Source organism: Larus michahellis, chromosome 1, assembly GCF_964199755.1.
Source record: "Larus michahellis chromosome 1, bLarMic1.1, whole genome shotgun sequence".
Classification (NCBI taxonomy): domain Eukaryota; kingdom Metazoa; phylum Chordata; class Aves; order Charadriiformes; family Laridae; genus Larus; species Larus michahellis.
Genome location: NC_133896.1, coordinates 60,234,430 through 60,378,608, shown reverse-complemented (window position 1 = coordinate 60,378,608; position 144,179 = coordinate 60,234,430). Strand labels below are relative to the sequence as shown.

Here is a 144,179-nt window from a genome sequence, read left to right as displayed (position 1 = left end):
GCTGCCGTCCTTCTGCCAATGCTGTGACTGTAGGAATGGAGCACTTTTACTCTTGAAAGAGCTGAAACCTGTTGCAAAGCCCGTTAAAATTGATGCAGATTTTTTTCTATGGATTTCACGAGGTTTGGCTCAAGCTCTCGGCAAGGTTGCTCTTGCTCAATGTGAAACTTGGAAGAAACCTTGAGTAAACAAGCCAGGCTAACTAATATTGTAGGGGTTAATCGTAGCTGCTTGAAGGATAAGATAAGGTGTGAGATGGTAAGAGAGTAAAAAAAGTAACAGTCATTCTTTAAAAAAGCTTTATTCAAACTTATCCAAGCTACCGCAGGCTCGGTTTGACTTTGGTGAAACAGATATCTAATTTTACATGTGTATGTCAGCTTTACACTAAAATTCAGGAACGAGTGCCAAATTTCAGCTCTGAGAGAGAGGCTTTCAGCTTGTGGCAAAACCCAGCTCAGCCTCATGCGTAGGCAAGGTAGTTGCCAAGAGCAGGAGGAGTTGCCCTGTGGCCTCATTGCTAATTCCAGACTCCTGGAGAGCTGAGCCTGATGCTAAGGCAGAGAAGGAAGTGACCGTAGAGCAGCGCTGCTTGGCCGGGAGACGGCCGATTCTTGGCAGCAGATCTTGCCCTCACTCCTTCCAGTTGCTCTGACTTTCCATCCTGCCGTTCCTTTGCCCCTTGCTGTGATCCTTGCTGCTGTGGAAGTCTCCTGGCACCATCCTTGAGGGGATGGAGTCTGGTGTTGCCTACACTTTTGAGAGGTCTGGACCTACTGCAGGTGGGAATGTACAGCCTCCAGCCTCAGCTGTGGTGGCTGTAGTGGTTCTGCCTTGGTGTGCCCTTCTCAGGGGCCACAGACAAGTAGGCTTCTAAATTAGTTTGAAACTTGTGCTAAATGCCCTTAAAAGAAAGGAAGGTCATTAGAAGCTGTATGTCATTCCCCGACAGCAACTGGTCCTTGTCCCTTTCAGAGATGGGATGCTAGAGCAGCTGTGTGACTTTGTGTAGCCATTCCTGCATTGGTGTTGATCTGCAAAATATTGTGAGCACACTAGCTGGAGCTAAAATGCCAGAAATTTGGTAAAGAGGGACCTCCCTGCATTTCAACAACAACTTCAAATAAAATCTTGGCTTTTTAAAAGCTGCTTGGCTGCTGCCTAGTGGTGTGCCGTTCTTTCAGAAAAGGAAGCGGTCCCACTGTCTTTCAGTTGTCAAGTATATGTCGTATTTTTACAAAGGGGTCTTAAAAAATCTTCAGTATGCCAAACAGGAGAGATTCAGGGTCATGAACGAGCGTTCAGCATGAAAGCTTGGGAAATGAATTCATTAGCGTGCCAGCAAGTGATATAATTTTGCTGATCCTAAATTAAGGCTTGATTAATAGGTCCAGCCCTTTTCTGAATCATTGTGCTCTTATTTAGGGTTTTTTGGGGGGGAGAATAATGCTCCTGTGTTTGTGGAGGTGCAATCGTGCTTATTGTATTTGCTGCCAATTTTCTAGGTTGGACTGGTCTTCACCGCGACTTCTGTAAATGAAACTACTGCAGCGTTTTACAAGCTGCAGACGAGACTCAACCCTGGTGAAATGAACGGCGACTTTGCAGGAGGCAGCCAAGAGTCCGACATTGCTTCTCTGTCTGTAGAGCCAATTGTTTTTGAGAGTGCTGTGCTACTGAGCCAGAGGAACACGCGGGAAACCTTCCTTCTCCTCCGCGTGTGGGAGTGTGTTGCCCCTGTGATCTCTTAGTAGGCAGATCTTGCAGGATTTAACCTTGGAAGGGTAAAACTTTCTGAAACGGAACAAGGAAAAAGGGGGGGCCGTAGTTCCTCCTCTTCTTCTTGCAGGCACCTGCAGCGAATTGAACACAGGGAAGCAGTTTTAAAAGAGATGGACGAGAGAGAGGGAGATGGAGACGATAACGGAATATGAAATACTGGCACCAATGTGGTCTACCTGGCTGCAGCTTTAGGAGGAAGTGTCCTTATTAAAAATTACTTCTTGCCTTCTCCTGGACTGTTGTTTAGACCCTGCTGACTTTGGTATGGAGCCCATGTACAAAAGAGCGCTTGCTCGTGAGAACCGTTCCAATATAATGGGAGCAAGGTGGATCATGCAAGAAAGGGCTGGAGAACTGCTCTCTATGTATGTTAAATTAGAGCGGATACGAAATAGCTGAGCAAACTCTGCAAAATGCTGAAACTAGCACAAATTTATTCTGTGGGAGACTGATCCAAAGCCCATGGAAGACAATTGGAGTGGTTTCCCTGACTTCAGAGACCTTTGGATCACACTCCAAGTTCCATGCTACAGCTGGTATATTTTTTATTTTATTCACTTGTGGGTTTGTACTACTGTTTCTATCCAAAAGCAAGTGTTCTATTCTGAAAAGGACAACTTGAGCGATTAGAATGAGGGAACCTTTGCTGTGAATAAATTGCCAATAGAAACGTGCTAATGGCACCCAGGGATTGTGTATTAACAGGGACTCATTAATGGGCCTAATCTGATGCCACAAAGGGAACATCACAGCTCTTTGTGCTCTGACACAAGTTAAATGTTAATGAGTCGCCAGAGATGTTTGATTTTGGGTTCCAATTAATGTAACCACGTAGGTATACGCACTACGCGTATGCCTAAGCACTATTCAAGGCTTGTGAATCTTGCTGCCTTTACTTGTCCGTTGTGACAGGATATTGGTGCTCTGAAAAGTCACCCCTAATATTTTACTATTGGAGATGTGTACAGTACAGGAGGAAGGGTGCCATCCTACCTCTGAAAATAACTTGTTTATTACGAACTACCTGCAGGATGATGGAGACATCCCAAGACTTTGTATGCTACATCCCAGGAGCAGAACTGTTTCAAGTGGTCTTGTGTGAACTCCCACCGGAGCTAGGGAGTGCAATGCCAAGTGCTCTGGGCCAGGCCTGCACAAGTTATTCCCAGGTCAGCAGTGCTGAACAGCATGGCACAGAGATTTCCATTCCACAAACGCAGCATCGTAGGCCCAGGTTGGTGTGCCTGGATAGCACCGTGTTGCACGGTATAGATCTACCCAGTCCACGCAAGCAGAGGCATCTACCTCCTTCTTGTGAGTCCCTGCAGGTGGAAGCTATGTCCTCAAGTCAAAGAGTGGAACTCTCTGTTAAACTCTGTTCAGGTGCCAACCTCGCCCAGAAGTGCTTACAGTCAGTGTTGCCGTTAGTCTGAATCGAGATGTAGCTGAACACTGCTGCTGTCTCAGATCAGGTCTTTGCATGACACTCTTACTCAAAACTAGTCTAGAAGGAACTCAGGATACCTTTCAAGGAATTCCTATGTCTATTGGCACTTCTTTGATCCTGTTGGCGTGGGACCAGCTCCAAGCAGGCTGTTGGTGGCTCCCTGAGGGTCTCTCCATTCGAGAACTGTGTCAACAAAGACAGCTCTGTAGAATGTTAGATGATAACATCTAAAATGTCAGTTCTCCATCGCTAGTATAAATCTGGTGTGGTAACAGGTCTTTGACAATGTACAGATTTCCTTTGAGCAAGTGTTCTTTGATGAAAATTGGAATTTGTCAGAACACCTCTGTTCCTTTCTGTATTAAGTTCTGTGTCCAAAGGGACCACTCTGCATCACAGACTCATCTGGTGTTGGTTGTGAGAGTCCTTAAATATGTAAGCTATCAGATCTACCAGAAAGGCTTTTCGCCATGTGGAAGAAGAAAAGCAGCGAGTGATCTGCTTTGTGAGAGCTTGTCAAGGCCATTTGTTCTCTTTGGGCCTTCTCAGGGCTCAGCTCTTCATTCCCCTGTGCAGCAAAGCTCTGAGGTCAAAGCTAGATTTCAGGCATGTCCAAGTTGACTTGCTTGTCCCTGTAGTCTGATGTTTGCAGATTTGGAAAGAAGGGGGAAGAAGAGACGGATAGAATACAGGCAAACCTGAATACCTCCCTGAAACTTTGTCTGCAGCCAAATAACTCACCAATTGCCTCTTTCATCCTTACAGATTCTCCTCTTTACCTTGATACTGTCTCATCTGCTAATTATTGCTGGTACCTTTGTGAATGATCCTTGGTTCCTGGAGAGGCACATCAGGGCTATGTGGTACCCCACAAGGAAGGGGAAGGGCACTGATGAGGTGCCGTTTTTCTTCTGTGTTGTTCCGTGATGGCAAGTTTGGGAATGTGGATAGACACCCTAGTTGGGGCCGAGATAAAGTAGATTTATCTATTTATTCATCCTCAAGATGTGGCTCAGCTAATACGCCACAGTCTTCCTATTTGAATATTTCCCTCACTGAATATTAGAAACAAGATCGCCACAATAAAGGAATACCCTTTCTTTCAAATTCTCTTCATGTTTTCCGGGAAAGAATGTAAGGGTTTTTGAAGCAGTGGCTGGAACGTAATTGTAGGATTTCTTTATTTATCCCGTGTTTGGATTCATCACATCTTTCTCGGAGCTGTTGTATTCACTTGACTTGGAGACTCCTAGTGTGTCTTCAGGCTCCCAGGGCATAAGGTATTCTTATCGCATATATGTTTGCTCCCTTGCTGGCAAGGGTTGAGAGGTAAAACAGCTCACAAATGCTGTGCCCCGATGGTTGCTGCATGGGTTTGATTTCAAAGCCTTTAATTCCCATCTACCTCTTCCCTTTGTCGTTTGTTTTGAAATGGATCCTCTCAAGCTGTCAGACTGGAAGGCTGCCCAAAAGGCCGTGACATCCACGGAATTATCTTTTAGCAGTTGCCCACATACCTGTGGCGGTGTGTCCACGACGACTTTGGATTTCCTGAAGCTGGGCATTGGGCAAACAGACACGTGTCAGTACATCCAAGTTGTTCAAACCTCGGGACCAGTCTTTTTGGAAAGAGACTGCAAGCAGGAGTTATTGTGATGCTGGTCATCTGCAACCACAAATGTTACGAAAGCAAAGATGACAACATGGGAGAGAATGCAGAGGAGAGCAGTAAAAATAATAAAAGCTTTCATAATTAAAACCAGTAGATTTGAGGTAAAGAGAGATGGGGTTTTTCTCCTGTTGATAAGAAGCCAGCAGCAAGACATACACGTCTGGAAATATATAAATATATATATATATCTATAAAGGAAAGTTATTAAAAAAATAAAATTGGTTCAATAGAATGCTAATTTTACAACCCTTCAATTGACTGTGCATCTTTGGGTTGTTATGAGAAAAAGACACGTTGCCGGTCTTTAAGCATGAAGCCAGTAAGCTAATGCCTCTGGGCTCCTAAACTGTTGGGGTCAAAGGGGTCCCTGGAGAGGGAGAGCTGAAGCTCCTGAATGATTCCTGTGCTGAATCAGTCTCTCGGAGGAACCTGTCTTACTGAAGGGGCGGATGGCAACCAGTTTGCTAAGCACGGAGCCAAGCATTGAAAGTTAGGTGATGCACATTGAAAGTTAAGTGATGCACAGACTGCTTTTCTCTCCTTTCAGATAGCTTGGTATGCAGTCAGCCCCTGTGTGCCCCACTGCTTGAGCTGAGAGCTTCGCTGGTTTTGGGAAACCATAGAGACGGAGCAGCTTGGCTGGCCAGCACTGAAGGTTGCTCTCGTGGGGGCTTTGAAGTCTTTCAGGGGATTCAGCTTCAAAAAATGGTAGGCTGGATTTGCTTTTGGAATTGTACGTGTCCTAAAAAGTGTGGCTCAATTGCTACTGATGCCTCTACACACCCGGCTTTCTGCTTTTTTGCGTGGTGTAGACACTGTGAGTTTAGCTGTGCTTCTAAAGCAGTTGTTTCTTACTCCATTGGATTCATCTTCCAGGACCGAGCACCCTGGAAGTCAGCTAGACCTCTCTGAACTACCCGCCGCCCTTTCAAAGGCATCACTAACAGAGGAAGTGTTTGTTATTCAGAGGTTTTTAACATACATCTCCAGCATTAAAAATGAAGGGAACTAGCTTACAGCTTTATGACAATGCTGCCCTCCAGGAGCTTATGAAATTACTGGCATTTGTTTTATTTTTACATTTCAGTAAGATGTGGTGAAAGCAGTGCCCTGGCTGGAGCAGGAGAAAGGAGGCTTGTACACGTGTCATTGTGCACACAATTTTCCATCATTGTGTAACTTAATTAAAGCCCAACCCCAACACTGGACACGGGGACAGTCTGCTGAGTAAGGTGGTGATGTCACCATCATTGGAGATACTCATCTGTAAGGTTTGGTCTGGGTTTCATATGGGTAAACAGGCTGCTCTGCAAGGGTGTGGGATAAAAAACTGCAGAGAGGTTTCCTTCCAGCTCTAACGCTTCTGTGGAAGGCTTTCCGGAAAGGAGATCAAATGGCAAAAAACTCCATGTGCTTATGGTGCCGCAGAAAATAGCGGACGGGATTTGGTTTCACTGAAAAGCTTTGTGGAAAGCTGTGTATGCTGGAATTGGCGGGTCATAGATGAGAGCGATCGCTCATCCCGATGGGTCTTGAAACATCTCTACGTTAAAAAAAACCCCAGTTCCTCCTACCCATAGTCTATAGGACATTTCCTGGGTATCTGTCTCTCCCTTCAGCAGACAGGGCTGTCTGGCCGTAAATATTTTCCAATAAGGAAGGAGAAAGTCTGGGCTGTCTGACTCACATCGGTCTCCTCAGGTGACAAACAAAGTGCAGAGAAAATGGTGTGGAACTGGTGAAACTTAAGACTAATGCGGTGTACGGGAAAAGGACTTCAACATCTAGCTAGCTGTTCTGAATACTTCTCCATAAAAATAAACTGGGCTATTCAAATGGAGTTATTATTTGAATTATCCAAATGGAATAATTAGTAAATTTTTAAGAGAGCAAGATGTGGTTGGAAAAGGTATCCACTGCAAATAGGAAATCCCCGTCTGTCTCGTGTGCCCCGCTTGGCACAGCTGTACAGTATAGTATCGCCGATATAAAAAGATCTGTGTCAAGGAGTTAATTTCTTTGAGGGGGCCAGAGAAAGCAAGAACACGTAGGCTCTTGAAGGATGTCATTCTGTACATGACAGAACCCTAAATAGCCTTGGCAGTGCAGCCTTAGCAGATGAAATACAGGCTGCATCCTAGCAAACGAGCGTGAGTTGATACAAGGGCACAGAGACAAGTTTAGGTAAGCCCTGTAGAGGGCTCAGTTATTGGTGTCGCTTTTTCTGCCTTCTGCCCGTATCTTCAACTGTATCAAATGTGCCAAACCTTGGGCGATGTGTAGCCAAATACCGTGTATTTGCAGCTTCCCTACTGAAACTGTAGCTGCTCCTTATGTGGAAAAGTGGTACACACTGTTAAGCCATGCTAAATGGGATGCAACAAGGGGAAATTCTTCTCCGACTGCCAGCAGCTTATAAATGGCCTGGTCTGAGAAATGGAAGAAAATGCACCAAAAGCCGGGAATGCTCCTGCTGGTAGCCAAAAAAATATTCTTCTCCAAAACAGCCCTGCCCTTGGTGCTTGGTTTCCCCTTCCATCACGGGTGCGATTCAAAACTGCACTGTAACAGATGGAAAGGTTGTTTCTGATGTCAGTAGATCCTGCTCTGTATCCGTACGATCTGTACAAGCTGCTTCCCAGCTAATTTCTCTGGAATTGCCTGAAAAGCATGGTTTTGTGAAACTATAACATCCCCTCTCTCATGGAATTGTGGCCTCATGTGATTCTGCCTCTTAACTGCCATGCCAGCGCATCGATCTTTCCATGGTTTCTTTGTCCAGGCTCCCCTAATACATTGTGAGACGCATGAGGTACAGACAAAGAGTGTTTAAGAGTGCAGAAGGGTCCTGATGCTATGTAGAGAAATACTCTTGGTTCTTCAAGCCTATTTCAGACCTGTGGGGACATCAAGAGTTTGAGGACATGGAGGTAGTGGCTGTGTTCATGAGCTGTTGGGCCCTCGAACCTCTGAGTTTTAGTGGTATTGGCTGTGACACTTGAATGACAGGCAAGAGTACAGGAACCTGGCAACGTAATTTTTAAAAGGCACTGGGGAATATCAGGAACTGGATCATTGTCAATTGCTTTTGGACCCTCTCTGAAAGATCTAAAAAGATGGAATTTTGGATTTGATCTCAAGGAAATAAATGTGTTTAGATAAGTTGCTTTAGTTAGAGACTGAAATCTTATAAAATACAGACATGGCTGGTCAATTGGTGAAATCACCGTGATGCCAACTTGGAGGGTTAATGAAATACTCTCTTGTTTTGGTAGATTAAAGAAGACAGAGAACTATTGGTTCTTCTTTTAGCCTGGGGATAGAGGTTTGAATTGGGATAAAGAAGAAGTGAATAAAGAAAAGGGAACTGCACTGAATAAATAATAGGGTATGGCACGTTGTATGGTGTACATAATCAAAGGTTTATACGTCATGTACAAACTCAGGCTATTAAAAAGTGATGTTACAGTGGTATGCTTGCTCGACTCACTTTGATGGCATGTTTATCTTTAATGTGTTTCATTGATTCTGTAATTTTGATGCTAATAGTCCATTCCTGTGGTTTGCTTCATTATATGGAACCTGAACTGCGTTTTTCTAAGTCATTTTGGCATCTGTTCCAGTTGGATGAGAGAAGCTATTCCAGTTGGATGAGAGAATTGATGGAAGGCTGAAAACCAAAACACACATGACAAAACGCCGGCCAGACAATGCAATGGGGATAATGTTAAAGCCAATATACTATAGCTACAGGGTTAATGCTATTACTGGGGGTAATGAATCCTCAGCGCTGCTCGTTTTGAATGCCTGTCTTCTCTGTGCAACAAAGTGCTTGGATCAAAGTCACAAAGCGTAGGCATAAAATAGAAGGAGCTTGAAACAGAATATCCTGAACTGACCCATGCACGTCTATGTAGAAGAATGAGATAACACAGGTAGTTGGTGGAACTCTGCATACTTGCATGAAGGTCTTTATTTGGCATTACCGGGAGAGACTTGTTTGATGGTAGCCTTAAGAGCTGGCAAAGGATGGAGCAGTTTGGCTCTAGTTCACGAAAGCATAACATTGAGCATTCAAGAGGATTTATTTGTGTCCTTCAAGTCGAGCACGTGTTTAAGTGTGCGGTTGGCCTGCAGCCCACTTGTGTAGCACCTTGCAGAACCAACTTTAAAAGGGTGGAGTGGGCAGAGAAGTATTAGCTAATGGTATCGCAACCAGTGCCTGGAAATAAATGTGGCGCATTGCCCTTAAGCCCCTTCCCCTTCTTCTTCTTCTTCTTCTTTTCCAAGGACTAATCTGGAAACTTTCCAAATGGATTTGGGAAGAGTCATCGTACGACTGACCCCTGTATCTTGTAGGCTCATGGCAAAGCTCTTGTTGACTTCACTGGGGCAGGGTTTGATGGTTGGTCTTTACAGCCTATCCAGAAAGGATACCATCCCCAGGTAGATGTGACAGGGCTTGGACTTGGGTTTGCTGTGGCAGATCTTGGACTCGTAAACCAAAAAACATTAAAAACCTTCCCAGTGACAGGCAGTTATGTGCTGGGTCCTGTGATCTTGTGAGTCTGAAGCCAAAAATTAACCGTTCCTCTTATGGCTAAACAATTGTGTGGGATTTTTGTTCTTGTTCCTTTAGTCTAGCAGGAGTTTGCTTTCTCTGCTCTAACACAACTGCTGTCTTCTCTGCGGCGTGTTATGTCTGGCAAGAGTGCGAATGATGGAACTGAGGCTTGGAGCACCTTCTATCTTCACAGCAGGGAGGCTGAATTACTGCTAAAAGGAGAGCCTTTCTTCATTTATTAATGTATTTTTGTCAGCTATAGCCAACCACAACTTGTTTTCTTAGACACGTACATGTGGAAGCACTCTGTTTTCTGAACATGCTTTCACATAACATGTACGTAACCCTGCGCAAGTGCTAATAACCCAACTAGGAAGCGGCTCCTACTTGCAGAGGGTCTCTTTAGAAGGCAATTTGCTGGTGTACGTTTTAATGTAATCTTCCTGTTTGCCAAAGATGTTAAATAGCAAACGAATGTGTTCTAGCACTGAAAAGCCTGAGCTTTGATTGTTATCATCCATCAGGCAGAGTATGGATTTGAGAGAGGAAATTGGTTTCAGCCAGTTTCTCCTTTGACTTCAGACAGCTTTCTTGCTTCTCAGTTACCGAGTGTTTAAATTGCACATAACGAATTGGTGAAGTTTTTAATACCACAGCATTTTAGAACAATTCTTAACTTCAAGTCATTCTACACAGGAAAGAAAATCATAGTCTTTTGAAGGAAGTCATAAGTAAACTGTCTTTCATTATGTTGTATAACTATTAAGTATGCTGACTAAAAGTCCAGTGACAGGCCCAGAAGACTTTATATAAGCGCCAGTGCAGTCTTAGGTAACTCAAGGCTGGCCAAACGTCTCAAGATGTGAGCAGCAAAGCAATCACAGATCGTAGAGTCATAGAGTTGCTGAGGTTGGAAGGACCTTTCAGATCATCTAGTCCAACTCTGCCAAAAACCATCACTAAACCATATCTCTAAGCACTATGTTTACCCGACCTTTAAATATCTCCAGGAATGGTGCCTCAGCCTGTTCCAATGCTTAATAGCCCTTTCAGTGTAAAAAGTTTTCCTAATATCCAATCTAAACTTCCCCTGGTGCAACTTGAGGCTGTTTCCTCTTGTCCTGTCGCCTGTTACTTGGGAGAAGAGACCAACTCCCACCTCTCTACAACCTCCTTTCAGGTAGTTTTAGAGAGTGATAAAGTCTCCCCTCAGCCTCCTTTTCTCTAGGCTAAACAACTCCAGCTCCCTCAGCTGGTCCTCATAAGACTTATTCTCCACACCTCTCACCAGTTGGATGTGTCCTGGGATTGTTGTTTTCCTTCACCAGTGAAGACATCCCATTACCTCAGCCTGCGATTCTTTATTTGGTCCCCTGTTATTTCATCCAGCCATGGAGTAATTACTACTGACATTCATTTGCAAATCTGCTTGGTGCTACAACTTTTTAAATTCACCTTACAAGATATTTCTAGTTTTAATACCCCCTTTTACATGTGCTTTTGCTCAACCCAAGTTTGAGAAGGAAAGCACAGCTTTCACCTCTGATTAGTAAGGACTAGTAAGAAAAGGAATGGGTCATAAAATGTGCTCTATGTGCAGGTTAGAGCTCCTGTGAGATCAGCTTGAGCAGTGTGTATCAGAACACCAACAAGTTCAGGGCTGGGAAATGTTTCAGCTTTAGCTCTGTCTCGTCACTTCTGTGATTGTGGGCATGTGGTGGCATTTCTTTACAGGCTCAGCTCTAAGTCCTTTGGTGAAGCATCAAGTGGGCCACTACAGCCTCAGTGACTGTTTTCCTCACTTATTCATGACTTTTCCAAACTTTTATGCAGTTGGGGAATACTTCATTGTTGTTATTGACACAGGGCCATGGGAGCGTTAAATTTCTGATGTGTCTATTGATCAGAATGAAGTAGGACAAGAGACATTTGGGACATTGTGTTGAGGGTGGCCTCTCTCCTTGATGAGACATATGGAGGCTCTCCTGGTGGGGACTTACACAGCCATCCAGGCTGTAAAAGTTCAAAACGCTCAGTGATTCATTCTCTGACTATGCAGAATGGACACTTGCAAAGTATCCCAGCCAGAGAAGGAGGCTTGATTGGAGTTCTGGGCTGAACATTATTTCATTTTCTGAACCAAAAATCAGATTAAAAAAGTCTTAATGTGGGTCAAGAAAAACTCCCCCCCCCTTCATTTTTGGTTCTTTTGCATTTATTTGCCAAATTTTAGTTAATTTAACAATGAAACATTGTTTTAAAGTAGAACCACACTATGTGGTTTCTAAAGAAAGTAGAATGTCTGCTTTTGTCCAGTCAAAACAAGCTCATGAAGTTGCCATGGAATTAGACGTCTACTTGACTGACTCTACTTGACTTTCAGACTGCAGGACTTTTTCCCCAAGCTGTGGGAGAAAGTTTATGGTAGCAAGAGAGAACCTATTGAGCTAGTCTTCAGATAGATAGATGGACAGTCTTTAATAACACAACAGGAGAGGTAACTATGAAAACAAATGACCAGTGAGCAACTAGAGTGGGCTAGAAGATAAAAATATCCAAATTCAATTGTAGGGAAAGATAAAAGCTGAGCTGATAAGAATACAGGTCTACTAATAATGGATCTGTGCAGGGATTTGAAGTACCTTACCGTTTGCTGAAGGAATTTACTGCAATCAACACTGTTTTGGAGACACCAGAGATGGCAACCTCACAATGTCAAAATCCAGCAAAAGAGCAGTAGAGAACAGGGAAGTAGAGAGCGTGGAGGCCTCTGCTTCAAACTCCATGTTAGTGAACGGAATTGTTGCTCAGTCTCTGTCAGCTTCAAATTAGGTCATACTCCCAGAGCATATGGTCTATCTCAAGAAAGAGTGACTCTAAATACATTTCAGTGAACAGACTGTAGCCAGAGCTTTTCTTCATGGCTGTGGAAACCTTAATAAATATTATTTTGTGCATCCTTACTTCAGTCTAATTTCCGTATATTCATACATGGAAAAATTCAATTTTCATTAAGTTTGAAAGAGGATGAAAAATTATGTGCCTATTAAAACATGCTAGAGACATCCTCACTGAGCTATGCAAAGAAGACCCATTGTAAAAAATACCGTATAATCTGTCTAACTAATATTCATTTAATTGGTTATTTGCAGTACATTTCTTCTTTTTATTTCCAGAGAATTTCCCCTGATTCTTTGGAGGCTGCTTATTAGCCATGCACAGAGAGCTATGGCAGACATGCAAATTCTGTGAGCCAGAGGATAATTTAAAACAAAAGAGTTACAAAACCAAAATTAAATTACAAACAAATTACAAAAGCATTTTAACACTTCACAATTGAATATGGATGTTACGGTCTGTCAATAGGTAAACAGAAAGAAGATTAATTCAGTCTTTCACAGTCCAAGGAACTTTTCTCCCATTTCTAGCAAATTTCTCTGATGATAATACAAAAATACAGAATGAAAAACACAAATTGGAAGCAATGTCATTATAATACTGTCTCTGGAAGTTCAAAGGAGCTTTTACAGAACTCTCAAAATACCTTCACCAAACCTCTTTTCCATTAAAATGCCATTACGTTTTGCTAGGAGGATTCTTGTGTCCAGGTAAAGAAAAGAAAACTCACCTTGCTGAGCAGTACCAGGCTCCAGCACTTTCCTGGGAAGTGGTGCCAGTCCTTGTTCCACATGCTGTTGAGCTCTGGTCTGCATCAGACCCCACCGTGATGGGAGGTTGCACATCCTGCACCCTATGCTAGTCCCAGAAGCTATAAAACATTGACAGAAGATAGACTTTTTTGTTTTGCAAAAGTACTATAGAGTTGTTTTCACTTCACAAGGAAATAAATTACCTCTCAAAACATAGATATTGCCATGGAAAACAGTGTCTTCCCTCTGGCTGAGGTGTTCTGGACTCCTCTTCAACATGGAAAGGCTTGAAATAGTACATAAGTATTAAGGTTAGAAGGGGACTCATTTATTAACCTTCCCCAGAATTTCTTTTTTTTTTTTGTCAGTATTTGAACTTCTAAGAATGTCATGTGTCCTAATAGTCCCTTTTACTTCTCCTTGAGCTGTGGTGATTTGCCTCCTTACCTAAGAAGCTGATCCAAAGCTCACTGAGGGCAACAGAACTCTTGAAGACAGGTTCAAGCACCACAAGTAGTTAGAGTGCAGGTAGGCGTTGTATTATTTCTTTTCAGTGTGTTTTCCAGAGTGAGATCATGTCTGGTTTTCTTGTTGTGAGCATGTTCCTACCTTCAATCTCTTAACATACCTACTAAGACCTTGGACATTCCAGCGATACTTTAAGCCAGAAGGTCTTAAAGTACAGGTCATGACACATGGTCCGAGGGTCATAAACCTATTCCCTTTCACTGTCTCTGGTCTCCCACCGAACAAACTTGTTTAGTCACTTGCCAATAGTCCTCCTCCGACCCCAGCAGCACTCTATAAAGCGTACCCGTTCCTGCATGTTTTCCTTGAAACACTGCGGAATCAGCCCGGAGGATTGTGGGACACATCTAAGAAGGTCAGACAGAAAAGAAGCAACTGTGGAGTCACAGCAGGGGGTGAGGTTGAGGACACTTCATCACAGCAATTAGCAAGATAGATGATACCAAAGAGCTCATGATCCAGTTAAGTTTTTAAATGTCCAAGGGTTACTGAAGGACACAGACAGAGGGAGACGTATCAAAGCTCACTGGGAACAAGATTCACAAAAGTATTTTCTGTGTGGATCTGTCCCTTAGTGGCACGATGGCACAAACCTCGTTGCAAGTCTGTAAGAACTGGGTTCCTTGGTTATTTTTCAGGTTGTGGACAAATGAGGACAAATAGATGTATTTGGAAACCTCTGTCTTCCCCTTTGATCCTCAGATTGTCAAGTGGCCAAATCATGAAGTCCCTTGAATCTGCCTTAGTGGTGCAGCTAACAAGAAATTCCCCATTCAGCATAACTTCATGTGTCCAATTCCTCCAGCATGTTTAGCTGATGACTCCCTGTGTGCAGGTAAGTCTCTGTGACAGTCTCTAGAAAAGAGCTTTTGCATTGTACCGCCCAGGTATGTGGCATGTAGATGTGAACCAGCAATAACTCGCATGTCATGGGAGGGGGAAATAAACAAACTGATTTCCACTAAAACAAAAAACGAAAGAACACGGATGGAGAAAATAAAGAATGTGCACTTGAAATTAAGTCACATCTGTGTGCTTGACATTTGAAGTATCTGCAGAGCTGCTTTCATGGGAGTGTTTTTCTTAGGCCTCTAGGCACATCAGTGGAACTTTCTTAACCTTTTGGTACAGACTGATAGCAGAAAAAAAGCTACTCACAGGATGGTGTAGGTAGGGTGGTGTGGAAGACAATATGGTTTAGGTCAGAAGGGAAATTAGTGCAGTCGTCTGTGTCACTCGGTAGCTCTACAGACTTCTTTTTGAGGACAGATCATGTCTGAGATGTCTGTATGGGAACAAATCAAAAGCGAAAGCCTTTCAACAGAGCAAGATTCACAGAGACAGGTGGTAGCTTTTCTTATTACAGAAACACAGGATGGTAGTCATTGGAAGGGGCATCTGGAGATCATCTAGTCCAAGCCCCCTGCTAAAACAGGTTCCCCTACAGCAGGTTGCACAGGATCGCATCCATGTGGGTTTTGAATATCTCTGGAGAAGGAGACTCCACAGCTGCTCTGGGCAGCCGCTTCCCTCTGTCACCCTCAAAGTAAAGAAGTTTTTCCTCATGTTCAGATGGAAGTTCCTGTGTTCCAATTTGTGCCCGTTGCCCCTTGTCCTGTCACTGGGCACCACTGAAAATAGTCTGGCCCCATCCTCTCGACACCTGCCCTTTAGATATTTATAAGCATTGATAAAATTCCCTCTCAGTCTTCTCTTCTCCAGGCTGAACTGACACAGGTCTCAGCCTTTCCTCATAAGAGAGATGCTCCAGTCCCCTGATCATCTTTGCAGCCCTCCACTGGACCGTCTCCAGTAGTTCCTTGTCTTTCTTGAAGAAGGGAGGCTAGAACTGGACACAGTACACAAGATGTGGCCTCACCAAGGCAGAGTAGAGGGATAACCTCCCTTGACCTGCTGGCCATGCTCTTCTTAATGCACCCCAGGATACCATTGGTCTTCTTGGCCACAAGGGCACGTTGCTGGCTCATGGTCAACTTTTTGTCCGCCATGACTCCCAGGTTCTTCTCCACAGAGCTGCTTTCTAGGAGGTCAACCTCTAACCTGTACTGGTGCATGGGGTTATTCCTCCCTAGGTGCAGGACCCTACACTTGCCTTTGTTGAACTTCATTAGCTTCCTCTCTGCCCAGCTCTCCAGCCTGTCTAGGTATTGCTGTATGGCAGCACAGCCTTCTGGTGTGTCAGTCACTCCTCCCAGTTTTGTATCATCAGCAAACTTGTTGAGGGTACACTCTGTCCCCTCATCCAGATCGCTGATGAATATGTTGAACAAGACTGGACCCAGTACTGACCCCTGGGGAACAGCACTAGCTACAGGCCTCCAAACTAGACTCTGCACTGCTGATCACAACCCTCTGATTAATTATACCAATTAATAATGTCCCCTCCTACAAACTTTTCCTCATTTATATCCTAAGATCATCTTGCCTCCAACATTGTTACTACAATATGAAAATATTTAAATATTTCAAAATACAGGAACCGTCTCTGTACTGTAAGGAAAGCAGCACATGGGCAAAATAGCGTCCCAAATTAATAGATCTGCATTGTCTCAGGCAAGAATCTCACACAGCTGTCTGGTAATCTGACAGAAGGAAGTGGGTTAAAAATGCAATACACCTTCTTTGCATGAAACGAACATAAAAATTATTTCTTGACTTACTCTGGACACTTTCATGAGCACCTGTGGATAGAAAGGTCTCCAGCAGGCATGATTTTTCCATGCCGGATTTTCAGATGACTTTGAATTTGTCTGCCAGATTTATTGTTGTCTTCTTTAACTTACTCATTAATCCTCCTTGGACACATCACTTCCAGCCTCTCTGAGCGAGTGTCATATAAAACCATACTCACAGTGATGAGAGTTACGTATTTTTCTTCCGTGATCTACCCTTGCCTCAGACCAGCACCTCTGAAATGGCCACTGCCCGTGCTTGATTTAGAGCCAGTACATTGAAAAGAGGTATTGTAGATACTTGCTGGCTATTTCCTGCTCCTGACTGTTCAGCTGATTTCAACTGTCAGGATGAGAACAGACTGCAAAACGTCGCAGCTTGTACTGATATTCTCCCTGTCCTTGTTTGACTGACTAATCTGATTGACTGCAGTTCCAGCCTCACATCAGGGAGAGAGGTTGGTCCTTTTTTTGAGTTGCAGAATAAAGCTGCAGTGTCCTTCAGAGAAGCATCCAACCCGCAGCTGCTTCTGAATGGTTTACAGACGACTCTATCATTTGCAATGACAAGGTTAAGCCACTGGCACGGGCAGTCATTGCTTTATCACTAACATAGCTCCTTTTTTTAGCACAGTCCAGCCCACAGCCCTAGGAGAGCATATAATAACTTGCGGCACTGATTTAAAAATAAAGTCTTTGTAAGTGCTGCCCACAACAACCTTAAGGCCTGCAGTGACTATTTTGGGAAAAAAACTCCACCTTATAATTTCAGAGACATCTTGCAATATTCCCGCCAGAAAAGACCAACCTGAGCAGAAACACTGCTGTCCTGTTTTGAATTTTCCTGAAAGTGCCTCTACTGACAAGCTTCTAGGTTTATCTCATTCATTTTTCAAGAGACGCTGAAGTAATCGAGGAAAGTTATGTGAACCCAGATCCTGCTTTCTGAAGTTTTGAATCCAAGGCACGGCTGCTCTTCTGCAAAATTTTTTGCAGAATTCCTCATACATATAGAGTGGCTTGGAGGTATTTACCGTACTCCACAACCTTTGCTAGATGAGCCAAAGCAGGAGCAGGGCTAAAAAAGAGGCAGCTGTAGTACTGATGGCCTTCTACAAGGTGATATACTTTCTAATGAAGAGAATAGCCATAATTATGTAAGAAACTGAGTTTATAGTTAAAGCCACTTAGTCGCTATGCTGTCCATGCAAATCACAGACTGTATTTTGAGGGCAAGAGAGCAATTAACAGTGTTCCCAAGTTACTAACCCAAGAGGCCCTTTAAATGGCTGCAAATTCTGTTCTCCCAGGCATTAACAATTACACATTAATCTACCCTCAATCTCTTTCCCACTCCTGTAACTTCTTGTGTTCAGACACCATTTAATTCAAAGTCATCTCTTGTGTCTCATCGTTTCCTTCGTATATAAACATGTCTTTATGATTATTTGTTTTCTGAACTGGAGACATATTTGGACACTCCAACTTACACCTTTTTTGAGGCTAGTTGTTATAAACAATGAACTCGGCTCTTTTCCATGATACTCCCATGATAAGAAAAAGTAAGCAGGACAAGAATGTATTAAAAATTGTTCAGAAATGTTCAAAAGAGGCACTTGCGTGTTCAGCTTAGCAAGAAAGGTTGCTACTATTGGACTGTTCCCTGTAGAATTTAGAAAGATAGAAGAAGAATGTCTCTCTTGCTGAATACTATATTCCTAATTGTACAAATATTATATAGAATAATGAAGTTTTAATCAAGTTCAGCAGTAGGAAGGCATTTTCCCCTCTCAGCTATTTCTTCTCTAAATGAGTCTGATCCTCCCAACATCCATACAGATGACTAATCAACCAGTCAGTGTGTGCACAGAGCTGTACAGAAGGGGAAATTGTAACACAAAGAAACCGAGGGACTTGCTCAAACAGAAACGTACTCAGTGTCAGGTGAGGGACTAGAGCCCATGAGGTCTTGGCTGCCAACGTTTGGGTTGAGACTGCTAGGCAAAACTTTTTATTATCCGTTCACTTGCACGACAACCTTGAAAAACTCACACAAGGCCAATAAAATGAGCTGATGCACAGTGGAGTACAGATATCTCCTGTTCTAGGTGGCTAGCTGTCCTGGTTTGAGGTAAAACAGAACCAACTTTCTGTTCAGTAATTTAATTTTCTTAGCTAGGCATCTTCTAACTCTCTGAAATTAACAGCATGTTGTGTCTAAAGCAGCTTGTTCAGAGTGATAAGACAGTTTGTGCCAAGGAATGGTATGCACAGAGGCTCTTGCTTATACTTATTGCTATAACAACCAATGTCAGCTATTTTCGTTATTTGCCCCATTGGAGGGTCGGAAGTGGAAAAGCATAGGAGCGTCCCACCTGCGGGGAGGAGCGGACAGGACAGGTGACCCAAAAATTGACCAACAGGGGTATTCCATCCCATCTGCCCCATGCTCAGTATAAAAGCTGAGGGATCAAAGGGTCAATTCTCTTCCTTCAATGGCCGACGTCCGAGGAGGACCCTGTCTGTTCATCTGCCTTTGATCCCGATCCATGTGTTCCTGGCTCCAACTCTGGAACCTGGTTCCCACCAGTCGCTGAGTCCAGCCTGGGACTTCCCCAGTGGCTGCTGGTGACATCATCCTGTAAGCCTAATATGGTTTTGTATATACTGTATCTATTTCATTATTTTCCTTTTTATTTTATTCTTAATATTTTCTTAAAGTAGTTTAGTTTCTTCTAAACTCGTAAATCTCTCTATCTCTCCCCCTCCTTTCAGTGCACAAGAGGCTGGGAGGAGCATCTGTTGCTGGCCATTGGCCAATTTCGCCAAAACCACGACGCTAGTGCTGAGCTGATGATGGCAGCCAGCAGGCATCCCTTTGTGACAGTTGTCTTACTGCTGCCCAACATACACTTCAGTAGGGGATCTCAGAGTACTTTAAGCTTACATCACTAAAGTAATGCCAGTCAGAGTAATAATCTTGTTACCAGGACTGTCAAATAACCCCTCGCGTTCACTTAAGACAGGACCTGAACTTCTCAGAATATTTCTATCCAGACTCATCCATCCTAGTTGCTCTCCCGTGGCAGGAGAAGTAGCAGGACTCTCTTTTCTTCCAGAAGCCTGAATTGCAGAATTAGGAGCAGCACTTCAAACTTGATGTCACAGAACTACTAAGCCTGTATCTTCTGACACAAGTATACATGCTAGAAAACACGCAGCAACATGTTTTGTACAGCACAGTGACAGGCACCTGTAGAGCACGGCTACAGCCTGGCTGGACCCGGTGAGTGATCTCCGATCTCCCTCAGCGCCTCGGGCAGTCTGATGAATGCTCATGGCAATATATCCAAATGGCTAAAGCCTGGCTGGACCCAGTGAGTGATCTCCATTCTCCCTCAGCGCCTCGGGCAGTCTGATGGATGCTCGTGGCAATACATCCAAACAGCCCGCACTGAGTTCAGAAGCCAGCGCCGCACACATGTATGAGCGTGAGACTCCCTGTCAACTTGCAAAACCAGGGCTGTACAAGCAACCGCATTCCTCAAGACAGGGAGCCATTTTCCTGCATTATGCCAAAGGAAAAATCCACAAGCTGTGCATAGAACCCACCTAACCAATGTTGTTGCCTTTTTCCAACCAGCTTCACTGCCTTCTCAGACCTGTCCTGGTTTGGGGTGAAGCAGAACCAACTTTCTGCTCAGTAAGAGAGGCTCTTGCTCTTCCTTGTTGCTGTGGCAAGCAGGGTCAGCTGACTGGGCCGTTTACCCCCTAGAGTGGTTGCACCTGTGGGGAGGAGTGGACAGGTTAGGTGACCCCAATTGACCAGTTGGGTGTTCCATCTTATCTACCATGCTCAATATAAAACCTGAGGGAGCAGAGTGGTCAGGTTGGCTCTTTGTCTTTGGCTCTTCTCCAATTGTTCTTCTTTAGTGGACTGCTTCCTCAGTGGCTCTCTCCCTTCAGTGACTGGCATGTGAGGAGAACCCTGTTATCTCATCTGCCTTTTGATCCCAGTCAGTGTGTTCCAGTTCCCATTTGTCACTGAGTCCAGTCGGGAGCTTTCCCAGTGCCTGCTGGTGATATCTCCATGGAAGCTTGATACAGTATTGTGTGTATTTGTATATTTTGTATGTATTTCATTACTTTGTTTTTATTTTATTACTAATATCTCATTAAAGTAGTTTAGGTTTTTTCCTAAACTCGTACATCATTTTATCTCTCTTCTTCCTCTCCTTGGAGTGAGAGGTGGGGGAGAGCATCTGTTGTCTTGTCATTGCCAAACTGGCCTAAACCATGACAGGACCGCAGTTTGTTTTGGAGGCAGAGCACTGCATGTAGTGCTGGAGGAACCTCTTCTCTCTTCCCATGAGCACAAGCCCAAAGCCTAGCCAGGCTGCAGACATGCCCTGTGAGATCAAATTGATCTCAAGGCGTGCCAGGCCTGGGATACTGTTGAGCTGCTTGTCTGCATAGACTCTTCCCCAGCACTCTTGCTGACCATGCTCTCAACCCTCTGAAACACGCAGCTGTTGAAGGATTTTCTGACTTGCTGGGTTTGAGCCCTTTTGCTATTTCACTTATTTTTATTGGAGACAAATGAAAAAGCTACGTTAATTACATCATGCAGTGAAAGTAGAGAATGAAAGCAGCCATCAAAGGGCAGAAATCCCTTAAATCCTTATACTAGACTGAAAGGATGCAAAGCTCAAATGGACAGCATTTCACTGGTGGTAATGGAGGCAGGTACTCCAGTGGAAACTTTTCTCTCAGCAACAGGAGAGTTTTCAAATGCTCGTTAATTTAGTGCACTCTGCCCTTTCACGTACACAGCACTGGTTGAGAGAAGAGTTGGAGAGGAAAGCACCTTTTGTGCAAAGAGAAGCTGTCGGTCGCTTTCTTATCTTTCATGATCCCATTAACCTGTTCATGGCATCATCTTTGTGAAACATCTGGTGGTTAAGGTAAACCAGTTATTTTCACCCAGACAGAGGATATAGCTTTCCAAACCCAACGGGGATTATCTCACGCAGCTTTAGCTTAGCGTTTACTGGGTAAAGCAGGACACTGTTTACACGAGGCATGCTGCCTATAACCCACCCACCATTACCTTCCACCTCTCAGAAGGGAAGCTTGACCCTTGCTTTTCTACACCTGGCAGACCTGCTGAGGAAACCGCCAACAAAAGGCAGCCCCCAGTCTTCCATGCAAAGCATGGGACCTGCCCCATTCTGCTGTGAGCTTATGTTGTTTGAGCTGCTCTGGATTTCCCTTGCTGAAGATCAGGGAGAGTCTTCTCTACAGACCCACTACATCAACTTTTCTAAGTAAGTTCCTCATTATTATGGTTATATAAACTCTTGAAAACCAGAAATGAATCTCTTTTCAGCAAGTCACAGCCCCTCAGATTTTGACAGAAATGGGAAATCACAGTTAGAAAAACTAAACCCTGCCTTTCTTTCCTGGACTTTAAACTACAGATTAATTTGACAGATGTCTGAGCCTCATTAATATTGCTATTGTCTGTCTCTGAATAATAGCCCTGATGATCACACTGCTCTTTTGAGACATGCATATTTTAATGGTATGTTCATTACTGCAGAAAAATATAAACCACGTTAGCTAGATATTTTTTTTTCATGCAGTCGTGAAAAGTGCATTTGAAGGGGAGATTTGTAATGTTTCCGATTTCATGAAAAACTGCAGGAAGAACTGGAAAATACTTGAAATCTGTGACATGGCTGGCAATGCTTTTGCCTTATTTTTCTGGCTCTCCGCATGGTAAAGCTGGTTCAGCTTCCCAAGGACCCACTGGCACTGGGGCTGTGCCAGGGCGGCTGGACTAGGAGGAATTCCTGGAGGAAGAGGGCCACAGCCAGGGCACTTGCATGTTCTGCTGGTATCTGGCTCCTACAACAGCTTTGCAAAACCACAAGCTTTTAGGCACAATCTCAAGAATCCCTAAGACTTCTCTTAAATGCTCGGAGAGGCTTGCTGGCCCATGGCACTCTTGTCATGGAAGAACCCTCATTTTGCCCCTCAAGTTCAAGTGGAGCTTACTCAGACACCCAGAGGCCCAGCCTTCAGGGAGTGGGGTTTCTGAACCATTGGGCAAATCATCTCTTGAGGAGGAGGCAAAACTTGGTGACCACTTGAGGGTCATCAAGCAGGCCTTTTAGGTTGAAAAATGAACTGTAGCATTTCATCCAGATTCCCTGTTTCAATCTAACATCCAAGCATACTCCCGCAAGTTTCCATACACTCCACTTGCATCCCTGTCTGGGATGGCTTTTCCCTTTTCCCCTCCAGCGCTTTGTTCAGAAAGCGCTCCCTGTCATCCTCATTTGGGAGCACACACCCACATCATCCGCCCTTTCATATCTTCCTGCAGACAATCCTCTTCTTTCCACCCATCCCGGGCAGACACAATCTGAAGCGTGTCTGGATCCTGTAGCTCTTTAGTCTTCCTTCCCCTGAAACCAGAAAGTTTCACTGAGGTAAAGGAGACACGACTGGAAGAGAACTAGGAGAATTAATGTGTGCAAATTGATGCGAGATTTTGTCAGAGACTCTGTTTTGGTTTGGGACTAAGGACAGTTCAATTAGTCTACTTGAAGTCCCCAGAAGATCTCCAGAGGACACATAAAAGATGACTGATGTCAGGCTTTCAGGGTTTTGTGTATGTAAAGATCCCAAGGTACAGCCCCTGCTTTCCTGGCACTCCCTTCTCCTCCGCTCTTGGTTAAGGTGACAAGAATCGTTCGAGGAACTGGACGAGCCAGTTGGGATAAAATAAATCGTCTCTCAGGCCCAGTTAAATATGTTTGTCTACTTTTTCATTCCAAGCCAATACCATGGGAATTTGCTAGGCTAAGGTTGCTACTCCTGCCACCCAAGCTAACCATGAGCATTACTGACTGGTGGTCCTTTTTCCAGAGTTGCCAGAATTCTCGCTCTGATGAAGTTTTCCCCCTTCTTGTCCTGACGAGGATTCTGTTAATACCTCCCCTCCTTTCTTTGGCAGTCTGTTCTGAAAGGCTAAATCCTTATTTCCTCAGCAGGGGTATAATATCTTCTCTTATTAAAAATATTGAAACACAAGCTGACCCAGAGGTGTGTTTTATTTGACGTGAAGAGATTCAGTGAAAATGCTTCCCTGGGACAGCTGGTGTTTCAGCCGTCCTGCAAGGAATTGGCAAATGTTTCAAACGTTCTGCTGGACTCTCTCTTGGAGATTTTATTAACCCCTCTCAAAAAATGGCAATTCCCACCATTTCCAAGTGCAGATGGATGGAAATTTCCACGTCTTTTGTCTGGAGCTATGGCACAGGGAAAGAGAGGGACTGAGTCTCTTACGATTAATCGCTGGGGAATGGAGCAAATAAGGGTGGTAAAAACCTGTGCTTCTAAAACTGGCTACAGCAGCGTTTTCCAAACAGGCAGTGAATTTGGCCTCCTAAGACAGTGACCACCAAAGCGTTCCCCTCATCAGCCTGTAATGCTGTCGAGTCCCGCTGTGAAGTGGCAGGCAAATGCTGGAACTCCATCTGGAGAAGGTCCAGAGAATAAGAAAGGAGCAGTCAAGGGACAAACAGTCAGTGGAGTAACAACAGAGCCCCTAATGCTTGTGTGCTTAGCAAGTACAAGGTCACGTGCATGGAGGGAGAGAGGAGTGAGCAGATCTTCCGCATTGTGTGTGCGACAGAAGAGGTCTCTGTACCATGGGATGGCTGTCCCAAAGGAGAGATGTTAGTGACGTGCCAGAGAAGGCAGTCCTAAAACCGAGGTTGTCCACTGAGAGTCCTTGGCCATCTTTAAACGCTTTGGCCTCTTGCCATCTCTCCATGAAGCTGATGTGAGTCTTTCCAATGACTTAAATGGGAATTGGATGTATCTCTAGGCCTAATCTCATTCTCTTATTTTTTGTTGACATCCTTTTAGATCTCTGTGAGAGATGTCTCTCAGAGGTATCTCACGAGGCATTTCTCTTTCTACTGAGAAACTGCTGGAGCCATGTGTCTTTTTAAATCTTTCTTTGCAAATCCCAATGAACAAAAATCTTCTCCCTCTCTATCTCTGGTTGATTTTTCGTTCATCCGTCTCTTCTTGTCAGACTCCTGGCTGACAGACTCTCTTTGGATTGCTTCATCAAACTGATAGCTAATGAAATGGATGTTCGACCATCAAATAGACTCTTCCAACTCAACCTGAAAGCCCCCAAATGTCCTAGACCCCAAATGTTACTCCAAATTCTCATCAGAAGCAAATCACCTCTTGGTGATATCAGCAAAGCTTTGCTGATTTACAGCTCAAGAGAATCTAATCTTCCAATCACACACTGGTTTTGGTCAAAGTAGAAAGTGTCTGGCTAGGATTACCTATATTTTGTACAAAACGATCACTGTTTTGGCAAGCAGAAACCCCATCAGGATGTGTGTTTAAGGTCTTGCCCAAAGGCATAAAACCCGCTGCCCAGTGGTCCTGACCGCTGACTATTGAGTGCAACCCTGTGACCCCTGAGCTAGATCCATGATTCCTGTCCTTGACCTGTTACCACTGACAGCAACCCATTACCTTTGACCCAACACCCGATCCCCAAATCCCAACCTAACCTTTGACCCCAACTGCTGGTCCCAGGGCCTAATGCCTGACCCTTACCTCGACCACTGACTTCTGTCCCCTTAACCTCTATACAACCACTGACACCTGACCCCAACCCATGACCAATGACTTTTGACCCTGACCTGTAATCTTTGACCTGATGCATGACACTTCACACTGACCTGTGACCTTTACCACTTACCTGTGCCTTTTCACTGTTTCATCAAATTCACGACCTTTGACCCCTGACCCCATCCATGACCCCTGACCTTTCACCTGACTTGTAAATTTTGACCATTGACCCTGAGTTGCAAACTTTGGTCTTCGACCCAAATCCCCGAGCTTTGAATTTGATCCCTGACCTTTGATCCAGATTGGTGACTTTTGATGTCCAGTTGTGAAATTTTACCCCAAAATGTGACATTTCTCCTTTGACCCAGCCCATGACTGTTAACCTCTTAAGTGGCCCTTGCCATCGACAGAGAGCTTTGACCACCACCTGTGATCTTTGACCTTGCTTTTGACTGTGATATTTGACAACCCAATCCATAAACTTTTACCTCTGACCCCTGTCCTTTGACTGAATATGTGACCTTTGATGTTTGACCCTTGACCCTGACTATGCTGTGGTATCCAAAAACAGAGAAGCAAGGGAGCTGTCTGAAGTCAAAGGAGAAACTGGCTGAAACCAATTTCCTCTCTCAAATCCATACTCTGCCTGATGGATGATAACAATCAAAGCTCAGGCTTTTCAGTGCTAGAACACATTCGTTTGCTATTTAACATCTTTGGCAAACAGGAAGATTACATTAAAACGTACACCAGCAAATTGCCTTCTAAAGAGACCCTCTGCAAGTAGGAGCCGCTTCCTAGTTGGGTTATTAGCACTTGCGCAGGGTTACGTACATGTTATGTGAAAGCATGTTCAGAAAACAGAGTGCTTCCACATGTACGTGTCTAAGAAAACAAGTTGTGGTTGGCTATAGCTGACAAAAATACATTAATAAATGAAGAAAGGCTCTCCTTTTAGCAGTAATTCAGCCTCCCTGCTGTGAAGATAGAAGGTGCTCCAAGCCTCAGTTCCATCATTCGCACTCTTGCCAGACATAACACGCCGCAGAGAAGACAGCAGTTGTGTTAGAGCAGAGAAAGCAAACTCCTGCTAGACTAAAGGAACAAGAACAAAAATCCCACACAATTGTTTAGCCATAAGAGGAACGGTTAATTTTTGGCTTCAGACTCACAAGATCACAGGACCCAGCACATAACTGCCTGTCACTGGGAAGGTTTTTAATGTTTTTTGGTTTACGAGTCCAAGATCTGCCACAGCAAACCCAAGTCCAAGCCCTGTCACATCTACCTGGGGATGGTATCCTTTCTGGATAGGCTGTAAAGACCAACCATCAAACCCTGCCCCAGTGAAGTCAACAAGAGCTTTGCCATGAGCCTACAAGATACAGGGGTCAGTCGTACGATGACTCTTCCCAAATCCATTTGGAAAGTTTCCAGATTAGTCCTTGGAAAAGAAGAAGAAGAAGAAGAAGGGGAAGGGGCTTAAGGGCAATGCGCCACATTTATTTCCAGGCACTGGTTGCGATACCATTAGCTAATACTTCTCTGCCCACTCCACCCTTTTAAAGTTGGTTCTGCAAGGTGCTACACAAGTGGGCTGCAGGCCAACCGCACACTTAAACACGTGCTCGACTTGAAGGACACAAATAAATCCTCTTGAATGCTCAATGTTATGCTTTCGTGAACTAGAGCCAAACTGCTCCATCCTTTGCCAGCTCTTAAGGCTACCATCAAACAAGTCTCTCCCGGTAATGCCAAATAAAGACCTTCATGCAAGTATGCAGAGTTCCACCAACTACCTGTGTTATCTCATTCTTCTACATAGACGTGCATGGGTCAGTTCAGGATATTCTGTTTCAAGCTCCTTCTATTTTATGCCTACGCTTTGTGACTTTGATCCAAGCACTTTGTTGCACAGAGAAGACAGGCATTCAAAACGAGCAGCGCTGAGGATTCATTACCCCCAGTAATAGCATTAACCCTGTAGCTATAGTATATTGGCTTTAACATTATCCCCATTGCATTGTCTGGCCGGCGTTTTGTCATGTGTGTTTTGGTTTTCAGCCTTCCATCAATTCTCTCATCCAACTGGAATAGCTTCTCTCATCCAACTGGAACAGATGCCAAAATGACTTAGAAAAACGCAGTTCAGGTTCCATATAATGAAGCAAACCACAGGAATGGACTATTAGCATCAAAATTACAGAATCAATGAAACACATTAAAGATAAACATGCCATCAAAGTGAGTCGAGCAAGCATACCACTGTAACATCACTTTTTAATAGCCTGAGTTTGTACATGACGTATAAACCTTTGATTATGTACACCATACAACGTGCCATACCCTATTATTTATTCAGTGCAGTTCCCTTTTCTTTATTCACTTCTTCTTTATCCCAATTCAAACCTCTATCCCCAGGCTAAAAGAAGAACCAATAGTTCTCTGTCTTCTTTAGTCTACCAAAACAAGAGAGTATTTCATTAACCCTCCAAGTTGGCATCACGGTGATTTCACCAATTGACCAGCCATGTCTGTATTTTATAAGATTTCAGTCTCTAACTAAAGCAACTTATCTAAACACATTTATTTCCTTGAGATCAAATCCAAAATTCCATCTTTTTAGATCTTTCAGAGAGGGTCCAAAAGCAATTGACAATGATCCAGTTCCTGATATTCCCCAGTGCCTTTTAAAAATTACGTTGCCAGGTTCCTGTACTCTTGCCTGTCATTCAAGTGTCACAGCCAATACCACTAAAACTCAGAGGTTCGAGGGCCCAACAGCTCATGAACACAGCCACTACCTCCATGTCCTCAAACTCTTGATGTCCCCACAGGTCTGAAATAGGCTTGAAGAACCAAGAGTATTTCTCTACATAGCATCAGGACCCTTCTGCACTCTTAAACACTCTTTGTCTGTACCTCATGCGTCTCACAATGTATTAGGGGAGCCTGGACAAAGAAACCATGGAAAGATCGATGCGCTGGCATGGCAGTTAAGAGGCAGAATCACATGAGGCCACAATTCCATGAGAGAGGGGATGTTATAGTTTCACAAAACCATGCTTTTCAGGCAATTCCAGAGAAATTAGCTGGGAAGCAGCTTGTACAGATCGTACGGATACAGAGCAGGATCTACTGACATCAGAAACAACCTTTCCATCTGTTACAGTGCAGTTTTGAATCGCACCCGTGATGGAAGGGGAAACCAAGCACCAAGGGCAGGGCTGTTTTGGAGAAGAATATTTTTTTGGCTACCAGCAGGAGCATTCCCGGCTTTTGGTGCATTTTCTTCCATTTCTCAGACCAGGCCATTTATAAGCTGCTGGCAGTCGGAGAAGAATTTCCCCTTGTTGCATCCCATTTAGCATGGCTTAACAGTGTGTACCACTTTTCCACATAAGGAGCAGCTACAGTTTCAGTAGGGAAGCTGCAAATACACGGTATTTGGCTACACATCGCCCAAGGTTTGGCACATTTGATACAGTTGAAGATACGGGCAGAAGGCAGAAAAAGCGACACCAATAACTGAGCCCTCTACAGGGCTTACCTAAACTTGTCTCTGTGCCCTTGTATCAACTCACGCTCGTTTGCTAGGATGCAGCCTGTATTTCATCTGCTAAGGCTGCACTGCCAAGGCTATTTAGGGTTCTGTCATGTACAGAATGACATCCTTCAAGAGCCTACGTGTTCTTGCTTTCTCTGGCCCCCTCAAAGAAATTAACTCCTTGACACAGATCTTTTTATATCGGCGATACTATACTGTACAGCTGTGCCAAGCGGGGCACACGAGACAGACGGGGATTTCCTATTTGCAGTGGATACCTTTTCCAACCACATCTTGCTCTCTTAAAAATTTACTAATTATTCCATTTGGATAATTCAAATAATAACTCCATTTGAATAGCCCAGTTTATTTTTATGGAGAAGTATTCAGAACAGCTAGCTAGATGTTGAAGTCCTTTTCCCGTACACCGCATTAGTCTTAAGTTTCACCAGTTCCACACCATTTTCTCTGCACTTTGTTTGTCACCTGAGGAGACCGATGTGAGTCAGACAGCCCAGACTTTCTCCTTCCTTATTGGAAAATATTTACGGCCAGACAGCCCTGTCTGCTGAAGGGAGAGACAGATACCCAGGAAATGTCCTATAGACTATGGGTAGGAGGAACTGGGGTTTTTTTTAACGTAGAGATGTTTCAAGACCCATCGGGATGAGCGATCGCTCTCATCTATGACCCGCCAATTCCAGCATACACAGCTTTCCACAAAGCTTTTCAGTGAAACCAAATCCCGTCCGCTATTTTCTGCGGCACCATAAGCACATGGAGATTTTTGCCATTTGATCTCCTTTCCGGAAAGCCTTCCACAGAAGCGTTAGAGCTGGAAGGAAACCTCTCTGCAGTTTTTTATCCCACACCCTTGCAGAGCAGCCTGTTTACCCATATGAAGCCCAGACCAAACCTTACAGATGAGTATCTCCAATGATGGTGACATCACCACCTTACTCATCAGACTGTCCCCGTGTCCAGTGTTGGGGTTGGGCTTTAATTAAGTTACACAATGATGGAAAATTGTGTGCACAATGACACGTGTACAAGCCTCCTTTCTCCTGCTCCAGCCAGGGCACTGCTTTCACCACATCTTACTGAAATGTAAAAATAAAACAAATGCCAGTAATTTCATAAGCTCCTGGAGGGCAGCATTGTCATAAAGCTGTAAGCTAGTTCCCTTCATTTTTAATGCTGGAGATGTATGTTAAAAACCTCTGAATAACAAACACTTCCTCTGTTAGTGATGCCTTTGAAAGGGCGGCGGGCAGTTCAGAGAGGTCTAGCTGACTTCCAGGGTGCACGGTCCTGGAAGATGAATCCAATGGAGTAAGAAACAACTGCTTTAGAAGTACAGCTAAACTCACAGTGTCTACACCACGCAAAAAAGCAGAAAGCCGGGTGTGTAGAGGCATCAGTAGCAATTGAGCCACACTTTTTAGGACACGTACAATTCCAAAAGCAAATCCAGCCTACCATTTTTTGAAGCTGAATCCCCTGAAAGACTTCAAAGCCCCCACGAGAGCAACCTTCAGTGCTGGCCAGCCAAGCTGCTCCGTCTCTATGGTTTCCCAAAACCAGCGAAGCTCTCAGCTCAAGCAGTGGGGCACACAGGGGCTGACTGCGTACCAAGCTATCTGAAAGGAGAGGAAAGCAGTCTGTGCATCACTTAACTTTCAATGTGCATCACCTAACTTTCAATGCTTGGCTCCGTGCTTAGCAAACTGGTTGCCATCCGCCCCTTCAGTAAGACAGGTTCCTCCGAGAGACTGATCCAGCACAGGAATCATTCAGGAGCTTCAGCTCTCCCTCTCCAGGGACCCCTTTGACCCCAACAGTTTAGGAGCCCAGAGGCATTAGCTTACTGGCTTCATGCTTAAAGACCGGCAACGTGTCTTTTTCTCTTAACAACCCAAAGATGCACAGTCAATTGAAGGGTTGTAAAATTAGCATTCTATTGAACCAATTTTATTTTTTTAATAACTTTCCTTTATAGAGATATATATGTTTATATATTTCCAGACGTGTATGTCTTGCTGCTGGCTTCTTATCAACAGGAGAAAAACCCCAGCTCTCTTTACCTCAAATCTACTGGTTTTAATTATGAAAGCTTTTATTATTTTTACTGCTCTCCTCTGCATTCTCTCCCATGTTGTCATCTTTGCTTTTGTAACATTTGTGGTTGCAGATGACCAGCATCACAATAACTCCTGCTTGCAGTCTCTTTCCAAAAAGACTGGTCCCGAGGTTTGAACAACTTGGATGTACTGACACGTGTCTGTTTGCCCAATGCCCAGCTTCAGGAAATCCAAAGTCATCGTGGACACACCGCCACAGGTATGTGGGCAACTGCTAAAAGATAATTCCGTGGATGCCACGGCCTTTTGGGCAGCCTTCCAGTCTGACAGCTTGAGAGGATCCATTTCAAAACAAACGACAAAGGGAAGAGGTAGATGGGAATTAAAGGCTTTGAAATCAAACCCATGCAGCAACCATCGGGGCACAGCATTTGTGAGCTATTTTACCTCTCAACCCTTGCCAGCAAGGGAACAAACATATATGCGATAAGAATACCTTATGCCCTGGGAGCCTGAAGACACACTAGGAGTCTCCAAGTCAAGTGAATACAACAGCTCCGAGAAAGATGTGATGAATCCAAACACGGGATAAATAAAGAAATCCTACAATTACGTTCCAGCCACTGCTTCAAAAACCCTTACATTCTTTCCCGGAAAACATGAAGAGAATTTGAAAGAAAAGGTATTCCTTTATTGTGGCGATCTTGTTTCTAATATTCAGTGAGGGAAATATTCAAATAGGAAGACTGTGGCGTATTAGCTGAGCCACATCTTGAGGATGAATAAATAGATAAATCTACTTTATCTCGGCCCCAACTAGGGTGTCTATCCACATTCCCAAACCTGCCATCACGGAACAACACAGAAGAAAAACGGCACCTCATCAGTGCCCTTCCCCTTCCTTGTGGGGTACCACATAGCCCTGATGTGCCTCTCCAGGAACCAAGGATCATTCACAAAGGTACCAGCAATAATTAGCAGATGAGACAGTATCAAGGTAAAGAGGAGAATCTGTAAGGATGAAAGAGGCAATTGGTGAGTTATTTGGCTGCAGACAAAGTTTCAGGGAGGTATTCAGGTTTGCCTGTATTCTATCCGTCTCTTCTTCCCCCTTCTTTCCAAATTTGCAAACATCAGACTACAGGGACAAGCAAGTCAACTTGGACATGCCTGAAATCTAGCTTTGACCTCAGAGCTTTGCTGCACAGGGGAATGAAGAGCTGAGCCCTGAGAAGGCCCAAAGAGAACAAATGGCCTTGACGAGCTCTCACAAAGCAGATCACTCGCTGCTTTTCTTCTTCCACATGGCGAAAAGCCTTTCTGGTAGATCTGATAGCTTACATATTTAAGGACTCTCACAACCAACACCAGATGGGTCTGTGATGCAGAGTGGTCCCTTTGGACACAGAACTTAATACAGAAAGGAACAGAGGTGTTCTGGCTAATTCCAATTTTCATCAAAGAACACTTGCTCAAAGGAAATCTGCACATTGTCAAAGACCTGTTACCACACCAGATTTATACTAGCGATGGAGAACTGACATTTTAGATGTTATCATCTAACATTCTACAGAGCTGTCTTTGTTGACACAGTTCTCGAATGGAGAGACCCTCAGGGAGCCACCAACAGCCTGCTTGGAGCTGGTCCCACACCAACAGGATCAAAGAAGTGCCAATAGACATAGGAATTCCTTGAAAGGTATCCTGAGTTCCTTCTAGACTAGTTTTGAGTAAGAGTGTCATGCAAAGACCTGATCTGAGACAGCAGCAGTGTTCAGCTACATCTCGATTCAGACTAACGGCAACACTGACTGTAAGCACTTCTGGGCGAGGTTGGCACCTGAACAGAGTTTAACAGAGAGTTCCACTCTTTGACTTGAGGACATAGCTTCCACCTGCAGGGACTCACAAGAAGGAGGTAGATGCCTCTGCTTGCGTGGACTGGGTAGATCTATACCGTGCAACACGGTGCTATTCAGGCACACCAACCTGGGCCTACGATGCTGCGTTTGTGGAATGGAAATCTCTGTGCCATGCTGTTCAGCACTGCTGATCTGGGAATAACTTGTGCAGGCCTGGCCCAGAGCACTTGGCATTGCACTCCCTAGCTCCGGTGGGAGTTCACACAAGACCACTTGAAACAGTTCTGCTCCTGGGATGTAGCATACAAAGTCTTGGGATGTCTCCATCATCATGCAGGTAGTTCGTAATAAACAAGTTATTTTCAGAGGTAGGATGGCACCCTTCCTCCTGTACTGTACACATCTCCAATAGTAAAATATTAGGGGTGACTTTTCAGAGCACCAATATCCTGTCACAACGGACAAGTAAAGGCAGCAAGATTCACAAGCCTTGAATAGTGCTTAGGTATACGCGTAGTGCGTATACCTACGTGGTTACATTAATTGGAACCCAAAATCAAACATCTCTGGCGACTCATTAACATTTAACTTGTGTCAGAGCACCAAGAGCTGTGATGTTCCCTTTGTGGCATCAGATTAGGCCCATTAATGAGTCCCTGTTAATACACAATCCCTGGGTGCCATTAGCACGTTTCTATTGGCAATTTATTCACAGCAAAGGTTCCCTCATTCTAATCGCTCAAGTTGTCCTTTTCAGAATAGAACACTTGCTTTTGGATAGAAACAGTAGTACAAACCCACAAGTGAATAAAATAAAAAATATACCAGCTGTAGCATGGAACTTGGAGTGTGATCCAAAGGTCTCTGAAGTCAGGGAAACCACTCCAATTGTCTTCCATGGGCTTTGGATCAGTCTCCCGCAGAATAAATTTGTGCTAGTTTCAGCATTTTGCAGAGTTTGCTCAGCTATTTTGTATCCGCTCTAATTTAACATACATAGAGAGCAGTTCTCCAGCCCTTTCTTGCATGATCCACCTTGCTCCCATTATATTGGAACGGTTCTCACGAGCAAGCGCTCTTTTGTACATGGGCTCCATACCAAAGTCAGCAGGGTCTAAACAACAGTCCAGGAGAAGGCAAGAAGTAATTTTTAATAAGGACACTTCCTCCTAAAGCTGCAGCCAGGTAGACCACATTGGTGCCAGTATTTCATATTCCGTTATCGTCTCCATCTCCCTCTCTCTCGTCCATCTCTTTTAAAACTGCTTCCCTGTGTTCAATTCGCTGCAGGAGCCTGCAAGAAGAAGAGGAGGAACTACGGCCCCCCCTTTTTCCTTGTTCCGTTTCAGAAAGTTTTACCCTTCCAAGGTTAAATCCTGCAAGATCTGCCTACTAAGAGATCACAGGGGCAACACACTCCCACACGCGGAGGAGAAGGAAGGTTTCCCGCGTGTTCCTCTGGCTCAGTAGCACAGCACTCTCAAAAACAATTGGCTCTACAGACAGAGAAGCAATGTCGGACTCCTGGCTGCCTCCTGCAAAGTCGCCGTTCATTTCACCAGGGTTGAGTCTCGTCTGCAGCTTGTAAAACGCTGCAGTAGTTTCATTTACAGAAGTCGTGGTGAAGACCAGTCCAACCTAGAAAATTGGCAGCAAATACAATAAGCACAATTGCACCTCCACAAACACAGGAGCATTATTCTCCCCCAGAAAAACCCTAAATAAGAGCACAATGATTCAGAAAAGGGCTGGACCTATTAATCAAGCCTTAATTTAGGATCAGCAAAATTATATCACTTGCTGGCACGCTAATGAATTCATTTCCCAAGCTTTCATGCTGAACGCTCGTTCATGACCCTGAATCTCTCCTGTTTGGCATACTGAAGATTTTTTAAGACCTCTTTGTAAAAATACAACATATACTTGACAACTGAAAGACAGTGGGACCGCTTCCTTTTCTGAAAGAACGGCACACCACTAGGCAGCAGCCAAGCAGCTTTTAAAAAGCCAAGATTTTATTTGAAGTTGTTGTTGAAATGCAGGGAGGTCCCTCTTTACCAAATTTCTGGCATTTTAGCTCCAGCTAGTGTGCTCACAATATTTTGCAGATCAACACCAATGCAGGAATGGCTACACAAAGTCACACAGCTGCTCTAGCATCCCATCTCTGAAAGGGACAAGGACCAGTACCAGTTGCTGTCGGGGAATGACATACAGCTTCTAATGACCTTCCTTTCTTTTAAGGGCATTTAGCACAAGTTTCAAACTAATTTAGAAGCCTACTTGTCTGTGGCCCCTGAGAAGGGCACACCAAGGCAGAACCACTACAGCCACCACAGCTGAGGCTGGAGGCTGTACATTCCCACCTGCAGTAGGTCCAGACCTCTCAAAAGCGTAGGCAACACCAGACTCCATCCCCTCAAGGATGGGGCCAGGAGACTTCCACAGCAGCAAGGATCACAGCAAGGGGCAAAGGAACGGCAGGATGGAAAGTCAGAGCAACTGGAAGGAGTGAGGGCAAGATCTGCTGCCAAGAATCGGCCGTCTCCCGGCCAAGCAGCGCTGCTCTACGGTCACTTCCTTCTCTGCCTTAGCATCAGGCTCAGCTCTCCAGGAGTCTGGAATTAGCAATGAGGCCACAGGGCAACTCCTCCTGCTCTTGGCAACTACCTTGCCTACGCATGAGGCTGAGCTGGGTTTTGCCACAAGCTGAAAGCCTCTCTCTCAGAGCTGAAATTTGGCACTCGTTCCTGAATTTTAGTGTAAAGCTGACATACACATGTAAAATTAGATATCTGTTTCACCAAAGTCAAACCGAGCCTGCGGTAGCTTGGATAAGTTTGAATAAAGCTTTTTTAAAGAATGACTGTTACTTTTTTTACTCTCTTACCATCTCACACCTTATCTTATCCTTCAAGCAGCTACGATTAACCCCTACAATATTAGTTAGCCTGGCTTGTTTACTCAAGGTTTCTTCCAAGTTTCACATTGAGCAAGAGCAACCTTGCCGAGAGCTTGAGCCAAACCTCGTGAAATCCATAGAAAAAAATCTGCATCAATTTTAACGGGCTTTGCAACAGGTTTCAGCTCTTTCAAGAGTAAAAGTGCTCCATTCCTACAGTCACAGCATTGGCAGAAGGACGGCAGCGTGCTGGCCAAATGGCACAAAGATGTAGGGACCTAGCCCGGGCTATGACCAGTGGATCTCAGCAGGAATTCCTAATTCCAGTAGTTAAAACTGAGCTTCGGCTCCAGCGTACAGCCTGTCAGCAAAGGAATTATCACTGTCAAGACACTAGAGCTATTATCTTCATGAGATTTTAAAGGGTGCAGTAGCTTACACGGTAGAGTTGCAGAGTCACTGGGCACAGAGCCTTTGCTATTTCCCTCAAAACTGTTGTAGAACAAAGGCATTTAACTTCCACATTTCTTTACTTGGGGAAAAAAAAACATCAAATAAGCCTTTTAAGTCTACGAACCAAGTCTTTGGTGACGGTATCATAGGTTAGCAGAAGGGAAAGACCTTCTTAATCTTTATTCCTTCCCCATCCTTCTTCCTCTGAGGCTGTAGTAGAAGCCCTTCCGTCATTAGACAGTAGACATCTGCATGGCAGACAGCCATTACTATTGTCCCAGGCACAAGAAATGCCCCAAGCAGGGTTTGCGTCTTATTAGAAAGAAGAAAAAAACATGGAGGCATGAACTCAGAGGAGGCTGGGCGTCCCCTGCACCACTTTGCTCCCTAGAGAACCAACCGCTCACGTCCAAAGCAAATGCAGGCCCAGTCCCCTCTCACTGTACTCAAGTAACTCGGGCATCATCCCAGCCATCGCATGGGGCTGCATGCCTCTGAAACAAGACTTACAGTGTCCACACCTTAACAAAAGGGAAATTACAGTTTTCTCCCTGTCTTGGCCTTTAACGTGGGTTACCACGTTTCACCCACACTCCTTCAGAAAAGGTCTTGTTTATGCATCTGCTGGCTAACGTTGACCCATGCTATCCATCCTGCATAGGTACGTGCAATCAAAGATAACTAAACATCCTCCAACGCATCACCGGGCAGCACAGCCAGCATCTGTTATCCTCTCTTTGTCTCAGCCCAGCAGGACAAACGAGTCCATAGCCTTTTCCTCGAGCACGTTTGTTTGTGTTGCACCTCTGGGTTTCTTGATGCATTGGAAACACACTTTAAGGCAAGCCCTGCACAGGATGACGACTGATGGAGCGACGCGAGTGAGTAATTGCAATTCTTTAAAGTGCCCTGGGACGCGTAGCACTCGGTACACATAAATCATTCCTAAGAGCAACTGGAGTAAAGCCTGTGACTGGCAGTGCATGATCCTGAAACGTATCTGACGTGCTCGGGAAGGCTTTGCAGTGACACAGCTCTCCCTGCACTGAAACACGTGCGCCAAAGCCCTGTCTGCCTGGTCATCCATTCCTCGCAATAGCTTTAAAATCAACCAAGACAAATGATGTACTTTGCACTTAATCTCTGCTGATGCAGAAGGAATCATTTTCTGGAATTCTTTCTTTATTACTATGAAAGTACCACCCCAAGTATTTATGTCCATTCTTTTTCTGTTTCAGAGTGCGGAACTCTCCTGCTGATCCATTTATTTTTCCTAATACCACTAAATACATAGTGAAAACTGACTGAAAGAACCCAGCTTCTTTAAGAGAGGAGATGTCCAAGGGGATGGGAAGTGTGGGGAGGAGGAACGCTCCTTGGGCTACCAAGGAGAGCTGAGTGTGGTCAGAGAGCCAAGGCTGTCATTTTTTTGCTTCAAGATGCCATTTCAAATCTAGCCCCAGTGAAGAATGAGCCTTAAGTGACTGTCCACGAGAAACGAACGGGCAACGCATGCTGGCTAATACCAGAGAGGTGTCTACAGCAACAAGCACATGGCAGCTTACCTTGACTTGTAACCTCTCTGTCTTCCAGCAGGCAAAAAGGGCTCTGCCGCAAAAAACACCGCGCTCACGAGCACATCTGGTTTTCTCAGTGCTCTGCTACCTTGCTGCTGGCCTGATCAATGAACCCGCCAGTTCCGGTGTGCCAGGACATTTCCTAAGCAAGTGCTACTACAAGGTGAGACAGAGCAACAAAACTCCTAGCACCCATCCAAAACACTACAGCCCAACTCATCGCTGGCTTGTAACTGCAGAGCCCAAAACTGAAGGTGCCACTTTGGAATCGGACCGATTCCTAATCGGCACTCAGGTCCGTGCTCAAGAAGGAGAGAACAACATCATCTGCGTCCCTTCCCCACTGGCAGAAAGTTCGTAATTCCGCAGGTATCGGCGCAGAGATTTCAGAAATGAAATTTGAGATCCGAGGCTGCAGCAAAAGAGAGGGCTGGAGACAGGCCCAGTAACAACCCAGTTCAGAACCAGGCTGGGGCCCTGGCCTGGCCTGAAATAGGCTCCCAAGCCCATGGTCTGGGTGAGGGGCCCAGGTGGAGCCAGGCAGGGCCATTAAGACCCATTAGTGCCCTCAGGGCCCCCTCAAGTCCTCTGCATTGCTGCTTCTGACTGCAGTGGCTAACTGGGCTCTAGTGCATGTCTCACCAGGGGGCCATGGGAGCAGAAAAGCAGTTGTACAGCCCTTCAGGCTGGCCACCCTCGGGCAGTAGCGGAGCTGCTTCAAAGGGACCGGTCCTGCCCTAGGGAGACAATTCTTGCTTGCTCTCCACAGCAAAAAATGGACTCTGCCTGACATTTCAGCTCCTGGACGAGAGGGAAGCATGGGCTGTAAAGGAAATTTTGACTGTACACTGAGCATACTTCACTGGCCCCTTGGGAGAAGTAACTTTGCCAGTTCACAGCATGTGGGATCAGCAGCTGGCTTAAATCAGGTCCAGTTCAGACTCACCCCTGACTAACCACATGCTCTCACAGACTTTGCCTGGCCAGCCTTTTAAATAGCACTCCCTTTTGTCAGGTTACCTCCATTAGGAGCCTTAATTGGAGGCAGCAGATGATGCTAGTATCAGTGGCCCAGACCCCAGCTGGGCTCAATGACATTTGCAGGTGACCTGCACCGCTGATGGTCAGGCCCAAGTGCCTTGCGTTAGGCATTGAAATCAGTACCTCACACTGCTTGCAGGACTAAAAGTCCTGTAAAGTGGCAGAAGGATCTACCAGAAGTAAATCTTCTGCTAGAAGCATGCGATATAATGAACTCTAACTTTCTCATGCTATGGGTGACCCTAGACTAAAAGAAGCTCTGCCCTTCACAAGTAAGTTTGCTTTACATTGCACCTCCCTTGCACGCAGGCTGATAGCTTTTCCGTTTAGCTGTAGATTGGGTTTTCTTCCATTAAATACTCTCCGTGCAGCGCGTGTTTTGAAGGTTGCTGTTCCTCGGCTGCCCTGAGAAGATCGATGCTCCGTGTGGTCGTTTTCCCCCACCAGCAGCCCCCAGACCACCAGCCCCGCAGCGCCGCCGGAGCCGCGTCCCGCCGCCGGCAGCGCCAAGGCCCCGCTCGCTGCTGGAGCAACGCTGCGCTCTGCTGGGCAACCGCCGCCTCTGCCGCCGCAGCTCCCGCCTGCCCCCGCTTTCTCGTTCCCTTGGTCAGAACAGCGTGCCCAGGCTGGGACGAGCCCCCTTTTACGTTTACCGAGTCAAGCAACGCTTGTGCTCAGGAGGCAAGGGCATAGGGAGCGTTCACACCGACGTACGTACGCGCAGAGCCGCCTTCCAGCCATTGCGTGCTCAGCAGGAGAGGTCAAAAGCAGTTTTCCCCCTGTAGAAATATTCACCCTTTAATATTGCCCCAACGCGCTGCTGCTTTGCCTGCCTTACAGAGACACACACGGGAGACAAACGGCCCAGCCCTCTTCTCTTGACCCAAGGGCTTTGTTCGCTTGTTCCCAGAGTCTTTGTCCCCTCTTGGCTCCCATCACAAGCAGGACCAGGTCTCTAGCGTCCTCCCAGCTGGATTTCATGGAATTGTGGAGCCAGGGAATAGTCTGGGGTGGAAGGGACCTTTAAAGGTCATCTAGTCCAACTGCCCCCTGCAATGAGCAGGGTAATCTTCAACTAGTCCAGGTTGCTCGGAGCCCCATCCAACTTGACCTTGAATGTTTCCAGGGATGGGGATTTCTGCTCCATTTGGACAGCCTTTGGTCCACCTTCTCCAACTGCCCCCGCTACCTCTTTGGTTTGCAACATTTTAGCATTTATGTAGTGTCCTGAGGCGAGGCAGGAGCCCCTTAGGCCTTTCTGACTCTGCTGCTCATCAGCCCTGAGCATCTACAATGGTCTTCAGGGCTGTCCACCATTACTTGCTGTCAGTTATGCGGTTACACTTGGATTTGGTCACTGAATAGGATGTTTCCCTTTCAAGCACCTCAAACCTTTCATGATTTCTACATACCCCAGCAAAACTCTTCTGTTTTCTCCTAATTGCTGGTTTCAGGAGGTACCCCTGGAGATCTGAGTGTTTCCCATTTTCCCAGCCATTCCCTGGATGAGGCACTGCACAAGGTAAAACTTTCGTGTCTTCATGGAAAGAGTCTTGTGACTCTTCCTCTTACCCTCACGTTTCCTCACAGGAAACCTGCCTGCAGCCACTCCCCGTGCAGTGAGGGGTTTTACAGCACAAAGCTCTCACTTCCCTGTGTCTGTTTCCCTTTCCCTGGCCAGAAAGCCACTCTGCCACTGTACCCTCCGTCAGGCTGTCAGCCCTTAAATCTGCTGCTCCATACACCTGAAATGTGTCCCCTCTAGAGATCGAGTCCAGGATTTTGATGATAATGGTCGGCATCAAAGGAAGAAGTCGCAGAGCCTGCAAGGTCCTGAGGCGACTGATGTTTAAATTGTTTTTTCTGCAATGTCTGTCCCACGTCCCTTCCCTGGCATCTGCCCCTAAAGCCCTGCTGCAGGTCTCTGGTGCCCTTTTACAAACTCACATGGCCATAGTATGCCCCTGATTTTCCCATTTCCCCTCACAGACCGTGAACTCGGCCCCATACCTTCAAACCGCCTGACGCTCTCCAGTGTTTGTTTGTCACCTTTTTACCTCCACGTGCTCTCTGCCTCCTCATGTGGTGCTTTTCACCCACAACCCACCACCTTTCTTACTGGGGCTCCTTGGGAGGGGAGAGAAGGGGAGGGGAGAAGAGGGGAGGGGAGAGCAGGCTTTGTTCTCTCCAGTCTTTGATGTGCCACCTGCTGACCCCAGCTCTCCCATCTTAGGGGAATGCCACAACATCTTCCCCTTTAAAGTCCCTCAGGAAAGGGAATCTTTCCAGGCAGTAATGGCATTGCCAGGGGTGGTCACCTATGACACCTTCAGCAAAATTGGCTGTGGTTTGATTCCTTAGCATGTGCATCATATAGTTGAGAAGCAATTCTTGTCTCTCAAGAAGGCCTGAAGTTTAAAACATTAAATAACACTTAGTGTCATTTAAATAAATTGGTGTTTGTGAAGTTGATTGATTGAATATGGGCTGCTATCGTTGACCATAACTCTACTGGTCAAAACCAGTGAAGGTATTGGTTCTTGAGTTGTAGCTCAATCCCATGTCCTAGAGCAGATCACCAAAAAGCGTAGTCCAAGGTGATGTTTGGCATTGAATTGAGCAGTAACTACAATGGTTTTGCAATAACTGGCATATGTGTGTATTCAGTAAGAGAATAATTTAAGGAAATCATGCACAAACAGTTAAGATAGGTGCATTGGTATTAAAAAAAAATCTGTACATGACGTTTTCATCTGAGGTACCACTGCTGTCTTCCCGATCAATGGCATGAGTGTGTCCTCTTCTGGAGGCTGAGAGGAGTCAGGGTCAGGGGTTATGGCCAGGGATCAGAGGTTAGGGGCCAGGGCTCACAGGTCAAGGGTCAGGGTAAGAGGGTTGGGGTCAGGGGTTACAGTCAAAGGGCAGGTCATGGGATCGGGGTCACAGGTTGGGGTGAGAGGTCAAAGGTCAGGGCAAACGTTGGGGTCACAGGTAAACAGTAAGACATCAGGGGGTCAAAGGCCAGGGGTGATTGGGGTATGTACTTTATGGGTACATTGTGTTATCACCTGAGGTAGCACCTTTGATTTCCTGATAAATGGCAAGAGTGTGTTCTGTTCTGTCAGGGGACAAGGGGTCAAGATCAGGGGTCTGGAGCTGGGGTCAGGGGGCAAGTGAGCGGGTCAGAGGCTACAAATCAGGATCAGAGGTCACAGTTCAGGGGTCAGGGGTCATGGGATAGGATCGGGGGTAGGGGGTTAGGGGTCACGAGTCAGAGGGTGGATCAGAGTCACGGTCAGGGGTCAGAGGTTGGGGTCAGGGGTCAAGGTTAGGGATCAGGTGTCATAGTTTGGGGTCAGCAGTCCAGATCAGGAATCGAGGGTCATACTTCGGGGAAAGGGTTACAAGTTTTTATGCCTTTGGGCAAGTTACTCCATTCTGAGCAGGGTTCTGCTTGCCAAAACAGTGATCGTTTTGTACAAAATATAGGTAATCCTAGCCAGACACTTTCTACTTTGACCAAAACCAGTGTGTGATTGGAAGATTAGATTCTCTTGAGCTGTAAATCAGCAAAGCTTTGCTGATATCACCAAGAGGTGATTTGCTTCTGATGAGAATTTGGAGTAACATTTGGGGTCTAGGACATTTGGGGGCTTTCAGGTTGAGTTGGAAGAGTCTATTTGATGGTCGAACATCCATTTCATTAGCTATCAGTTTGATGAAGCAATCCAAAGAGAGTCTGTCAGCCAGGAGTCTGACAAGAAGAGACGGATGAACGAAAAATCAACCAGAGATAGAGAGGGAGAAGATTTTTGTTCATTGGGATTTGCAAAGAAAGATTTAAAAAGACACATGGCTCCAGCAGTTTCTCAGTAGAAAGAGAAATGCCTCGTGAGATACCTCTGAGAGACATCTCTCACAGAGATCTAAAAGGATGTCAACAAAAAATAAGAGAATGAGATTAGGCCTAGAGATACATCCAATTCCCATTTAAGTCATTGGAAAGATTCACATCAGCTTCATGGAGAGATGGCAAGAGGCCAAAGCGTTTAAAGATGGCCAAGGACTCTCAGTGGACAACCTCGGTTTTAGGACTGCCTTCTCTGGCACATCACTAACATCTCTCCTTTGGGACAGCCATCCCATGGTACAGAGACCTCTTCTGTCGCACACACAATGCGGAAGATCTGCTCACTCCTCTCTCCCTCCATGCACGTGACCTTGTACTTGCTAAGCACACAAGCATTAGGGGCTCTGTTGTTACTCCACCGACTGTTTGTCCCTTGACTGCTCCTTTCTTATTCTCTGGACCTTCTCCAGATGGAGTTCCAGCATTTGCCTGCCACTTCACAGCGGGACTCGACAGCATTACAGGCTGATGAGGGGAACGCTTTGGTGGTCACTGTCTTAGGAGGCCAAATTCACTGCCTGTTTGGAAAACGCTGCTGTAGCCAGTTTTAGAAGCACAGGTTTTTACCACCCTTATTTGCTCCATTCCCCAGCGATTAATCGTAAGAGACTCAGTCCCTCTCTTTGCCTGTGCCATAGCTCCAGACAAAAGACGTGGAAATTTCCATCCATCTGCACTTGGAAATGGTGGGAATTGCCATTTTTTGAGAGGGGTTAATAAAATCTCCAAGAGAGAGTCCAGCAGAACGTTTGAAACATTTGCCAATTCCTTGCAGGACGGCTGAAACACCAGCTGTCCCAGGGAAGCATTTTCACTGAATCTCTTCACGTCAAATAAAACACACCTCTGGGTCAGCTTGTGTTTCAATATTTTTAATAAGAGAAGATATTATACCCCTGCTGAGGAAATAAGGATTTAGCCTTTCAGAACAGGCTGCCAAAGAAAGGAGGGGAGGTATTAACAGAATCCTCGTCAGGACAAGAAGGGGGAAAACTTCATCAGAGCGAGAATTCTGGCAACTCTGGAAAAAGGACCACCAGTCAGTAATGCTCATGGTTAGCTTGGGTGGCAGGAGTAGCAACCTTAGCTTAGCAAATTCCCATGGGATTGGCTTGGAATGAAAAAGTAGACAAACATATTTAACTGGGCCTGAGAGACGATTTATTTTATCCCAACTGGCTCGTCCAGTTCCTCGAACGATTCTTGTCACCTTAACCAAGAGCGGAGGAGAAGGGAGTGCCAGGAAAGCAGGGGCTGTACCTTGGGATCTTTACATACACAAAACCCTGAAAGCCTGACATCAGTCATCTTTTATGTGTCTTCTGGAGATCTTCTGGGGACTTCAAGTAGACTAATTGAACTGTCCTTAGTCCCAAACCAAAACAGAGTCTCTGACAAAATCTCGCATCAATTTGCACACATTAATTCTCCTAGTTCTCTTCCAGTCGTGTCTCCTTTACCTCAGTGAAACTTTCTGGTTTCAGGGGAAGGAAGACTAAAGAGCTACAGGATCCAGACAAGCTTCAGATTGTGTCTGCCCGGGATGGGTGGAAAGAAGAGGATTGTCTGCAGGAAGATATGAAAGGGCGGATGATGTGGGTGTGTGCTCCCAAATGAGGATGACAGGGAGCGCTTTCTGAACAAAGCGCTGGAGGGGAAAAGGGAAAAGCCATCCCAGACAGGGATGCAAGTGGAGTGTATGGAAACTTGCGGGATTATGCTTGGATGTTAGATTGAAACAGGGAATCTGGATGAAATGCTACAGTTCATTTTTCAACCTAAAAGGCCTGCTTGATGACCCTCAAGTGGTCACCAAGTTTTGCCTCCTCCTCAAGAGATGATTTGCCCAATGGTTCAGAAACCCCACTCCCTGAAGGCTGGGCCTCTGGGTGTCTGAGTAAGCTCCACTTGAACTTGAGGGGCAAAATGAGGGTTCTTCCATGACAAGAGTGCCATGAGCCAGCAAGCCTCTCCGAGCATTTAAGAGAAGTCTTAGGGATTCTTGAGATTGTGCCTAAAAGCTTGTGGTTTTGCAAAGCTGTTGTAGGAGCCAGATACCAGCAGAACATGCAAGTGCCCTGGCTGTGGCCCTCTTCCTCCAGGAATTCCTCCTAGTCCAGCCGCCCTGGCACAGCCCCAGTGCCAGTGGGTCCTTGGGAAGCTGAACCAGCTTTACCATGCGGAGAGCCAGAAAAATAAGGCAAAAGCATTGCCAGCCATGTCACAGATTTCAAGTATTTTCCAGTTCTTCCTGCAGTTTTTCATGAAATCGGAAACATTACAAATCTCCCCTTCAAATGCACTTTTCACGACTGCATGAAAAAAAAATATCTAGCTAATGTGGTTTATATTTTTCTGCAGTAATGAACATACCATTAAAATATGCATGTCTCAAAAGAGCAGTGTGATCATCAGGGCTATTATTCAGAGACAGACAATAGCAATATTAATGAGGCTCAGACATCTGTCAAATTAATCTGTAGTTTAAAGTCCAGGAAAGAAAGGCAGGGTTTAGTTTTTCTAACTGTGATTTCCCATTTCTGTCAAAATCTGAGGGGCTGTGACTTGCTGAAAAGAGATTCATTTCTGGTTTTCAAGAGTTTATATAACCATAATAATGAGGAACTTACTTACAAAAGTTGATGTCGTGGGTCTGTAGAGAAGACTCTCCCTGATCTTCAGCAAGGGAAATCCAGAGCAGCTCAAACAACATAAGCTCACAGCAGAATGGGGCAGGTCCCATGCTTTGCATGGAAGACTGGGGGCTGCCTTTTGTTGGCGGTTTCCTCAGCAGGTCTGCCAGGTGTAGAAAAGCAAGGGTCAAGCTTCCCTTCTGAGAGGTGGAAGGTAATGGTGGGTGGGTTATAGGCAGCATGCCTCGTGTAAACAGTGTCCTGCTTTACCCAGTAAACGCTAAGCTAAAGCTGCGTGAGATAATCCCCGTTGGGTTTGGAAAGCTATATCCTCTGTCTGGGTGAAAATAACTGGTTTACCTTAACCACCAGATGTTTCACAAAGATGATGCCATGAACAGGTTAATGGGATCATGAAAGATAAGAAAGCGACCGACAGCTTCTCTTTGCACAAAAGGTGCTTTCCTCTCCAACTCTTCTCTCAACCAGTGCTGTGTATGTGAAAGGGCAGAGTGCACTAAATTAACGAGCATTTGAAAACTCTCCTGTTGCTGAGAGAAAAGTTTCCACTGGAGTACCTGCCTCCATTACCACCAGTGAAATGCTGTCCATTTGAGCTTTGCATCCTTTCAGTCTAGTATAAGGATTTAAGGGATTTCTGCCCTTTGATGGCTGCTTTCATTCTCTACTTTCACTGCATGATGTAATTAACGTAGCTTTTTCATTTGTCTCCAATAAAAATAAGTGAAATAGCAAAAGGGCTCAAACCCAGCAAGTCAGAAAATCCTTCAACAGCTGCGTGTTTCAGAGGGTTGAGAGCATGGTCAGCAAGAGTGCTGGGGAAGAGTCTATGCAGACAAGCAGCTCAACAGTATCCCAGGCCTGGCACGCCTTGAGATCAATTTGATCTCACAGGGCGTGTCTGCAGCCTGGCTAGGCTTTGGGCTTGTGCTCATGGGAAGAGAGAAGAGGTTCCTCCAGCACTACATGCAGTGCTCTGCCTCCAAAACAAACTGCGGTCCTGTCATGGTTTAGGCCAGTTTGGCAATGACAAGACAACAGATGCTCTCCCCCACCTCTCACTCCAAGGAGAGGAAGAAGAGAGATAAAGAGATGTACGAGTTTAGGAAAAAACCTAAAGACTTTAATGAAATATTAGTAATAAAATAAAAACAAAGTAATGAAATACATACAAAATATACAAATACACACAATACTGTATCAAGCTTCCATGGAGATATCACCAGCAGGCACTGGGTGAACAGATAATAAAAAGTTTTGCCTAGCAGTCTCAACCCAAACGTTGGCAGCCAGGACCTCATGGGCTCTAGTCCCTCACCTGACACTGAGTACGTTTCTGTTTGAGCAAGTCCCTCGGTTTCTTTGTGTTACAATTTCCCCTTCTGTACAGCTCTGTGCACACACTGACTGGTTGATTAGTCATCTGTATGGATGTTGGGAGGATCAGACTCGTTTAGAGAAGAAATAGCTGAGAGGGGAAAATGCCTTCCTACTGCTGAACTTGATTAAAACTTCATTATTCTATAAATGTTTGTACAATTAGGAATATAGTATTCAGCAAGAGAGACATTCTTCTTCTATCTTTCTAAATTCTACAGGGAACAGTCCAATAGTAGCAACCTTTCTTGCTAAGCTGAACACGCAAGTGCCTCTTTTGAACATTTCTGAACAATTTTTAATACATTCTTGTCCTGCTTACTTTTTCTTATCATGGGAGTATCATGGAAAAGAGCCGAGTTCATTGTTTATAACAACTAGCCTCAAAAAAGGTGTAAGTTGGAGTGTCCAAATATGTCTCCAGTTCAGAAAACAAATAATCATAAAGACATGTTTATATACGAAGGAAACGATGAGACACAAGAGATGACTTTGAATTAAATGGTGTCTGAACACAAGAAGTTACAGGAGTGGGAAAGAGATTGAGGGTAGATTAATGTGTAATTGTTAATGCCTGGGAGAACAGAATTTGCAGCCATTTAAAGGGCCTCTTGGGTTAGTAACTTGGGAACACCGTTAATTGCTCTCTTGCCCTCAAAATACAGTCTGTGATTTGCATGGACAGCATAGCGACTAAGTGGCTTTAACTATAAACTCAGTTTCTTACATAATTATGGCTATTCTCTTCATTAGAAAGTATATCACCTTGTAGAAGGCCATCAGTACTACAGCTGCCTCTTTTTTAGCCCTGCTCCTGCTTTGGCTCATCTAGCAAAGGTTGTGGAGTACGGTAAATACCTCCAAGCCACTCTATATGTATGAGGAATTCTGCAAAAAATTTTGCAGAAGAGCAGCCGTGCCTTGGATTCAAAACTTCAGAAAGCAGGATCTGGGTTCACATAACTTTCCTCGATTACTTCAGCGTCTCTTGAAAAATGAATGAGATAAACCTAGAAGCTTGTCAGTAGAGGCACTTTCAGGAAAATTCAAAACAGGACAGCAGTGTTTCTGCTCAGGTTGGTCTTTTCTGGCGGGAATATTGCAAGATGTCTCTGAAATTATAAGGTGGAGTTTTTTTCCCAAAATAGTCACTGCAGGCCTTAAGGTTGTTGTGGGCAGCACTTACAAAGACTTTATTTTTAAATCAGTGCCGCAAGTTATTATATGCTCTCCTAGGGCTGTGGGCTGGACTGTGCTAAAAAAAGGAGCTATGTTAGTGATAAAGCAATGACTGCCCGTGCCAGTGGCTTAACCTTGTCATTGCAAATGATAGAGTCGTCTGTAAACCATTCAGAAGCAGCTGCGGGTTGGATGCTTCTCTGAAGGACACTGCAGCTTTATTCTGCAACTCAAAAAAAGGACCAACCTCTCTCCCTGATGTGAGGCTGGAACTGCAGTCAATCAGATTAGTCAGTCAAACAAGGACAGGGAGAATATCAGTACAAGCTGCGACGTTTTGCAGTCTGTTCTCATCCTGACAGTTGAAATCAGCTGAACAGTCAGGAGCAGGAAATAGCCAGCAAGTATCTACAATACCTCTTTTCAATGTACTGGCTCTAAATCAAGCACGGGCAGTGGCCATTTCAGAGGTGCTGGTCTGAGGCAAGGGTAGATCACGGAAGAAAAATACGTAACTCTCATCACTGTGAGTATGGTTTTATATGACACTCGCTCAGAGAGGCTGGAAGTGATGTGTCCAAGGAGGATTAATGAGTAAGTTAAAGAAGACAACAATAAATCTGGCAGACAAATTCAAAGTCATCTGAAAATCCGGCATGGAAAAATCATGCCTGCTGGAGACCTTTCTATCCACAGGTGCTCATGAAAGTGTCCAGAGTAAGTCAAGAAATAATTTTTATGTTCGTTTCATGCAAAGAAGGTGTATTGCATTTTTAACCCACTTCCTTCTGTCAGATTACCAGACAGCTGTGTGAGATTCTTGCCTGAGACAATGCAGATCTATTAATTTGGGACGCTATTTTGCCCATGTGCTGCTTTCCTTACAGTACAGAGACGGTTCCTGTATTTTGAAATATTTAAATATTTTCATATTGTAGTAACAATGTTGGAGGCAAGATGATCTTAGGATATAAATGAGGAAAAGTTTGTAGGAGGGGACATTATTAATTGGTAAGAAAAGCTATCACCTGTCTCTCTGAACCTTGCTTTGTTGTTCTCATACAGACATCTCAGGCGTGATCTGTCCTCAAAAAGAAGTCTGTAGAGCTATTGAGTAGCACAGTTAGAAGACTGCACTAATTTCTCTTCTGACCTAAACCATATCGTCTTCCACAGCACCCTACAAATGGTGATCTGTGACTAGCTTTTTTTCTGCTATCAGTCTGTACCAAAAGGTTAAGAAAGTTCCACTGATGTGCCTAGAGGCCTAAGGAAAACATTCCCATGAAAGCAGCTCTGCAGATACTTCAAATGTCAAGCACACAGATATGACTTAAGTACCACATTCTTTGTTTTCTCCATCCATGTTCTTTTGTTTTAGTGGAAATCAGTTTGTTTCTTTCCCCCTCCCGTGACATGCGAGTTATTGCTGGTTCATATCTACATGCCACATACCTGGGCGGTACAATGCAAGAGCATTTTTTAAGATACCAGGATCATCATTCATCTCAGGGAGTTACCTGAACACAAGGAGTTTTCATCAAACAGATAGGAAGAATTGGACACATGCAGTTATGCTGTACAGGAAACTTCTTGTTACCTGCACCACTAAGGCAGATTCAAGGGACTTCATGATTTGGCCACTTGACAATCTGAGGATCAAAGGGGAAGACAGAGGTTTCCAAATACATCTATTTGTCCTCATTTGTCCACAACCTGAAAAATAACCAAGGAACCCAGTTCTTACAGACTTGCAACGAGGTTTGTGCCATCGTGCCACTAAGGGACAGATCCACACAGAAAATACTTTTGTGAATCTTGTTCCCAGTGAGCTTTGATACGTCTCCCTCTGTCTGTGTCCTTCAGTAACCCTTGGACATTTAAAAACTTAACTGGATCATGAGCTCTTTGGTATCATCTATCTTGCTAATTGCTGTGATGAGGTGTCCTCAACCTCACCTCCTGCTGTGACTCCACAGTTGCTTCTTTTCTGTCTGACCTTCTTAGATGTGTCCCACAATCCTCCGGGCTGATTCCGCAGTGTTTCAAAGTAAACATGCAGGAACGGGTACGCTTTATAGAGTGCTGCTGGGGTCGGAGGAGGACTATTGGCAAGTGACTAAACAAGTTTGTTCGGTGGGAGACCAGAGACAGTGAAAGGGAATAGGTTTATGACCCTCGGACCATGTGTCATGACCTGTACTTTAAGACCTTCTGGCTTAAAGTATCGCTGGAATGTCCAAGGTCTTAGTAGGTATGTTAAGAGATTGAAGGTAGGAACATGCTCACAACAAGAAAACCAGACATGATCTCACTCTGGAAAACACACTGAAAAGAAATAATACAACGCCTACCTGCACTCTAACTACTTGTGGTGCTTGAACCTGTCTTCAAGAGTTCTGTTGCCCTCAGTGAGCTTTGGATCAGCTTCTTAGGTAAGGAGGCAAATCACCACAGCTCAAGGAGAAGGAAAAGGGACTATTAGGACACATGACATTCTTAGAAGTTCAAATACTGACAAAAAAAAAAAAGAAATTCTGGGGAAGGTTAATAAATGAGTCCCCTTCTAACCTTAATACTTATGTACTATTTCAAGCCTTTCCATGTTGAAGAGGAGTCCAGAACACCTCAGCCAGAGGGAAGACACTGTTTTTCGTGGCAACATCTATGTTTTGAGAGGTAATTTATTTCCTTGTGAAGTGAAAACAACTCTGTAGTACTTTTGCAAAACAAAAAAGTCTATCTTCTGTCAATGTTTTATAGCTTCTGGGACTAGCATAGGGTGCAGGATGTGCAACCTCCCATCACGGTGGGGTCTGATGCAGACCAGAGCTCAACAGCATGTGGAACAAGGACTGGCACCACTTCCCAGGAAAGTGCTGGAGCCTGGTACTGCTCAGCAAGGTGAGTTTTCTTTTCTTTACCTGGACACAAGAATCCTCCTAGCAAAACGTAATGGCATTTTAATGGAAAAGAAGTTTGGTGAAGATATTTTGAGAGTTCTGTAAAAGCTCCTTTGAACTTCCAGAGACAGTATTATAATGACATTGCTTCCAATTTGTGTTTTTCATTCTGTATTTTTGTATTATCATCAGAGAAATTTGCTAGAAATGGGAGAAAAGTTCCTTGGACTGTGAAAGACTGAATTAATCTTCTTTCTGTTTACCTATTGACAGACCGTAACATCCGTATTCAATTGTGAAGTGTTAAAATGCTTTTGTAATTTGTTTGTAATTTAATTTTGGTTTTGTAACTCTTTTGTTTTAAATTATCCTCTGGCTCACAGAATTTGCATGTCTGCCATAGCTCTCTGTGCATGGCTAATAAGCAGCCTCCAAAGAATCAGGGGAAATTCTCTGGAAATAAAAAGAAGAAATGTACTGCAAATAACCAATTAAATGAATATTAGTTAGACAGATTATAAGGTATTTTTTACAATGGGTCTTCTTTGCATAGCTCAGTGAGGATGTCTCTAGCAGGCTCTAGTGTTTTTTGCATTTACCGTGGTGCATAATTTTTCATCCTCTTTCAAACTTAATGAAAATTGAATTTTTCCATGTATGAATATACGGAAATTAGACTGAAGTAAGGATGCACAAATTAATATTTATTAAGGTTTCCACAGCCATGAAGAAAAGCTCTGGCTACAGTCTGTTCACTGAAATGTATTTAGAGTCACTCTTTCTTGAGATAGACCATATGCTCTGGGAGTATGACCTAATTTGAAGCTGACAGAGACTGAGCAACAATTCCGTTCACTAACATGGAGTTTGAAGCAGAGGCCTCCACGCTCTCTACTTCCCTGTTCTCTACTGCTCTTTTGCTGGATTTTGACTTTGTGAAATTGCCATCTCCGGTGTCTCCAAAACAGTATTGATTGCCTTTTTGCTGGACTTGCTGCACTCCAACAGTAGTTACTAGTCTTAGCACAGAAGGAACGTTGTAGTTTGTGCTAAGCAGGAGCTCAGATGACAGAAGCAGTATAGTTTCTTCATATTTTGCACTTATAAATATTTGCTTTATGGTATGCATTCATCAGAGGATTCACAGATATCATTTTTTTTAAAAAATGTAAAATCACATCTCAGGAAGTCTAAGATCATAGTGATTAATCCTAATGAGATATAGTTATAATTATTCATTTTAGATTTCTGGACCTAGCAACATTTAAGCTGTATTTTATTGGAAAGGCCATTACTCAGAGCATTGGAAAACACATTTTCATGATCCATTCGATACCCACGGTGAGCAGGAGAAATCTATCTCATTCTCTGTACATTTTTAGAAGATGACAGTTTGGGATCATGATGTGCAGTGAGGCAAACTGGTTATATTAAACATGTAGGAAAATAACATTAAGTTGTATTTTTCAGTAACATGACAGCAAGAAATACCTTCAAAGAACCCTTCCTGGAGTTTCTGGTTTTATCAGGGTATTTGGTCTCTCTGGTTCAGTGCCTAGTAAAAATAGTCCAGCTTTAATAAAGCACAGATGTTGACATATTCACTCACCTTCATCATTGCATGGATGCATTTCATACTGAATTTCACCTAAGGAATTTTAGACTTTACAGATAATAATCAAAAACACTTCTGGCTTCCCATTGGGATCATTGCTGTTTTTTCAGATCAAAGATGCCCCATCAACATAATGACTTGAGATGGAAAGTTGTGATTTTTTTTATGTACTAATGAAAAGATTAATGTGGCTTAAGTATGGTAAGTTTAGCACCTCTGTTCCTTAACCTTGTTTAGCCCTTATGCCATTAGACCATATTTTTGCAATTCTTTCCTAAAATCCTTCTTTGTCCTTTGCTATCAGCAAGGGTAGTCATCTATAATAAAGTTAGGATTCTGTTTCAATATAATTAAATATATTTCCTTGCTGCATACATTCCAAGCATTCCTTGGAAATACTTCCTTTTTCATGTGTAGAAAGCCCGGTATGTTTAAATTTCAAACAGTACCATTAGCGCACAATCCAGTACTTTATTTCTAATGATACATCAGATCTGGAAATTCCTCAGCCAGTTCAAGACAGGCAAAGGGGCAAGTTTTCAAAGTAGCAAGCTGGAGGTACACCCACAAAATCCATATAATGGCTAGCAGATTTTTATACTTCACTTTGAAGATTTATCCCTTTCATACTGAGCATGCTCTGTAGACCATAATAGATTGTTAGCACTGATTAAAAATAAATCCCTTTCCAAAATCATACCGACTTTCGAAGGAAGAATGGTTTAGTGTGGTTACTTTAGTGGACAACTCAGTGAGGGACAGCTGAAAAGATAAAGAGAAATTATCCACTTCTGGAATCATGAGAGATTTGGATGTTTTACTCTCTTTTCTATTAATCCCTTGCAATCCCCACATACTGCATTAGAGGGAATCCCCACGAGACAATGGAATAAAGGAATAAATATGTTAACGACTTAAGTGTGTAGGCATGGGAGGTAGACCAAAAGAATAAAGCAGATACTGAGACAATTTTTTGAAAACAAAAAAGTGAAAAAAAGTGTGTGTGTGTGTGACAGAAGGAATACTGATGGAAAGAGTGTCAGCTCTGGTTTACCTGTGGAGATAGTGGTGTTGAAGGAGGCCACAGCTGCAGCAATGAGGTTATCACTACCATTTATCACTGTGGCATATGAGTACTTTGCTTATTTTCATTCTTCATTGCTGTTTTTGCAGAATTATCAGGCTCTACTGATTACTTCTTGGCTCTTTACAAAACATGTCCTGTTCTGTGCAATGCTAGGTTTGTAATGCCAGAGACCACAGAGCCACCAATGTGCAGGAAACCTTATCCTATAGGCATGGAAAGTTTCTTTCTCTCACGTCCATTTACCAGGGAGATTGGGAAGGATCCAGAGGGTCCACAACAGATACCTGAGCTTCCTTTAAAAAAGATGGTTCTTTTTTTCTTTCACAATTTTGCAGTTCCACAACTAGCTGAGAGCAGACCCCAGTAAAATAGAATTGTGAATGTATGATTAAGCAGAAGCTTTGTAGAGCTCAATGTCATATGGGGTTCTCTATATATATAACAAGGAAGGTAGACCATGGTGCTAAATGCAAGACTGAGCTGTACCTTGACTGTGCTACCATACTTGACCAATGCAATGTCCTCAAAATAAGGAGACAGATATTCTCATTCTCATATGTTGGCTTCTATCTTGTGCTTCCTTTAATACTTCTTTTTTAGGCTGAATATAGAGTAAAACAAAATAAAGGACTTAACCTTCAAACCATTGACATTCAATGGTCTGGCATGACTCCAGTCATCCCTTGATTGGAGTCCTTTGAGATAAGTCTCTAAGTGTGGGGGTTTTTTTGGTTTACTTATTGTCATACATTTTTTTTCTGCATGTCAGTGAAGTCCTGCCGCTGCTATGGCATTGCTTCAGCAGAACCAAGAACATATTTGGCTGTTATATTTTAAATAGCATACAGTATTACACCGGTTATTGACTCCAAATATGTTAAAGTAGTAACAGTAATGACAAATAGTAAAGGCTATTATCCAGTGTATTAAGTTCAAATAAACTGGAAGAGTATTAGAAAACCCTAAAGACTCCAGGATCTTAGAAGATAGAGTTGAGAGAGCCCTTGTGAGGTCACCTAACTTATCTCTCCACCTAAGATCAAGCCCTTCTCAAAAGCCTGTGGGGACAGATACTCCCCAGTTCTTTTGACAGGCAGTTCCATTACTCCACTACCTTTCCATGACAGAGTCTTTACCAAGAGTCTGGAGTGATTTTTCTTGCTGCAGTTTAAGCCTGCTGCTTCTTGGTTTAGTATCCTTGGAAATGGAGAATGAGCTTATCCTTCCTGTCATACCACAGCCTTTCACATAGTTGAAGTCCGTTAACATGTAGTGTTACTTTCTGCTATCGCCTTCCTGCAGTTCTCATTTCTTTATATGACTTAACATTTAGACTGATTACTTTTGTTGCCTTCCCATGGACTCTGAAATTTGTCTGCATCTTCCTTTAAGTGTATTGCCTAAAGGTGGAAACGGGACCCCGGGGCTTTCCAATGCTGAGCAGAGTAGAAGGATTCCTTCCTGCACCTTGAATCAGAATCTTGTGTTTATGTTTTTTGCTGTTCCTTGTAAATGATTTCTTTCATTATTTTGACAACTGAACAAAACAAAATCTGCATCCATTTGTTTTCTCCCAAAGGAATAGGAAATTTCTAAGAAACTGTTAAAAGTTCACATGCACATAAGTTTAATAGCCATACTCTGGTCCCAGCAAAGCCTTTGGAAAATTAACCATTGTCTATAATGTGATCAAGATTTGGTCCTGAGTACATATTAATTCTTGATATAATAAATGAGTTCTGAAGTCTGTAATAAATTGAGGTACATGGCAGTTTTCAGGTCCATGGCTAACCTTTCGTCTGATTCCCCAAGAAGAAATAGAAGTGGGATGTGATTATGTAGCTCACAATAGCATGCAAGTCTTGGAAGAAATGCCTGTCTTCTAGGAAAATTAGAATATGTCTGTTTGAGAGTCAGTCTTTTCTGCTATGCAAGGAAAATCCTAGCATTGGATCTATAGGCTGTCCCTTACAAAGAAGCTTAAATTTCCCTAACTGTGTAGTCCCTTACTTTGATCATGTTCCATGTGTACAAGACAATCCAACCAATCTGTCATTTGTGACTTAAACCTTGAGTGTTATAAATAAATGCTGTGCAACTGCTGGCTAAAGGACAAATCAGAACATTAAGACGATTAAGAGAAAGCAGAGCATCAGTCCAACTACAATAAAGCTAATATCATTCAGTCCACTGTAATTTAAAACAGCTGTCAGCTAGTCCTGGCTTGTGATATAACAGGCCAAATTCTTGGACACTGAGTTATTCTTAGAAATATGCATACAGGCATTGGCAAGTCACGCTGCAAATTGCCTGTTGCCAGTACCCTGTCAGTTGTGTGTGCCAACAGATATAAAAGCTATTGTTCTAGCTCATGAAAAATAACTTCAAGTTTTTAATTTCAAATTACTCAAAGACTGTGGGGATATGGGAGCCAATGCATTTTAAACTAAACCTCACACAAATGAGAAATAATTCAGTAAATGTTGTTCAATTCACCCCAAAGTTAACGGAGGTTCTGTTCACTCATTGTAATGGGCAGTATGTACCCAGCCTGGTCACCTCAAGTGAGGGATGGGAAAAAAGGGAGAAAAGGAAGCTGCATGTCCCCAGAATGAAAAAATTATCGGTGCAAAATAAGTAGGCATCATACTTTTCATAAAAGCTATAGTACATATTATTTTAAGTCTTGCCTGTTGAAATGTACACCCTCACCTATTTCATCTACCCTCTCTTTCAAAGATCCATGCAGCTACCGGCATTTCCTGTGTAATATCACTTAGGAAAGTGAAAACATAAGTGGAATTTTCAATAAAAATGTTGTTTGATACGAAGCTGATTTATTTCCACATAGACCATGCTTTCAGCTTCAAGAGCAGAACCATTGGCCTATTGAAAATTTGTATTAGGGGTTGGAATTTACTGAATATACTTTTCCTTCCTTTTGTTCATGGAAATGCGTGATTCGCAGCTTTATCCTTTCTCCTTACTTTTGTCCTTCTCTTCTGTTCCTTAACTGAATGTCCATACTTTCACAGTTTGGCGAATAGTGTAGGTAATTTGGGAAAGAAGGATGGCAGGACCGTATATCATCATAATGTTCACAGGACATGTTGATGAAGTAATGCTGTGTATGGGAACATGGCAGCTTTTATTGAATTTTATGTGTAAGGTGGAATGGAAAAACTGTGGTGGCTGTTAAAATAATTTGTTATTGCATTTTGTGAGGAGTTCAGACCTCTTGCTTACTTTATGTGTGTTCCAAAATTTGTCAACCTTATAACTTCAATAAACAGAAGAACCTAACTGGATTTTTAGGTGTGCAGTAGAGGGAGTGAAGCTCAGTCCTGTCAAGGAAGTGACACCCAAGTGCGTGTATGGACTCCTGGGAAAATCTGAGGTCAAAAACTGTGGGGCTGTTGAAGCTTAGGCACCTCCCTGGTAGACAGTGACTGATCTGTGTTTTTAGGGATGCGGTTTGCATGCCTAAGTCCTCCTTTGCTGCTAGGTCTAAATCCCAATTGAGTTGTAATAGAATTTTGATGCCAAAATAAATAAGTGGATTAAAAATTTTCCTTAATGTATCTGAAAATGTTTTTTTTTTCACACTGTCTTGTAATTATTTCATGCTCTGATGGCTTTGGTAGTTTCTTTTCTCAGGGTTGATGAAAATCTTATCTTTAGTTTGAATCTGACTTGATCTAGGTTTCAATTGGAGCAGTAGGCTTGAACAAAACAAAACTTACTTGCTTAATTCCATCTGGTCTTTTCTTCTGATGCAAATATTTTGAACAGCAGTGGTTCGGCAAAAGTCATAAGTGAGCTTGTAAGTTGTAGTACTGTCAGGCTTAGAAATGGAAACATCTTGTGGATAACTCAGAAGTCGGGTGCAAATCAATCAGTTGCTCCTGTTGTGTTCATTTATGGGGCTCCATCAAAGGCCTTTGGTTCCTTACAAATTGCAGCACAACATACGAAGGGTCAAAAAGGAGCTTATTTTTCAAACGGAGAGAATTATTTGGGACATATAGCTCATGATTGATTGAGATCTCTTTGGAGGTGGAACAAATGTTAGCAATAGTTGAATGATTTCTTTTTTATAATAGGACTGATAATTAGTAAATGGCCATTTGCACTGCTGCACTAGGGAGTCTTACTGTTTCATTAAGTGCCTGAAGTAAGTCTCACAGCATGAGGTATTGCCCCTATTTTGCAGATGGAAGAAGCTGGGGGTAGAGAAGTGCTCCCACAGGAAGCCTTTGGAGAGCCAAATAACAAGAGTCCTGATTCATGGTCTGTGCTATGGTTGCTTGATTACATTTTCCTTTTCTTCTTTCCTTGTTTGCTGGTGAATTGTGAGAGTGGGTGACCCCAATTTATACTGCACATGGTAACATTTAAATCTCATGAAGGTCTTAATCTAGTGAACCTTTTTTTTTTTCAACGTTATAATATCTTCTTCCGGAGGTTTAACTGAAAAATAAGGAACCTCTATGTAGAGTATGAGGAACCTGGTCTACTAGTTTTACATTCTGAGCTTATATAAAAGAATAACCTGGTTTTAGAACTTTTTCCATTTATTTGGTTTTTTGTCATGATTCTTCTTCCTGCCTTTGCTTTCTTGCTCTATCTTTCAGAAGAAAACCAGGATTATGGTTATGTTGTGCTCTGTCCAGGTAATGTTTTAATTGCCCAATTCCTCTCAAAATAGTTGTCATTCTGTTAATGATCACCTTTAAGGATTTGTCCGCTTTTTCTCACCTATTACTGTAGTAACAGTGAGCTGAACTCTATTTTAACTTCTAGTCTTGTGAATTCGGCGTTATTGCACTGATGACAATTACTCTGATTTTTAATTACTAGGTGAGAAAAGAATTTTCCTCAATGGGTTTCTTATAACCTGTGAGTACCTCAATAGTATCAGAGTTGATTCAGGTTGGATCTAAAATATGAAGCAATGCTCACTGCCAAGTTGGAAGTGCATGGGCACAAACACACACTGTGGATGCTCTCTGTGCACTGTGGAGACTACAGGCTACTTCACGTTCCCACTAGCAAAATCCTGTGGTTTTCTTTGGTAGAAAAGCGGGCTGTCTGTACACTATATAAAGCCTATGAACTTGTTGCAAAGAGAAAACAAATGGACGGTGTAGAACATTGCTCAATAACTTAGCTGAAGAGAGTTTTTCCTCCAAGAAGTGTTTTTCTTATGGAAATCTGTAAGCCTGATTGCAACATAACCACAGTGTGGAGCGAGTCCATGGGAATGGTAATTACCATTCAAACAAGGTGCTATTTTGTTCTTATAGGTCTTATGGGGAATTGATAAAGGATAAATTCTCATTTGCTGGGTGTCTGAAAAGCAAAATGAGCAGACTGACTGGCTGAACCAGAGCTTAGGGGCAAAGAAGAGTGAAAAAGGAGAGGGGCCACTCTGAAATTACTGTTAGGCAGGGAATGGCCTGAAAAAAAGTGACCATCCATTTACTTTCTCATTTTGGTTGTTGAATTTATAACCTTATGAAAAGAAGAGGGGACGCTTATCCTTACTGTGCCAAAACTCTGCTTCTGAACGCAGAAGATGGGAAAAACTCTGGGGAAAGCGATTTTTGCAACGAGACCTGTGGGCTGGGGGCGCAGTTAGCGCGGAGGAACACTTCTGTGTGTGTGGAAAGAGGGAATTCATCTCTCCTCGGAGCCCTTGCAGCTGAGGGTTCTAAGTGCGACAGGCGTGACTCAGATTAGACACCAGACAAAACTCTCCAAAGGCCAGGAGACCACGACAGGAGAGTAGGTGGCCTGGGGGTGTTGTGGAATCGTGTCTGGAGGATTTTTGAGCTGTTAGACAAGCGTCTGTCAGGAGTGACAGTGAGCGCAGCTGATTCTGCCCTGGGGCGGAGGGATGGACTAGCTGACCTCTCAAGGTCCTTTCCAGCCCACGTGGCTGTGATTGAGGGAAAGGTCCAATTACTTATGATGGGAGCGACTGAGTGAGTTGACAGCAGAGGAAATGCATGATGAATGGCATCTTACCTAGTTCCTTTACTGTTTTCTCTGCTTGCAGGCTTTTCGGTATGCTGTGATGATGCATTTGATTGTAACGCATTATTCAGCCACTCTATTTCTCTTTGCTTTACATAATTAAAGAGAAAACGTTGCCTTCTTTATTTTTTTGTGGGTTTTTTTTGGTAACTTTTCTCTTTGTATGCTAAACATCTTCTGCTGTAGCTGATGTATCATTAATTTTGAAACTCCATTCCTTAAATCTGTTAGTTGGAGGCCTACAGAGATGTATAAATTTGTAGCAGCTGATCAGCAGCTCTGAAAACTTTAAAAGCTTTTCAAATCCAACTAATAACCAGTAAAATTAATTTAAAAACATTCAGTTTATTTCTCTGATGTTATTAGTAAACGAGAAAAAGGCATCCAAAAAGCAGGCTTTGCTCTAAAACTGTCCTTAAAACATCTCTGAAATGCAGTGTGCTTGAGAAAAATCTCTTTCCTAAAAGAAATATTTTTCCAGCATTTGCAAGATGTCATAAACTGTTTTACGCAGAGAGAAAAATGGAACATCTGCGCCATTCATATTTATTTTCCCAACATAACTTACCAGAAAATAAAAGAGAATGGGAGGGTTTATTTTGCAATTTCTCTGCAGCTGTTTGTGTGACTGCCCAGGGCTGCCAAAAAAGAAACTAAAAGAAACAATCAAATAACTTCTAAGATTTAAACAAAATGGAGAAAAATAATTTAGAAAGGAGAAGCCAGCATTTGTTTTCTAACTTCTTGTGTGATTTACCAGAGCGACTGCACATGCCAGCTATACTGTCTGTAGTGCTGTAGCGTGGAGAGCAATTCTGAGGAAGGTCTCCAAAGAGCGGGCTAGGTGACCTTGGACCTGCAGATTCATTTCTAATGTTCCCACATGAAAGAGTATTGTCAGCTTAGCCCTCCACATGCTCCCCTAGCCCTCACACCTGTGATAACTCTATTATAAGACTGTGGCAAGGCAGTGCCCCCCCTTGAAGACTGCTCATCCCTTTTGATGTTAGCTGAAAGGAATCACTGAATTATTCAGCAATGAGATCATCAAGGCAGATCTCGTGTTGCGCTTGGCAATTATACATGCTGTCCCTGGGAAAGTCCTGCTTGCACAATGGCCTAATTCCAACCTGATGGGTCTTACGTCCACTTTCAAGCTGTCTTGCTGAGGCCCCAAAGGAGCAAATCTCTTACTATTAGCTCTATAGCAAAGTGTGGCCTCCGGTAGCTCAGTCTGGAGCTGGACCATAGACTTTTGTATGGTGGAAGAGGCTCTGACTTCTTGCTGGGCATGGGCAAGTGAGAAGATGGCTGGTGTGAATCCCACCCACAACCCTTAGCTAGCTGGAAACAAAGTGGTCCCAAGCACGAGCTCTTTGTCTGGTAGCTAGACGGTGCTCTCACATACAGTGAGACCAAGAACACGCATTGAATGGCTTTAGTTGCCAAAGAGCAGAGGTTGGAGCTGTATGACAAACTGGGCCTGAGTGGGCACATCTCTAACACATCTGTAGCTTTGCACATATTTTCTTTCAAGGTAAGGGTAACTGCAGTATTTGCATGGGGTAAGGAGCGGCTATAAGCTCTGCTTCTAAACCTTACCAAATTAATCTTGCCATCACTTCAGGAGCTGATTTTACATCCAATAGCACGATGAATTTCTTGAAGTCTAAAATAGGTAGCTTCTGTAGAATGTATAAAGCCTAAAGAATAAATGACCATGCCTTGAGAAGCAAAGGAACCTCCTCAGAGGCAAACCAGGAAGGGTATGGAGAGGTGGGCTGTGTAAAAAGTCCATTTTTAAAAAATGAAGGTGGTAAGAAGTGGCAGCAAAAGAAACTTGCTTAGCCCAAGCTAGTGAAGGTTTTCAGGAAACAGGGAAAGAATGAGGTGACAAGACTAGAAACTGAGAAGCCAAAGTGAGAGTGAGAAACTGGTTCTGCTGTGACTGAAGAAAAGAGCTGAGGTGACATCAGTGATTAAAAAAATGTAATAGGCAGGAGGGGAGAAAGTGAGGTAACAGGAGTTATTTTAAATTACTCAGAAATGGCAGGAATTAGTGGAAATGTGGAGACCAGATGCAGCTGTACTGCAAAGTAACGCTCATAAAAATGACTTCTTGGTGCATTAAGGCACCATTCAGTATGCTAGCTGGCAAGGACATCATGGATTCAGGCCTCTCCCCCAGGTAGGTCTCTGCCTGAACTGGCCTGGTTAGCTGTATTTTATTAGAAAATACTGTGTTTCTAAGGCTGACATCCTGAGGGTGAGACTTTATATACCGAGCTTCATACAGCCCTTCTCCAGGGGCATAAGGGAGGCTTAAAGTGGAAAGTAAAATTAAGACTTAGGATTCTGTTTTGTTGATTCCAGTAAAGAATGTCTGTTAAAAACGAGATTTGTGAGAAATTTCTAGGGCCTTGTTTGTTTTTAGGTATAATGTTAGTTCAGGGACAGGCGGTGGGGTACACACGCCAGCAGGCAGGGAGCATATGCGTGAGGCACCATCGCTGCCTGCATCAGCTGCTCCCAGTGCAGGGATACCCAGAAAGGAGACAGCAGAGTCCATGGGGTGTCCAAGTTTCCTCTATCTGGAGGTAGAAGAGGGCTGGGAAGGAGAGGAGAAGTACTTGTTTTCTGTGCCAGTGTCATGCTGACCATTGTAAGAGAGTTGGAGCACACCAGGAGAGGTGGCAATTGCGCCATCAGGAATAGGTCTGCTACTGTGATTCTTCCTCTCCAAGCAAAGAGCAAATGCAGGCGGCAGAGGCTGCTGCGGCTCCAAGCCACTGCTCTGTCTCTCCTTCAGTGCTGCAGTCCTGAGGGCTTTGGGCAAAGCCATGCCGTAGCCCCAGCTGTGCCATTTTGTTTGCTCTTTGTTCTCACGAGGTCTTCAAACGGGTTAAGAATCACATCAGATGATGTCCTCTGCAGGTCTGCTGGTGCTTTGCCTGTTTGCATGGTAACCTGCATGTTTGAACGAAAAGTCTTAAAGGAAACAGGCAGTTTTATAAAAGCTCAAATAATAGGTCCCAGACATTTATGAGTGATTAAGAGACTTTGTGCTGTATTGTAAGGACAGGAATAGCATGCGGCATTTTACAGTACAAGGCAAAACCAAGGTCCCAGACTTGTAGCCAGTGTTACAATACGCATGTGTCCCTGTGGGGTCATGACGAGGTCCACTGGCTCCAGCCTGGGCTCTGAGTGGGTGCTGGATACCTGCTTCTTGGGCACTCCATGGCCAGGGTGCAAATACACCCAGCCCTAAGCATGGCCTCTGCCTGGCTGCCTGTCCGGCCATGCCAGAGGACATAGGGGAACATTCATGCCAGAGGACATTCAAAGAAGACAGGCTGACAGGGCAGGCAGCTTCCTGCGTTAGCAGCCTGCGGCTCTGCTGGTGAGGAAGCCTTTGGGGTAAGAGGGGGCACACGGAGTGAGGTACATCATCCCCATGCCAGATGCAATTTGCCTGTGCTGCCACGAAGCCTGGGATCGGCCCTGAGCCTGTAGATCAGGGTTTAGACCCGCTGCATCTGGCTGCAGCCAAACTGCGGGCACAGCAGCTGTATTTCTCACACCAGGGCAAAATTTGGCTTCATTTCCCTGCCCGAAGAAGAAGACTGAAAGGAATACCAAGCTGGAGCCGATGTAAATGAAGATGAACCCACAAGCTATGTCAACTGAAGCCCTGGGACTGACAGCATAGGAAGCGTCTGATGGGAGTGGGAAGATCAGCAATGGGAAGAATAAATAGTCCTAATCACACAGAGGCTGGGTGAGGTCTGCAAACCACACCCATCCATCGAAGCAATATTAGCACTTTATTCCATCTTTTGCAGAAAAGGGTAATTTGCAACTATGTTTTTTGAACCCAAATCCCATTGAGGCTGGTCAGCAGAGGCCTGAGGGGGTATGCGCTCTGGGGGCAGGGGAGCTGGTGAGGCAGTGCCAAGCCAGGCCAGCCCCGTTCCTCAGCCTTACTCATCTTAAAATTCCATTAAATTTCTCTGAGGGCATCTTGAAAGGAAACCCAGCAAGAGGCTTTAATGTCGTCATCATCATCATCACGCCAGCAAGTTGTTTAGTTTTCAGAAATGATTGCTGTGAGGAAGAGAGAGATTAGGTCCTGGCACTCAGCCCTCCCTTCACTCTGACACAAAAATGTTGTTATCAGTGCTTTTAAGCAGGCTAATTGATCACTTGTTAACAGTGGCCCTGACCATCAAGGTCTGGGAGGGGCAAACTTGTTAAAATGATGGCTGCTGTTTGATTTTTAAAATTTTGGGTAGATAAAGCCACTTTGCCCCTGACACGGGTCTTAACATGGCATTGTTTTGAGAAGCGCTGCGGGATTATTGTTGACCTCCAGGGGTTGGACCGTAGTGGTTTTTCCATGTCATCTGACAGGGACAGGCCTCATTAACACACAGGCCAGGCAGCTTCTACCAGGATGTTAAATTAATGATGATACGGAGGCAAGAGTGCTATCTGCAAAAGGCACGCTGTCATTTCCTCTGGCTTGCAGCGTTTCCTTCGCCATCTACTTCACAATTTTGTTTAGCTCGCAACAGCAGAAACAGCCTAGCATGGAGTGTGGCCTGCAAGCATGCAAAAAAGGTAACAGGATCTGCAGAGGATTTTTTTCACAGTTAGGTTTGCATCCTTGTGCTGTCTCTTAGTGAAATTTAAGGAAGATTGACGGTTGAGGGACTGCAATAAACTGTGCTGTTTTCTCTTGCTCCTATCCCCTTGCCACTTCTAATTATCTGAATTGTCAAGTCTGGGATCCCTCAGACTGACAGAGGTGACGCTTGGAGGGGAGAGGCTTAACAACTTGCTTACATTCAGCTCTCCAGGCATAATCAAAGGTTGGGTTTGCTGTATCTTTTACATGTGATTGTTTGACCCAAAACAGTGGTCATTTAAGTTGAAAGCAGTGGCTTGAAAACAAATAGAAAATAAGAGCTGTAAACTGACCTAAATTCCTCCTCTTGACTTCTGGGTCATCCCACCAGCCTCCAGGTGCTATGGGCTGTTTACATTAGACTTAAAGAAATCAAGGCGAGAGCTTGCAGGTCCCTACCTTTGCATCTCCACCAGCGTTTGACCCAGTCTGTAACCTCTGTTCCCCAGAACAGAGAAAGGCTAGCCAGCTTAAACCATTGTGCCTGTGTGAAGAAGTGGCTGAAAACCACTAAGAGTTTGGCAGGATTATACTTAGGTGAATCTTCTGGTAGTAGAGGCCAAGTAGCCCTTCCCCTGCAGTAGCTGCTGTCAGCTCTATATAGAGTTTGATTTTCATGCTTGAAGAAGGACAGGGATGAATATGTGAAGACCTGGCCTGTGGTTTCAGAAACTGGTGAGAGGTACACAATTTGGGGTCAGCAGCCCACCTTCTTAGCTGCTGCTGGCTATACAGGTGTGATGCAACAGAAATGGCTCCCCCCCTCCCAGCACCGTGGAGACCAAATCAAGGAGGAAAGTAATTCACACAATAATTCACTTTCCTTAAAGAGAGGACAAAGGGCTCACCTGTGGAGCAGGAGGGGAAGGTAAAGGCAAAGTTGCCATACAGGTACAGGGAGAGAAGGGAGGGTGTGACTGGTGTTGAGGACTGGGGTGTGCACTAGGATATGGAGAGGAGGAAGGTGAAGGTGAGATGGAGACAGGAGCTGGAGCCAGGAGGGAAGACAGATAAGGAGCAGAGTAAAGAATAAACCAGTCTTAGGTGAATCAGAAGCAGAAAAGTCAGCATCTGTGGGCCTTGTTCTCCACTGCAAGTTTGTTGACCAGAAGAGAAGAGCCTCTGCAGCTCCCTCCTGCTTGGTGGCAAAGGGCAGCGTAATTAGTCTGACCACTCACTCCCCTGTTGATGACTCACTTAAAGGTCAGAGTGATTCCACCTCAAAATGTAATAGGGCTGAGAGGTTATCTGAACCATCCCTTTTTTGCTCTGGATGGAATTCATTGGTATGCGTGCTTTTTCAGATAGCGGTTTTAAAAGCTCAGCTAAATGCACACCAAAAATGCATTAGAGAAATGTCATGTTTGCCAAGCTGTTCTCTTGCAAACTAGGAAATACCAATATCACCAAGCTGCAGCCTGAGTGCAGATCTTGGGGAAGCATTCTGATGCCAGTCTGCACCTACAAGGTTATTAGGGGTATTGAGGTGGGGTTTTTTTGTATCATTAAAAAATTCCTGATTGTAAATCCAAGGCTAGAGCCAGAAACACAAGCCATATCCCAAAATACAAATGCTTTAAAGCTAGTTCCATTTACGTGGTACGGAAGGGCACGCAAATGATATTACCCAACAGAATAAATAAGTGCACTTCTATCTGCCAGGCTGATCGTGTGTATCATGTCTCTTATATCGGTACATAAACAGTCCTGCATGGCAACATGGGCTCCTTTTTCAACAGGGGATTTCCCACCAGGGCTCTGCAAGAATGCGTGTCCTCGTAATGCTCTTTCTGGACCAGGACTGGCAAGAACAGTTGCTAGCAAGCTTGGACAGTTTTGTTAAGGGCAGATATTTATGCGTCTCCCCTTTTAAAGAAAAATGTTACAGCAACGTGTGGAAAAAAAAAATTGCAATTATCTGTCAAACTTGGGCACACGCTATAGGCTACAGCAGTGAACTAAGAACCAGATTATATTCCCCCACCATGTCCCAGTTTGATCTGTTCTATGTGCCTGGTCCCAATAAAAACCGTGTGCCTCTGTCAGATATAATAACAGCCTCTGCCTTCTGAGCTTGCTGGGTAATCATTATTGTAGCAGCGAGATTGAACCTCTTGCAAACCCACAGCAAAGCTTTGCAGTATCCTCTTTTTTCTGTTTCTCTGAAAGGTTAACTCCAGATTGCCAAATTGTGGAGGGAGCAGAGGGAGAAGTGCTGTGGCCCTTCTGTGATCTTGAAATGGCCTGTCATGGGCTAAAGTACAATTTTAGGGCACATCATCCCGGAAGAGGTGAGCTTTAGCCAGTGGTAACGCACTCAAAAATAAAGGCTGACTGAGCAAATCTGTCCCTAAGTGTCAAACATCTGTGAAATGTCAGGCCCTAAAAAAACTAACCAAATCAAGAGTGTTTAATAAGATAAGCATGCTGGTAAAGACAGATCCATGATGAAAACTTTCATTGAAACGGCAGGTTGTTTCAAGATGTAATAACTGTCTGTCTCCTTGCTGCTTGATGACTGGTTATCAATTGTCATCATCTTAAACACGTATATTAAATGGACCAAAGATAGAGAGAGATGCATCCAGCTCCAGTGACAAGGCGACATCCCATTCATTAACGTGCCATTGAGAAATTCAGATGGTAACTACAGTACTTGCTTTGGTGAATTTATGTTCATTATAGCCCATTAAGTGATTTCTGTGTCTGACTGGGCTGCATGACAAGTCCTGGATATTTGAACTCTTTTGAGAAGCTCGTAAATCAGTGAGTGCTCTGTTGTTCTTGCCCCGACTCAACTCTTACCATGCTCCCCCAGGCCCATCATAATACCTTTTGAAAGAGGGGTTCTTCCTTCCAAAGTGGTGTACTTAACCTTTTGGTTAGCTGTCCAAACACTTTAGCCTCATGGTGCTTTTACATTTTGGGAAGGGTTATTTATAGCTCACCAAACAGGGCAAATCTTTCTCTGTCTGAAAAGCTAATATTTGTATTTATTTATTTTCTTTAAGGAAACATGCTCACAATCAGCTGAATGATGGATGAACAGCAAAGCACCTTCTCTACACGTGCATAAAAGCCAAGCTCAGATCTGATAGTGCAGCTTCTTTGCTCCAGACAGACAGTTCAATCTAACTGTACTATGGTTAACATAGTCCAGACATCAGAGTGAGTAGCAGTAGATGGAAAATGAAAAGATCTGTATGTGCTAAAGGTGAGGGTTGGGGTTCAAGTGAGGAGACCCTGTTCTGCATCCTGGCACAAACTTCTTATGGGGCAATAGTGAAGTCACTTCACCTCACACACGCACAACCCTTCTCCATCCACCTCCCTCTTGCTTGAGCTTTCCTGAGCTTCGTCTCCTGCTTAGCACAAGTGGCTCCTGTACCTCTTGAGCAAATAAAGCTGTTGCCCTTCATCCTTCTGATAACAGATGATGAGTTTGTAGATAGAGAGGAGGATGTGGCTGGAGGCAGAGGGAGGTGCTGATGCTGCAACCTCCTTCTAGACCACTGTTTGACTACTGCAGCCACCCAAGGAGTTGACTCAGTGTGGCAGAGGAAGGAACACATTTTGTTCACTTTTGTATGTCCCTCATTTTACGGAGATGAAACTATGCTTCCTACCCTACCCGAGGGTACCGCGAGGGGGATATTTGCAGGTAACTTCATAGAATCATAGAATCGTAGAATTGCTGAGGTTGGAAGGGACCTTTAACATCATCGAGTCCAACCTTTAACCTACCCTGACAAAAGCCACTTCTAAACCATGTCCCTAAGTGCCCCATCTACCCTTTTTTTAAACACCTCCAGGGATGGTGAATCCACCACCTCCCTGGGCAGCCTATTCCAATGTTTAATAACCCTTTCAGTGAAAAAATGTCTCCTAATATCTAATCTAAACCTCCCCTGACGTAACTTGAACCCGTTTCCCCTCGTCCTATCACTTGTCACCAGGGAGAAGAGGTCAGCCCCCATCTCTCTACAACCTCCTTTCAGGTAGTTGTAGAGGGTGATAAGGTCTCCCCTCAGCCTCCTCTTCTCCAGGCTAAACAACCCCAGCTCCCTCAGTCGTTCTTCATAAGGTTTGTCCTCCAGGCCCCTCACCAGCTTTGTAGCCCTTCTCTGGACACGCTCCAACACCTCAATGTCCCTCTTGTAGCGAGGGGCCCAAAACTGAACGCAGTACTTGAGGTGGGGCCTCACCAGTGCCGAGTACAGGGGGATGATCACTTCCCTACTCCGGCTCACCGCACTATTCCTGATACAGGCTAGGATGCTGTTGGCCTTCTTGGCCACCTGGGCACACTGCTGGCTCATATTCAGCCGGCTGTCAACCAACGCCCCCAGGTCCTTTTCTGCCGGGCTGCTTTCGAGCCACTCTGCCCCAATCCTGTAGCGCTGCATGGGGTTGTTGTGACCCAACACAAGCTTCACACGAGCTTCCTTCTAACTAACCTCTAATCATGGATTTCCTGGCAGAGAACAGTCTTCTGTTACCCTGAGGATAATTATGCAGCCAGTTGGGCTACTTGGAGGGGAGGTTGGAAAGCTCTGCAGTCCTTGCTACAGTCTGCTTCTCAGGGATAGCCTAAACAGGGATGTTGCAGTGATTAAAACATGAAAGAATAGTTATAACTGAGACACTGATGTAAGCAGACAACACTTCTTAAGCAGTGGCAGAGTGGCAAAAGGTTAGTTAATGGAGCAGAGATTTAGGAGAATTCACACTAGGGTTAGGAAGGTGTTACAATTAAAAATGAGGAATAGTGTAGTGATGCAGCTGGCAGGTGAAACTAGTCCTGGTACAGTGATCAGGACAGATCTATCAGAAGATCGGTCATGGTTCAGAGTAAAGAACTCTGCTGTAAGAGTGAGGATGTAATGTGAAATCTAGAGCAAGAATGGAGATAGAAGAAATCATCTGCGTGAAGAGATCTCCTCTCATCCAAAAAGTCCCTTCTGAGTCTGAGAGACTTTGCTGGACAAAAAGATTGTCTCACTAGTGAAAACTTGGTTAAAATGTTGAAGAACACTAATCGATCAAGGGAAATTTAAATTGACTCAAGAATAGTGTCCACAAAGAAGAAAGGAGGCAGGAAGTATTTAAAACTAATTCCAGCAGAACATCTCATGCAAACTTAGAGGTAAAATGGATGCTTCATCCTTATGGGAGATCCAGGTGGATCTTTCATGATTGAAGGGTCCAATTTTGATCCACTTTCTAGTGTTTCCTAAGGCATCTTTAACCTCTGAATTTGTGCAATTTATGGCAATGGAAGTGAGCCTTGCAATTGGTGTGTTGAACAATTCTAACACCCTCTCAGTCAAGGCCTTGTCCTCAGCTGCTGCAGCTTTGCTGGCCAGGGGGCTACTCTAGAGGTGGGCTAGCTGGAGGAGTGGCCCACGGAGTTCGATAAGTTTTACAGTGGAGGTCAGATGACAGGTTTTCAGTACATTGTTTAAAACCTCCATTTGACTGAAAAGTCTTTGTTGTCAGAACAGCTAAATGGAAAAATAAGGAGTGAGAACAATAACTTTTGTTTGCCTCTCATGAAGTGACACTTGAAGAACATTAATGAGGGCTTTTGGAGGGACAACCCCCCCATGCTTGCTTCAGCTTCAGGTGAGGTAATGACTGCAATTGCTCAGGTGAAAAACAATTAGGCAGCAGAGCAAAATTTTCCCTGACTTACTTATGAGTCCTTAGTAAGGATAATTCTCTCTTCCCAATTTTTGATGCCTTAGGCAGACTTGCACTGCTGTCGTCCACCTGGGCATGGCTGTATGCCTTCTCCAGCAGAACAGCTTACACACACCAGCCTGTCCTCCAATCCCGCAAGGTTCTCAGCGATCTGCTAAGAGTACTTGTGCTTACACCTACCAGTGCACAGTCGGGCTTACAAAGCTGCAAAAACAAGCGTCCTCCCCCTCCCAGGACAGTGCCTGAACTCAGTGACATTTGTGGAGGGCAAATAATTCGATGGAGCCCAGCTGAGTCACTGCAGACTTCTCAGATTGTCACTGAGATCAGCATCTCCTTCTCAACTGATAATCTGTTGTTCTTTGCCTTACTTGTCATCTTAAGTTATCTGTGCGCACAACTGATGAGAGCACTCAAAGAGCCTGTTTTGCAAACTGATAGCATATCTCAGAGGAAGCATTTGCAAAATGTCAGTATCCCAGTAGAGATCCTGGGATAAACAGTTCCAGCAAAAAAAATATATCTCCCCGCCTTGACATCAAGCAATGGATATATGGCAGGCCTGGGTTTTGCCCATTAGCTTCCTTAAGTGCCATGCAAGATTTTAAGTTGAATTCTAAGTTTTGTTCTCATAGTGCTTCAGCCAGTGAGTTGTAATTTGAGGGTCTTGCAGAGGTGGAAAGGAAAATTCTGCCACTAACACAAAGCAGACAGACAGACAGGCAGTGGCCCTGTGCATTTCCTGGGTAAAACAGAAGGGGCCAGTCTATGGCTCATTCAAACCTGGCAGAGCTAACTCGTCTTATTCACAGGTAAGAAACAGTCCTAAATCGAGTATCCTTATGTAAAAAAGCCACTCCGCCTCATTTAGCTGTCAAAAGCTTTTACAGTCATCCTTGAGTGTGAACCACAAGAGCCGGTTGGTGTCTGTCTGTTGGTTAGCCAAAGGAAACAGGGTGCATTTTAGAGATTCCATTGTCCCTTCATTCCCATGTTTATTTGTCTTCCTCTGCAGAGCCCTGAAAGTGATGGATAGTTTGTTGACTTCTGAACCTGAAGATAACTTCTTAAGTTGTGTCTCATGTTAGAGGAAAAGCATGTAAAGGGGAGCAGAAAATATTTCAAAGATTTTGTGCAGCGGAGGATGGCAGCAGGCCATTAATTATGTGCAAAGGAATAATAGCAGATAGATAGGCTTTTTATTTTAATTTTTTTGCAAGTTGAGCTATTGCTGTGAAATGAATAGCTGCTGCAGAACGATTGCAACCCACATAACCAACTAGGATTTTACAGTCTTTGTACAAAGATATTTAAAAAGATTAACACAGCTTTGGTAGAATACATTAGTATGCTGGGATAACAAGGCTCTTTGGAAAGCTTTGGAAACTTTTTCCCAGCCCCCCGTCAAATTACCTCCAAATTCTTATTTATTATTACTTAGAGAGCATATTAAGTGCACACTGTGCATTGTAACAAAGCCATGGCCCCTGCCCTGAAGATTTTACAAGTCTGAGGTCTTGATCTAATACCTATTTAAATCTGTGGGAGTCTTTGCCTTGACTACAGTGTGGGTTGGATCAGATCCTTGTACAGCATTTCATGAGACTTAGCAACAGTTCTTGTTACACTCTAGCACACCCAGCTAGCTCAGGGTGAATTCATGGCTGAGCAGTTCCCTGCAACAGCCCCGCTAAATGCAATGGGGACGTTCACTCCTTGAGTGTCTGAGTGGTTAATAACCTGGGCAAAAGCAGCCCTGGTGGGTGGGAGAACAGAGGATGGAAGGGCGGAGGTAACCGTGCTGGTTTGCTACTGTTTTTTTAGCAGCAGGAGCAGCACACAAGCATGACACACGAGGCTAAAACTCCTTACCCATGCTCTGTGCCTGAGCGTGAGCCATGCAGCCAGCCCCTGCGTGGGAATCTCTGCGGATGCGATCCCCTCCACATTCTGCCCCAGCCGCCTTCCAAGCGAAAGCTGAGAGCACGTATTCTTCGTCCCAAATTATTGAACTCCTTTGACTCACTCCAGTTTACCGGGGTGGGGGGAATTTACAGCCCCTTCCACAGCACCAGCCCTGCAAGTATTCAGCCTGTCGCTGACGCTTGTGTGTGCTTGTTTGGAAAGGCTGCTTGTGCATAATTTTGCTTCAGTGCAAATGCTTTAGGCCTCAGTGCAGTGAAGTAATTAAGTATATGCTTGACTTTAAGTCCATGAATGATCTCTGAATCTGCGTCTTTGTACTCAGAACAAAACGCCTTAAATAAAGGAATAGCTTGAATGCCAGCAGCCCAGCTGTTTTTGAACAACCCTCCAATAACAAAGCCGAGAGCATTTGCATTGGTAGAAACAAAAGTTGGATAAGGAGGCTGATTCACTGTCTGGCTTCTGGAGACATTTTATAAATAGCTGCGAGAAAAACACAGGAGGGTTTTTTTTATTATTATTATTAGTTGATAAAACATGTTGACAGAGTCCTTTTCAGGATTGTAACTTGGGGGCAGCATGTCTTTTTGGACAGCAGACACATGGCAAACGGTTTATTTGCTGAAGAAAGCCAGATGCTTTGTGTCCTTGGCAGGCGATTTGTAAGATTAAGGAAAATCAAGCTAGTGACTAGAGTGTGGTAAATAAGTAAAATAAATAAATAAAACAGTCACGCTGCCCGCAAGAAACTCTTCTGTCCTTTTTGGCATGACAGCTGGTTTTCAGCTACTTTTCTCCACAGTGTGCAGCTGACAAGGAAGAGCAGGCCACCTGAGGGGAGAAGTGCTTCTTGGTTGTCAGCCACTGCCTTCCCAGCACAGTGCTGCTGCATGAACAAGCTCGGATGCCTCTGTGGACTCTCAGAGTCCAAGGAAGTCCCAGGTCCCAGGGAAGATTTATGGGCACCGACCGGGCTGATCAGTTGAGAGGGTGAAAGATGCACGTGAAAGAGAAGACAAGGACCAGGAACGTACATGTTAAGCATCCTCCATCAAGCAGTTGCCCAGCCTGGCTTTGAAGCTGTTATGCGGCAAGCAGACCACCTCTGGCAAACCTCCGATGGATAATAACTGGAGATCAAGGGCTGGAAAACAGGAAATACAGTATGTCTCCTATGTGTAGGGCTTGATCCATAGCTGGCACAGATCAGCATCATGCCATTGGAAGAAGAGACTTTGTATAGACTGAGACCAGCTGAACACCAGAATTGCCAATAAAATAAAGTAGTTCTATGAATAAACAGAATATTAGTGGAGGAAAAAACAGAGATGATAAAGTTTGTGTTGTTTATCTTTTATACAGCTGGCCTTTTCTTAATTTTTCTACAGCAGATGTTTGGGCCAGCACAGCTTAGAAATTAAGATATTATACTGCTTTCAAGCAGTATCAGAGAGGGGGCAGGAGTGCTGTAAAATATTGCCTGGGCCATTAGGGTTTATGAACCAATGAGCTAGGGAAACCATGCAGTAGATTTTTGAATGCCTGTCTGAAGCATATGCTCTTACCCTTACCGTGCCTCCAAGTATAACGTTAACCTTTTCTTTGATCAGGCTTCCTCCTCAAGTGAAATACTGACACTACTTCAAATACCATTAGGGTAATTCCTCTGTCACCCATCCCTATGGAAAGAGGAAAGTGGTGAGAGGGTTCCCTGCCTTGCTATTGTCTCCTATACAGGCTCTATAGGTGACACAGTATCTGAACATCTTCCAATAATGCACTGCCATGGCAGTATCTGTTCCCTACTGTAATTCTATTTCCTTCACTCCCTTAAGAGATGTATGGGTGCAATGAAGGTGTCATGGGAAGTGAGAGGACTCAAGGTAAAAGGCAAACTGTCCATTACCATGGGGCCTACACTCATTCATACTAGGCTTCTTTCCCTCTTGTGCTAGTGCAAGGGAGCAGCAAGAAGTGAATTACCTTAGTGTCATCACACAAGGGTAAACCAGAAATGGATTTTTTAGTTGGTTTTGTGATTTGAATAACATGAAGGAACTCTGAAGGTTGTAAAAGTTTTTGATTTAAACAAAGAATTCCCCTCCCTGACGAGCCGGCTAAAGCCAGCTGGGACAAAAGAGAGAGAGAAACATGTCTACAATGAGTTACTTGGTGAGCAGCAGAGTTGCTCACTGCTGCCTAAATCACCTTACAGGAAAGGAATTTGGAAAAAAAAGGTAAGGGGCAATACCAATGTGATTTGAGCCTCTTTCTCAGGAAGCTCAGACTCCCTTCTCCTCCCCAAATAAGGGATCTGATCTGACAACCCTCCTGTGTGTGAGTGGAGACCTCCCTGTACCTTTTCTGGTCCGGGAGGGTCAAAATTTGACCTCTTGCGACCGAGGACAACAGCAGATGGGTAAAGGGAATGAACACTGTGAATGAGTGGGAGATAGATGCTGGTGGCTGAAGACCTTGGAAAAGCAGAAAGGCCTTAATTTTTTTGAAAGGTCTATTTTTAATGACTGTAATATTCTATTAATATTCAGGGGAGATATAATTAGGACATTGATTCTATTTTGAGATTGTTTTTGTCTGAGTATTGGTTTGGACTGCAAACCAGCACTTTGGCAGCTCGTGCTTTTGTGCATTATTGGCTGGACTTAATGGGATTAGAGTTAGCGTTGACTGGACATGCTCACCCTGCCAGCTCCCACTGGGCACTTGGTGGGGTTTTGGTGAGGCTGACACCATTTTGTCTGAGGCTCAAGAGCTTTCCATTGCTGGAACCTAAGGGTAGGGATTATGTAGCATCAGACAAAAGAATACAAATAGTCAGATGTTGGGATTTTGAAGTGTGTTTAATGTGACACTTTAAAAAATGCGCCTGCTGTTTCGTCATTTTGACTGTATTGCCCAAGCCTAATCTGCTGTGGGCAGTGTTTTCTTTAAACTGTCTCCCTATAAAACCATCCTGCATAATCATGTACCAGATTATTTATTCCTGAGGACAGCTTGCATCACACATGAAAGAATTTAATAATGACACGTGGATGGAGTACTGTTATTTATGGAGGAAAAGGTCATGTTCTGTGCCTGCATCAGCGGTGGGTGGCTGCAGCCCAGGGTAGCACAGCATTGGATGGCCATGCTGCCAGTAGATAGGGGAGCGTGCCTGACAGCCAGCCGTGCTGCTTTTGTCATTACTGCAGAGCTGGGGCATCGTGCTCCTCATTTCAGGCTATGTTATTTATATCGCTCTGTAAATAACACTGCTGCCTTTTCCTTCTGATAAATAATGAAGACACCGGTGCAAGCTAACATGAATGGGGGAGCGAGTGGGAGTATCGCACTGCTGATACGTACTGGTATCCTCATGTCTTCTGTTATGCGAGGGAGAAATTGGTGGCTGGTTTTTGTTTTTATTTCTGGAAAGTGATCATTTTTAATCCCCAGTCTTTCTCCTTTTCCATCCAGCTCCCATATTGCCTGCCAAGATTTGCTTTCAGACGTTCCGGGAACGCCCTTACGGCAGCAGGAAAACTGCAGGGCTGCCAGCCGTGCTGTGCCTCATGCCCAGCTGCGAGCTCTTCTCCCCCTACTGAACTCCGCTGGGTGCTCCCTGGCTCTACAAAGCAAAACAGTGTCTTTACTTCTCCCCCTCTCTCTGCATCTCTTTGTACCTAATATTTTCTCATTTGGGGAAATGTAACTAACACTGTGATTTCATTTCCTTGTGCCATGGGCCTTTAAATTGAACTTTAGCCTTTTTGTTTGACTGTTCCATGCATGTAAATTTATGGCATAGTATACGTTACACAAATAACTTGGTAGAGACACACCATCTCTTTCTTCATGGTTATTTATTTTAATTATTTTTTTTTAAGGAAATGAGCAAACAAATTAAAGGAGATATTACGCAGATTCATCTTTAGGAAAAGTTCAAGTAGGAAGAAGAAGAAAACAGAGCTTAGTCTTAAGAAAAGAAAAGAGAAAATGTGCGCCCTTCTAGAAGTGCTATATATGTCTGTTGTGTTGTGCTGTGGAAAGAACAGCAGGCCTTTTGGAAAAAAAAAAAGAGTAATGTGGAGTTCTGTGTTGACTGGACATTGCCAAGCCCAGATTAAATGTGGTAAATGGAGAAGGCTAGGGGATTTCTGTTTCGTTCCCTATACTTACTGCTGGCACTGCCAGTCGTGCTGGTGGAGCATTGCCACCGGCAGTAAGGAGTCTGCTGGTCACAGTCTGTTTTTGCTTGCAATCCCCTTTTCTTTGAGTTTTGGAATTGACTCTGATGACTCCGTTGGCTCTTCAGTGCTAACAGCAGCAAAAATTAATATCATATAGTTGCTGGAGTAAGCATATTAGGTACTGAATACTCACAAGAAGTAGATTTTTTACAAAAAAATTGTAAAAATATTTACAAAAATTTTGCTCTTCTAAGTGGAAATGAACTTCTAGGGGGTGAATTGATCCTCTCAGTTATCATCTGTGGGGATAAATAAACCCATACTAGGTCTTCAGCTCTGAACTGGTTTATGTATTTTTGTGTGTGTGTGGTCTAAACTCCCGTGCAATTTAGTCATAGCCTAGCCCTGATTTTCCCATTGTTTTACATTTAAGTCATGCTCAGAGCTTTCCAGTCTTCTTGCTTTTCCTCAGCAATGTTTATAACTTACCACCTAAAAATGATAAAAGTTTTAGTCAGTTTTCGTCTCTCTCTCACTGCTAGGCGACCTGATGGAGTACAGTCTTGCCATCACCTTATAAATCAGCTGTTCCAGAGGGGAAAAGGGACTGTGCAGCTAATTACTCTGAAAAACTTGAAATGATCTATGCCTGAAACAGCTGGGAAGACTGATAATATGTAGTAGAAAGTTCTATGTAAGAGGAGCAGTGAAGGGTTAGATGTATCCTTCCTCCGCTTCTCAAACAGTTGCAGATGCTTGTCAGTACGAAAATGACATCTTGGAGTTGTCATGCGTCTGCATGTGGCCACTCACCACTGACAAGCCCTCGGGAGTGTGACAGCCCTTCAGAAATCCTAGGCAGAGGAGGGGTTCCCCTTTGGTTCCCTCTGTTACAGCTTTTTAAATTAACCAACCCTCCTCTGGCCCAAGCCCCATGTGCGAGTGGTGGGGCAGGGGTCTGTGTCTGCCTGGCACGCCATCCCCGTGCCCAGCTCCATGTGCTGCCCCACCGCTTTGCTTTGAACTTCGATCCTGCTTTCTCTTTATTTTCTCAGTGATTGAGTTAAGGGCGAGGATTTAAGCTAGTTGGTTTAAATTCAAGCCATATGAGACAGAAGTGATTTTCTTGGACAGGAAAAATAATCTTGGGGAGTTTATAGGACTTACAATTTCTCTGTATTTTCATGGAGTATGAACACAATTTGTCTCTCTACTTCTCAATCTCAATGTCTTATTGGATCTTATTGGATTAGCTTGTTGTTCTTGGAATTTCCATGTACTGGCAGGGGCTCAGCGAGCCCTTTTTCACATTTGGTTAGCCTGGAGATTGCAGCCTTTCTTCTACAACATGAAATTGCTTGCGCGGATGATGCCGGCTCATCATTTTCTCCTCATTGTATTCAATACACTTTCACTTCTCGCCATCCATATTTCAGTCCTCCTTGGACCTGAGCTGACCTAAGCAGAAACCCTGGACAAACCAAGCATGACCAGCCAGAGGAAGGTGCTATTAATGCCCCTGCTGTTTGCTTACAAGCAGCAGTTCCACAAAGAACTGGACGTTTTGGCAAGCGAGGAACTTGCCAAAATCAAGAATGGTGTGGTAGCATATCACTTTGGTTTTTTTATGAATAATTAAATACCCAGGAGAAGCCTCTGAAAAACCTTTCTGCTTTCCAAGTGTCACGGGGGAGATGTATCTGATCACCTTCCTAGAAAATGCCATACCTTTATATTGCTATACCTTGAGTGAAACACTAGCCCAATGCCGTGCGGCTGCAGTGCAGTCCTTCCATCACGCCTGCACAGCAGAGCGTCTGTAATTCTTTGCACAGAAGTCAGACCCTTCTAAGACCCAGACATTCATATTCCCATCAAAACCTGAACAGTGGGTTTTTTCCATCAACAGTTTCAGGCTATCAGCCTCAGCCGTGAATGAAAAATTCATCAGGAGAAGGCTAAAGAAGTCACACCTGTCAGCCTGACACACTGTTTATCTCAAAGATTTTACTTCAGAAAGTATAAACAGTAGAATATTTATTTTCCTTCCTGACATCTATGAGACCATTCAGCAATTTGAGTGTGCTCACGCACAGCTTTCACGAGCCAACCTTAATTGCACAGCAATGTGCCATAAAAACAAAGATTAGGCATTATTATCTAGGAACCAATTTTACATTTTTCTCCTCTGACTTGAACTGTTTAAAATATAGGGCACTATCTCATTTTGGCTGTACATAAATATCTCAGTTGTCAAATTGCCCTTACTCAACCAGCCAACTTTTCTTGGTGGTTGAAAATCATAGTGTTTAATTGTGTCAACTGAGGTGAAAAATGTTATTGGTTCACCACCTGGCTGCACCATATAGTTAAAAAGAAGTTAAGAAAGACAGAATGTGGAATTTAAGGGACTGCAAAAATATTTTACCCATTAACAAATGAGTATGATGCAAGGACAGAGGGGAGAAAATAAACAGATTATGTGTTTCTTTATCCAGGTGCATTCTTGCTTTCTCCTTACTAGCTGGCTTTGAATCTTCCAAACAGGGTGTAATTAAGTAGGGTGTGATAGGGGCCCAAGGCATCAGTATGAAGCTTCTGACAGATTTCTGTAAGCTTTCGATTAGTCTGTGTCTGCAGAGTCTTGAAATTATTCAATAGTCACTGTCACCTACATGAGCAGAATTAACAAGTAAAAAGCACAATGGACAAACACGAAATGCAGTTTTTCTGGGCTCAGTATTTGCTGTAATTCTGGTGAGCTCATCTGTCTTACAACAGAGAGGGAAGTTGTTCAGTGTAGAACTTTATAGCAAACTGCTTGGGTGCAGGAAAAAAAATCACCTATTAAGTTTTAGCGCCCACTGAATGCTCTATGTGCTGGACAAAATTTTGGCAAGCAGTGTGAGCCGTCTGCTCCTAGGAGTAGGTTCCAAGGAGGTGGTTTATGGTTTACGGTTTATGGTTTATGGTGTCTGAAATCCCTTTTGTGCAACTCTTTATCATGAAGAGTGCAATCTTGGCGTTAGCTCTCAGATAGGAATCTCCCAGAGAGAAAGCTGGGGGGACCAGACAAAAGGGGAACACATTGTCCTGTATCAGCTATCATTTCCAGAAAGCAGATTACCTTCTGTGTCATGCATATATAATGCTATGGTGTTTTTATCAGGAGAAATGTTAATGAGGATGTTTTCAATAGCTGAGGTACCTGGAATCTCTCTCCTTTGTCCCATATAGTTGCAACCAGAGGTGCAGGATCTAGCACATTTAAGGTGAAAAGGGATAATTAGATCCATTAGCCTCATTTCCTGCATAGTGTAGGCTATGATATTTCACTCAGTGACCCACACTCTGAACCAAAAGACTTCCCTTGAACAAAAGCATTTTCATGTTCAGGCAAAAAGCCTCTTTTATGCGGCAGGCAAATGGCAGCATAGACTGAGATAAGTATGACTTGCATTACTGTGGATACGGCTGGATGAAGTGCACACTCACCTTCTTCACAGTCTCTGCTGGTAAGGTGGGAACGCTGCTGGGTCCTTGGGAAATTTTCAAGAAGGCAGTTATCTGGGGCTAGGTAAGGAAAGAGAGCTGTGATATGCAGTTCTTTGGCCAAAGAAGGTGATTTAAGGAGCAAGCATTGATTCCTGGCTTCCGTCAAAAATTTGCAGTGAGGCTCTGCTGGGAAGCTGGGAAGAGGATGACACCAGGCACAAGAGAAATGCTTACGGCAAGGCTGCTTGGATGCACAGAGCTCACTGTTCCAAGCTACGTAGCCTCTGGTCTGCTCACAGACACTCTTTTAGTTGGGGCCGGTGGAGAACCAGGATATGGAGAGTATGAATTGTCATGAGGGTGGCAGTCTCTTTCTCCTGACCTTTATTATTCCTTAGGATCCACTCGGACCCTCTCTGTTTTGCCCAAGAGCTGTAGGCACTGCTGTGACGGCATTCTGAGAGTGCTGGCCATACTTTGTCCATCCAGGGTCCCAGTGGGCACCAGTCTGTGCTCTTGTGCTCACAGCTGCCCCCTCCTACGTGCCCAAGAAGCTTGTCTGTGGGAGGGGGCTGCCATGGTGGTCTGGCCAGCCAGAAGGGTTGGCCCTGGCTTGAGCATGCCAGCAGACAGCTTAGTGATGTGCAGGGGCAGAGTTATTGTCCCAGCTCTCTTCTTTTACAAAAGAAAGACGCTTTACTTTCTATTCCCCTGACATCTCACTGGTAATTTCTTCTTCACTTCCTGCCTGAAGTTGTCTAATGCTGCTGTGCCAGCCCAGTGGAACAGAAATCTTGTTTTCGAGTCCTAAGGCTAGGTTTGCTGTGAAATGAAAAGACATGGTCCAGCTTTAGTTTTAGCATATTGTGCTAGTAACAATTCACTGAGCTCTGGCATTCTGCTTGGTCAAAGGGCATTTCCTCCCCTCCCTCCTCCCTCCTTCCCTCTCTCCTTACTAGCCTCTTATGAAATTAATAAAAATAGAGTGTTTGTTGACTGGGTGGAGAAATTGCATTCAGATCACATAACGTCTGAGGCCTGGCAAGTCTTTGTGAATCTGTTCTGGTCTTTGCTAAATGGAGCAGGGTGCCCTCCAGTCTAGTAGCAAATGTCTTAGGGGAGTGGAAAAAAGGCATAAAAAAAAAAAAGCTTGTATTGCAATTAATTAAAGAAACAGGTCAGTATGATTTGCAGCCCCTTGACCCTTCTCATTTATTTATTTATTTATTTTGGATAAGGGAGATTGTGGTCCTTGTCATGGTGGAAAAATAAAGTCTGTGGCTGGAACCACATTACATAGTACTCACCAAAACTGGCACTTCTACAGGTCTTCTATAATGTGATAAATATGTCTGGGCCAGGAACTTTGTAGGGTCTTGTAAGTATGCACATATCACCCAGCTCCCTTCTCAAAGGGAGATTAATGTATCTGAACACAGATGGGCTCCCAGGCCAAAAGATAGGAGCTATAATGGCTCCAAATATGCATCTCTTTCAGCCAATATGACAACTTGCAATCTTCTAGACTCCCGTTAAGAGATCTCGATCTGTTCGACATGTCGACATGTCTCGCCCAGGGCTTTGTCCACTAAATTTGTTGTGGAGGCAGTTCTGTACTGCTGCGCTGGATCCAGTTTCTCTAAGACTGGTCTGTCAAAGCACGCTCCTGCAGAGGCCTGACAGGTTATGTCTAAGTGAATGCCTTGTTTGCTGCTTCTACCAAATTACACCGTTTTCCTTGGGCCGCTATCAAAGACTGCAGCAGTGCATGCCTTCCTGTTTTTTATTTGTATGTGTACGTGTGTGGCTCTTCTAAACACGGATAGGAATTTCCTTTCCCGAGTCTAGACATCGGCTGCTCGCTACTTCTGTAGCCTGCTAACAGACTGTCTGCTGCCCTGGGCCCTTTGATTTTTCCCATGAGAGCGGCAAATTCGCACTGGGCTGATAGAGGAGGCCTTGTACGGTACTCTGGACGTGCAGTCTGGTTTGTGCTCGTGGTGTTTTAACTGCACTAACGATCCCTACGAGCAAAACCTGGCACCTAATGGGGTGCCTCTGCCTCCCTCTGCAGTGTCTGTCCTTGCCACCCTGGAGTTGCCAGAGCACCTCTGCTTTGGGAGGAAAGAGAGGTGGCATGATCCCAACCCAAACTGGTGTGCCCACCAAATGCTTGGCCAGATCCACACCCTGGAAAACCGCATCGGCCAGGAAGCCACCTAGGAGCAGGCAAGCTGAGGTGATGCTCTGCCTGAGCTGATATAGCTGTCCCCTTCCCATTGAATGGGGTCCCCTCAGTGGCACCCTGTGGCTTCCTGCACCGATTTTGCCATCGGCATCGGCACACCACTCCAGGGCTGTGCTTAGTGTAGCATGGTCCCGAATAAGGCTTTTGGGATGCTTCCCAGGTTTTCAGACTCGCAGGGCATGGGCTGCTTCAGATGAACGTCACAGATTTCAGTGGTCTTTCAGAGCATATTAAGCCTGTCAGTACTTTCCTGGGACTTGCTGAGAGATGGAGCCCGGGTACACTCAGTAGTCAGTTTTCACAGCTTTTCTCAGTGGCTACTGTAATATGAATTTACCGGGAGGACGGGTAGGAGAGAAATCTTCCTAGGGGAATGACTGCCAGAAGGCTAAAAAAGCCAGTAAGATTTGTCTCATCCAGGGTGAGTAGCCAGCTGCTGCACAGCAGAGATTGTAAAGTGGAGAAAAGATCGGTAAGACGATTGAAAGCAAACTCCCACTACACAAATGATTAATTTCCCCCCTGCTTTTCAGCCTGTGACTGTCCATCTGCATGAGTGTCTGTCTGACTGCATGTCATTCCTCCTTCCCTCAGAAACTTTTGAAGTGGTTGGCTAATTTCAGACAAACTAGCTGAGGGATAAAGACCTCAGCATTGCTAAAGGTCCTGGGAGCTTCTGGAAAGTAGGCATCTGGCTTGGAGCAAGAGACTCCTCCAGGCTGGAGGAGAGGCTGCAGGACGAGCCGAATCCCTACGGGGTTTCTTGAGATTACTGTGGGTCCACAGGCAGGCAGGATGGCAGAAATCCAGAATTTAGTGCCCCCACTTTTCACTGACATGCTGATTTGTGCACTCGCAGCAGCCTGCTACAAATTCAGGCTATGCCACGCTGCAGGACAAAAGAAAAGTAGATGTCTAGGTGTAAATACAGTCACTGCTGAACTCTTTAAGTAAGTGCTATAGCTTTCGCACAGCCATTCCGGTGCCTCCCCTGTGAAACATGCCTGTGATAGTCACATCCCATTGGTGTGGGAGCCTGTGGAGCCAGTTAAGATGGGCTTCTTGAGAAGTCTGTCTTTGGACTCCATTTTGCAGCTGGAGCCTCCCAAGCACGTCAGGAAGTTGACAAAAATAAGAAATTCATTACCGTAACTTTATTTTGTAGCAGGGAAAATACAAAGTTTCCAGGTGATGTGGCATTTCCTGAGGAAATAAATAGCTGAAGGCATACCCAGAGTGACATAACCAGTGCTGTTCAGGAAGCCCGGCAGTGCAAAAAACATGCTTTTTAAGAGGAAGAATGAGAGATCAGGCACTGACCCAATAAACACTGGTGTTTATTAACACACAGTTATTATATTAACAAAGTATAATAAATAGTATATAATAATAAACAATATCATACTGTGATGGCTATTATTAATATATCGTGTATTAATATAATATACAATGTGTTGTATATTATATATTATGTTAAATAATAAATAAAAGTATATAGATACATTAATCTATTAATAAAGGCTGGGTGAGGAAGTAGCGTGTCCTGGGAAGTGGTGACAAAATGCCATCACGTGGGTGGGAGAGCAGCAGTGGCATGAGGTGGCAGTGGGGCCAAGGCAGGAAGCCAAGGCTGAGCTGTGTCCGGGAAGAAGCACTTCTCAGGAGAAGACGTGTCCCACCCTGCCCAGTTCTGCTGCTTCTCATGCTGGTCTCTGCCCTCAAACCAAATGCTGAGAACCTGCAGAGATGTCAGAGAGGAATTACCAGAGTGGGTTTGGTGTTAAATCCACTCCTGACAGCTGGAGACAAGAGAAGCTCCAGGTGGTGGGTTTATCTGCGTAGGAGATGGAGAGGCCGCCTGGGTCTCAGCCTGAAGCCTTTGCATGGGTTGAAGGATAGGATACCAAAGAGCACTCATTATGCTTTAAGCACAGCAGGACACAAGGCTTGGAAGGTGAAAAATCAGAAAAATCCATGTTGAAAATGAAACTCAAATGTTTTAACCATGAAGGCAACATATGTCTGGAATGGCTAACCAAGGATGTGGTAAATTCTCCAGAACTTGGAGACAAGATCAAGATACCCTGGATCTCCCACAAGGTACAAGGCTTGATTCAGAGATCAGAGGGTGAAACACTGTGGTGCGAGTTGTGCAAGAGGCCAGACCAGATGATCAGTCTGGTCCGGTCTGGCCTTCAGAAATATGAATCAATGTTGTAGCAAGGATCTAGGAGAATTACCAGGAGACAAGAAACAGAATAATTAAATAACCGCAGTATTTCCAAGGGCTCGCATCAAAGAGTGGGCCATTTTTTTAAGCAGCAGCAGAGACTGGGGGGAAGATTGTTGGGGAGGAAGGAGCTCGCTTTGTTTTCATATTTGGAAACTTGCCTACTGGATGACTTCTACCCAAGAGATAAAGTTGGTCTTCATGCTGGAGGTTCATGAGCTCATTCATGGACAACATTTATTGGAAAATTGCTGGAGTTCCAAGGTGGGCTTATCCTAAAGAATTACTGGCTTCCAAAATGCGTTCATCAGTCTTCAGGGGTGAAGTAAAGCATGGTCTTGCATAGAACAGATTTGCACAAATGGCTTATTAACAAAATCAGGACTAGGGCCAAACAGATGTCAGTATGACTGATTAGCTCAAAATAAACACAGTTGTGAGATAAGAAATAGCTGTGTTTGTGCTTCATCTTCTTGTGGTTGCGTACTCAATAGATGATGGGAAATGACATGTTAGGTATGAGGTAAAATGACTCATCCACTGCTGCAACTCGTAGAAGGCAAAGCAGAAGAATTCAGGAATTTTCAGTCCATGGGTATAAAATAAGCAATGGCCCTGATCCAGGAAACTCTGCCACGGAGATGAATCCCCTCAAGGTGTGCAGCCTCTCTTTCTTAGGATTGTGCAGGTGTAGGGTTTTATTTTGGCAGCTGAAACTCCCTAAGCACCAACATTACTGTCATTTGTATTATGCCACATGCATTGAAGTTCTGATAGCCAAAAATATTAGAAAAGAAGTAACATTTGTTTTCTCATGAGGCCTTAGATATTGATTGGTCTGACCAAATGAGGACCTCAAACCCTTTTAATGGTTTCTCAGTGAGAGGAGAGGCCTATGTTACCTTGCTTGGTCCATGTCACCAGCACATGAAATCTTAGGAGATGTGCAGACCAAATCTAGTGCTAGAGGTCATAGAACTGCATTAAACATGAACCGGCCATATCCATCAATGTACGTTGAAAACTGTTGATCGAGTTCATTTACTGCACTGCAAGTCAGACAAAAAGCATGGAGATGAAAATGGCAGCAAGAGTTATGTTTTGGCACTCCTTTTTGTACAAAACGTAATTGCTTGCTCAAACATGGTAGAAATTTCCCATTTTTAAAATGTTCTTAGTGAAAAACTGGGTTTCGCATTACAAGGTACACTCTGTATTGTTAAGGGAATAGATCCATGAAACCAATTTCTAGTCATTCAAACAGTTGCATTCCTGTCACCATTTCCTAAGTGAAATATTTGGATTTTTCAATTTAATTTCCAGTGCTAATTTTTCACTTTGATAATTTAAGAAATTAGCTATCCAAACCATTGTTGAACAAACCATTGTAGTCAACCTAATGAAGTCATTCCTCTCCTCAACGATTTCCTTGTGAAAGTGAAGCAGCTGAGGAGAAGGAAGACCTGTTTCAGATCAATTGGAAATGAAAATATTCTTGATGAATGCTTCTTATGATTTTTCTTTCCAGTAGGCAAACAAACCAATACAGCAAAAGCTCTACACGTAGGCTTCCTTGAAAACCTGATGCTGTTTGGTGTGGATTGCACTCTAAATGATTTAGCCTTTCAAAACCCTGCCTGGATCACTTTGGATCTTATTTTATTCATTTTCACACTGACTACGACTTTATTTGCAATCCAGAAACATTCTGAGAACAACATTCTCAAAATAGGTAAGGTTGCTCACTTTGATTGCAACCCTGATCTAACGCTTGTGTCTAGTGGTGTCAATCCTCTTGTCGTCCAGGTAAAGACATGTGCAGTCGCAATTCCTCCTCCTGTCCTACTTTGGTCACTTCCCATGTACCTTGCCCCTGTCTCTGCCCTGAATCAGCTACTGGCTGATATCCAAAATCAAGGGAAAAGTTTTGTGTATTTTTTGTATCTCTGGCCTGTTCTCTGCCCCTTTAGAATCGCACGGCCTCTGCTTTCCCTCTCCGCTTTTAGTCAATAGCAAGTGTTAAGATAAAAGTTCATTAATTAGCATACTCCTACTTACAGTTCTCCCGGGGACCTCTAGACATTTTCATGTCATATGGATATTACAGAGAGGCAGTTAAATCTAATCTAGGTTCCCAGAAATGCTTGGGCTTATTTTTACATGTTTACACTTTTTTTAAAAACAGTGTTCCCTAAGAGTCTGATCTTTGAGTTGGGGAAGATCTGCTTTCTTAGCAAGAATGTAAGCAGTCGTGAGGGGATGGGAAGCAGGATTTAGTATGATTAGGTTGAAATTCATCTCATCCCCTCTTTAGATACCAAACTGAAGTGTTTAATTTAAGAGATTTGTTGCTCCAAAATCCTATCTAATCAAGTGGGATGAACACAGCACATTCAACAGATAGTTTAGTTCTTAGCTGGACCTAACACTGTCATTTTAAAAGGGAAAAGTGACTTGTAATACACATCCTCAGTCAGGTCTCCAGTGGATGCAGATGAGTAGTATCTCCCTGAAAGTCAGTGGAACTATATCAGCTTATTTCAAGTCAGGTTCCCTCCTTCCAAACTTCCCTGTGGATAAGGTTGGTACTTCTCATTTTTACCCTCCTCAGTCAGAACATTTGTTCTCCATCGACGCAATTTTCTCTGTAATGAATGGTACTCCACACTGGCCAAATTCCAGACTATCCCTGAACCTGACAAAAGTTTACGGTGACTGCTCTCCTTCATGTGCCAAGACCAGATTTCATCCGCCTGCTGGAAAGGGCTGAGGTGAACAGCAACTTGTGGGCAGCAGAGTCTTGTTTTGCCCATGAAGATGGAGGGTCCTTTGGGTGCAGTCAGGGCTGTGACTCAGCCTTGAGGTTCTTCTTCACAGGGTGCTGTCAGAGAGGAGGTAGAAGTCCCTATGTGCAGGGCAGAAAAAAATGGAGTGCCTCTGAAAGGAATTTGTCACAACTTTTCAACCAGCAGCAGTAATGGGTTTTGGTCAGGGACTGTCTTGATAGTTCTGTGAGTGAAGGCCAATTTTCCTTTCAAGGCAGTGTATATTTAGTTATTTAATCAAGCTAAATTATTCCTTCTCTCCTCACCCACAGTTAGATCATGGCACAAAATTAAGCACAGCCTTTCATTCCACCTCCTCTTGCCTCTCTGTTTGACCTAGACTTTGGGGAGCCATTAAGTTGTCTGAGATATTGATTTAATAAGGGTAAGAGAATTAAAAAGGACAAAGAGACACCTGACTAATTGGCATTTCCAAGAGATCTTTGTAATCAGCCAATGGGGATTTTATAAGGTATGAAGTATTTGCTTTCACATAAATTTCTTCCACATTCTTTCTCTCATGTTTGCTTGGTAAACCTTCTGGAATAAAGATCACATCTGCCTCTCTGTAAGCTTTATACTTGGGAGGTAATTGAGTTGGCTCTTTGTTATGAGAGCATGTACTCATTTAATTGCACATATGTGTCTGTGAACACACTATCCCTGCTTCTCTCCTAAATTTGATTTGGAATGAATCCCACGAAGGGCTGTTTTCCAGCGTTAATGGATAAAAGGTCTTTACCAAGGGGAAAAGTATTCAAACACTAAATTTAATAAAGTTTAGTTTAAAAGTTATTTCTTTGCAGGAACTCTCTTTGAAAATACACGGTTCTGAGAGTAATTCCTTTCTCCCCACAGTGATTTAATAGCAAGTATCTTCTATTGGTTTTGTGATTTGTAACCAATCAGTTTTTATTTTGGAAATACAGCATAACAACATGACAATTTAACGGCATGGCAGTAACACATTTACACTGTTGTAAGAGTTACTTGTTACATCCTGCCCTGCCATGCTGAGCAGTAATGCAAAACTTTGAGAAGATAAGATCCTTACAGGGAGATGAAAATAAACACCGTGGTAGTCTTTATTCCATTTCTGGGCTGAAGGTGCTGACCTTAAGGTAGTGATGCAAGCAAGTGTTCATCTTCAACATGTTGCTCTCAGGAATAGCAGAGCAAAGTGCTAGAAGGGAGGTGATACGAGGGCCTGGAGATCTGTCCTTTATGCTGAGAAGTCGCATTACTCAAGGCACATTAGGCAGTATAGATTAGGTAAACTATGCTTTGTAATGCTGTGTGTCAGTTTGATAATGACTGTCCTGTGGGCTTTTTATCATTTTCCATTAATTTGAATTTTATTGTATGCCAAGGCTCAGCAACTTATTGTTATGAGCTGACAACCTGGTATTTTTATTCCATTTCTACTTAGCATTTGTTTAACACTGACTCAGATAAAACTGCGAGAACTGAGGTCTGCTTGAAAGAGGACATCAAGATTATGGTCAGCTGAATAATGCATATTTTTGCCAAAGGATGTCACTCAAGTTACAGCTCCCTCTGAGCTTAGGAGAGAAGGGACAGGAGCAGAAGAGACTGTCTTTTAGTGTGGCTGATGGGTCTGTCCGTGGTGTGCTTTCATACACAACAGCAACTAAATCATGTTACTTTGTGCCAAGTGATGCTTCTGTGGGGTAGAGAGACAAAAAGTCTTCTTTTGTTCACTGATTCTTTGGTCATCCTCTGGCTGTTAAAAAAGGCACTGTTCCCTTTTCTGTCTCTTCTGGAGAATTTGGAGATGTTTAGGTCTTGGGGTTTGGGTCTATCCCAGTAGCAAGGCTATAAAAACAACATATGTTTTCAAATATCAGAATTTTCCAACCAAACTGCTCAGCCTGGATTCACAGGGCGTTTGCAACAGAACACTTGATGCTCAGCTGGGTGGTTAGGAACAAGTAGGAGATATCAAAACAAGGTGTTCAGCTGAGTGCTGTAACCACGGTTTCATAGGGCATAACAAGGAACCAAAATCTGGTTCCATGGAACAAAGAGACATTTATAAAATACTCTCAGCAAAATTATGGCTCTGATTTCAAAATTTATTCAAGCTGTAGTTGTCTGAATTCCCAGATTATACTTGGGCGCCAGTTTATTCTTTATACTGGTGCAAATACTCACATACTGGCAGACAGGGTGTTATACAACCAACCATTTGTGGTGTCATTAAATCAAAGACCAGTTTCTTCAAGAGCATCAGATTTCCATGTCTTCTATGTCTTGAGTCACCAATAAGCTGGCTGCTAATTGGAATTAATTGATTAAAGAATTGGAAACTGATATTTTCTGAAGAGGATGAGGAGCATCTTTTCTTGCAGTCTGCTCTAAGCAAAGCTATGGTTATAACAAGACTTAGGCCAGAAAGAAAAAAAATTTTTTTCAAAATTTGGTGGGCATGTGTCTCTTTCAAGGTGTTAGGATTTATGGCAAAGTTCAGAGCTAGGCTAGATTCATGTCTTCCTTGAATCCTGGCTTAAATCCGAGTTCTATATCCATGCTCATAAAATGGCTACTGCTTAGGTATGTGTAAGAAAGCAATGGCACGGAAGATTTCTTTTTCAAGGTTTATCCAGGTGGAGTCTATCAACATTTTGCTTCATAAGTTTCAACTTTGACAGAGAACTGGAGTTCCTGCAATATTTCAGTACCTCTGAAGTGTCTGCTATATATGAAAGTGTTTTGTTTTTTTTTTTCTCAGAAATAAACTGAAAACTATCTTTTTTAATCAAAGAGGATACCCTGAAGTCTTCAGGTGCTCTGAGTTGTACAACAAAACAGATTTTTTTTGCTGAAGTATTTGCTATGAGCACATTTCTGTTCTCATTTGCTGGTAATTTTTTTATATGCATTAAAAAAAAAGCAATATTGGCCAGCTGACCTATACATGGGCCTGGCACAATGTTGGCCTTATGTCAGAAGGGAAACCAATTTGGGAACCAGTGCCCTGCCCAGAAAGAGAAGAAAATAGGACTGTGTTTTTTGACTCTGTCTGGGCAGCCCTGGGACGGCATAACCTCAGGAGAGCTCCAGAACTCGTCTCAAGGCTACGGGGACTGGGCCTTTTTCTCCTGGACTAATTTTCATAAGCTCTTAGTACTCACCTTGTGTCAAGTGGCCACGATTCTGCTTCATCAAAGGAGGGATTCAAAGAACAGGGTTTGTTCTTCCCATCTACAGAGACTGCAGAGGCATAGCAAATGCTAAAACAAACCCAACTAATGCTGTCAGCTTAATTACAGAGAATATCAGGCTCGCAGGTTCCTGACACTCAACAGTTTTCATCCAGAGACTTTTGAAACCAGGCCAGATGCTTAGCAAGTGCAAATCCACATTGCATCACTGACTTTGACAGGGCAATGCCAATTTACACCAGGAAAGAGTCTCAGTCTTGTTCAGTGCTATCAGTACCAACATGGAAATACAGCGTGGAATGACAATTCAGAACAACAAGGTGTAATGGAGGGTCCGCTTATCTGCTAGTCAGTGCATACCTTGTAATTTATGCAGTGCGAAGCCCAGTAACAGCGCTGGGGAGCCAAGTACTTCCTGATAACCGCACCTCCTGGAATTGTGCAGCGCTGCGGCTAATAAATCTTAGCGATGGCACACGGCTAAGCCGGGAAAAAATTAAATCAGCCACTCGGGCAGCTGAGCAGCCGCCCCAGCTGTGCTGATTCACCCAGAATGATGCACTCCAAGGGGTTTTCACCGCCTAAACAGATGTTCCTCTAGCAGAGGATGCTTTCCATTTTTATATTGTTCATGCTGGATTTGTGTGTTGCAGATCAGATCTTCAGCTGCTGTAACCAGACCTGTCTAGTCAAAGGCTGTCAGGGCAAGACTGATGCTCTCAGATCCCGTCTCCCACTTCCGTCTGTGGCACAGGCCCCCTTCCTGCTGCTGGCTACCCCAGCTGTGTGGTGGCCCCGAGCTGGAGGGAAGCCACCAGTGATGTGCTGCACGTGGCACTATGTCTCCAGACAGGCTTTGCTGGAAGGCGTGTTTCCCAGGCGGCGGGAACATTTCCCCAGCTGCTGGTCCCCATCGCTGCGGAGGGTGGGATCACACGGCTGCGTCCAGCTGGCCTGGGTGCTCTGCAAGGCAGCGTGACACTGAGGGGTGGGACATGGAGAAATCCCACTTTTGCATCACATCCATATAGATATTGGTGTCTAAGCATGTGCTTGGTTTATTATTTTGGCTCTGCAACATCCAAACTGGTCATGCCCTGGCAGTCTTTTATCTCGCTTAGATTGAAAAAAAAGATATAGCTATTTTTCCTTTTTTTTTTTTTTTTTGGATTTTTGAGCAACTGCGGGAGCACGACTTGGTGGCATGCTGAAGCGGAAGAGAGTGATAAGGGAGGGCAACAAAAATACTGGCCAGGTAACTTTGCTCTGGCATGTTAAACTTTTCATAATCTTCAATTTTCACATTGTCACATCTCATGAGAATGATCTTGTATTTCAAAGTTTCACACAGCGGTCTGAAATTTGCCCTTCACAGGTGCTAAGTTGGGTCGTTGCTGAGAGGTGGAGGGAGCAGCGGAAGATCACGTAGTTCAATTATTAAGGCAACTGTGTGACTGTACAATGGCAAGTGTGTGGAAGTGCTAATCCCTGTGTGAGACTATGGCAGTGCAATACAATAAATAGCCATAAAAAAGACACAGTAGCAATTCCAGATTTCTGTCAGTTTAGGAGCATTGCCTTCTTAGTCAATGGTATAGCAGTCTTTTCTTGCCTTGGATTGTGTTGCTTCTTGGATGTTGTGGAGCTCTAGTCCATTAGACTAAGGGCCTGCTTTACAGCCCGAGGTCCACCTTGCCCCTGGGCAGAGCTTGTGGACAAATACAACCTTGGGTTAGCAGAAACACCCAAGTGCCAGGCACAAATTCTGAACAGAATGTAGATGTGCTGCTCTTAAATTTATCAAAATATACTGGAAGGTGTTTATATGTGTGAAACCAAATGGAAATCTGTGTGCGTAAACTTGGAAGTGAGCTGAAAGGCAAGCTGAGGACTTACTCCTGTGTTTCAGTGTCATGTGAAGAAGGATATGCTATCTATAACATATACAAGAAAGGCATAAGTCTAGATAGAAGCGAAGCTATTAATAGTCAGTGTTTAGTAGTGGCTATCATACAGTATGATAGGAGATACTATGATTTTCCCTAATCTAGATATGGAGGCTAGGAGGGCTTAAGAAAGGAATAAGTGGTACTCTTGGCTACTACAGCACAGTGATTGCTGGAAGATGCTGACCTAGCTGTTGCCACTAAATACAAGCTGTTAGAGTGTCCTGTCCAACTGCCAGTCGAGGACTGCTGTACTGGCATGGCATCTGTTGAGAGGTCAGGGCTTTGACTAATGAGATCGAGGGGTTATGTTACTTTAAGAAGTGGATTAGACCATTGACACTTTTGTGTCTGCTTTAACTGTTAGCCCACAGGGAGGGGAATCATGGGGGAAACTTCTTGCATACGATATCAGTGGACCATCTCTTTACCCCTCTGCTTCATTAGATAGCTTTTGGGTGTTTTGATTTCAATGAATCCCAAACTCAAAGTAAGACTTGACCACAACTGCAGGATTTTAATCTGCTCTGTATTGGAAGCCAAGAACAGCCATTAATCATTCGAGATTTGCTGATGTGTTTGTGAACTAAGCACTACTGAACCAGAACAGAATTCCTGGGAAACCCCACGCCCAGGTAAGTTTTCTCTTGTTGCTTGTTTTGTGGAAGTTAATTTGCACCAACATCCATTTTAAGTAAGTTCTTGCTGCTCAGCCCTTAAGTGAGTAGCCATCTCCTACAGAAAATGGGACCTCCTCCTAACTGTGTGTTGATAGCAGTCATAGAAGGGCAACACTTGATAGTACCTGCATGACTTACGAAATGAATGATGAATAACGGTATCTTTGAGTTCCCTTGAATCTCATCTGCCTTACTGATGCGACTGTTGGCCTTATAAAATGTTCAGGAGGAATATTAATCTTTATAAAATACAGCTTTTTCCTGTGCTAGTTCTTGTAGCCTCCTTTGGTTTAAAGAAAAACATAAAACTTCTGCTAGTTGGAAGAGAAAGCCAAATCAGTATAGTTCACTCAAGTGAATATTCTGGAGCCCCAAAGTCTCCAGGTTGTTACAAGAAGACAAGGGATGTCTTTCTGCAGCGTTTAGCAGGAACTCTTATTTAGATTACAATAATAGAGCTAAAGCTCCTTAGAAGTTACTTTCAGCAGTGGATATTTAACAAGGTTCTCTTTACATAATTATATACCCAAACTGTCCAGTACTGGCAGATGCTGATACTTAGGAAATTATGTAGTAAAGCCAGTGACCATCTTCCATTAGAAAGAGAAAAAAAAGAGACAATTGTAGCCACACATTCAGAGATTTTAAAACGCAGGACAGGTTACGGTCACCCTCTAGTCTGACCTACTGTATGACATATCTACAAACTTCATTGCAGCTTTCATGATTTTTTCTGTCCATAATAATGGTCAGCTTTTTAGCCTTTCCTTAAAAACCACGAGACACGGAATTCAGTTCAATTTTTATGCCCTTCACAGTTCAAAGAAAATGTATGCCCCAAACTTGACGTTTGTTCAGCTTTGGCTTCTACCTAGTGGATTTCATTGTGTCTTTTACAGTAGATATGACACCTATAGTTAAAATTCTCTTTCTCATAGTTATAGTAGTTACTCTACCATACGGATATCTGCAAACTGTGATCATATTACCTCTTAAACTTCTCAGGGATAAATCAGATTAAGCTTCTTTTGTCTCAGTCTGATTTCCAGACCACAGGTCACTCTTGTAGCTCCTTTCTGAACCCTTTGCGAATGTTGAATACACTTTGTAAAGTTTGGGTGCCAGAACTGCATGTGGTATTTTAGCAATATTCTCACTAGAGCTGTACACTGACTCTTTCAAACTCCCCTGCTTATTTATCTAAGGATCAGAATGGCGGGTCATGTTCAGCTGATTACCTAATGTGACCACGAAGATTTTTTGAAGTAAATTGTATCTGAATTGCTGGTTCAGAGTTTAAAGGGTGACATAAAGCCTTTGTTGCAAGACGTATAACTCACATTTTGTTCTGAAAAGGCAAGTCATACAAATGAGAAGGAGTTAATTCTTATAACAGACTCTTCCCCACATCACTTCTATCAATCTGTATCCCTTTTGTATTGTCTCAAACTTCTACCACAGTGGTTTTGTTTTTGTCTACACTGTTGGTATAGATGTCATTGACAGGAGCATCTGGCACCAAGAATAGAGCCCTCCTAAACTCCAGATGGAACACCTCCCTGAATGATAGTGATTCTGCTAAAATTACTTTTAGAAATACATTCATTAGACAGCTTTTAAGCCATTTAGCACTGATGGATTGTTATGTGGGAGTGAGTTAACCACCTTAAAAGATCTAAATATTTTTCTTTTTTGCAGCTACTTCTGTCAGCCAAGCTGGCAATCCTCACCAGGACTGTAATCAAGTCCTGCAGGTTTACAAATGTTATTATTAATGACTGCTGTTTAACATCATTTCTAATTGCCAGTGGAATAGTGAGTATCAAGTTAGGCTCTGAATATATCATTCTGCTTCTTTCTGAATCTGAATCTGAAACATTTGTCAAGTACTTCTCCATTTCCCACATTATGATTGATAATTTTGCTATTCTTTGCTAGTATTGGATCCATACCATACAATCCAAGACCAACTTTTCTGCCTGGAAATGATGCTTCTCTGGAGCTTGTTGAGAGAATTTATCTGTTTCAACTATAGTATCAGCAAAAAGCCTTCCTAGATTGGTAGAGGAATTGTGGGAAAGAAGAAAATGAGTCCTAGTGTGGAGATGCCTGATGTCAGTTTCTCAGCTTCCTCAAATTCTGGTGGGAGACAGTCTGTGTGAGGGCCTGCATGATGAGGCTGAGGGGAACAGGCATGCTTGTACACCCGTTCGCATGATGATTCTAGCACACCGGCTGGATGTGTGCCCTCCGACTGGTTTCCTTTCAGAGCGAAGCCCCCAGAAGAGGCAGCTCCCCCAGAACTGTCTGAGTGCTTCAGCCTTCCTCCCACTCCTGCTTCACATGCAAGAGCTGATCGATCTGCCAGCGGTTAGGAGGCTTTCCTGGGAAGTACATCCCCAGGTTCGAGTCCTTGCTCTCTGATTTGGAGTGGTTCCCCGGTGGCCAAGCTATACTGGTCATTTTGCTTTCTTCCAATGAATACTTAATTGAAATCAGCTTCAAATCAGACAGAGCAAGAACTTGAATCTGCAGCTCCCTTTTATCTCCAGGGAACTTCCTAACCACTGGACTGCATACTCTCATTCTCTCTAGCTCGGTTCATATGTAATTATTTACACGGAGTGGAGAGGCTCCAAGGAGATGGGGGCAGCGGGTGAGAGAGAGTTAACTAAAGGAGTGTGTGTGGGGAGAAAACCTGGCTGTCCCTGGCCTTCTGGTGGGGGAGTCCAAATTGCTGTCCCTCTCCTGTCTGACAGTGCTTGGGAGCTGGGAGCCAGGCTTTCCCCTCCGGAGGGGAATCACCGAGGCACTAGTCTATTTGCTGCTTGGCCTCCCCTTCTCTTTCCTCTCTGGGCCTTACATGTGAAGGTTTTTGGAAACAGAGTGGCTTTGTTCTGATGCGTAATGAAAACATATTTGAAAAACTTAAAAAACCCTCTTTTTTTTCTTCTGAATTGTGAAACAAAATTCTTGTTTCGTGGCCAGCCCTGCGTATCACATCTGAGAGGCAGAACCTACAGCAGAAAGATTGATGAAGTCGAACCTGACAAAACCTGATTGTGCATTCCTTTCGCGTTCGTCAGCAGGCTCCTCTCCTTAATAGATGAAGACTTTTTGGACCAGTTGCTCATTCTTAGGTTGAGGTATATTCTTTCATTCATCCCCTTCAGGCATGCTGTGGAAGCACGTCTCCTGTTAGCTCAGTCCAGTCCGCTTCCCCCACCTCCACCTTCCCTGTCTTGTGTCAGTTCACTTGCTGAAGGACAGATCAGAATAGGCCGCGAAGGGTTGTTTCACATAACACAAAGCAAATCTGGTCCTTCCGTACCTCCATTTGTGCACTACCCATCTGCTTCAGACATGGGGAATCCTGCACTTCCTATTTCAAGGTGCTAGTTTGATTAATCTCTCTGTAGGTTCATTGTGGGGGACGATGCTCCAGGAGGAGACACAAAAGGCAGAAGAGAAACAGCTTGAGGGTACCATAGCCTTTCCACTGATGGCTGGGTATTCAGTGCACATGTGCCAGGCCAGACCTGTTGTCCCTATTCACAGCTTTGAACCACTGATTTACGCCAGATCAGCCCAAAGGAGAGGCACCAGCCCCACAGCACTGACTGTGCTGGTGAGTGAGCACCAACATTACAGCATTTCTTACATCAGGGTTGCAGTTCTCAATGCAGTAAGGTTGGATTAGCACAGTGGACAAAGAGAACCTATTGCCGGAAACCTGTAATGGCATCTTTTGCGGGTATCTGAAAGCAACTCAAACCATCCCATGCAGTGGTTTCACTGACTTTTGGGACTTTTCACTGTAGGTCACACTTTCAAGTTTCACACTGCAACCATTAAGGTTACAAGCCTATTCCTTTCACTCTGTATTTTGAAAAATAACACCAAAGGTGTTCAAAGGTATTCAAAGTGCTGAGAGCACTGCTGTATCTTGCCTATAGCAAAGAATGAAAGTGCTGTGCTGGAAAATTTGTCATCACACAGAGGTGCTCACCAGCAAATATCTGCAATAGGGGATGCATCAGTTCTTTCATTTTGTTTTTGTCTTTTTTTTTGACCCTTTATTCCTTCCCCAAGGCCATACTACTCCCAAGTGCATTCTTCTTGCTTATCCCTGTTCTGCTAAATTAACTTGTACCAGTCTATTTATACTGAATTGTCAGTACCATGCATACCGTTTGAACTCTTCATTTTTAAGTCTGAGTCAAGAAGATATTTTTCTCACAGAAACATTTTTTTTTGTTTGGCTGATAAGGGATGTAGTAATAAAATTGCTGAGTCAAACTTGGCAAGTTGTGTTCAATGGACTTGTTTGAGTCTTCAGTGAAGAAATTACATTCATAAGGAAAAGCTGTAAGATCAGATTTCTTAACTGCAGGGCCATTTTCACTCATTGGAAGAACTGGGTGGAATTTTCAGTTTGCACTAGATAAAGATTTCTGGTCGCTGAAGTGAGCTCACTGTAACACAGGGACATGGAGTAGGGAGGTCACCACAGATGACCTAGGCAGTTAATCTTGAGGGACTGTTTTCCCTTCGCAGTTATTGCAGGGGAAAGGGCAAATCTGGCATTGCTTTCTAACAAATGCTAGCTTAATGCTCTGGGCGTAGTAGGTGGTGTGCATGATCCTTTGTGACAGAGGTGATGTTACTGTGAAATCCTTCTTGTCTGGTTCTATCTCGTATCCCAAAACCTTCAGGACTGGTAGCAGGCATTGCTTGGAGATGTAGTTATTTTAGCAGTGACCTCCAAGAGTTGCTTTGTGAAAGCCGCCCTTATTCTAAATGTCTTCATGCACCTTCAGTATAGTGAGTGAATTATGCTACGTCCATTGCAGAATGACTGGAAATCAACCCACACCGAACAACTCAAACCTGGAGCTTGAAGATTTGGTTCCAGAGATTTAATGTGTTCTATTACAGGAGAAGAAGTAAATGAGAAATTCAGTTTTGTGCTGAAGGCGTCCCGTAGCCTGGTTAGTAGAAAACCTTCAGTGCATAAATCAAGGCTTAGCTCAAGCCTCAGGTTAGCTTCGCTATTGAGCTTTAATGCTTATAAATGCTTTTTGCAGTTTAAATGATGTCAGTCTTGATGTTTATGAAACTGTGGAAGTGCTGAGTCGAAAACTTTCATATTAATAAGGAAGCGCTGGGAACCACTGGGATGGTGCCAGTGTCAACCAGTGTTATTAAGCTAAGAAGTTCTTTGGCATGGCTGAGCTAGGGAAGATCATACCCAATTTATCTCTTGTGGTTAGTCATTTGATTCATAGCTTCTGATTCATGGCTTTGTCTTGGACTGAAAATACCAACTTCCTTATCAAACAGCTAAGAAAAATTGATTTTTTAGAAAGGTTTGACCATATTTTCATGCTAATCAGAGAAGGGCCACTCGTTTATCAGGAACATATCTTAGCAGCAGCCAGTGCCTTGCTGATACATTCCTGTAGTGCATCTTGCTGGACACAGCGCCTCTGACTGGTGTGAGTTTAAATAGGGAGATTTATTTCTCTGAGGCCCTGCACTGATTAGTGCAGCATTACAGCTGCTGTCTTGTACCAATGGGTACCTGGTTGAGATGGAGTGCTCACAACTCTGCTTTTTTCCATATGGTGCTCATGGAAAGATTTGGGATGCTGGGCAAATACAAGAGTTCCTTTGCTTTGGTGTTGTCCTCAGGTGCTGCACTGTGGGAAAGATAAATCTCCCATGTGTCTTTGGAGTTTCCTCATATGACAAACTTAAGAATATGATAAAAAGAAGTGGTTTAGTCAGTGCAGCTTCATGTAAAATACAAATGTTAAACGTGTAAAATCACTGTTGTTCATCTAATTGTTGGTGGTGATTAATACGAGGTTTTTTTCCTTGCAATGGGAGAAATCTATTTGTTAGCATTGCTAAAAAGCAGCTGCAGTGTCTGGGTGACAGGCAGCTCATTGCCCTTTGTCTCTGTTCCCTTCTGGGTGCACCTCCATCATTCCCCACATGTGTTTTTCAGCAGTCGCGAAGCTTTGTGGTAAGATACAGTAGGAAGATATTATTATTGCTATTTCATAATGCAGCTATGGTCGCACATGACTCTGGGGCAGATGGAAGCTCTCTGAGGTTTTTCTATTCTGTGTTTTGAAGGTGGTGTACTCCCTAACATAACATATTCTGCATGTCAGCCAGAAACACCCAAATGAGAAATGAGGAATATCAGTTTTATCTACAAAAGCTGACTGAACAACCATGTAAATTAAGTCTTGTTGGTCACCACTTGGACATGTCTAGAAAGCCACTTTCACAAGAAAGCCCACAAAGGCTCACAAAACCCTCAGGGTTTTGTGGTTTTATTCCCCCAGTAGTACATACCATTTGGCTGAAGAAGCTTGAAAACACTGTGGGTTTGGGCCTTCTTTATGTCTAATCCATCCCCAGGTCCCTCCGCCCTGCCTTCTAGAAAGCCCAGGTTAAAAAGCCCAACTCACAATTGTGCTATTCCAGTTTTATGCTAATGCAATTCCTCTTAAAGTAATAGCAGGACAAAATCAGGGAGAGCCATCGCTCAGTCACAGAACAAATATTGCCTTCAGCAAGATGCAAATATGGGTAGGAGGCTCCTCAATATAGCTGGATTTTGCATCTTTGCTAATCCTTTCCTCCTAGAAAGTCCCTAGACAAATAAAATGTGTGGCAGACGGGAAAGGAAAGGTTATAAGCTTTCATTGTTATGACTTTTAAGCAGAGATTTGTTTGGAAAGGGAGGGAGCCCAGTGTTCTGGGGAGAACAAAAGAGAGGTTTTGGTGGAGTGGTATTTGCCACAATTACAGGGGGAGGCTTTTGGGGTTGGATTCAGCTGTTTTGTAGATGGGTGCGAGTACAGGCTAACTCTGCTGATTACAGTGGAGTCATGCCAGATGTGCATCAGCCCATGTGAGCACGCAATTTCACGTACTGCCTTTTTATTCCTGTTCATGGCAAGCTGCTTTTTCTCTTCTTTCGGCTTTCTCTCTCTAACATTTATGATGAACAATTGACTGCTCCTTGTAATTGGAAGGGCGTTGCAAGCCGTGAATGCCTTTGTTGCGGTAAACCACTTCCTCTTCATGTCTCTTATGTCCTTGCTTTGTAAGAACAGAATAAGCTCTGTTTGTCATCCGAAAATAGGATAACATCAAGTTTCTGCCTCTGTCCAACTGAGCATCTGCAGGGTTTATTTTGCCAGAGGCATTTTACCTGGACTGGCACCAGAAACATTACCTCTGTTCCCCAAAATGCCCTGGGATGTAATTTGATGTCAAATCCCCATACGTTACTCAGACTGCTGCAGTTTGCCACAAGCTTGCATGTCCACTCACTTTAAAAATAAAAGCTAGTATTTTGCTTTATGAAACTTATCACGCCACTTATAGTACAAATGGCAGATACCTTTGTCCTAGGACTTTTAAATACATCGATTTACACTGCCTTTTTCTTTAAGCAATTGCAAAGCACCTTATAAGTGACTTAGCTATGCAAATCTTACTGAAATAGTGCTTCTTTCTGCAGCCAAATCTGTTCAAATGTCCTTCTGCTCCTGGAGGGAGTGTCACTATACAGCCCCTTAAGAAGTCCTGCAGGCATGGTACCAGCATGCAAGGCATTCACCTCTGTGGTGAATTGGTGGGAAGAGGCAGTTCAATACCTTGTGGGACAGTTTCAGGCTGTATATTGGCTACCCGGATTGCATGGGGCAAAGCCCCTTTTCTTTTGAGTTGTGAGTACCTCCACATCCCTGACAGTGAAGTTGCTAGCTCTGCATCAAAAATGTGAGCCTTGCTTGCCTTTCCTATATTCTAAAGACTCTTTAGAAACAGTTATATGTGGTTGATGTATCACAGCACAAAAGCTCCCAAATAAACAAGTGACAGGGTTTCATCTTCCTGCTGAAGGCTGATCAAGACTTGCGGACCATTCAAGCAAGATTAAATGACACTAAGACACTATTTTGGTTCTTGGCAGGACTTATCTCATTTTCCTGATTGGTGGAAGGGTTGTATGAATAAGGAAATAAGGCTGACATAAGTGGAAGATCTGTCCCTGGGTCCCTGTCAGTGTTAACTGTGTTGCCTACACTTGAGTTTCTTCCTTCCGGCTCATCCATCTGGAGTGTCACCTTAGGCCAGGCAGTGAGGTGTCCCCTCTCCTTCGTTACATGGCCCCTGAGACCTCTGGGCCTCATCCTCCCTGTCTAAATCCTGGAAGAGCTGAATCACGCTATTGATTCTTGCCCCATGGAGCGTGGGATAGTGTATCTATTAGTGCCAGGCACACAGGGAGAGCTGTGGGAAGACATGAAAGAATTGCTAGCAATGGAATGGCACTTGCCTGCATGCAACCTCTGACGGGGGTGTATTGTAAGCTGATGAGTGGTCCTTAAATGAGTGGAGTCCTGGACCAGTCAGCCACAGTGAAAACACAACTGATTATAACTTACGGCATTTAATGTAGAGGTAGCACTTAATTTAATGGCACATGCTGATTGTTAGTCATGCTGATTTTGCAATGAAGGCAAAATTTCAGTGGTGCTCTAAAAAAGAAGGGTAAATAAAAGCTGAGTGTGAAGCCCAGTGTAGCAAGATTAATTCTGCAGAATGGATGCTTGCTTTTTTGTTGCATCAGTTGAAGTCTTTAAAATAAACAGAACAACCAATTTAAAGCAGATGCATGGAACAACAATCAGGTTTCATCTCTGGTTTTAATCTTTTTTAAACCACAGCGTTTGGTACTCAGAGCTCAAAGGAACTGCAGACTGAATCAGGAGTTTGCTGTAACTTAGCAGCTTGGAGGAAGCAGATTTGTGGCTGTATAACAGGGAGAGCTGAAACAGTCCTGTTCAGATAACCAAATTATAATAAAATATGCATGCGTTGGAATCTGGAGACAAATGACCATCCAGAGCTCCTGCCTGTGAACTGTTATCAGCTACAGCTTGGGAACAATAGAGCTAAGCAGTAAATGGCCAGATCAAGCACTGCTCCTTAAGTGACGAAACAATAAACTTAACGAGTTTTATTGGTAGTTGCTATCCTGTGTGCCACAAAAACATGAAATGTGGAGTGAATCAATGCTATGTGAAAACAGGGCTTGTGAATGAGGAGTAGTAAGATCCCATTTTTAATTCCCTTGGTGACTTTTGGGAGGGACTTCTTAACAAGGCAGCAAATACAAAAAAAAAGCCCTCGGGAGAACCACATGGGTCTGATTTCCCATTTCCCTGCTCGCTGTGTCATCATTTACCTCAGAGGCTTAGCATCACTGTGTGTGACTGCCCACAGCTTCTGATCTCGTGAGGCTGAAGTCATTCCTCAAGCAGCACTCGGCTTTTAAGGACTTGGTGGAGGGGGAGACAGTGCTGGGCAGGGCAGCTAAGCTAAGACAAAGAAATGCCTTTGAGACAGAGGAGCTAATGCTGGAAATTCCCTGGGGACCAGTCTTGAGACATGGTTATACCTTTGCAGACATGTTTTCAAAGCAGTGGGTGTGGTGGGTGCCTCTTGCCCACCTCAGACAAGCCGTGCAAAGCAGGAGTCCTTACCTGCGTGTGTTTGCACAGGGTTACCAGGACACTCGCTGAGAGCAGAGGTACCCCAAAAACCTGTTGGAGGAAAGTGTCGCAAAGTTATTGGAACCTCGGCGGTGTCTTCCTCTTTTTTTTTTCTTTCTGTAGTTTGAAGGGATAATTTGGACATGTTAACAAGTGGGGCCTGTGAATCCAAAAATCTTTATCTTAAAGACCAAGTCACCTTTGCTGCCAGGACGCATCGTAGAAGGGCTGTGGCACCTGCTGCTCAGTGCACAGGCCACCACCCGTCCGTGCCAGCGGAGAGGAGACCAGAGAACAGCCTGTGCCCATAGCTGCTGCCCGCGGCTGCAGTGTCCGTACAGATTAGGAAAGACAGGTTATTTTACCTCTCTCTCCCTTGCTTTGTGCCACTGATGCAAAGCCTCCTGGAGACAGGAGGGAGATATGAAAGTGAAGACAAGGGGAGATGGCACAGAGAGAGGCAGTGCTGTGGCTGCAGCAGGCGGGCCGGGCTGCAGCTCCGGGGAACACGCTGAACGCAGTGGTAAGGGGTGGAGTGGTGGGCGTTAGGGTAGAGTCTAATCCATTACTTAGCAAACACGTTTTCTCTCATTTTGCTGTCTTCCTTATGTTTCTGCTTCTTTCTTTGCCTTGTTTTTTTTCCCTTGTGAGTGATTTATCTTTAAGTGATCTATCTTTAAGTGCCCCTACAAGTAGACATTAAGTAGTGGTTAAAATCTGAAGGCATCTATGATGTGGTGCCTGATGAACCACCACTAGCCTGTAGTAAAGACATCTACCTTGTCATGTTCATTGAAGGCTCATATCCTGATCCAAACTGGGGTCTGCTAATCCACTGATCTTTTTTTCTCCCTGGATTTACAGCTCCGGACTGTGAGATCACAGGACAGCCTGATACTTGTTATCATTTCCAAATGTGGAGAGCGACTCCCTCCTCCTTTTGCAGCTCACATACGTGTAATTCATTTGTGTTCACGTCCCATTCTGATCTCCAGTCCTTTTTAAACCAACTGTCCTCCTCCCCCTTCTCCACTGCTTACGTGTAGTTTCAGCATGCTTTGGTCTATTTCTGTATAAAAACACTCACAAAACCGCACCAGAAATTATGAAACCACTTAAGCCTTCAGACAAAAAAAATCTGAAACTGTTTATATTCACAAATGGTACCTATTTAAACAGTTTTTGCAACTATTGCTTCCTCTGGTAGCAAGTTTAATAAAAAAATTGAATTTAATTCCAAAAGGATAAATATGACAACAGATATTTACAGAAGAATTGGATTGTTTTTATGAAAAGACCATTTTCTCCACAGCCTTCCAAATGGGATCTAAACAACCGGTCTTACAAAAGATTAAAACACAATCTATCAGTCCAGCACAGAAAAAATATAACCCCAAGCATTCTTGTAATAACCGAATATTACTGACAAACAGAGTGGAGACTTCAGTGCCATTTTTCTACCCCATATTTCTGCTCTATCTCATTAAACTCTTTCTGCAGCACAAAGAGATTCAGTGTTATATGAAGTAGGTGAATACATTCTGCATAATTTTTTTTTTTTGAATGCATGAATTAAGAAAATACATGTGCTTTGCTTGTAGAAGAGGAACTTAGCCCCTAAGAAACATTGAAGAAGGCTGGAACTGTGAGGATGATGGGCAAGTTTTCCAACGCAGAGCTTGCATGATGCAACCCTGTTCCTGTACTCTCCCTTTGAAACAGGAGAAAATACTCCAGGGCACAGCAGGAGACAAACAGCCATGTGAATGTTTGCATATTTTGATGGACATGATGACAGCCTTGGCAAGTGATAGGAGCTTTACCCTGAGACCCGCTGAGAAATACCAGTAATGCAGGACTACAGTATTCGGATGCTACATGAACTCATTTATCCTCTTTTTTAGAAACAATTAATGCAACTAGGGATAAGTCTGTCCTGCTGGTTAGGTAAGATAGGAAGGGGAGTAAAAGACACCACAACTTCCAAACCAAGGGGCTGCAAAGGCAGTTTGCACTTTTCCATACCTGCAGCAGGCTGCTGGGTTTCTCCCAGCTTCCTAAGAGAGATCTGGCCAGCGTGGCGGGTGCCTCCCTACACCCTTCGCAAAAAAAGTGGAGACCACAACCCAAAGGAAATGAAAAAATGGGGGAGAGCAAAGCTTTGGTCCTTGCCTAGTGAGGAAAAGTGAGGCATTTGGCACAAGTGGGGCTGATCGTGTAGCCTAGGCTTGAGGGTTTGAAGAGAAGCGTGGTCCCCCCAGGTGTTTAGGGACCTGGGACTTTGGGCAGTGTAGTGCATGCACACCACCTACGTGGAATACATGACTCCAGCAATACCTCCCTTATGTACTGGGATTGATGGGACCAGCCTGGGATTGATGCAGCTTCAGAAAAGAGACACTGTGCTCCTAGGACGGGCTCTCCCGTGCTCCCTGGGATGGATGGATTTTCTGCAGTCTCATTCGCGGTTGATGCTTTCCAATATACCTAACCTACATTTATGATGTAGGGAAAGACTAATTAAAGGAATGATGCACAAATAAAGGAGAGCTGACTCAAGCCGTGCATTGTGTTTTTTCCTAAAATGATAATTTATTGGCATTTAACATAATAATGAATTTTTATTTATTTCCTTAGATATGTATTTCTGTGCCTTTGGACTGGTTCTGAACTTCCTCTGATCGATACCCTACAACTTCTACAGAGACTAGCAACTGGGATAGATATTCTTTGAAAAGATAAACCTTACTTTCCAAGCCTTTCAGCAACTCAATTAATTTTAATTCTAATTGAACTCTATTCCAATCCTTAGTTTTCAAAACTGGTCTAACTATAATTTATGGATGGATCCCCCCCCCCCAATATTTCAGTGTTAAACTCAGTTTGCTGCTTGTTTTCCTTCTGCAGGAACTGGAGTATCAGACTGGTAAGAGTAATGAGAAAATATAGAAGAGCCGTTTTATTTAGGCAGCTTTTCTATCAGGAGGGAAATAAATGGGGAAAAAAAACCCAGTAAAAAAATTTGACAATTTATCATCATGCAGCCATGAGCGTGATGATAAATGGAAGTTGGTTGACAGAAATTAAAATACCCTTTTATCCCTGGTGATTTTGACCACTTGCAAAGCCTTTACGCACCCGTAAAAGGTGGGCTTGTCATTAACCTGATATGCCTTTGACAGAGAGAGGAGTGTCTTCACTGTAAAGGTATTTGACCATCTTATACTCCAGGCTGATCCTCGTTGTACCACATGACATCATTCCAAATGTTTTAGTGGTTACCAACTGCTTTGCTGGACAGTAAAAGAAGCTGATCAAAGCTCAGCTCAGGAGATATGTTGATTATATATTTTTTTGAAGTGCTTCTCCTGGGCCAAGCACCGCATTCTCCTCCAGAATCAACACAGGCGTGTGCTGCACGGGTCCGCAAAGAGAAATGGCTTCAGATTTTATTTTTTTTTTTCCAGGGATCCAGCTTGCTCTGAATATGTCTTTATCCTAAGCACTAGAAGAACAAAGTGCTAAATATTGTATCGTGATACACAGTTTCTGCTGGAGGAGACTGCACGGAGGGAACGGAGGGTTTTGGCATTCTGCGCTTTCTTTGTTTGCAGTCAGGTCAGCTTAAAAAGATAAAGTGCGATCTGCTGCTTGCTATCCGTCATGAGAAATGAAGCCTGATAATTTTGGAGTAATGTTTAGCTTGTCATTCTTGGGCCATTACACTGAGTTAGTAGTGCTAGGAGAAGGGATTTATTTCCTTCTCTCTCTCTTACGGTAATAAGTCTCAGATTAATAATGCTGCAGGCTTCAAAGTCTGTTTTGTTCCTAGCTGCTGGCTGGGGAACAGGCAAAAACAAAGATCAGATTTGCAATGAACTGGGCATTAAATCCCTTCAAAAAGTGTCTTTTGGCACCACGGCGAAGAGCTATTAACAACATTCCTGGATGACTGTAGAAAAACAACAAGTTTTTATAAATGGCTATAACATCTTGGGTTAGCTACCTGACAAATAGGTGTTTTCAGTTTATTTAGGGCCCAGTTCTTCTGTCTGCTAAGGTCTTTTTCCATTGCTCCATAAGAGTGGAAAAGAGAATCAGGCTCCAGTTTAAATGCGAATCAAGCCTTTGGGATGGAGCCACCAGAACACCCTCGGCACACAGGGCAGTGTGGATCAACTATGCCCAGAAATGAATGGGAATCAGCAACTGCAACATTTGACTGCATCTGCAACTGCAGAGCATTTAAAAAAAATCCCAAGAAAGTGAAAAACTCTAAAGAAAAAATAATAACTAATACTGGGGACTCCAGCGACAAGCCTGACTTGACTCGGAGTCTCTTAGGTGTGAATATCCAAAGTGCATGAGCTGACCACTGTGTTAAGCTCACCACTTGCTTATGGTCTTGGAAAAGGACCGCTGGCTGCTTTTCCCAGATAAGTCAGGCAGAATTTAAAAAATCATCCTAGAGGTTTCATTTTCAAACTTGCATGAGTTCTTTTTACTTCTGAGACATCATTCCTTGTGTCTAAATATAGGGAAGTGTGTTGTAATGTCAAAAACCTTCTGCTGAAAATTTTTCTGTGACTCACCCAGGGTCCTGTTCAGGCTACTGCATTCATTGCGAGTGCCTGCTACATACAGAAATGGGAGCAAGAATTGCTTAAATCAGTTTTAAAAGGATTTTAAAGGTTTTAAAAGGATTTTAAAGGTTTTAAACTTTGCAGAACACCAGCTAGCACATTGCTGGTGTGTTAGGTGTCATCTGTGGGAGGCACCCCTCCCTACTAATAGGGCAGTGAACCTTTGTGGTAGGTACGCTGGCAGTAGTTGTCTGATTAGACAGATATTGAGAGCAAGCAAGAGAAATGTGGAGGGAATAGGCTCCCTCAGAAGTTGGAGCTTTCCTATTGCATTTTGAAGCACCTAGAGCATTCAAAGCCCACAGGGAGAAGGAAGGAAACAGAGGGAGCAATATCATGCTCCCCCCTTTTTAAATTTTTAATTCTTGAAGGGTGCTATCCAGATAAAGTCACCACCAGCAACCTTTTCATTGGAGGAAGAACTGAATTTTTGCATGCGATCTGCTTGCGTGCAGTAAAACAACTTATTCCAAAGAGTAAACTCATACATATATGGTCCAGGAAGCCGAATTTTTTTAGAAGAGGACACATAGCAGACCAGGGTAGTCACGAGAATTAGGACACAGTTTGGAGGGAAAATTTTGGCATTGCCCATAGCTGAGTGACAACACAGCAAGTGGGAAGAGCACAGGAAGGTCACGGAGTGGTCAGCTTTCTAAAGAGGGACATGCCAGAAGCACAGACCCAGGCAGGACATATTGACTGCACCCTTAAAAGGTCTCTGCTGTAAGAACTCTTAGTGGGGGGTAAGAAATTTCTTGCCTCCTCTTACTGGAAGAGGTGGGAAGCAAGGACGTTTGTGGGAGTAAAACGCACTGCCTTGATCTAACCATTCCCTAATGTCACTTGTGGGTCCTGTCTAGTCCTTCTCTCTGGCAGTGTTGTTGTCCATCTGTGTTTATCTCTACTCTGAGTGTCCCATCGGCTTTTAAATTTGTGGATGTGCTCCAGATTTGGTGATGAATTTGTACTTTATGATATTTATATCTCCACCCTTCCCTGATTGTTGCACAAGATTTCATGCTGGAATTTCTAACCCCAGGTTTTTAAAGCAATCTCATTGATTTAGTGTGAAAAAAGAGCATTTTCTTCCTAAAAAAAATGTAGAGAAGAATAAAGCTAAGGAGGAGGCAATTGACTTTTAACTGTGTCCTAGGGAGGTTGAACCTCAGCAGATTGTGAGATCTGTGAAGAATGGTGGGATGAAATATTATTCCCTAGAAAATAAGTTGTTGCAATTGGCAAAATAAGTGGGGAACAAAACCCAAAGGAACATGATCCTGCATGGGGGAGAACAAAGCTTTGGGCCATGCCTAGCAAGCAACAATGCTGCAGTTGGTCTGCTGATCGTATAGTAGGCAGCAGAAGAGAAGAGAAAATGCATGGAGACTGTGTTTTCCAGATGAGGTATGTCACATGTGCAAGGACAGTCTTTCCTCTGACCCCAGCTGCCCTGGCAGGGGACAAGCAGTCCCAAGCAATCTGTGCTGCTGCCAGCTGTGACTGCCTCGTGGCCCTTGGCAGCTTCCCCAGAGATACAGGTTTAGTGGGGCTGCCCAAAAGGACTACCTGTCCCATCTCTTTGCAGTTCCCACCGCACCCTCAGTGTTCCTGGTCCTTTGGTGGCGTCCTGCATCCCTGCAGAAGCAGCTGCACATCCTTCCCCCCACCATCTACCCTGGGGTTGCCTTCCCTGCTCTCCTCCCTGGGCAGCCAGGTGAATGAGCTTTCCCTCTTATAGGACCCGGGGATCACGGTGGGATATCGAACAGAAGAGTTTGCCCCAGCAGTTTTCCTGAGCATAGGATCAGTAGTGACTTCTTAAGCGCCGTGCCAGGAAGTCCAAATGTACTGGGAACAGGATGAGGAAAGGTTGACCATGTCTGTATTAGGAGGTAGTGTGGCCCAGGAACAGCAGATCTGCAGGGTGAGACCCTCGGTGCCAAGGACCTGATGGGTCTCACTGCGGATGAGGTAGTTTGGCAGCAGCAGTGATGGCTGCTGGTTGAAGTGCAATAAGTCCTCTAGAAGAGCATGCGTAGTTCAAAAGTAGATAAAATATAATGAATGATGATCTTTATATGCCTGCAAAAATGCAATTTCTGTGTTAGGTATTTAGTATAACCATTTTACTAGACCAGAAATATACACCTACTGAAGCTGTCTGTAATATATCCTCATAGCTCTCCAAAACTTTATTTTTGGGTTTGCTTTATAGTAATAATTTCTTGCACTGAAGACAGATTTAAGAGATCAAACTATGACTAACAGTTACAAACTTCCGACTGAGTAATTTTATTCTTGGCCTGTCACAGACCTCTATTTTTAGTCAGCTGGAGCAGTGGCAGGGTTTTTAGCATCAGTAGTTTCTGATGTTTGTGATGCATATTCAGAATCTTACCCAAGAGGATGTATTCCCAAATATTTTACTTAATCTATTCAAAACATCTAGTGAGGTTGATCTTCTATTTTTAGCTTTTGCTACACGTTAGATTATCAAGGTCAAGAAGACCACCAGCAACTATGATTTTTTTGTTATAGTAGAATATTACAGAAATCAAACTGATACACAGAAACAGTTAGGGTGGCTTTTCTAACAGAATTTAGCAAGTTGCACAACGACTGGCACCTCTAAAGGGACTGAGCACACTCACCTATTAATGAAACTAATAAAATCTAGAGTTAACTATCAGTACTTTTGAGGACCAGACCTTGTATCTCTGCTTTAGTTTCCTATTCCAATTGCACTTGCATTAAATCTCAGGGTTCAATGCACTTGACTACGTCCTAGGAGCGTTATAGGAATTAATCTGTGACTCAAAACACCTGAATGCTTTTATGAGAACAGTGGATAACCAGGAGCAACCTGGTTGCGGAGCAACCGCACATGGCACCAGCCTGGTGATTACTCACCTTTGTGGAGTACATGGTGCTTTACAGATGGCAAGCACCCTGCAAGTAATAAATTTTTCTTGTCCCTAGAAAGACAGAAAGACAAAAATGGCTACATAAGTAAGAATTAAAGACATTGAAACAGTACATCCAGAATTACCGAGAATTTAGGTCTCCATCTTTAAACACATGATTTAGTTGGATCTAGTTCTTAGATCCAGCTGGATCAGACTGTCTTTTCTCTAGAAAGCTCCACATGAATTTAAACTTCACTATAATCATACCATTTTTGGAACATTTGAGGGTCTGGCCCAGTGAATAAAGAAGTCAGTTGAAAACTCCTCTTGAATCCTAAGAAATCTTGAACAGATGGTAAGATTTGCAGTGGGAAAAGGATGACTAATTGGCATACATGTCAGGTAATCTGCTACTTACTAGAGAAATAACATAATTAAAGGAAGAAAAAGCGTGGGAGAGCACGAGTGTGAACATGTGGACATGAGTCTGCACTTGATATCGGAGTGTGTGTAGCTCGTCTGTCATTTTTCATACGATGCCTTAAGTAGAGTAATTATACTCAGTGAACTAGGTACAATGAAAACATGATGCAAAACACAACAAGCAAATATTTTAGCTTAAGTTGAAAACTGCTTTTGCTTGATCTCTTGTTTTACTCTCAGTATGACAAGGTGTTAGAGGAGGCAGCTGTCAGTAGCAAAATCGTTTCTAATAAAACGTACTGGTTTTCCTCTGACTGCTGTGTATTCCAATGCCAGTAAAATTCCTTCTCGCTCACCTTTAGCTATAAGAAATTAATAATTGTTTAATTTCTTTTTCTTTATATCTGTTTTATAGTGGTGGAACCTCTGCAATTCACTCATTTCACCTGCGAAGACACAATATGATTGTCCTGTACGCTTTTCTGTGGCCTGTTGCAGGTGCACGGCATTTCTCCAGTAATTTGTAAGTGAGGGCATATTTATTACAAAGCAATATTAAGTTATTCAGGGAACTCCAGTAAAAACGCTAGTGGCTAGGTCAAAACCACTTCAAAAGATACATGAATATGAGTAGGTGCCTTTTCTGCAACCACAACTTTAAGAACAATTTTGACATAGCTGGTGCCATGTGGCAGCATTTACTAGTGGCAGAAGGTACTAGAGGCCTCCTACTATTTCAGGGAATAGCATCCTTGAAGATAAATGCAGTAGCCTCTCTGAAGACTCCCCTTCCCACTCCACTGAGTTGGTGAAGCACCTTGCACTGACTCCCTGCTCGGTTGTTTTCATTTAAATGTGCAGCCAGCTCTTTGCGTCAGCCGCTTTTCTGCAAAGTGCTGGGCTGGGAACAGCAGAAGTAAAAACCCAACAAAACTTGAGAAGCAGCCAGGCTGTTGAAGAGTGGGGGTTAATGTTAAAATCATTTTCTATGACTGCCATTCCTTTGTGCTTTAAGGGAAATATGAAGTACTAGCAGTAAAATGGGAAGAATCAGTACCAACACGTAGGTGCGTGCCAGAAACATGGGTAGTTGTCTATACATCAGATGCTTAAAATACCACAAGAGACAATGCAGAAAACAATGCAGAAGGCTCGCTGCTAATCTGGACTGTGGCTTCGTCACAGTTCACTGACACTGAAAGGAGCAGCACAAATGCTGAGGAAAATGTCCACTAGACTCACAGCTTCTGTTTTACAGCCCAGAGTTTTTGGGTTGCAAAACAGGCACAAAAGATCCTACTAGCAATTCAAATCATTTAGAAGTCATTACAACATCCGTACCAAAAATAATATGGGTTGGTCTGCTTGGAATTTAGTTCAGTGAAATAGAGTTTTAATCCCAAAAGCCCAGATTTTTACCAGTTGTTTCACAACTCTCTCATCAGGCAAGTCCACCCCATGAAACAGGGCACAGAGCCCTGGGCAACTTCTGAACAGGCTGATATATCATCACGGCACAATGTGGGGACACAGAAGGTACTGGCTCGTGTCCCAGCTGCGATATAGATGGCTTTATGTGGGGCTGCACCCTTTTTTGAAGCAAGGCCAGTAATTATATAGTGTTCAGCTCTGGAAATAGGTAGCTCAGGGCTCTCTGCCTCACTACTCCCCTGCCTGGGTGTAGACATGCCTTAAATCACAGCACAGTGCTGAAGAGGCGCTGACTCCTGTGTTGTTTTTTAAAGTTACCTTTGAAATCATGAGGGGTGGGTGCATGTGGATCCTTCCGTTTATTTAGTTTTCCATTGAAATATATTGCTGGAGGTCCTTCAGCTCATCACATGTTGTCCTTGTCCAACCCATGAGTCATCAGGGCTTTCTGTCTAGGGAGCAGACGGAACTCTTCTGATTTAAAGGTGTCCTGATGTGGCAGGTAGGCATGTAAGTAGGTTAGCCATCGGAATAGCGACTCCAAGAAGGAGCAAGACCACCCAGGCAGGAGAGGAGGAGCAAGGCATTTTGCTCCCAGTTCCCTCTTTTCAAGGTTAGAGAAAGAACCAGCTCATTTTGTTACAAACCACCCTCATATAAAACACGACCCAGTTTCAACTTTTGCTCTGGACCTCTGCACTTTTTCCTTCCCTGTATTTGTTTCCCCATTTTTATTTTTATTTTTTTTCCAATTTCCCCTCTCCAGCTGCAGGCCCACCCCAAGAAGGAGGTCTGGCAGCTGGCTGAGCGCAGCGGTGCTCATCCCCAGGGCTGTGATAAGCTGAGCTGCAGGGCTGGGGAGGGTCCCGTCTCAGCCCCCAAAAGGCTGGGCTGCCGGCTCAGCTGTTGACATCTGTTCCTTTTCCAAAGCAAAGGCTGTGGGAGTGGACTTTGGTTGTCAAGTCCCCTGTTACCGCTTGCAGTTTTGCATAGTATTCCCACACATAGAAGCTGAGGTATCTGATTATTTTAAGCGCATTCACACATATAGTTCCTACATCGTCTTTTCTACTGTGAACTTTTGGTCCGAGCGAATAATTCGTGTAAAATTGCATTCAGCTTTTTACCACTGGAGCTGAAATAAATACTCATTGTATAATTTACTTAAAGATGCTATATTTTCCGCCACTGTATTTTGCTTTCATTGGCAAAATGGTAAAATGGTCTTGATTCTAATGTCACAGTTACTGCTGACACAACACTGGTTTTGCTCCACTGATTTTAATGATTTAGTCCCATGCCAGTTGTTTTGGGATTCTCTTCAGCCAACAGATTTTTGACACTGAATTTTTGGTTGTTTCTGGATAGTTTACTACCAAGGGTTCCTTGCTAGCTGCTTTTGAAATTCCCGTTTCTATTGTTGAAGCTGTTTGGAAGGGAGTTTTCTCCTTCCCAGCCAGGCTTCTCCCTTAGCTCAATGATGCCAGGAACTCCTAATCCCGTGTCTCTGACATCACAGTCCGTTGCCATGGCAATGTCTGAGGGCCATACAGTCAACAGCCTGGCTTTTCTGCAGAGACTATATAGGAGAAAGGATGAAATCAGAGGGAGCGCTAACGTTCATATGAAGTGCACATATACAAATGTATCCAAAAAAAGAAATGGGGAAGAATGCAAAAGCTGGAAACCCAGAAGTTATTTGGGGTTTATGTTTAAAGTGTGGGCTTGAAGCAGAGGGAAATTCTTCTTGTGTGTTTCCTAAATTCCTAGCTCTGGGTCTTGTGCTGGACCTGGGTAGCATGACTTCATCCAGTCAGCATATTGCCAGCGCCTTCTCTTCATGGATATTAAGTTGGTGGTTGGTTTGGTTTGAGGCTGTTCATGAAATTTCCATGCTTTTCCCAAATTTGGATAGTTGAAAGAGGCAACAGAACAGGGCTCACGTTTATCCACTCCTTTTCTTTCCCCCCTAGATGTTAGGCGGCTTTAATTTTCTAGCAAACGGAAGAAATCCCTAGCCCCTGGAATGATTCATTCAAATTATATTGCACTTCGCCTTTCTTTCAGCAACACTTAGGTTCCCACTACATTGAAAATATTCAATAATGTACTCGGATTTTTTAGATAATTTCTTCCTGTACTTAGTTGTCCGCCTCTGAAAATCTCTACCTGTCATCGAAGGAAAAATGCTTGTGGTGAAACCTGCACTGTTAGAATGGAATTTCCTTTGTTAGACTGCACTGACTTAATTGTCTGTGCATTAATGAAACCTATGGCAATTTAGTTACATCTCATCCACAGTTAATTTAGAGAAAGACAGGAAGGAAGGAAAAGGAAGGAAGGAAGGAAGGAAGGAAGGAAGGAAGGAAGGAAGGAAGGAAGGAAGGAAGGAAGGAAAAGTCTTTAGTCGTTTGGACATACATTTTGATGGTGGATCTGATCATATATTACAACTTCCTGCTTTGCAATACAAGCAAATGTGCAGTCTTTGAAGAAATTGTACATTATTGTCACACTTGTGAAGAAGTCTTTGTCTGTAGGAAGCTATGGAAAAGGGCAAGAATGCACGCTCTGTACTTCTTACGCTCTTCTCATGACCAATGGGTTCTTATTTGGCACTGGGCTGACACTCCTGAAAACGAGGGGTTGGACTGCATGGCCTGATGTAAGCCAGTTACATAAAATGGGCCCAGACCTGGCAAAACTCATTTCCCCTTGAATGAGAAGCTAAGCTAACCTGCAAAATCTGCTTTTATTTGCTAGGGGAGCCTACTCTGCTGTATGGATTAAATACACAACTTCCTTGACGACAACATTTTGTTTAAGCTGGTGAATAACTCTCTGCCTTGCCAATTTATGACACTCTTTCCCTCTGGGCATCCCTTTTGGCTTATCTGTTACTGCCAAGATATATGAATTGAATCATCTGGTAGTACTTGAGCTGCACATCTCACCCCAATAAATGGCCGATGGTCAAGCTGACTCAGCTGCTGCTGTATGTTATACCCCTAAGCTTGTTACATTTACTTAATTAATTCATTCCTGCTTTCAGACGTTGGAAGCTGATAAGGGAAGGTTGCCCTTAGCTCAGTTCCTATTCCTTAACTTAAACATTTGATTAAATGTAATAATAAAATTACATTAGTCCTTTGAACTCATATCTACCCATGATTCAAAGGATTAGAAGAAGTTAATCCAATCTTTTAAGGAGGTTTTTGAAGTTTTGAGAGTATCTTTCTTCTCAGGGGCACACTTTGTTGTGTTAGCCCCCTTTCTTTGTCATTTTTTGAAAGTCATCTATAGCTTTGCAAGGTTTGAGGGAACCGCTGCAGCCACCTCGTGTTCCTGCTCCTGCATTGGGCCCTCGAGCTGAGCTTGCCCGTAGGTTCCCACACCAGAGGGGCCCATTCTGCCTCTCTTCTCAATGAGACCTCCAACAAAGCCCCTGCAAAACAGATGTGCTGTGGAAGACAAATACAACATGTGCTTCGTCCTCATGTCGTCTTTCACTTCAGCGGACTGACAACCATCAATAAGCCCTGTATCTCCATCCAGTTCACGGATGCCATGGAGGTTGTATTTTGTTGGCTAAGCACAAAAGGTTGAATATCCCTAAATTCCTCAGATGCCTGTTGAATTACCACAGACAATTAACAAAAGAGAGACCTTTCCCTCCTCCCACCAAAAGTCACTTCAAAACCTGCACCTGGTCGTAATCTTTTCTACTTGAACTAATTGCTATTTGCAGTGGCATATGGAACGAGGCTCCTTTGCCTAATAGTGGTATTTCAGACTACAAAGACATTTCATAATATTGTTTGTTCATTTTGGAGACTGCCTATACTTTACAATAATTTTCCTTTGCAGGAACTGTCATTCTCAAAGATCTCATAAAAAAAAAAAAAAAAGAGAACAAAAAGCAAATGACTCTGAGAAAGCAAGGGAATTTTCATATTTAAAGCTTCCTGAGAGAAGGATCAGAGAACATCAGATTTTGCTTATCTTCTTGAATAATTCATATATACTTACACAAAAATCTAAAGTAGCTTCTAGTCTGCGTGGGCACTGTGTAGAAGTGGAAGCTTTATTTATTTTTAAATAGACTTGTCAAATTGAATTTCCTTTTGATACACAGGGTATATGATGTGGTTAATATTTTACCAATAAGCTTTTAGGAGATAGTTAATAGCTGCTAAAGCCACGAGGCATCAATGTGATCAGTACTGGTGTAGTATAAGCTGTGAGTCCAGAAAGTTTTGCAAAAGAGGAAATGATTCTTTCCAAATATGTTAGTACTGTGGCTTATGAAGTTTTATCTTTTAGGAAAGCATTCAATCTTAACATGAAGACACAAGGTAACAATGAATTAGTAATTGTAATACCCTGCAAAGTGCAATTTGTTGCTGTTGTAAAATAGAAACTGTCATTCTCTCCTTACCCCAAGATCCACTTTACTTTTTTAGGGGAGCAGATTGCTCTCCTTTTTCATCAACACCCTGGTGATACCTGGGCTTAGCCAGGCAGATACAAGTTCCTCCAGAGGATGTTTGGCCCTGCACCCCTCATCTTCTGGATAGAGGCTCCAATCTGTCTTTGAGCTGCAGCCATCACAACTTCTTTGGTGGATACACGTCAGTGTGGAACATAACTGTTCCACTTTCGTGTAGTAATTCAGGTTTTAATAGAGTAGGGGCAACCTTTCCTCCTCTCTCATGTGTTTTTGGTGTTTTTTCAGGCATTGGCTTGGGTGTGGGAGAGGAAACCCCACCTCTCTAGATCCGTTTGAGCTATAAAACCATGGGGAGATGGATCTGTTCTCTCCTCCTGTGCCCAACCAGTGTTGAAATAGTTAATTAAAATTAGATGGGTCCAAGAGGATGGGTTGGAAGAGCCTCACATGAAAAGATTGCATTATGGGAGTGTTCACCCAGGGAGGTGGGTAGCATGCACACAAATGTCCCCAGGCAGATGCTGGAACTATACCTCCTTCCTAGATAACAGAGATATTAATTATCTGTTCGTCTTGTGGCTAAAAAGCAAGCAGGCCTTTCACCTATCTTTTGAAAGACATAAAACCAGCTTTGGTTTGTGAAATCAAAGAACTTCGAGTCTGGGTCCAGTGGAAGAATCAAGGTTATGAATTCCTAGCAAAGGTGGGCACTTCCCTGCGATTCAGCTAGGAGTTGGGCGAACACAAGCAGAGGGGCTTGCTTGTCAGGTCTTCATTCCTCACAGGCAAGGAAGGCTGGCACCATGTCACTGCAGTTTCTGTAAATCTCACTATAGGATTATAACTATGTGGGCATCTCTTTGAGTCAGTGATGATGGTTTCTTCAGTGCAAAGCTGTTCACTTTTTCTGTCTACAGGTGTCTTCCTACTCCAGTGAGAAAATGTCAATTTGTGAGAAGCAACCACACTTAAATTAATCGAACAAATTGCCAGTGACCAAAAGGCTTGCTCTGTTTCAGCCACACTGCTGAGCCATCTGGGATTACAGCAAGGTCAGGTACATCCCCCACTCCTGTCGCAAATCCTTCTCACACAGGTGCCGGTGGCAATGTCAGCAGGGCAGTACAGACGTTAGTATGCCCAAGGGTGTCCCAGGGGTTCCCAAGGTGTTTGCACGGCTTAGGGTAAAGCTCACACTGAGGTATCTTGGGTGCTGTTGACAGAGCGAGGTAGGTTTAAGCTAGCACATGCACGCACCCTGGTTGCAGGAGGAACATGGGTTTGGTGCCTAATTCTTCTTTGTGCCCTGGATAGGGAACCCATGTGTTCCCCTGACTGCGCACTGTTAGTTGTGCTGGTGGCACCATACCCTGCTGAGTAACACGCTCTGCCACTGGCTCACCCAAGAATGGCAGTGGGATGAAGGAACACAACAAACCCTGCCACAACCCTTTTTTTTCTGGGTGATGTGATCTAAAAAGCCTCTTTCATCTCAAATTTGTCTGAACAAACATGCACACAATCAAATCCCACTCTTCATCCTGAGTGCATGCCTCTCCCGTATGGAGCACTGGACACCCATCTCATGGCACCCCACCAGATTGTCATCTTCTCTTTACTGAGCTCTACATCTCTTATCTAGCTGAAGTAATTTTAGACTGGCCAACTCTCTAAGGCCTTTTTATGCTGAGATAAGAAGAGAGAAAAGGGCAAAGCCCTCCAGCTTTGCCCTGGATTCCCTCACAGGCAGGATGTCTCTCCCATCTCCACATTGGAACAATCTGAGTTTAAAAGGCTGAAGTATCCCTTGCTGAGTGACTAGTGTCAAGGCTGACATCACATGCAGTAGAGATTATCTTGATGCTTCCTATCGACTAATACACCTTTTTGATGTGAAACAGATTAGTCTGATTTCATTTCCCACCTTCATTACAAAGGCTGTCCAACAAGGACAACCAGGACAGTGCTCCTGCACGGCATCTGAAATCCTTGCTGTAGTAATTACATGCAGCAGTGACTGGATTGAATTTGCTATCCCTATGATTCACCTGTAAGAATGATCTTTGCCAGCATTTTCTTTTTTAGTAGATAGATCACTTGAAGCATTACCTAGTACATTTGATCTGCAGAAAAAGAATACTTGTCATCATTAAGTTACTATCAAAAGAAGAGGGCTGTTGGGATAAAGATTATAGACATATCTTTGTGGATTAGGGCTTAATATAAAAAAGCTCACGGAATTCCTCATTTGTTCCATCCCCAGTCATGCGAGGCACTAAGCAAAACCGTATCTTGTGGAAATTACTCTGCACATGCAAAGAGGAAAGATAATTTGGAAAGCCCTGGCGCACAGCTCGGTTCAGTGTCATTGACTGAAAGGGAATGGAACAGATTTAGTGGAGCTAAAGAAGAAGCGGCAGAAGAGCTCTGGCAAGCTCACAGTCCACAAAGAGATGGGGAATTAACGTGTTTCAGGGCTGGGGTTTTTTAATCGACTTTTTTAATCCCATTTGAGTATTCCTCCTTGGGTGCTGTTTTTATTCAATGCCCAGTGGACCCAAAGGAAAGGTTATTACTGACTTCACTGGGCCTTTAATGAGGTGTATAACCACTGGATGTCTTTGATGGCTTCCTTCTCTGCCCGCAAACTATACTTATTAATGGCAGCTTCTTTTGCTTTCTTTCAGGTCCGTGGTTTGTAAACATAAATATGGTGATTGAAATATGTGTGTATATAAAGGTGTGCTCAGAGGCACAAAAGCTGACCAAAAAAAAGGGAGCCGCTGTGAATCTTGCCACAAACCTGTTTTCTGTGTGATTTACGCATCACGTGGCAGCGGTGGAAAGCTAAGACCATGTTAGAAGCTCTGGTTTGATAAAGTGTTTGTATGAAGAGCAGTTCTTACGTGTTTGTAGAACATTGTCATAGCTTAAAAATGCTGTGGCAGCCCAAGAAGTGGCTTTGAGTGAAAACATGAGAATCTCCCTGGTTATGACACCAACGGCTGTGCACGGGGAACAAGGCCAAAATAGCATTCAAAATAGCCATTTGAATACCAGCAGGTTGGAAATAAAATCAGATTAGAGACAAGGAGGAAATAAACATAGGACAAAGAGAGAATGTAGGGGAATTCCGAGGAGGCATCCAGCAAAGGAAACTTTATTTTAGTGGGATGTCATTTTTTGGTCTGGGGGTTATCTGACGCAACTACAACTGTTACGCACTGCTGTTGCAGGCATGTAACTTTCCGCAAACTGGGAAAATAATAGTTTTCATGTTTCTTTCTTAACCTTTTTCACTGAAAAAGTATTGTTTTCTGCTTTAAAAAAGTGTATGGGTGAGGACAGCAGTTTTATGTTGGAAGTTTAGTCTTGTGTCACTCAGTAGCTACATGCATCCTGTCCATGGATCTTGGCTGTGTCAGACTGAAATAAGTAAGAAAACAAAAGCACTCAGCAGATACTGTGCAGGCAGACACCCAAAGCTCCTTGGTGTCTATCGCATCCACAGATGTGCTGGTCTTGTCTTTCCTTCCAGCTCAGCAGCATTTCAAAATCACGTGTTTCTGTCTGGTCAGATCCCTTTGAGATACCGGTTTGGAATTCCTTTCAAATATCTCATTTAACATTAAGCTCCACACAAAGACAAAAGATGTTGCTTCTTGAAGGAAACAGGTTTTCCCCAGGGGATTATATGACTGCTGTTATTACCTTTCCTCCTACACCTCTTTCCCAACATCATATTTCTTGTAATGTTTTAAGAGGCCTGAAGTGCTGGTTTCCACTTTGACATATTTGGAAAAAAAATTGGTGCTATAAATCTTTGTTCATGAATAATGAGATCATGAAACCTAGAGGGGCATTCATATGAAAATGTCAGATAAGATCAAGGAGGTCTGGGGGAGCTGATTTTGGAACATTTTTCTTCCTCTTTTTTTACAAGGCTAAAAGCAACAGAAGTTAAAATTTGACACAAAATCTGAGAACTTAGTGTAAAGCATCGATTGGTAGTAAAAAAAAATCTTTGCTCTCACTGGCAAGGATGTGGTATATATATAAATTGGGTGAAATCAACAGACAGTTGAAACCAAACATGTGTTGCGCATAGTTTCGACTGGGTTTTTATGACTGAACTAGCATCACAGCTGAGTTCAGAATTGAAAAAGCTTGGAAAACCGTTAATATCTGCCCTCACAGATTCTTTTTTAAAAGACATTGTGTCAGCCTCACAATCTCCTATAGCACCTTTATGAAAGAATTGTTGATGGGGTTTGGAAAGAAGTACCTTGTGAAATATTACTGCAAAATAATACCATTACACTTTCAAAGAAAGAGAACCGTGTGTTCCACCAGAAAGTTTGTGTTCTTTGTTGCGTATGCTTAGAAGGATCCTTTTTATTTTCACTGTCCTTATGGTGCTTACAAAGCACCAGACCTTACCTCAGACATACTCAAAGACCTCCTGCAGCCAGTTTCAGTGCTACCTGAAAGCAAAAATCCATATTTCAACTTGTTTTTCAGCATGATGCTTTGCTTATGCCAGCTAAGCATTGCAAACCTGCGGGTGTACGCCTGGTGAGAGATGGAATGGTCTTTGCCACCAGAACAGGGCTGTGTTCTCAAAAGGAAACATCATTCTATTAAGCAGTTGGCTTTTCAGTGTCCTTTTAACAGATTTAATGGGAATTGAATGTCACACCCTTTTTGGTAGAAGGATAAATGGGCCAACAGCTCTTGGCTACTGTCATACCTACAGTTCATATGGGAGTGAGCATGTCTGAGTAAGGAAGACATTTACAAACGCCATTTGTAAAAGTTATTACATGGGGAAAAGTTTTTTCTTCTTAGTCCTAGACTGGTCTGTGTTGCCTCCTTCCTCTCAACACAGAGCTTTATGGTACTTCAAACACAGATGACACGTGCATGTGTCCGTTTGGTTTCAGCAGTCACTATAATTTTGTGCAAATTAGCAATGTTTTGAGTCAGATTGAATAATTATAGAGTTGGGGTTTTTTTTATTCCAAAACAGTTATTCCTGAAAAAGCTGTTGCTAACCGGTAATCGGGCATTTCTCTTTTTCAAATGATAGAAGCCAAGAACTGCCATAAATCAAAGGCACCAGCTTTTATCTGAAAACAACTGCACTCTGCAAAGCCTTGATACTTTATTGCAAATGTAGGCTCGTCACCATAGAGATAAGATGAATTCAAGGATTTAAGACTTGCCAGAAAATATTATGTACCATGTTTAAGATAAAGCTTTGCTTGCTTGAAACAGCGGTGGAAGCTGAAACTCTAAACCAGCACCTAACAACGAAGGACTGGCAAAAGTAAAGAAAGGATTCACATTCTTTAAATAAAAGCTATCTGTTTTTAACTTAGAAGAGTGTAAGTGCTGCAGCTATGTTTGTCCTTAGACCTCTTTAACAACTATTGTTACTGTGTATTTTAGTGACTGTGTCACTAAGTATTTGATTTTCTGGGCATTTCATTCTCCCTTTTTCTCCACCTTCAAAAATAAATGTTTTTCTTTGTTTTATTTTAATTTATCCCTTAACGTTTTAAAATCTATCTGGCCTTTTCTTCAGCACCAAAAGAGACTTCATCTGTTCTTTTTCATGATATATAAGGTGTCCTTTGTTATGGTTTTTTGGGTGTAACACTCCCTCTGTTCCTAGGAATTATTTTACTGCACCCAGGCTTGAGCTAAGTATCCCCCAACACAGATATACTGCATGTCCTCTAAATAGGCATTTGAACAAGCTGCTCTCTCCTTTTACCTGTGAAAGAACAGCTGGAGTTTTCAGATGTGCCTTGGGAACTGAGACACTGCTGTAACTGTGACTGGTGCTATTGAAGCCTATTCATGACTAAAGACATTTTTGAGAATGAGATTTCTTTTGAAAATGACGCTACCAAGGCATTTCAGTGCTCTGGAAAATGTTACACCATATTGTCACAAGGCACATTGCCCCTCAAGTATGAGAAGAAGCTTTAATGTAAAGTTCTCAAGGAGGATCTGGGAGAGATGGAGATGGCAGCATCTGTCCTCCGCAAAGAACATCTAGTACCCCAAAAAAGCCGCTGTGTTCAGTGTCTCCCCATCTTCCTCATGGCAGTGGGGACTGCTGCAGGGTGGGGGCTGTGAGACGAGGTGAGCTGCCCTCCCAGGCACTGGCTGTGGGTGGCCCAATTGGTGCTGAGGGATGCCTTCACCTCGTAGTTGCCTACACGCAGAAGACTGGTAGGGCATCCTAGGGGCAGTTCCTGCTGTCCCGGGCTCTGACACAGTATTTGGTCGGATAGGTGGAGGTTGACCATCATCCCCAGCACCAACTGCTTGGCCAGGGCTGTGGAGGAGGGACGCAAAGTAAGTGGGCATGGAACAGGGCAAGTGCACGGAAAGCTTTGGGCCTTCTGGGCTTGTAGAGCTTGCTTGCATGGTGTTACTGTTACAAGTTAATAGTACTAAAATTAGTAACAACGATAACAACAGAATTAAATTTTTTGTTTTTAGTAGTTACCCATGCAGTGCCATAGATACTATAATACAGAACAGAAAATACGATGAAGTCCCCACATCAAAAATAGGGGCTGCCTTTTAATCACAGTAAAGCCATTTTAACAACCTTTGGCAAGCTCAGCAGCAATGCAAATGTTCCAAGTGGTGCAATATGTGTTTAGGAGAGGGGAGAAAGGGCTTAAAATTAATTTAAATTGAAAAACAGCAGTCATGCATTTCTCTAAACGATTGTTTTCAGTACCGTAAGCCACATCCTTTCAAATTTCCTCTGCTTGGCCACATCATTGGAATGAAGTGTCATAGCTGGTTAAGTCACTTTGACATCATTCTGATGATGTGTCAAGCACAGGAAATTTGAAGGGACAGGGCTCAGTAAGGTCTTACCCTAACTTGCCTTCTTTTGACGATTCCTCCCTCCTGCCCCACACCCTCCCTGCTCCTTTTTTCAGCTTCAGTGTTTCTGAACTCAGTTAACTCTTAAAATCCCCACCATGAGGCTAATACTGACAAAAGCGTGGAGACAGCACTCTGCAGGTCTGCCACCTTTCTTTCAAAGCCAGCGTTTTCAAAGTGCCCAAATATTTATGATGATGGGTTGTAAGTGGAATCAGTTATATTGAAATTGTCAGGGAAAAACTGTGCAAGTGAACCTCAGCTGGCAAGATGCATGTGGCTGTGGCTTCAGAGTGTAGGACTGGAAGAGATCCTGCAGGCTACATCAGGCAACTGGTGGAAGTAGAATCCATTGCATAAACGGATTAATAACGAGCTAGTGAGGTTTTTTTCCTTCAAATACTGCTACTGGGAAACTGTTCCAAAGACTTACGGCTCTGAGCAGGAAACAGCGTACGCAGCTCTTGTGCCAGAGCCGTCCTTCAGCTTAAATAGCTCTTTTTCTCTGATCTCCATTCTCCACCCTCAATGTACTTAGAGAAAACAATCCTACCTCTTCTCGAACTTCACCTTGCTGACCCAAACAAGCCCTGTTATATTTTTTCAGGAAGTAGTCTCTCCACTCTTTTGAGAAGTCCCTCACTGCATTATTTCCAGTTTCAGTGCTTCTTTCTTGATAATAGGTGAGCAGAAGAGAAAACAGTATTCCCTCTGTGGGCTTCCTACAGTTTTTCACGCAGCGCTACTGTTTTCCTTTTGCTGTTGGAAGTACCTGCCCTATACAGAATAGCTTCCAGGTTTGTCCATGGATGCATCCTGTTGATGCCCCAAACACATCCTGTGATCCAGTCATATGCAGATATTTCTTTCCAGTAGAAATTCATAGTTCAGAGGCAGATGGCCTACATTCGGCCTGTAGCCATGTGCTTAATACTAATTGGCTATCTCTGAAGGTTCCAACTAGCCCGTAGCGGACAGACAGATGGAGGCAGACCTGTGTCTTTTCTCCCTCCGTGCAAGGGCATTGCTCTTGGTTCTGTTACACATGATCTCACTTCTAGTGCACCAGCCCCCAAGGTTATCCATTTCTCTCTTTTCAATTCTTTTCATACTTTCCAGTTTTATGTCATCAGTAAATATCTCTCATTCGCTACTATTTTCTATGCCAAGGTCACTAATGAAACTATTAAGTAAATAGGTCCTGAGGTCAATCTGTCAAACAATAGATTTCCTCCCACCTGATAATTTCCCTTTCAGCAGAACCTGTTGTGAGCTGCCCTTTAGGCAGTTCCCTGTTGACCTTATAGTTATTATACTAATTCTCAGCTTCTGCATATAATGTAACATTTTTCCTTATGGCTTCGTACCAAATGTTTACCTGAAATCCAGATAAGATGCTGCATTTCCTTTGTCTAGGAAAGCATTTTTATGACCAAACAAATATATCCGCTTATTCTTGCACGATTCAGTTTTGTTAAAGCCATACTGCATTTTATATTGGTTTTTATTCCTGTCTACATATAATTTATTTCAAAATTTGTACTTATATTTTGTATACTGTTAAAGTCAGGTTAGTCCCTAGTCTCTAGCTGTCAGTGGGCTATTTCCGTCTTTTCATAAGCGGCAGCATTACATTAGCTATGTTCAACCGTAACGCACCATGCCAATTTAGCGTAATCAGTACAAAAATTATTACCCGATCCTCGGTTTCTCGTGCCAGCTTTTTCACAGTTCCAGGAGGGAGACAGTCTGGACCAGAGATTTCTGCTGCAACTTCAGTTGTGTCTATTTTCAATTCAGGGGTCTCACTTTCACTACCCACCCTACTCTATTTCATTGTTTTTATTGAAAACAAGGCACAGTTTTGAAACTGTACCTGAATTACTATCGATTTCTAAACCTTCTTTGCTCCAGTGGGGCTCTGCTTTTCCTTTGATCTTATACATATGGTTAAACAGCTTTTTGCTTATTGTCTCAATTTTTTTTTCAAGATGTAATTCAGCTCGAATTTCATTGATTCTCACTTTACCTGTATGTTTCCTGGCATCTAATGCAACTCATTTTGCTGATCATTCAATTTTTCCCTCCTGAGAAGGCTTTTTCTAAAATCTTAATATCTTTAAGGTGGTTATTTACCTCTTTCTGTCCAGAGTGCTTCCCCACAAGTTTACAAAGATTTTTCCTTTGCTTATGATACAGATTCCAGATAGGCTTCATCTCTGACTTTGAGTAATTCTATGTTTCCTCTGCACTCAGGTCCTTGATTTCTTTCGGATAGTTCACTAATTAGATACCTTCATTTTTCAGTCTTTATCCATTTGAAATCTGAAACCTTAATTACAAAACTGCCTTTGTTTATCCTTAAATTGTATTTAAACTGAATCAACCCATGATCCACTTGAAAAAAGTTTTTATTTCTTATCACTTGTAAAAACAAAGTCTAATTAAGGGTGCCCTCTTGTTCAATGAACTTTATCTTCTTTGATAAAGCAAATTGTCTGCTATCATACTCAGGAAAACCTGGACCTTATCCTTAATATTAATATTTATTTTTCATCCTATACTTTTGCATAGCATAGTATACTGTACTTAGGTACTCCAAATAGTTTCATCCATGCTACGTGATTGCTTACTCCTTTATGGTCTCCTACAGGATAGCATATAATGTTACTCCACCTCATTTTTCTCTAAAAATACATCTTTTCATCACAAACCCTTCAATATCCCTGTTCTCTCATCCTTGACAAATCATCTTACATTTTTGGTGAAGTGTCATTTAAGATCCTCAGCTACACGTTCTAATTTTACTCTTTTTTTTTTAGGAGCAACATGGACATTTCAGTTGTCCCTTAATGATTGCTGGTTTAGTAACCAGCCTAGAAACCATCCTTTCTCTAACAGTGCCATCACTTGGGTGATTGCTTTCAGTATTAACCTTCCATTTTTCCTCCCTTCCATTGTTTCTTTTGGAGGCTGGGGAAGGTTGATGAGTATATTGCTATTTCATAACAGTGGTCTTTAGGTTTGGGTGCTCAGAAATGAAGGGCCTGTAGCACATGCAGCATTTTGTCCCTCTTCTCGGTGCTCTCAGCTCAACTGCCCAGACAGCTCGGGGTTCCAAACCAAGCAATTCCCTCTGGGCTTGCTGGTCATCCTACACTGATACACTGCTTCTGCCTTTTGCTCCAGAGTGGCAGCCACTGCATATGTATAATCCCATCCTTCTGTTTCTATATCCTTGCTCCAGCTGGCGTTTCTTCGATGGTTGACCACCTCTACCATCAGCTCAGCAGAGTACCCAAAACAGCCCTGGATTGAGGACCTTTCCAGAGACGACCAAGTGGAAGACATCATCTACATCACCTTTAATGCAAGAGACGGTCAATGGGCCAAAAGATCCCTTTATTTTTATATTATTTTGGATTAACACCAGTAGTTATTTGTGATTTCCACCAGTCTGAGAGGTAAGCCAGGGCCAGTGTTTTCAGACCTGAATAGAGATATTAATTTTTTCTAAAATATAATATGGCTAGCTGCAGACTCTGGTTATAAGTTAGAGATACCATTGGTGTAGCTTCCCTCTCTTTCTCTAATTATTACTAATTACATTATTAAATCATTTTGATAAGTGGGCTGCATCCAGATCCTATGTTCAAAGTGCCCTCCGCCTGAACTCTTCAAACCTGGCACAAAAATTTCTGGTAAAGTTTACAATACAAATGGTTTATGGAAATAAAGTGGCACTAGGAATGTTTTGACTAACTGTGCCAGTTCAAACCCACATAAGTCATACAATAAATTGTTATGGTTTGAAAAGAGCTGTTTGCATTTTATTTTTTTTAAAGCATTAATTAAATGACATATAAAGCTACTAACATCTTAGGTCAGGGAGACTGCCAAAATGGACATTATAAAAATGTTCACTTTGGTATTAATTCCGTGTTTATGGGGCGTCTCATGTCTCTAAAACCTCCCTAGACCACTATTAATCATAACCTATCAAGTACATTCATCACATATTTTTCCTGTCATACGCCAAAGAATGTCTTATTAATTAAAGGGGTGAAAAATTGGAAAGGTTCCTTTTCTCTCCTATTGTTTTGTAGAAGAGGAAATGATAAAGTTCAAACAGTAAATTTGCTCCTTTCCAGAAAATGTTCTTATTGGGAAAGAAGACTTCAGTCACATTAAAAGCAAAACTGTTTTGCAAAGTTTGGCCCAAATCTGTCTTGGGCTGCTTGCTCATCTAGTTCTTCTGAACCCAGTTCACTGCAAAAGCAGGATTTGGCCTTTTAGCACTTGTGCTGCAAAATCCATGACTGTTATTAAAGGCATTTTAATTAAACCCAGCATTAAAACTACATTTTTCTTTCAAACCATCTATAACCAATAATTAGCAGCAAGGGGTTTTTCAAACCTCAAAAGAAATTGTTTGGGTGATACGCTATACGTGGTTTATAGATTTAAAATCCCTGGGGTTTTGTTTTCTGGGAAAGAGAAGACAAATCTCTGTTTTAAAGTTAAATGGGTTGAGTTTTCTGTTCATTCCCTACTGGACAGTCGTCCACATCTCAAAAGCTGAATGTAGCCTTAATTCATGACAGCTGTTTTCTTTACAATAGAATTAAATTTTATATAGCTCCATTCATATTTGAGGTGTCCCAAAGCATTTAACAATAAGGAGTCGGTGCCAGCTTTTGTGGACCACTGCTGCACATCAGAGTTTTGCTTGATGAAGGTCCCTGGGATTTGGGTCCTTGGGTGGTGGCGATGCTGTGGGCGTGGGGACCACCAGAGTAGATGTCCTGCACCCAGCAGCCCCTCTCGCAGCCGTGGGAGGCAAAACTGACAGGACCCTGGGGTTAAGTCCATGTCAGTTCAGAAAGTACAGCCTTTAATATGTCTGAGCAATGGCACCCTCAGCCAGTTCTATAAGCACCACTCTGCTAAATTGCTATATTTTCTATGCTTTCTGTCCAAAATGTGGGCTGCCAACATTCTGCCTTGGGTCTGCTGCAAAGGCTGACTTGCACTGGTCTGATTTGTCTGATAATCTGATAAAGGTCAGCTCTTTACCACATAGCAGGCTGCGCAGAGCAGGGCAGGTAGGATCCTTCCACCCTCAACAACGATGATGCCGTCATAGGACAGAGAAATCCTGGGTTAGTCACGGTCCGCTTACCAGATACCTGCTGAGCATATCTGGGTCTTGAAGTTTAAACATCCATCTTAATCCTTGTCAGTAGATAACAACTCGAAAGTTGCTATTCTACATGTCACATACTTTATTTTAACCACCTCCTTAAAATGGCAACAGCAAAAATATGTATGTAAGTCTTAAGGTTTGAAGGCATAATAACTCAGATCAACAGGTATGAGAAAAAAAATGTCTCTTGGGTGCTTATTTACTTCTAATTGGGAGTTCAGTGTAATATAGTAGTTCTGTGGTCAAACAAGGGTGTATTCCACAACAGAAATAGCTGAGAACACAGGTAATAAGCTACTTCTGAGCTCACCATCAGGCCCTTGCTATTGCAGGCAGCCACTCTGTAAATCAGCTGTACAAGTGAAGGAGAGGAGTTGAGAGTGAATACCTTTAGAGAGAACAGGCCAACCTTTCTGTCACCTACATCCACGCAACTTACTAACAGGGAGGATTGTCCAGGAATAAATTCGGTTGCCTTCAGCTGGATAACGTATTCAAATCAGAATAATAAAACTGAATTACTCTAGAAAGACTTTTTTCCATGACGGTAACACTAATCAGTAGTTTTGCCTTTGAAACAAAGAGCTTTTCTAGACAGGGTTGTGTAGGGCAAAGTCTTTCAGGACAAATACATGAAGTACAGGTTCACAAATTACATCAGAGGTTTGAAACCAATAAACAAGTTACACCACGCTGTGCTCTGGGGTAGCATAAACCCAATGGATCTAAATTCCTCCCTGCTGTGGTTCTGTGAAATCAGTGAAGTTACACCAGGGCTTTGAAATACCAGTTTTATTGCATAGGAGTAGGCTCAGCTTCTTTAGACGCCAGAGATTGGATTCCAGCTATCATGAAACAAATAGTTTTCAAGAATGGATATCCAAAGGGAATTTTCTACAAAAGAGCTGAAGAGAAGCTTGCATCACCATTATATGTTAAAAATAAATCAACATGATTAGGAGTGTCATTAGTGATAAGTGGGGATCTCATGGTGCCAAACAAGCTTTGGAGACTGGTCACATGTGAGCATGAAATCATGAGAAGGAGGGAAGAAGAAAAGGAAGGTGCGATGCCCAGACACCAAGCAGTTTCATGGTTGGAAGAATCATGATTGTCTCGCCTGATATCCAACATAACGCGCTGCAAGAATGCAGCAGGGAAAAGCAGAAGTGAGAATCAGCTGGCATAAAAAGAAGCATAAACTATCAAGCTGCTCTGCACAAACAGGATAAGAAGAAAGCAAGGTCTCAGCAAAGGCACATGTTACAGAGCCTTCCAAATAAACATATTGCCCAAGGTTGATGCTGTTTTCCAAAAACCTTTTTTCCCATTTCCCGTGTTAAGCTGAAGGGTGCAGAATGCACCATTAATCTTAAAAGAAGCCACTTTTACTTCCAGGAACAGAGTTGTCCAAGCTTGGCCCAAAGACTGCGAAATTCTTTTTACTCGTCCTGTTGTAGGTAGGTTTTAGTGGGTGATGACATTCATCTGTTGTAGCAAAGGATAAGTAAGATTGTTCGTTCCTATTTTTCTCACAGGAAGAAATCCAGATGTGCGTTCTTAGTATTATCTTTATCCTTACTCCGAAAAATTCCCATTCACCTCAAAAGCTTGCTTAGCCGACACAGGGTAAGGAATCAGGCCATGTCTTAATACATAGCGGTTAAATGCTGCAAGCAAGAAAATTAATGGGAAGATAAATGTAAATGAGCTATAACTCTTACAGCAGGGCTCTGCTCTGCTTCTCAGTTTCCTACTCACTTTAATTGTTGACTGGTTCTTTAGGAAAAATCCTCGCATTTTTGGTCTCTTTGGGTAGAGTTTGTCCCACTAACTAAAATCTGGTCATCCCAGTCTAAGCTTGTCCTTCAAAATCTCTCTATGGAAAGAAGTAGCCATCTCCGGAGGGTGAGTCACCCCATTCGAGCACGGCCACCGAAGACAGCTAGGATATATTGCCCTCTGGGGGTGCTTATTTTTCTCTACTGCTTATAAGGGAAACTTAGATAATTCTTAGATAGATGAAGCTGGACAAGAGGAACCCCAAACTTTGTAATCAGATATATTAATACAATCAAGTGAAAAATGCAAAATTTTTTGCACATGTGTTATACATACGTTTCTCTCCTTTCCTCCTCTTTTCTCGGCTTCTCAACTCTCTGGTGTTAAGCTGAAGACCTCAACAGCTTCTGTGGGAGAAAGGAAGAAAATGCTGAGTGCCTCCTAAAAAATAATCAAGTGCAAACACACAACAATCTGCATCATTCGCAGCCAAGCGCATAGCTTGTTAAGTATCTGTTAAAAAATTACAGTTCACTGCAAAGCGACTTTCTCTCTGTTGGATGTGGAAATAGATGACCATCTTTTCATGTTGTTTGGGGCCTTATCCATGTACAAGAAGCTTTCTAGTCTCCTCAGAGTTGCTCACAGGTTTAAGGCGTTCAAGGACCTTGTGGTAATGACCTCCATGGGCCACTGGATGTGAAAATACACAGTCCTACAACTTCATAGCCTTTTAAACTAAGATCATAATCTTATTAATTATGATTAATCTTAATTCCTTAGAGGAAAGGGCAAAGCAGCAGAAGTCTCAGTGTTTGCATCTGTCTCTGCCTGTGCACCCCGGCCCTTCACTTCTTGGCATCTCGGCCCCTACATAAATAAGCCTGTCCTTAATTTTAAGTACCCACTGAAACCAGCTGGCAGGGGTGTCCCGGAGAATCTGCTACTGAGTGCTCTCGGAGGCACCACAGAGGATGACACGGGCTTCTGGTCTGACTCAGCACCAATGCTCTTCCTCTCTGCCACGTATGAATGTTGTTGTTTCAGGACTTAAGGATGCACATCACAATTTACACCTACAGTCTGTGAGAGACGTGTTCTCCCTTCACGCTCTATAATTAAAGTAATTCTTCCAGCGTAAGGCTATGGTTCTGGATTAAGCCCAAGCGGGAGCCAGCGTCATGTGATATAACTTAATTATCTTACTGACAGCTGTGATTTGCTGAGCATCTGGCCTTGAGTCTTTCAGGTTGACGCTCCAAGTTAATTACAAATACCATCAGGATTGCAGTGTAGCCTAATTGCACTTACCTCCTAAACATTGTTTAATCGATTCTGAAATCCTAACCTACACATCATAAAGTTTATTGGTCCTGCTAATTGGCTAAATCTGTCATTGGAAAGATGGAGGGAATTAGCTAATTTAACTGGACAATAGAATTTAAAAATCCAATGACAGATAATCCTGTTGTTGATGTCACTAACTTCTACTCTATCCTTTTCCTTTTAAAAACATTTTTACAATTAAGATTGGTTATATAAGGCTGATTATTCTAAGGCTGATTACTTTCAGTGCTCCAGAGAGAGCTTTTCCACTCTCTCTTCTTCCACTGAAGTGTGGCAGAGGCAGCATTAAATGCAATTGTGGATTCAGAAATGTTTATGGTAGGCAGAGCCTTCAGATTAGCATGACACATGGAATTTGTGAGCTGTTAGATTCGATTTCAAAGCATTAGGCTAGGATTTCACATTTTGTTTTTATAAAATGCAAATAGACTTCAGTTGCTTTGTTATTAAGATGGATTTGAAATGTTAGTCAGGGAGCAGATATGGAACACATACTCGTTACACAAGTCTTGCTTCCTGGAATGGATTTTTTTTTTTCTTTGTTCTTTAGGATTTCTCCCAGATGCTAAGTAAACTGCTACTGTGACACAGGCCATTCCCCTCACTAATAAGAGAAAAAGAGGTTAGGAATGAATGAAGTGAACTCAGAATGAGAGCCCTCAAAGTCTTTTCTGAGAACATGCATTGAAGGCAGAAAAATCCAGTACGCGCTGGCCACAAAACGACAATGGCTGGTGTATGCAGAGCTCCTCTGCATTAGAGCTTAAGGCAAACAAGCTGCCTTGTCTGGCAGCAGACATCTTTATCACTACTGGTGATCACACCATGGCTTCTAGAGCGACATGCAGGAGTCACTGCTGGTGTAGGTAAAGATGTAGGATCCCACCGTTCACGGGGCAGATAAGCCTGGGAGCTCCAAAGCACAGTGCCAGCATTATTGACTGTCCTGAACACCATGGTATACCTTTGACTGTGAGGAGAGGACCTACTGGTAAGTGTGCATGACACCTCAAGGTCTCCCCAAGGTCAGGGTAGCCGCATGTCCCAACAGCAGGCCTCTCCTTGGAGTCCACGCACTGCAAGAAGGCATTCTCCAGAGGACGTTCAGTCACAGGATTGAGCAAACCCAGCAGCTCCCTATCCTGCCACATGCATTCAAACAGATTGCCAGAAGTCTGCCCACAAGCAGTTGACAGATGGTCAAGTAGCTGCAAGGACAGGAGGTGGGGAGCTCTCGGGTACTACTAGATTGAGCCAGAAGAGGATGGTGGAGTGGCCTTTACAGCTGTTTCAGGCTGTCATCATATTTCCAGCCATCAAACTGCAAGTGAGACTTCAAATGCCATTTAAGATTTCAAGTTAGCTTCTAGCTGGAGTCTCTGAGGCAAAATCTCAATCTGACGAATAATTGAATAACCCAGTTTTGTAACAACAAAAAAGACCAGCACCCACTATAAAGAGCATTTTCATGGTCGTAACTTTTAGTCCTAGTTTTTGTCAAATATTATGGGAATGCATGCAAACATCTGTGGATTTCCAGGAATTTGCAGACACCTCTCAGTGTCCCAGGTTTCCCATTGTTATGCATGATAAACAGGAAAGGTAGCATGATCACTTGAATCTTTTGTTAATTGTGCCTATAAATAAGAGAGCAAACACTTTTAAATAAAAATACAAAAAAAAAACCTTCTCTGCATACCTCAGACAAACACTGTGCTGGCTAAAAAGGCTGACCCAGCCAGTAAGGCTTGCTGGTCCCATGCTTGCAGTGATCTGTGCATGGGTTAGGAAGGAAGCATGACTGAGCGTTTCTGTGGAGATTAGAAAGAACAGGTCTGGTTTCCTAGCCATAGTCTTAATTAACAAATGCTTAAGGTTAGGAAGATCTGTTGTTTTTACAAGGACATTTTGTTCCAGCGGTGGTTGTGTTTTCCTCCTTTTGGTCAAGGTGCGAGAGTCTGGGAGGCCAAAGGAGTCCAGGGCAAACAAGAGCTTTCTGTCTCCCGCATCCACACCACCTGCCTGAGAGGTACCACGCTGCAAAAAGACCTGGAGTCTGAGACTGCTGCTTTGTCACAGCAGAATCAGGAGAGATTTCCCCAGAATAAAATGCATCCTCTTTAACTCAAAAGGGTGATTTGTCGGAATAGAAATTAAGCTTTCAGGATATGTTTCTTTGGCCCTCCCCAGAGATTACCAAAAAGAGAAGAGTGGGCTAAATGAAATGAACTCTCATACATCTATGTATTTATAGATACTTTTGGAAAGATGCATAGATCTACATGCAGATACATCCTGTAAAGGCAGGAGCAGAGTCCTGCAACTCATTTCATGTACACCATCATAACCAACATTTTGTTATCTGCTTATAACTGTTAGTCTCTCCAGCATGAACTGCATCGGGCTGGAGCAGGCTATCCGAGAGAAGGGGTTTCCCTTGAAACCCTGACACAAATTCCCTGCACCTCGTGGTGCGGAGACAGCGTGTCCTTAAACCTGAACTATTCTGCTTCCCACTTCAGCTGTGGTTCATTAAACCACTTTCTGACGCTGGGTCAGGATGGAAATGGTTATGTTGGAACGAGACCCGTTTACAGACAAAACTTTTATATTCTCCATTTTCCCTTTGACCGCAGATTTACATCGCCAGTCTTTAGCTTGATAAAATCACTTCTGCCCCTTTGCTTGTGCTTATAAGGAGGCGCTTTCCCAAAACTTGAGTCCTAACTACTTTTTATAGCTCCAAAATGCAAGACAGATTCTGCTCCTGAGCACTGAAGTAGTATTTTAGCAGGCTAGGGCTGAATTCCAGTACTCAAGTGAATTACAGAGATGTATGTGTAGATCCAAGCTGTTTCCATACTCTCTTTGAAGGGTGCTGAGACCAAGTCAGTCTCTTCTAGCTGTCCTGTCACTTTTCCTACACTTTATACCCAAGATGAGATATTAAAACTATTGGTATTAAAAGTCTGTAATGGCTCTCATTGTTACTTCAAAAGACCCGCGTCTCCAAAGTCTTCGTGTTGAGCCAGGCTTGACAGATATAGACTTAAAGAAAAAATGGTCCTCAACCTTTCCTTCTTCTTCTTGGCTGCATTTTCCAACCTCCTTTTGGAGAAATATAGTATTTCAAGTATCTCACAGAAAAAAATATGACTCCTCCAAGACTCCTGAGGCTGCTCTCACAGGTTGCCTGTGGATGCTACTGCTTCTTGAAAGGAGCTATGCAGTAGGCCCACGCTGGCTGACCCAGCATCAAGAAGCGTCTTGTACCTGAATGCCTCAGGTCCATGCATCTATAGGGGGTCGTTTTGGGCTTCATGACAGACCACTCGAAAAATTGAGCGAGTGAGCTTGTCTAGCCATGTCCTTTGGCACTGACACAGACCAAGTGACAAGAATGTTTTTGCCTTCAGTCTTGTGTCCCTATACTGCTTTTGCTGTCCTCTAATGGATAAAAGTCACCATCTGTGAAGATCTGTACGGCCAGGATCTGGATCACTGCTAATGTCCTATTCCCGATATCCTTTAGCATCAGTGCTCTGTTGTACTCTAACAGTTGCTGGCCCTGGAATGCAAGTAACTTTCCGGCCTCTTTTATGGGGCTCTGAGGAGAAACCCTGCTGCAGGATGATAACATTTAGCGGGATTCCCCAGGGGCATTGCAGTCACAGGCGCCAAGTAAAATTCCTACTTGTATGATAAGGAACTTTACCGGGGCACTTTGCAGCCTGCTTTAATATTACCTCTTTCATCTCCTCCTGCTTTTTTTAAGGCTACTGCCTTTGCAGGACATCTGTGGGTGGTGGGTGGCCTATACAGGGCGGGAGAAAATGTGTAAGAATAACAGGGCTCAATTCCACTGCCACCACGGATGTCACCAGCTGCGGAGCCAGAGCAGCAAGCACTTAGGCTATAAAAGCCTACTCTCTTACCAGTGTTCAGGCATAGGTGGGAGCTGCTGTAACTTCATGTTATTCACATTTACCATACAGAGGTGCACAGGACCACTGCCTCGCCGGCTTGTGCCCAAAAGACATGAAACTCTAATAAAGAAGAGAGGGTGGAGTTTTATACTCATTTTCTGCCCTGAGGTGCACAGGATTTTGCCTTGGCTGTATGCCAGGCCATTTTGTTAGCTGGGAGGAGGTGGTGAAGAGGAAGCCATTTGCCGTGTGGCAGAGGTTGGCTGTAGCACCGATTCACAGGCAATTTCCATTTGCTCATTCTCATGTGGCGCTTCTGCTTTTTTCTTTACTTAGGGTGCAGGACCCTAACAGTATTTCTGCAAATACAACTGGTGCCTGTGTCGGGTGTCAAATTCAAAGAAACAAGACAACAGGTTTTGGTAGACTTCATTGGTATTAATGCTGCAAAAAGGACACTTAGCTCTAGTATTGCACAAACATATGGTAGCTGATGGTTAATAAGAGAGCTCTGGGCAAAGGCCTGAATGTAGCATCTCAGCACACTGGTGTCCTGTAAGCTGGATTATGTCTTGCAGAAAACTGTCTTTCATTTAAGATACTGCAATAGACTGCTAAGCACATGTTTCCATCCAAAACAAAGGCAGCTCAGGAATTTGAATACTGTGGGAAGCTGGGCTTTGTCTGGGTATTATTTTGGGAAAGGAATACGTGTGGGTGGATGAGAGGCAGTTCAGGTGGGGAAGGAGGGAGACAGCATGTGGGCAACAGGCAGCGAAGGGGAGCTGCAGCAGAGTTGAGCTGCCCGGATGCCTGTCCTGGGAGAAGCCCGAGATGCCGGAGAGCTGGCTGGGAAAGATCGGCTGCTGTGAGAAGAGAAGTTGCCTCCGGTTGTTTGCGTCCTACTGTGTTTATGAGAGCAGACTGTCTATATTGTTCTACATAAAAAGAATTGCATCAAAAATGCTGGTCTCCTCTATTAATATCTTTACTTGGAAAAAATCTTAAGGGCCCGAATTTTGTACAGCTGGAATGGCGTAGGGTTGCCTTTATTTTAATGTGGCATATTTTTTAATAAAGCTTTTTTTTTCCTCCTTTTCTCTCTCAGTTCTTATTTGTTGTTCCTGTTGTCTCTACTTTTTGGGAGAGGCAATAGGTCTCAGCGTGGGCACCCTGTCACCTTGGGGAAGCCTCTTCTCTGTAGCACAAAAAGTGAGGTCCTCTCTGAGGGCAGAACTTGGTCCCGCCAGGGGCTCAGCTCTTTTGTGTTAAAAGCTGATGTGACACCTATAGAAGAGGCTGAGTTTCAGCTACTTAATGCTCATCCATCCAAATAAGTGTAAGAAGTCTGCCTGTCCAGCTGGCCATTCATCTGTGCTTCTGATGGATTCCTTTTACTCAGATGAACGATGTCCAGAGGAGAGATATCAAAGGTGTTTGAGAAAACAGCAATACTTTCCAGTTGGAAAAAATCCCCAAAGTCCCGCTGGTTTGATGAGGCTGAACTTAGAGTGCTTGTAGCAAGTGAGAACATGAGGCACTATTTGCATTTTGCTGCCAGGTATTGATCTCGACAAGGTCCTCCTAGTCAAGGAGGGCATTTGTTGAATCACCTGAGCAGGCTTCTGTGGTTGTTGATAACATCATACTGTGTCTGGGGAGCTTTTCTGTACAGAACAGACTGTCCTGAAGCCTGGAAGGAGAGTGGCTGTCCACAGGCAGTGAGTAGCCAGGGGTTCAGAAGCATCTCCTATCTCCTAGCACAACGGTGACATGGTCCAGCCATGGAGAGCTCTACAGATGCTATCTTAAAATGAGCAGCTATCTCACCAGTGAAATGACACCTGCTTAAGAAAATAGCAATGATTTTGAAATTCAGCTAAAATAAACCTGCAAAAAGTTGGCCAGAAATCTCTTATGATTCTGAACTAGCCTATAGTAGGTAAGTCAAAGGAGTAATATGGCAAATTCTGAGAGCAAGGATCACACCGCAGCCCATAACCACAACTCCTTCGATGAAACATGCTTAGACTTGAAAAGTAATTTAAATAGAAAATTCCCTCTGGACTCCTCCTCCCACCTCTCTGAGTCCTGATAATGTCCTGGGAGGCGTCACACTTTCTCCTGAGATGTTTAAAGCAAACCTAGTAGCTAGAGAGGTCACCTACTAATGGAGATGCCGTCTTACAGGGCTTGTCTAATTGTAACCAGCAGTCAATTCATTGCCATCTTTCTGAGTCTCTGGCTGCAACCGGCAGGGAAAATAAAACAGCAGCCACTGAGATTCAAAGAGCTGTGTGCAATCTGGATTGTGCATTTAGATGGTGTTTATTTAAAAAAGCTATTATCTACCAGCTGCTCATAAACTCTGTTCTGCCCTGCAAGAATCTTTGTACTATGTAATTGTCTTCCCTCTCTCTCAATGCGCATTCCACTGGTTTGAATTAGCTGCTAGCTCGTAGTGATTATGGTCATCATTCATCTAGAACAATTCAAATCAGATTTGGAAGTGGTGACATCACCTACGTATGAGTAGTGTCTGTACAGTAGGGGCATACTGTCCTCAATCTAGGCCAAACCTGTCTTCAGTTTTCCTCTGGTCCTATGAAGCACAGGGTTTGTGCAGGCAAGCCTTTCCCTCTTCCACTGCAAGTAACCTGTACTGCAGTTAGTTTTATTTGGGACCTTAATTGCCATTCTAAAAACCGTGACCCTGTGCACACACACCGAAACAGGTTTTCTGCTTAACCCAGCGCATTTACAGAGAGGGTTCGTTGTATCTGTTATGTCCGTGGACATCTCCTTCTCAACATCTGTGACACATTATGTAATGTTTCTTCTGGCTCTCCAGTAAACAGAAACCGCACGAAGGTTCAGTGTTGGTGCTCCCTCGGACCTACCTTATGCTGGCCCTGACATTAAGGTTGAAGAACTGCTGACAGACAGTGGAATGAAATAAATTATTGATGTAACTTGCATATAGAAGATTTCTAAGTTCATTTAAACAGTGACAGGCATAGCTGATTTTTTGGTGAGATGCTGTATGCTGGTAGGACAATAGAAATCTGCAAGAAATGTTGGCACACCTTCACAGGATTTTGACTTAACTTTCTTAGGGCATAGGTGTGAAAGTTTTCTTATTATTATTCTGTTTCTTAATTTGTTGGCTCTGTTCTGACAATTTGGATGCTAAATAACTCAGCAAGATCAGGAAAAGATCTTTTCTAAAATACACGTTCTCTCTTCATGCAGCAAAGCAAGTCAATGTTGCCGAATTCATGGCACCTGTTTCCAGTACAGTAAAAGGATGTATTTGCACAATATCTCACGCTTTTCAGAAATGCCACCCATAATGAAAAGCTGTCTCCTGGAAGGTCTGCATAGTAAGAAGAACTTCTGGATTCCATTTTCATTTGTACCAATCTCAGTATAAATAGAATTTGCCATTAGGGGTAGGTCCCAATGTTTGTACTGAGATAACATGAACCACATTTACCACTCAATTCTTCATAGGTGAAGGAGGCAAGGAAGTCCTATCACCAGGGTACTGTCGACAGATGAGTTCACCACTTCTCAGAGAGTTAAGGCTGGACCGGTGTGCACCTTAAATCCTCCTGTCTCAGCGCTCCCTGTAACAACTGTAGGAATAATGTAACCGTTTGCAGTGCCAACATTACAAAGATATGAAAGATGATCATGCTAGAACCATGAATTTAACAGTCCATGCATGGTAATGGGTGAGAAGCTCAGAGTGAACCGAGTCCAGTCATAAGCAGGGTAGACAGGAAGAAAACAAGGAAAGAGCAGATACCAATACAACAGCGCAGGTGATGGATTTGGAGGGATAAAAGTTATCTTTAAAGGCTTTAAATGTATGTTTTTAACACTCACCAGCACTCAGAGCCACTTGAATCTCTTTTCTAAAAGCCTGCTTATTTTAAAAGTACATTTGAAAGATTTTTAACACCTTTCCAGGAGTTAAGTGAAAATAGGGTATCTCTCTCAGTATCCAAAGAATAGAGCCTTTCCACTTGTGTGTAATAGTAATGTTGGAGGTCCAACTGAATGTTAGCCAGTGTCTGTAAAGTAAAAATCAAAGTGAAGACCAAGTTTTTCCTTTAACTGATATGACTGAGTCAAGTTTAGCTTGAGTATTTCTGGAGAAAAGTTTTCCAATGTCAAAGAAATAAAAAGCTGAATGCCCTGCTTCCCCTCTTGTTTGTCTTGCTGCAATCTACTCACATAATTAGAGAGGCTGATTTCTCATTTATGCAATGAATTTATACAGAGCAAAATGACAACAGCAGACATTTAAAGTTCCAGCTGTGAATTTCCTCTTTTCTTTTGGCTTATATCAGAGCCAGGAATATATATCCTGCAGCCTTTTGTGATTTACAAGAGTGATATTCACCTTCTGCAAAAGGCCTCACGTAAGTCTGTTTACAAGGCTGGGTTTACTCAGGTAATTCAAACAAGGCAAGTCTGGTTTTCTATCCAAAACCATTCTCCCAGGAAGCAGAAGCAAACCCACCCGACCAAGCTAAGTCAGCACTCACAAGTGCTCTTATCAGCAAAATGTTGCCATACAGCATCAGTCAGAGAATAGGCAGCCATACAGCACTGTAATAAAAAAATGTATTTGGCACTTCCTGGACTATTTACCGTTTTATTGAATACCACACTCCTCTGAATGATTGCAAATTCCAGGGGACAATCCGGCCCACTCTGCCTTCAAGACTGGAATTTTAATGGCTCCGATAAGACACGGCCATCTTTCATCAGATATTGTGGTGTTTATTTTAGCTTTTTGCCTCTTTTGTGGCAACTGTGTCTGCACACAAGCCTGGGGTATCAACCGATGACAGTCAGTCCTTTCAGAAGCCTCACCAAGGCACTTGAACCATCCATTACGGGGGCCAGAATGAGATAAATTTATCAGAAACATTGGCACGGGCCTTCAGCAAAGGAAGTTGTGTGCTCTGTGTGTTTTCTGCAGGCTTGGTTGGGAGCACAAACGGGACCAAATGACGGAAAGAGCTGGTTTGCAAGAAAAGACTGTTCTCTTATTCAGGTTTGCTTCAAGTTTGATCAGTGCCAAGTGAGTCCATTGTGAACCTAGTGCCTCTGCAAGGATGTGGATGTGTGGATGAAATGAGTGAAAGACTCAGTTATGTTTAGCTTTGTTTTACTTTTGCATGTCTCATCTTTTGACTTCATAGAGTTTAACCCCAAAAAGGTTAATGTGGTTGTCTAAGCTGACACTCCACTTGTAGCCCAGTTCAGGACATTGAGACAGAAAGAACAATATGTACAGATCCTTATTCTTACAAGCATTGATCGTTTGATCACAGGTCATATACTCTTTGTAACTTAACATTTCCAGCTCAAGAGCCGAACTGTCACATATCAATGTGTGTTTTCTTCTTTCATAAACAGATGCTCATTACAGCCTACTTTGCAAATCAGTTTTCCCTTACTCTTTGAAGAAATACTGTAGCGGATAACTCCAGGATGTGCTGATGGATTTGTCATGAATTTCCTTCAACACATCTGTGAGTGCTTCCCAAGGCTACTGGCTACAGCTTCAATAGTCAGACGTCATTCTCAGTTAGACACCCAATGCTTTCAAAATCAAAAATATGTATACACTCATTTTTTTTTTGGTACAATTTGTGTGTCTTCATCTAGAAGAAAGGTGGAGCAAATGCCTGTGGCAGGTAAGTTGTTTGTTGAGAAAAACCTTCTTCCATGCTGCTGGTGGAAATAGATCTTGTGTTGCTTGGTGGATGGTATCTTATTGCCCTGGAGTTGTTCTTTCTCTGCACATAAATCCAAACCTGCTCAGAACAGTAAATTGGCCCTTTTAAAAAATGCCACTGTGCTGAAACAAATGCAAAACTTCTCACAGCCCCAGTGGGATTTTCTTGAAGCGCACAAGCATGCTTATGGCCAAGATATGTAGGATGCAAAGATAGGGCTCAGCTGCGGGCTGGCTAGATATTCTACGTTGGGTGCTTTGCCTCAGGGAGCCTCCATGTGGCCTGTCTTTAGATGGTTTAAAGTTTATGGTGGTATATCCCTCTGGAACTTTCCTACAGAGTTGCATGGTGATAGCTCTGGCAGGGTCAAAGTGCCTGGCTTGGCTGAAAGTGGCTTCCCACCAGCACTGCTGAGGGACCTCCATGACCACCACAGGTTGGAACAGCCCCCCACTGACCCTGACCCTGGCAGCTGAACCCTGAGGAAAGTGCACTCAGGGTCCTGACAGCCAGAGAATTGAGTCTCCTCAAAATTAATAGCAAATAGTGTTGCTAAATCCTCAGAAAAATTCTTGAGAGCAAAACTGGAGGTTTGACACCTCGTTTCTATTGGCTTTCAACTGCAGTTCATGTCCTAGATGCTCCATATGCCTTTGGAAAGTTCAGCCCATAAAGGCTAGAATTTCCCAATGACCCTAAGCAAATGCAGGACTTGTGCAAACACCTACATTTCTGTGGTCTCCTGGAAATCCTCTGTTTGTTTTGCTAACAATTTTTGTGATAATTTATGTTTTCCGAACACTGGCATAGAATTCTTAAGAAAAACATAGTCTGCTTGATTTTCCAGGTGGATTTAAGCATTCAGTACGTGAGCCATGAACTCTGGAGAACACTCCCCTAAAGTCAGCAGGACTGGGTCAGGCTCTGCAGAGCACACCGCGGGATGGGGGATGCACCTCAGGTTAATGATTTGCAATTGCATGCAGCCTTTCCTGAGGCTGCAGTGTAGTTAATGGGTATCAGAACTCAGCCAGACTATTCAAATTAGCTCAATTTCCCAATGATTTATGACGTACGTTTCTGACATCGTTGGTTATTTATCTGTCCTCCTAGTGTTGCTAGCCAAAGCAAAGAGGGGAGAAACAGATGCAGAAATAGAGTGTTTGAGCAAAGGGGTCAGATGCTTTCAGAGACAGTACAAGTTGGATAGGAGGGTACTAAAGGACCTGAAAGTCAGAAAACTAGCAGATACACCAAGTCCAGTCCAGAGTCAAAGAAACTGAAAGAGCCTTTCCTCATTCTCTTTCTACAGTGAATCATTTCCTGACTCTGGAAGAGAGATTCTGTTCATTTAAGTAGTTTTCCAGTGTGTATTTTATATTGTAGACTGGAAGTTTTTTACGATATGCCACTTATGACTTTTCATAACCCTAAAAAGTTAGGTTTCTTTAGTAGGAGAAAACCCACTTCAGACACAGAATTTACAGTAAATGGGCCAAATTCTGTTCTCAGTTACAGCTATGCAACCCTCATCCTTAGTGCATGTAATAACTGAGCTTAGTAGAGGTAGTGGATTAAAGACCTGGGGTTCCAAAATCCACTCTCAGATGCATGTGTGTGGCTAGGACTGAAATCAATGGGAGTCCCATGTGTACATCCAGGGTAGACTTTGGCTTGTGATTTTTATTGTTTGCGCTATTGGATAAAATTGATTCCAGCGTTATGTTTCTCAGTCAGAGCTATTTCTACATCATCATGCATCAAAATGTTGGCTTCGGTCTCTTCTTCTTGATGGTAGCTTTGAGGAGTATTTGTTTTCTGGTTAGTTTGGGCCCAGCATTAATCATTCTCAGGCTTCCTCCAACCTTTTTTTTATTATTTTACTGATGGCAGATTTAACTGTTGGCTCACCTTTATTTCCAAAACAGATGAATTTTATTAGTCTCTAATATTAACCAGATCCAACTAGTTGATAGAGTTAAACCAATGTGGACCAGACACTCAGCTGGTGAACCGCAGCCCGGTTAATTTGGGTACCCTGTCTGGGAGAGTCTGACAGGGTACCCGGGAAGGAGGAGAGCCCCAGCTCACAAGTGCAACCATGTAGAGCTGAAGGTCAACTTGCTGGGCTCCTTCAGGTACTCTGAATTATAACAAAGACTCCTATTAAACCTGCTGTTTTGTAACCAGAAGGAAGGCGATCTTTCAGGGGGTATGTTTTTCTTCTAATAGTTAGAGCTCAGGGGCTTTGGGAGAAATGTATTTCATAGAATGGTTTGGGTTGGAAGGGACCTTTAAAGGTTATCTAGTCCAACCCCTCTGCAAGGAGCAGGGACATGTTCAACTAGATCGGGTTGCTCAAAGCCTTGTACTTCTTTATGTTGGTAATAGATTGATTCTGAATGAGACAGTAAAAGCTTTAGTGAGGAGCTGGGGGCTGTTCTTGAATCAGTAGCTTACACCTAATGATGTTTTCTAGCTTTGGAACTTGGGTCGGTCTCTAATCTAAAAGCTAGGCATGAGATTCAGAAACACAGGCAATCTCATGAAGATGGGGTGTTTCTTCTTTCTTGTTTTATTTTTTCCTCTTCTGTCTTTCTTGCTTTTAGGGGATGACAATTGCAGCTTGCGCATGGTTGTAGGTCCACGTGAAGCTGTGATGCTCTACAGGCAGCGTAATTTGTGAGGCTTATGTAAAGGCTCAGGAATGAGCCTGAGGAAAGTGATGAGGAGAGGAATTTTGCGTTGCCACCAGGAAGGCATGCGGACCTTCTGCAGAAGAGGCTGAGAGATCTGAATGTTTAGGGCCATCTTCTCCAGCGCCTTCAAATGCAGTAAAAGAAATAGTGCTACTTCTTTCACTGCCTCTTTATTTCAGTAGCTGTTATTGCTGCAGCCAACTTCTGAGCATTCATTTGTGCATTTTGAAGCAGGACAGACCTGTTTGCTTTTGAAGTAGATATAAAGCTTACTCAAACTAATTAAGCTGGATTTAAGTACTCTCAATTCTCAAGTAGTTCTTAACCATAGGATCAAAGAGGGTTCAAGCTGGAGAACACTTCAGGAGTTCTCTGAGCAGGAACCTCCTGCTCAAAGCAGAGTCAGCTATTATCTGGATATTTGAAAAAATATAGCAAAGATAACTGGAAATTTTAATTTTAAACATAAGTAGGACTTCTCTTAGAGCTCATATAGCCTTTAAAAGAAAGCCTAGTTCTCAATCTCATGGTTTTATTTGTATTTCTATCTCTAGCGTTTCCTTCTAGAACAATTTGCAGGACAGACAAGAGGCTCCAAATTGAACAGCAAACTGGCATTGGTTCTCATACCTTTTATGTGCTTGTTACCTGCACTCAGGAAGCCCAAAGAAAGACAGAAGGACTCATTTGTCCTGGAGCGCAGGGTCTGCAAGTTGCTGAGGCGAGGACAGGTTCTGCAGCCGTGCATAGC

General features: G+C 43.4%; 1 long non-coding RNA gene across 2 annotated transcripts; it reads left to right on the top strand.

Moving 5' to 3' along the window:
* Positions 1-47,732: 47,732 nt before the first annotated feature.
* On the top strand, positions 47,733-126,521 carry LOC141741118 (uncharacterized). Of its 2 annotated transcripts, XR_012586271.1 has the most exons (4): positions 47,733-48,309; positions 50,189-50,271; positions 50,356-50,496; positions 125,957-126,521. It is a non-coding gene; the product is annotated as an uncharacterized LOC141741118 (long non-coding RNA). The 2 variants fall into 2 exon arrangements; XR_012586269.1 differs by lacking the exon at positions 125,957-126,521 and having other exon boundaries at positions 50,356-53,086.
* The last annotated feature ends 17,658 nt before the right edge of the window (positions 126,522-144,179 follow it).